At 48.4% G+C, this 142,788-nt stretch overlaps 1 protein-coding gene and 1 pseudogene across 1 annotated transcript; one reads left to right on the top strand and one right to left on the bottom strand.

The window, feature by feature from the left end:
• The first annotated feature begins 46,237 nt into the window (after positions 1 to 46,237).
• Ccdc6 (coiled-coil domain containing 6) lies at positions 46,238 to 142,222 on the top strand. Its single transcript, NM_001427373.1, has 9 exons — positions 46,238 to 46,640; positions 90,900 to 91,049; positions 103,258 to 103,386; positions 116,718 to 116,821; positions 118,828 to 118,988; positions 124,813 to 124,969; positions 131,600 to 131,700; positions 136,835 to 136,959; positions 138,138 to 142,222. The coding sequence occupies exons 1-9, from the start codon at positions 46,359 to 46,361 to the stop codon at positions 138,339 to 138,341; spliced, it is 1,413 nt and encodes a 470-aa protein (NP_001414302.1). The 5' UTR covers positions 46,238 to 46,358; the 3' UTR covers positions 138,342 to 142,222.
• On the bottom strand, positions 105,257 to 105,605 carry LOC108349054 (40S ribosomal protein S26-like; annotated as a pseudogene).
• Positions 142,223 to 142,788: the final 566 nt, after the last annotated feature.

Below are 142,788 nucleotides of genomic sequence, written 5' to 3'. Positions count from 1 at the left end.
CAAACCCTGACACTGTTGCTGATGCCAAGAAGTGCAAGCTGGCAGGGGCCTGGTAGAGCTGTCTCCTGAGAGCCAACCATCAGACTGCTCCTGGGGACCCCTTGGGGGAAGGATCTGAAGGGGATTGCAACCTCAAAGGAAGAACAATAGTATCAACCAGACCCCTTAGAGCACCCAGGGACTAAACCACCAACCAAAGAGTACACATGGACAGACTCATGGCTCCAGCTGCATATGGAGCAGAGGATAGCTTTATATGGCATCAATGGGAGGGGAGGCCCTTGGTCCTGTGGAGACTCGATGCCCTAGCATGAGGAGATGCTAGAACGGTGAGGTAGGAATGGGGGGCGGGGGGAGAGCACCCTCATAGAGGTAAAGGGAGGGAGGGTGGGATGGGGTTTTGTGGAGGGGAAACCGGGAAGGAGGACATTTGAAATGTAAATAAGTAACCAATAAAAAAATGTAGTAAGGATTTTCTATAGACAACTAACGTCCCCCCATTTAGGCTTCCTTCCCCCCCTCCCTCCATCTCAAGGACCCAGCCTCCATGAAGAAGGGCTTTGATGAGTTTTAAGAATATTGGAACCTAGCAGAGCTCACAGCAGCTGGCACAAACCCAGGCCTCCTGCTGGGTGGTTATAGGCTGTATAATTCATTTTTACAGTCCAAATGGCTTCTCAATAATTTATCATCTGTGGGATGGAGAGAGGAATGATAAAATAGAAGTACAAGTCTCCGCCCTCCGGGATGGAGGGAAGAACGCTGGAAGGCTGGGGGCGGGAAGCATCTGTGACTTCACAAACCAAACCCTGAGCCTGATTCTTGGCCTCAGTGGCCTCCCAAGCGTGTAACGGATATGGTAAGCAGCTCACAGAACTGAGTGTGCCCAACCAGCTCAGCAAAGGATATGAAATATAGCAAAGGGAAAGCCTTGAGTAACAACCGTCTCCTGTGATATGTTTGATCTGTTGCTATTTCCTGCTACCTGGACCTAGGTCCCTTTAATATTAGGTCTGAGCCCTGATCCCAGGAAGGAAGGGTTCTACCAGGAAGAAAATGAAGAAGCCTTGACTAACAGGAGGACAGCCATGAGTTAGCATGAGATTGAGAAACAGCACTTGAAGGCATTTAGAAGATTGCAGAGAGAAATACAGCACTCTCTGAAGACTTACCAGGCTCAGTGCCTGCCATTGTATCTCTATACCTCAGGGGATAATTGCATTCTAAAGAGGTTTGTTTGCTCTTAACTCTTTTTTTTTTTTTTTTTTGGTGGCTTTAAGCATGATTCTCAGCTTTCCTGACTGCTTCCTCTTGTGGTGAATGTCAACCAAACATTATTTTTCATTGCTACTTTGTAACTGTAATTTTGCTGCTGTTACATAATGTACCCATCTGTGTTTTTGACGGCCTTAGGCCACACCTGCAAAAAGGTCCTTCAACCCTGAAAGGGGTTGAGACCCACAGGTTGGGAACCACTGAAGTCTATTAGCCACAGCTCATAGGGTTACTTTACAAGGTTATGGTAGCTCTGAGCTCAGTGGGAAGTCCTAAGCTGCAAGGTTAGGAAGAGAACTCAGTACTGAAAGGGTTTGCAGTGGATGACTGAGAACCTGAGTTCAACCCCTGAACCTGTAAAACAGGCTGAACAAGATGAGGCTGACTGAGGTGGGGCAAGGTTCATGGAAACCCAGGGCTGTGGAAGCCCAGGCAAGAAGACCTTGGGGCAGACAGCTGAGCCTAGTTGGAGAAGCCAGTTCCTAGCACACACTCCTAGGGAACAGTGTTTTAACTCTATCAATACAGTGGGGGGCATAAACCCAAATTTCCAATTTGGATACAGAATGTGAGCTATAAAGACATCATGAATAGTTAAGTTGTAACTGGTTATCAGAACCTAGCTTAACAAAGCTCTTTCCCCAACTCTCTCTACAGCCAGCAGCACAGGTCAGTGGCATTTCTTTAACCTTCTGCTTTGTTTTGAGATAAACTCTCCCCATGCACCCCTGGCTAGCATCAAACTCGATCTGTAGTAGACCAGGCTGCCTTCAAACTCACAAAGACTCAATTGTCTCTGCTTCAGGAGTACTAGGACTAAAGGTATGTTCTACCATACCTGGCTTCACTAGTACTTCTGAAATCTATCTATCTATCTATCTATCTATCTACTATGTATCTATGTATCTCTTATTATGTATCTATGCATGTATGTGTATATATATATATATATATATATATATATATATGTATCCATGTGTCTAGGTATCTATGTGTCTATGTGTATGTCTATCTACTATGTATCTATGTATCTACCTATATTATGTATGTATGCATGCATGTTTGTATCTCACTCCATCTCTTACAGACAAGGTCTCAAATGCTAGGCTGGCCTTGAACTTATTATGTAGCTGAGGATGGCTTTGAGCTTCTGAGCCTCCTCCTGCAGTTGTAACTGTTCATCACCACATTCTAGGGTATGTGAAGCTAGGCATCAAACTCGGAGCTTTGTGTCTGCTACGTTCCCCAGCCTTTCAGCAGCCTTTAAATCCTCCAAGGAAATTCTTACTTGGACTCTTTTGACTTAAAACCGGGACCATTTGCTCAGACACAAAGTAAGGGTCAAAGGAGAGAAAACAAAAACAAAAACAAAACCCTAGGAAATACAAGAATTCTCAGTTTGCTGCTCTCCACATATGTGAAAGATGACTACTGAGGCCTGAGGTGCTTGACCACTTCAAACTCTGTTTTTATTCTGCACATGTCCCTAACCACTGTGGGTAGGAATGGAAAGAAAAACAGAAGACCTTGCCAGAGCTGAGACATTCACATCTGGTTTGAATGAGAAAAGTGCCCCACAGGCTCCTGTGTTCGTACCCTTGGCTCCCAGCAGGTGGCGCTGATGGGAAAGGTTATGGAACCTTTAGTGGGTTCCAAATTCCAGAAGGAAGTAAGTCACAGGGCTTTGAGAATTCATAGCCACACCTCACTCCAGTTTATTCTTCCTGCTTCCTCCACGTGAGTAGAAAAGTGATCTCTCAAGCCTTTTGCCTTGACCGCCTGGTGCTATGCTGCCTCTGACATTGTGGATCCTTCCTCCGAAACCCATAAACCACAATAAACACTCCGTAGGTTGCTTTTGGTCATGGTGTTTTATCACAACAGTAGAAAAATAAACTAACATCTCAGTTTTTTCCCTCTGTCCAAGGAAAACACCTCTTTATCTACTAAATAATGCATATAATCAGCAGACATCGTTAATTTTCCAGCACTGATAACACCAAGGCAAAACTAGAATCTTCTCACTTAAAATACCAAATATGGGGGTTGGGGATTTAGCTCAGTGGTAGAGCGCTTGCCTAGCAAGCGCAAGGCCCTGGGTTCGGTCCCCAGCTCCGAAAAAAAAAGAAGAAGAAGAAGAAAAAAAAACAAATATGAGGTGGCATATGGAGCACCTCTTTAACCCCAGCACTCAGAAAGCTGAGGCAGGTGAATCATGGATTTGGGTGTCAGTCTGGTCTACAGAGTGAGTTCCTAGACTGCCAGGGTTATACTGAGAAACCCTGCTTGAAAAGTTTAAAAAATAAAAATAATGGGGGGAGGATGGGGAAGGGAACACCCATAGAGAAGGGGTTGGGGAGGGGTTAGGGGGATGTTGGCCTGGAAACTGGGAAAGGGAATAATAATTGAAATGTAAATAAGAAATACTCAAGTTAATAAAGATGAAAAAAAAGGATAAAATAAATGTTCTTTCTCTTCTGCCTATCCAAGTATTCAGCAGGCCCCAAACATCTTTATTAACAAATTTTTTTTTTTTAAGAATTATTTAGGGGCTGGAGAGATGGTTCAGCAGTTAAGAGCACTGACTGCTCTTCCAAAGATCCTGAGTTCAATTCCCAGCAACCACCAGGTGGCTCACAACCATCTGCAATGAGATCCAAAGCTCTTTTCTGGTGTCTGAAGACAGTAACAGTGTACTCACACACATAAAATAAATAAGTCTTAGAAAAAAAGGTCAGTGTGAGTCGTGGCTCCAACCTCTGAACCTTTGCATTTCAACAAAAGACATCATGTATGGGGTTGGGGATTTAGCTCAGTGGTAGAGCCTAGCAAGGGCAAGGCCCTGGGTTCGGTCCCCAGTTCCGAAAAAAAGAAGAAGAAGAAGAAAAAAAGACATCATGTATGTTGTCTTAGGGTTTCTATTCCTGCACAAACATCATGACCAAGAAGCAAGTTTGGGAGGAAAGGGTTTATTCAGCTCACACCTCCTCATTGATGTTAATCACCAAAGGAAGTCAGGACTGGAACTCAAGCAGGTCAGGAAGCAGGAGCTGATGAAGAGGCCATGGAGGGATGTTGCTTACTGGCTTGCTCCCCCTGGCTTGCTCAACCTGCTTTCTTATAGAACCCAAGACCACCGCCCAAAATGGGCTGGGCCCTCCCATTTGATCCCTAGATAAGAAAATGCCTTACAGCTGGCTCTCATGGAGGCATTTCCTCAACTGAGTCTCCTTTCTCTGTGATAACTCCAGTTTGTGTCAAGTTGACACATAAAACCAGCCCGTACATCTGTCTTAACCCCCAGGAAAACCAGTGAATGATATATCGAAGCCACTGAGTCTTCTGGGACAAGGCTCAGTAAGGATACGCTCCCGTGTCTCTCCTTTTCCACACACCCTGAGCAGCGAGAGCTTCCTCAGCAACTGGATCCCATATGCTGGTGGTCGGGTCGCGCTTTTGCTAGTTCCGGCTCTGGCAGGCCATTGGAACTAGCACTAATTCATCTCAGCGGCTCTATGCTGCCCCCATCTACTTTCTGACCGGCTGTCCACTAGCCATTCCAACATGGCACCCTGTCATGTCAGGCCACCACAACCTCACTCACAGCTCTCTTGGCTGGTTTCCACCACACCAGGCACACACATCCCAACTCCGTGGCGGGCCTGATGCCTCTGACTACCATACACTCTCTTGAACTCAATTAGGTCTCCACATGAAAGAACACATCACACAATATCCTCTTGATCCAACTGATACGATATAATTTGCCCATCTAGACAACACAAAATCCTGTACACACATCCATCCCCTAAGAATACTTGTAACAACCTGTAATATGCACAGAGAGGAATCTTAACATCTGCCGCCATGTTCCCTCGGCTGCTTCCTCCTTGCTCCAGCCTCCTCTACCTCTCTAAAAATTTTCTCCCACCTATCCTTCCTTCTCGTCCAATGACAGGGCCTCTTTCTATCCCATACCTGCCTTCACCTGCATAATAACATCAACATATATATATATTATATAAAAATATATAACATATATATATATATATTGGTTTTTTACAAACAAGTGTTTGGGGAATAGAAGTGTCTTGGTACTTCTGGTTTGTTTACCTGGTCTGCAAGATCCCTCCACAGTTGTACAGTACGATCTCACATGCCGCAGCTTGAACTGTAATACTAGCAATGCTACCCAGGTCACTTCTCATCCCGGAGGTGCATAAAAGGGCTGCTGCTATTCTCACTGAGGTCACCCTTGCAAGTAGGATTCTGGTTTTACAGTCCAATAACAGAGACACAAATTCGATACTTTACCCTCTTTAAAGGAGGATGTGCCCAATAGAAATCAAAATCATAACTGTGAACTGAAATATTGCTGGGGGGAAAAAAAACCAACCCATACCTGTTGTTAAAGATTCTGCAAGGCCAAACGACTAAAATTTTGAGATTACGAGAACTTAAAATGGGGCAGACTGAAGCCAAATGATGTAAGTCAGGAGAGGTAGAGGAAAAGGCAGGCAGATCTCCGTGAGTTCAAGGCCAGCCTGGTCTACAAAGCAAGTTCCAGGACAGCCAGGGCTACACAGGGACACCCTGTCTTGGGGGCGGGGAGGGGGGGGAAGCAAATTATCTTGGGCTATTTTTTATAGGTCTGAAAGCCATACACTGTACATCTTGCATCTGACCTAACGTCTTTATAACTTTCAACAGGTTTAAAATAAATTGTTTACAAACCACTGGTTTACCCTCACCTTAATTGTAAGGGCATCGCCAGATAACCCTGAAGCCTGTAACAGAGTTCCCCACTTTGCCATAAGTGGGTTAAGTAGGAGTCCCACCAAAGCCCTGAATAAATGCCTTGACTTGGAAGTTCCTTTGTTGTGTAACTGATAAAGCTTCACGTAACTGATTGGACAGTGGGTCACGGCATCTGGGGAAACTAAACCTGTGTGCCAGGGCCTCAGTCTCCCGCCTTTGGTGCCAGCACACATTATCCCTAGTCCCTTTGAGATGACAACTGTTTTTGTGTTGACATTGAAACCAAAAGGGCGAACCACGGTTGTTTCCACACAGAGCCTTTATGGAGGCAAGGGATTGACAGTTATGACTAACATCACCCCCAAATAACCCATTTGGATGTTGGAATATTTAGAAATTTTGTACTTCTGTGATATGTGAGGTGAGGGCTGATTTGTTCCAGATTTGAGGGTTTGTAAGGAAGAGTCACAGCGAATGAAATTTCCCTTCTTCTAAGACGTTGCATAGCTTTATTTAGGCAATAACAGGCAGGGGTGGGGGGTTGGGGATGGACGGGTGCGGGGGGAGGGAGCTGCATGGCCCTGGATGTGGATTCTGGAACAATTCTTCACATTGGGAGTCTGCCAAAAGCGAGGAGAGGCCCTGGGATAGACTTCAGACAACACTGACTGACACTTTAAACAGTTGTGGTCAGGTTGTGGAGACAGATGGCCCCAAAACAGACTAGATGCAGACCTGGTAGACTGTTTTAACTCCTTGCTCATGTATAAAACACACATACGGAGTCTCAGGAATGGTCACGGGATGGCAGCACGTGCTATTCCTAAATTCTTAGACTCTTCCGCCAGAAGTTGGTGTCTCTAAATACAGCAACATTAGCAACACCACCATGTGTTGGCGTTATTTGAACTTATTTCTAGTCCACAGCATTCTACAATTTAGGTTATTATCCGGTGGTGTAGATGAGTAGCTTGGTTAATTCCTCTGCTCAACAAACTGAATCCCAGTGAGTTAGTTAACATTAGAAGGCAAATGTAGATAGGGCCAATGGTTGGTCTCTAGGAGGATACATTTCCAGTATCTGGACTAAGTAAATGACCAGTGTAAACTAGGCCGCGGTGGAGCATGCCTTTAATCCCAGCACTCCGGAGGCAGAGGCAGGTGGATCTCTATGAGTTCAAGGCCAGCCTGGTCTACAGAGAAAGTTCCAGGACAGCCAAGGCTACACAGACAAACCTTGTCTCAAGAAAACAAACAAGGGCTGGAGAGGTGGCTCAGTGGTTAAGAGCACTGACTGCTCTTCCAGAGGTCCTGAGTTCAATTCCCAGCAACTACATGGTGGCTCACAACCATCTGTAATGGGATCTGATGCCCTCTTCTGGTGGGTCTGAAGACGGCGACAGTGTAACTCACATAAAATAAATATTTAAAACAAACAAACAAAAGACGTGCACAGAATTCGTATAGCCCACTAATTAAACAATAAACAAATCATGGGAATAGAGAACAGCATTAAGTCCTGGAGGTAACACTGAAGGTTCTGAGTTGGGAGAACAAGACAGGGCTCCCGTACTCTTCAGATATCTTCGTGCTCCACAATGTCTGCCTCCCTCTGTCCTCTCCTGCTATGCCCTCCATCCTCCCCCTTCCCCCCCACCCCCCGAACCCCAAGTCCTCCGGCCTCTCCCAGTCTAGAGTGACTACAGCAGCCCTTCCTTGCACACACCAGGGTGCGCTGTCTTGACTTGTCACATTACAAAACTATGAACTCTTTCTTGAAAGAGCCACTTTCCCTAGGGAATTCTGGCATTCAACGGACAGGAATCAAAGTTTGACAAGCCCCCTCCCCGGACTGCAGCCACCTTTCAGTCCATTCCATACCACCTCGAGCAAAATGCTAAACTAACAGCTGTTGAAAGAATGAGCAGCTGGCTACAACACTCAGAGAAAACCATGAAGAAAAGATTAGCAATAACTGCTCCCCACGTAGTGCTCTCTGCGTGGCTGTGGTTCAAGATTGTGAGCTCTCAGTTACCGCTCCATTGCCACGCCCGACGGCCCATCCACCCGCCTGCCTATCATTGTGCTTGTGAACTAAAACCCTCTGAAGTTGTAATCCCCAAGCCCATTCTTCTATAAGTTGCCTTGGCCATGGTGTCCAATAGAAAATGAATTAAGACAGACGTCTCATCTTGGCAAAGCTTCAAGTGTATCAGAGAACTTGAAGTGTATCAGAGATCTTGGCTCTGAGGAGGCGTCCAGGATGTCACATGAGGGCCATTCCACCTGCATGGGGAGCAAACGAGTAACAGGTTTTGTTTTGAAAGACCTTCCAGTCAGCGAGGGGGAATTACAATCAATGCCCATCATTTTGGTTACCCAGAATTCTTGTTCAAAAGCCAATTTCTCCAGATCTCTTCCGTTCTTATTTATGTGGGATCTGCAAGATCTGCTTAATGACTTGGGACTTCTCTGTTGGTTTTTATCTGCTTAAGTAGTTTTTTGTTCTTAAGTAAATTTGTTCTTAGACGTTTCTACACCTGTACACAATGCCTGCTGACCCCCCATCTCCAAACTACTCCTATCCATGCTCCCTCCTCTCCACAAACCTATGAAGTTCATGACTATTCATTGTGCTTTGCTACCTCGCTCTGAGGGTTTACAACTGAAGACAATGACTCCCTTCCCCAAGAATCTATCCAAAAAAAAAAAAAAAAAAAAGGCCAGAGGTAAGAGTAATAAGTCCCGCCCGCTTCATGACTGATAGCTGACAGGACCAGTCTTGTTGCTCCAACTTTGAAAGCAGTTTCCTAGGTGGTAATGTTGGAAAGTCAAGAACCACAGAGAGTAGAACGGTTTTGCATCTTTAGTTCTTTGCGTGTATCTAAATTTGTAACTTTGTGGACAAGAGATATCCTGGATCAATTAAGTTTCCGAATGCACTGTTTTTTTTTTTTTTAAACAAGCTGTATTCTAATGAGTACACAGCCACGCTCTAATGTGTACACAGCGCTTTCCTTGGCGTCCGCTCTAGTTTTGAAACAGTTCGGTTTTACACCAGCTGGCACGATGGGAGCCGTCTCCGTTCCTTTGCAGATCATCTGCCAACACGGAACCTGTTCCACTCTGTCCCCGCTTCCGTGACTGCACCAGTCCAGAGAGCGGGACGGAAAGGGGCTCACCCGGCTGATCCAGCGCCTCGCACCCCTCGGGGAGATCACGTGTGCGTTCCTCATGCCTCTGCCTTGCCTTTACTTGCCGAGTGCTTAGACCTGAGAGACAGTTTCGTTGTGCTTTTGGCCACGGGAAAGCGGCGCAAAGCTGTAACAGCCGCAGCTGTGGGCTTGATGCAAATGAGGCCAATGTTTTCTTTTCTTTATTTATTTCTGTCTGCGCTGGGGATGGAACTCACCTCCCTCGTGCCAAGCACACGCTCCACAACTGAGCTACCTCTCTAGTCAAAGGGTTTGAAGCAAGTCAGCTGCGGGTTCCCTTGCAAAGACACCAGTTAGAGCTTATTTCTGTCCAAATGGTTTACGAGTGATTTTAAATTCCCCTCGCCCACTATTTTTTTTCTCTTCCTAAATGTAACATAGCTATTATAGTCCTAAGGTATTTAATCCTTAGACCTTTAGGAAGACATAATAACCCGTAATCTTCTGAAGAGGGTACAGCTGGGAAATATACCTTGGCAATAAAACAGTACTCAGCCAATGGGTAAGAGAAGGGGCACCCTGCTCCATGGCACCTGCTTCCAGAGTGTTCTTAGGGCAGCGGGCGCACCCTGATGCACCCCAGCTGATCCCTGAGGTCAGACTTTCAGGCCTGCTGCCAGCGTAGTCTACATCTCCGCTTGGATGTGGTAAAGCTATATTGAAGCAAACACAGCCCGCGCGGAAATCTTTGGAATCTTCACCCACCTGTGTCAACACCCCTCCCACGTTTCCCTTCCCCTTCCTTCCATGTAGGCATCTGTCAATCACCCACCGGCTCAGCCAGCCCTTTGAGAAGCACCCACGGAGAGTGCACGTTCACACTGCCAGCAGGTCTGCTCTTATCTATCCAGCCAGTTCACAGAAACTTATAGAAATACAAGCACGATATGTACACTAGATAGTGTTCAAAGCTTAAAGCTATAGACAAAAGCAGACAAGAACGAGTGTCTACATAGACGAGTCTTTTCCTCCACACATGCATGAACAGGTCAAGAGAAAAGAGGAGCTGGTGGAGAGGGCCGTGGGGGAGCTCCAACGCCATACGGCGAGACTTTGGAAAGCGAATCACACTAACGAAACTATATATTTAAATTCCTTTCGCCAACTTTGCTCTGTAAGATTGGGGTAGTATGAAAATAAAAGGTAGGATAAAAGCCAGCTCTGCCTATATCACCAGGCGGCTTCCGGCCACAGTCTCCCATGCTTAGATGGTGCTTGCTGCTTCCAGACTGCTTAGGTCATTTTCCATGGGGAGCGACAGTCATCTTTAAAAAGCACAAATCCAGCTGTTAGTCACAAAGCGCTCTTTGGCTTCCTGTCGAGCTTAAAACCCAGCCCCCTTCCAGAGGTGCCTGCTCCATCTGGCTCTGACTATGTTTCTAACCTCACCTGCCATGTCCCGATGTGTATTTATGCCGGCCTTGTCACACAGGATCTTGTGACTGATCCAGCTGTTGGAGCCTTCATTCTCATCCCTCCTTCTCTCTGGATGTCCTTGACCTGCCCTCCCTCCATTCCAGAGTCTAGTAAGTGGCCTTCCCTAACCTTGAACTACTTAAACAGCAGGGCTGCCATTCAATCTAAGTAAGTCCTCTTTTTCAGACATGTCTTTTCATGTTGGAGTGTCTCTGTCTCTCTCCCTCTCTGTCTCTCTCCCTCTCTGTCTCTCTCCCTCTCTGTCTCTCTCCCTCTCTGTCTCTCTCCCTCTCTGTCTCTCTCCCTCTCTGTCTCTCTCCCTCTCTGTCTCTCTCCCTCTCTGTCTCTCTCCCTCGCTGTCTCTCTCCCTCGCTGTCTCTCCCTCCCTCTCCCTCTCCAGAGCTCAAATATCCCAGACTGGCCTCTGGCTTCTCATTTACTAAGTACCCAAGTATAGCCTTGAACTCCTGATTCACCTGCCTCTACTTCTTGAATGCTGTCCATACACACAGACACACAGACACACAGACACACAGACACACACACACACACACACACACACACACACACACCCCAAATTGGTGGCAGAGACCTGCAGTCTTTGAGATGAGAACACACCCAGCATGTTCAAGGTGGAAGAAGTAAGCCAGGATACCTTGAGAGGAAAAAAGACAGAGAATAAACACAGGTGAAATCAGAGAGGAAGGAGAAGGTCAACGGACAAGGTCAGAGAGGCCAGTCGTCACAGCTTTCCAAGGCCCCCACGAGAATGCTGACTGCAACGAGGCTTTGCTCTAAAAGATTCTTTTTTCATTGTTGGACTTAGGCTTTCCCACTGACTAAACTAGGCCCACAGCTATTCTGAGCCTGGACAGTAGAGAAGCTGGCAAGGAAGTGAGACAAGGCAAGATCCGTAAGAGGGAAGTCACAAGGTCGGCAGAGGTGTTGGAGCTTGAAGAGAAGTTGAATTGCTGATGGGTGGAGTAGATCTCTGGTGCCCGAGAGACTGAAGCTCCAAGAGGGAGATCCTGGACTCTCCACCTGAGCAGTTAACAACAGGGAGTGGCCAAGGAGCTGAGCCAGGAAGGAAGCTGGCATCCTTCCTAGTGGGGGCTGTGGTGTAGTAGCTGTCTTCACAAACAGAGCTCTGGTTAACATGAGCCTGCCAGGTAATTAGCCAAATGAATAGAGAGGCTCTGAAATGCTGGTCCTTTTGACCTTGGGGTGGGCCCATGTCGGTGGCTCTCTCCACAAAGCATACGTCCCTCCCACTATCCCTTGATGGCAAAAGCAGTAAACACTGAAATAAAACTCATGGGCCAGGGATGGAGAGATGGCTCAGTGGTTAAGAGCCCTGAGTGCTCTTCCAGAGGTCCTGAGTTCAAATCCCAGCAACCACATGGTGGCTCACAACCATGTGTAATGAGATCTGATGCCCTCTTCTGGTGTGTCTGAAGACAGCTACAGTGTACTCATATAGGATAATAAATAAGTAAACCTTAAAATAAAAAACCTGTGTACCGGGGTTGGGGATTTAGCTCAGTGGTAGAGCGCTTGCCTAGCAAGCGCAAGGCCCTCGGTTCGGTCCCCAGCTCCGAAAAAAAGAGAAAAAAAAAACAAAAACAAAAAACAAAACAAAACCTGTGTACCTGTGTATATGGCTCAAAGGGAGTTTGTCGTGTGTGTGTGTGTGTGTGTGTGTGTGTGTGTGTATGTGTGTGGTATGTTGTGTATGTGCTCTGTTGCATATGTTGTGTGTATATTTGAATGTATTTGCTGTTGTATATGGTATAGATGTTGCATGTGTGCTGCGATGTATGTATCGTGCTGTGTGTGTGTTGCATGTGCATCCTGCTTCCCTATGGTCCAGCCACTGTACTTTGTGGATTCAGAAGTGAATGGACCTGACATGGTGAGAGGTCTTCTGCCACTCTTTTCCCATCGGCAACATGCCCCTGCCTGTTAAGAGTGCCAGTATCTTGGTTAGGGTTTTACTGCTGTGAGCAGACACCATGACTAAGGCGACTCTTTTTTTTTTTTTTTTTTTTTTGTTCTTTTTTTCGGAGCTGGGGACCGAACCCAGGGCCTTGCGCTTCCTAGGTAAGCGCTCTACCACTGAGCTAAATCCCCAGCCCCGACTAAGGCGACTCTTATAAGGACAACATTTAATTGGAGCTGGCTTACAGGTTCAGTCCATTATCAAGGTAGGAACATGCCTGCAGGAGCTGAGAGTTCTACATCTTCGTTTGGAAGCTGCTAGCAGACTACAGGCTTCTGGACAGCTAGGATGAGGGTCTTAAAGCCCATGCCCACAGTGACACACCTACTTCAACAAGGCCATACCTACTCCAACAAGGCCATGCCCACTCAAACAAGGCCACTCCTACTCCAACAAGGCCACTCCTACTCCAACAAGGCCACGCCTCCTAATAGTGCCGAATTCAAACCCTGACAGCCAACATGATCTTCACTAACATCACACATGTATTTATGTGTTCTCTGCCACTAGATTGTAATCTGCTGCATACCAGAGAGGCTCTGTCTGTCCCTCTTGATTAGCCTCAGCACCCAGGTTTGTCTGATGGATACACAAAGAGAGCCCAACACAGAACTCATCTTATGGTATACTTTCTGTCTACTGATAGCTTTTAGCAAGTATCTCCCTTAACAGTTCTTTGAGCTTGTCCTAAGAGCATTCTGCTTGTCCTCTCAGATGCCCTTGTTACCTGTTCTCACCCCAAACCTGTCATATATTTGTGTTCTGTTTTATAATGTGGTATAATTGCGGCAGGAGGGAGTACCTTGGTGAGCCCTGCCAATATGTCTCCCCGAGGGATCATGCCATGTGAGAGGCCTATTTATTACGGGGGTGGGGGAAGGAAACTGGGACCTGGGGAGGCAAAGAACAGAGGGCAGAGGGCAGAGAGGAGGCGAGAGAGAAGGACAAAAAGAAAGGAAGAGGGGTAGGAAAGGCTGGCCAGGAACATGTGGGAACAGAGAGAGATAGAGAAAGAAGATGGAGAAAGAGAGAGAGAGAGTGTTGGGGTAGCGAGTAGTCTTCTTAGACTGCCTGGCTCCCACCAGGCAGCAGGTGATGACATAAGCTGTTGCTAGGCAGATGTTGGGCAGCACCTAGCAGAATTGTCTGTAAGCCAACACTGTGTGCTTATGTCCTGAACCTAAGTTATTCCCCACAGTTTCCTTGTTCAAGGACACACTCCCATTCCACAATGTCCTTGCATTTTATCATCAAGAACTATTTTGCTCATAAAATAAGAACAAAATCGGGGTTGGGGATTTGGCTCAGTGGCAGAGCGCTTGCCTAGGAAGCGCAAGGCCCGGGTTCGGTCCCCAGCTCCGGAAAAAAAGAACCAAAAAAAAAAAAAAAAAAAAAAAAGAACAAAATCAAGGCAGAAAAAGAAAACATATTGTGCATTTGTTAATATTGACCTCTTTGGAATATTTTAACTTCTTTTTTTTTTAAAGATTTATTCATTTATTATATATAAGTACACTGTAGCTGTCTTCAGACACACCAGAAGAGGGCATCAGATCTCTCTACAGATGGTTGTGAGCCACCATGTGGTTGCTGGGAATTGAACTCATGACCTCTGGAAGAGCAGCCGGGTGCTCTTAACCGCCGAGCCATCTCTCCAGCCCTATTTTTAACTTCTTAAAGGGCACTACTGTGTCTTGGAGTTTCTTATGCCGGCTTGTCTTCCGCAGAATGAAGTACTAAGTCCATGGTGGGTACTCTTCACATTGCTCAACTGTTCAACCCTGCGGACCTGCCCCGTGCCAGAAGCAAATTACAACTGCCCAACCGCCACATAGGTGGGCAGCCTAGCCCATTGCTTGAGCGCAATGCTGATTCCCTTTTGCCTCATTGGCTGAATGATTCTGCCTCTTCTTTCTCAGGAAGGAGGGGCCATCAGGGATCAGTGGGCCCGAGGGCTCTGGGTGTAGGCCGGACACATTGAGTGCATGGAGAAAGGAAGCAAGCAGCACCTGCCTGGCCTGAGGCCTTGAGAGACTCTGAGAGAGATGAAGCCCCAGGCTGAGCCTGCTGTGGAATCTTTTTTTTTTTTTTTTTTTGGTTCTTTTTTTTTTTTCGGAGCTGGGGACCGAACCCAGGGCCTTGCGCTTCCTAGGTAAGCGCTCTACCACTGAGCTAAATCCCCAGCCCCTCTGTGGAATCTTTTAATGGCATGGACTAATTAAAAAAATGCCAAAGGCCACTCCACTCATGCGTTTAGATTTGGCGATGGCTGTCACTCGAGGCGCACATCTCTGTGCTCACTAACCAATGCTGGTGACTCAAGATGGCAAACGGTGTTGCATCTGTCTCCTGCCACCAGCTGCCACCATCTGTCCCCAGTGAGGCTGATACCACACCTCCGATTGGCAGGCGCATGACTGTGCTTCAGTGGTTTTCTTCCTTCTCGTTGCCTCTCTTTCCTATATGCTTTCACCTACAAGTTTTCCTTCCCGGAATCTGCTTATTTTCCTTGAGCAAACTCCATCGTGAAAGATAAGAAAGAATTAGCCTGCCAATAGGACTGGAGAAAATACTGCTAGCATAAGGGATGTGTATCCGTATCTGACCTACAAGGATGCTCAATATCAGGGCATAAGTGGATGCAGACATACTGAGATGCTAAAGTGTCTCTGTCAGCTCGCCTAGACTTGGGATTACCTGGGAGATAGACCTCTGGATCTGACCACGAGAGAGCATTAACTGGGGGGGGGGGGGGAAGTGGGGGCATCCTGAATATGAGTGGTGCTATCTCATAAGCTGGGGCCCTGGGTTAAACTTAAAAAGGCAAAGGAGGAGGATAAGGTGGGAGTGAGGAGGAGAAGGACGAAGGAAGAAAGAAGGAGGAAGAAAAATAAGTAGGAGGAAGCGGAGGAGGAGGAAGTGGAGAAGGGGGGAGGAGGAGGAGGAGGAAGAGAAGGAGGGGGAAGGAGGAGAGGGAGGAGGAGAGGGAGGGAAGGAGGAGGAGAAGGAGGGGGAGGGGGAAGAAGAGGAGGAGGAGAAGAAAAAGAAGAAGAGGAAGAAGAGGAAGAGGAAGAAGAAGAAGAAGAAGGAGAAGGAGAAGGAGAAGGAGAAGGAGAAGGAGAGGGAGGAGAAGAAGAAAGCAAGCTGAGAGCAAGCATTCAGCTCTCTCTGATTCCCAACTATGAATACAATATGGCAGATGTCTCCCTGTAACAGACTATATACTCTCAAAACCGTGAGGCAAAATAACCCTTTTCTTTCTTAAGTTTCCTTTGTCTGTGTACTGGCTGGTTTTGTGTGTCAACTTGACACATGCTGGAGTTATTAAAGAGAAAGGAGCCTCCCTTGGGGAAATGCCTCCATGAGACCCAACTGTAAGGCATTTTCTCAATTAGTGATCAAGGGTGGGAGGACCCAGCCCATGGTGGGTGGTGCCATCCCTGGGCTGGTGGTCTTGGGTTCTATAAGAGAGCAAGCTGAGCAAGCCAGGGGAATCAAGCCAGTAAGAAACACCCCTCCATGGCCTCTGCGTCAGCTCCTGCTTTCTGCCCTGCTTGAGTTCCAGTCCTGACTTCCTTTGGTGATGAACAGCAATGTGGAAGTGTGAGCTGAATAAACCCTTTCCTCCCCAGCTTGCTTCTTGGTCATGATGTTAGTGCAGGAATAGGAACCCCGACTAAGACAGTCTGGTATTTTGTAACAGCTACAGAAAGAGAGGCATGCACAGTTTCATGCACTCCAGCATGCGCTTCTCCCTGTCTAGACCTATTCCTGTTCTTGAGGTTGGACAGTGTCAGCCTTCTGATTGTTGAGTGATGAACTCAACCCTACCTTTCAAACCCTGATCTTTTCTGCTCTTTATTCTTTTTTTTTTTTTTTTTTCCGGAGCTGGGGACCGAACCCAGGGCCTTGTGCTTGCTAGGCAAGCGCTCTACCACTGAGCTAAATCCCCAACCCCTCTGCTCTTTATTCTTAGCAACTCCTAACACTGCCTTGCTGGCGGACGGCTGGAGTGCATTTGAAAGCTGCCAGAAGGGGAGGCTGTGCTGTACAGGAGACCAAAGAGACAGCATCCTAGTCACTGAGTATCAGCCCACCGCTCCCCGCTGCCCCTCTGCGGCTTTGGTGGTGCCCAGGTCAGCTTAATCCCTTCCCCCTTCCCTAGATAGCATCTTAGTCAGACGAATCCCCACCGATGCCTCCCCACCTTGCTCTGTGTCCTCGGCAGGGCTTCCGCTCAAACATGGAGCTATTGGCCAGTTAAGTGAACAGGTTTCAAACCCTGCAGCTTGAAGAAGCCAGACACCGTCTCAGTATTTACGAGGTGTGCCACCCAAGCACACAGGTGCCATCTTTCTTTCCACGGCTCTTGGACCTTGTGAAGGAAGGCAAGCCCTCTCAATGTGGTAGGCATTGAACCCAAAATACACATACTTCAGGTCACTTTACACCTGGCATCTAATATCACATCTCCTCCAAGTATCGCCACGCCCAGGTACCAATCCACTCTCTGTGGTAAAATCTGCCTTGGTTCTCCATACGCGCCCTGCTATTCCCTTCAACCTTTTGCAGCAAATCTTCTTTCTCTTAGGAATCCAGATGGCTGCTATCTTTCTCTCTTTCTTTTATAAAAACGGATTCTTCAATGGCTTGGTAAACCTATTCACACAAAAGTGCAAAAAAAAAAAAGATTCTATTTTATTTTGACTTTTAAAAATGTTTTGAGGGCTGGGAAGATGAGCCAGTGGTTATTGGAGATCACAGAGCTCTTGGGGAGGACCTGCATTCAGCTCCCAGCACCCACACGGTTGCTCACAAACATCTGTAACTCCAGTTCCAGGGGGTCTGTTACACTCTAACCTCTGGGGACACCAGGCACATATGTGAAATATAAACACACATTCAGGCAAAAATACTCAAACACTGTAATGCTCCATGATTCGGTGAAGAATGATACCCAGGACTCTAATAGTATGTAAATGCAGAGTGTTTTATTCTGCAGAAGTCCAGCATGCTGGGGTCTCCCATTGCCAAGAGAAAGAGACAACCGAATGAACTTGCAGGCCTGATTTAAAGCACATTAGAGGATTCTGAGGCTACGTGGCTTCTATCTTGCTCCATCTCTAGGGTATACTGGCTGGAAACTGTTGCTGGGGAAGTCTGGAAACTGTTGCTGACCCACTGTCCTTGCCTCAGGGCAATTTCTGAGGGCTGAACTTGTCTGGACTTGCCTGATTCTTGGAAACAGAGATTTAGGCCTCCGTCACCTGAATTGCCAATTTGAAGCCTGTCATGGAGTCAGCCTACCCTTCTCAACATGTAAAAATTAAATAAATCTGAAATGTGTTTTGATTGTCACATATTAATTAGACCTCTCATGCATGCATATAGTATATTTTATATTTTGATTCATCCCAACCCATTACACGATTTTGTTCCCACCCCCCGCCCACAATGCTAATCCCCTTTCCTTTTCTTAGGCCGACTTTAGTGCCTTTTGTTGTTTTCTTTTTATTTAAAGCAGTAAATAATGAATTACAGTGTCTGAGCACCAGTATGTCTTCCGTAGAGGTCTGTGAGTTTAAGTGAGAAGTGTCACCCATAGGCACACATTTGAGCACTTGCTCACCTCTTGGTGGCGCTGTTTGAGGGAGGTTTTAGAGGTGAAGCCTTGTTGGAGGAAGTGTGTCACTGGGGTTTGGGGGGTTTAAGTGCCAGCCCCCATATCGCCTTGAATCGAGGCTTTTTATTCACTCTGTATAAGCTAGCTCTGCTCATGGGATGCTAATTATAAGGCTGCCACTGTTATGCATTTTTGTCATTGCTGGGCTGGTGGATGTGTGCTACGGGTGGTCAGAGAAACTCTGACTCTGTCTGCAGTCGGTGAGAAGACCAAAATTAATTTTGTATCTGTGCGATAAAAATGGAAGGGAGGTTTTAAAAACTGTATCATTCCTGTGCAAAGCAGCCACCCTAGTGGCACCTGTCCCAGCTGCCAGGGGATCTGCTGCTTGTGTCTAGGGCCACGTGGGTGGGTGTTAAAGAGCCCATATGGTATGATGTTCATTTCCTGAATTCCGGGCAAACAGCAGGTGGACTGTCTTCCGACTGTCTTTTAAAAGGAAAAAAAAAAAAAAAAAGCAAAACATCTAGAAAGTCCAGGACCTGGTAGGTGTTGTGAACTCATGGGAAAGGTCAAAGGGCAAGAGAGAAACAAGCCTGTCTTCTAGGGTAATGTTGGCAGTGGTAGTACCATGACGGAGAAATGCCTGTGAAGATCAAATAAACCCTTCTATGTTCACGGTTAGCTCTGAATCCTAATGAATGTGTAGCATTTGTGTCAAGAACTGTGTAGTCCTTGTTTTGTTTTATCAGGCCAGGATGTTGACACTCTGTCATGAAAAGCATCTCTGGTCAGTAAACCTAGTCTGTTTGGTGGCTTCCAGATCATTGAGAGCCTTTGAGTCAAGAACAGAAGATGGACATTTCTAGTTGAATGACAGCAAAAGTTAATCCTTGGACTACATGCATGTGCACACGGGTGTGCACACAGGTGTGCCCACACACACTCTGTTCTGCATGCATCCCCACATATGCCAACGACGCTCACACGTAAAAGCAGAGGACAGGGCTCAGCTGTATAAGCGAGATCCCTGTCTGTGAGAGGTTGAAAGGGAAACGCATTGTGCTAGCCAAGGTTTTCTAGAGGAACACCACTTAGAGAACGAATCTCTCTGTGTATACAGGAAGGGGATTTATTAAACCGATCTACCGGCTGTGGTCCAGCTAATCCAAAAATGGCTGCCTGTGAATAGAAGGCCCAAGTGGTTGTTCAGTCCGTGAAGCTGGTTGTCTCAGCTGGTCTTCAGCATACGCTGGAATCCTGAAGAAGTAGGTCACAATGCCCATGAAGAAATGGACTTGCTAGCAAGGCGAGGGGAAGCAGGAAGAGCAATCACTTCCTTCTCCTTGTCATTATATAGGCTTCTAGCAGAGGGCGGGGCCAGATTTGAGGAAGTTCCTCCCACCTCAAAAAAAAAAAAAAAGAAATCTGGATTAAAGCTGTATCTTATTACCTCAAGATCCAGTGGATCTTCAAATTAAGCAAATTCCCCCCAGCCCCCCACAGCTGTGCCCCATCTTGGGGTTTAAGTTAATTCCAGATGTAGTTAAGCTGACAACCAAACACAGGCATCACGTACATCGTGGTCAGCACCTGAAAAAATCAGAGTAACAGAGGAAGAAAAGGCAAGCTATTGCATATGTGAACTCTCTTTGGCCCCGCTGATTGGACTAGTATCCCAGATGAAGAGGGTTTCGATCTGTTCCCAGTTTGGAATCATGGAAGGAAATCTGCATGAATGCCCTGTCCCTGGCAGGGAAAGAGGCGTGGGCGGTGGGGGGTGGGGGTGGGGGTGAGAGGGTGGGGGTGGGAGATAGGAGGGATGACTTCAGACTGGATCAAAACACTATACAGTTTCTGTGTGCCCCAGGGTGGCATTCCGAAGAGGCAGGAATGCTCCCAAGCCTCCAATGCAAGTCTCTTGGTTCTAAAGCCTTCCACGAACATGAACGTCTGGCCAAACTTCCTGGAAGAGGAAGGGACAAATGGAACTCTTTGCTTAGGCCTCTCATAGTTTACATGGTAGACACTGAAAGGACGGACCTCTTCGTGATTAGAAACCGGACTGGCAGAGGACCTAGGTACCTGCTGTGACAGTCATCCCAATTTCCTATGAATGAGCCTGTCACTTAGCGACGGATTCCACTTGGCCTGGCCACCACAATCTACCGTTACTCAGGAACTCCTGCAGGCAATCCTTTAAGTCGGGCTGTATCTTGGCCAGTTCTAAAGGTTCTGCTTTCCTCTGTGGTGGTGCACACCTTGAATCCCGGCACTGGGGAGGTGCAGGCAGGAGAATCTCTCTCAATTTGAGGCCAGCCTGGTCTATATGGGGAGATCCAGGACAGCTGGTCTTGTGGGGTAACTACCTGAGAACACTGCTTGGACATGGGTTTAAGCCAATAGGAAGTCTTTATTAACTGGCTGGTAACTACACTGGGTGTTGGGGATCCCAGGGCTGTCCTGGGCCTTTCTCAGGGTGAGCTCTTAAGCACAAAAACCATGCTCTCGGTTGACGTACTTCACTTAACGAGAACAGTGAGCCAGAAGTTGAAGTACAGAAGCCAAAAGACAGTTCGTACATTTAGAGACTTTCCTAGAACTATAGATGTTGATGGATTGGGCCCTTGTTTTAGTTTTGGCAGCTGGTGCTGTCTGTGTGCTGAGATTTACAGCCTGAATGGTACTTCTATCATGGAGTCAGTTGTGCTAAGGTCTGAGGGCCTACTGAAGTCTGGGGTCCTGTTACTTACACACACACACACACACACACACACACACACACACACACACACACAACTGCAGCATATTTTTTTGCAGCATATTTTCTCCTCTGAGTGCCCCGAAAGTAGGCCTGCTCCCCTCTTCCCTCATGTCCAATTCCCAAGCAAACCTTCCTCAACTTGACCTTCAAACTCTACCTCATTTTCTCCATGACTTCGGTCCTAAGTGAAGTTATCAGTGCTTCGTGCTCAACCCAAGGCAGAAGCTCCTGTGTCAGGGTTCTCCAGAGAAACACAGCCCAGAAGACATGCATTAACAGTCACACAGCCATATAGGAACATGAGGTGTGGGGGAGGGAGCAGACAGTGAGGAGGGAGGACAGAGGGCGGGAAGGAGGAAAGGCAGAGGGAGGGAGTGGCTCTGAAGGCTTGCTAGGGTATTGCAAGCTGTTTTTCCTGTGAGTTGACATTTACTACCCACAGGCAATGTGTCCTAAGAGAAAATGAACTTGACCCAGACAGACATGGATTGACTCTGGGAAGAAGGTCTAGGAGCAACAAAAATCATTTAGCACCCCCTCCCTCGGGTGTGTATGTGTGTGTGTGTGTGTGTGTGTGTGTGTGTACGCATGTAGAGACCAGTGGTCAACACAAGTGCTTTCCTTTGCTCTCCACCTTATTTTTTTTTTAAAGATTTATTTATTATATATAAGTACACTGTAGCTGTCTTAGTTCACACCAGAAGAGGACATCAGATCCCATTACAGATGGTTGTGAGCCACCATGTGGTTGCTGGGATTTGAACTCAGGACCTCTGGAAGAGCAGTTAGTGCTCTTAACCACTGAGCCATCTCTCCAGCCCCCTCTCCACCTTATTTTATTTATTTGTTTGTAAGCCAGGATCTCTCAGTGACAACTTTCCAGAGTTTATTCTTTTTGCACATTGTTGAGGCAGAGTCTCTCTGCCTCTCTGTATTTCAGGCTAACTGGCCTATGAGCTTAATTCTCCTGGCTCTCATCTCCCTATAAAGCACTAGGATTATAGATCTATTCGACTGTACGCCGCTCTTTAACACGGATGGCTTCTGGGGATTGAATTCCGGTCAGCAGGCGTGGGTAGCCCGCACTTACATTCAGTGAGCCACCACGCTGGCCCAAGTCAACGACGTCTGAACGATTCATTTTATGAGTTTTCATTGCGTAACTGTGTGTTTGCTAGTGGGTACGCACATGGGAGTGCAGGTGTTGAATGAGACCTGAGGCCTCGGAACCACTGGAGCAGGGACTACAAACAGGTTGTGTGTCTCTTGACCTGGGTGCCGGGAACTGAACTCTGGTCCTCTGGAAAAGCCGCAAGTGCTGGGGTCTCTCCAGCCCCTTCGGGCCCCAGCTGTCTTAGAACTTGCTCTGTACATCAAGCTGGCCTTGAATTCACAAAGAGCTGGGATAAAAGGCCACCACCATCAGCTGGCCCAGGGCAGCAGGTTTTAATGGCAGTGTGAGCAGTTGTTTTCGGTGGTGTTAAAGTAATGAGAGCAGGCAGGTGTTGCTGCAGTATCAAAAGAGGAAGCCCTTCAAATAATCTCCCATCCCTAACTGAAGGTTCATGGAAGGCCAAATCCATTTCTTCTACTTCAACAAGTGCAAAAATTTCACCAGAGTCCAGATGTCAGAGAACACGCAGGACCTCAAGGTCCGTAGTGGAAAACACCACACTGCTTCTCCTCAAATTTCATTTTCTTCCCAAAAATTATTTTTCATCAACAGATATATTTGATGGGTTTATATATTTTAAGGGATAAACTTTACTTTAGTAGAATAGAATAGAATATCATAACTAGAATGGGCACTGAAAAAGAATTGCTGAGTGATTTTTGAAAATACCACAAGCTGGGGATTTAGCTCAGTGGTAGAGCGCTTACCTAGGAAGCGCAAGGCCCTGGGTTCGGTCCCCAGCTCCAAAAAAAAAAAAGAGTCAGCTAGAAAATACCACAAAAAGACAAAAAAAGAAAAAAAAAGTTTACAGACCCCTTGATTGGTTACTTGTCCCTAGCTGTATCCAAATAAGTGACAAGAAGCAGCAAAGCCACCACTCACATCAGGAGCCCAGGCTCAGCAGCACTGCGGCAGGGGCATTCCCTGTCTTAGCCTTTGTGTTTACTGGCTGAGGTCCAGCCATATAGGCAATTTGTCTGACTCTCTATGGATTCAAATGTTAAAGCTGCCTATAAAACCATAATGAATGTCCAGATGACACATCTGACCAGATCCTTGGACACCCCATGTCTCAGCCAGTAGACACATTAAAGACAGGAAGAGCTCTCACATTCATCTTCAGGTACATAGCAAGTTTAAGGCCCTTCCGAGTGGATTGAGACTCTGTCTCAAAAGGAAAAGAGAGAAGGGGCGGGCACTTTTCATCATAGGTTTGCCTGTATAGAAACCCACTAGGGTTCGGTATTGTCCAGGTTTTCAATGCAGAGGAAAAATTATGGTACCTTTGATTCAAGTTGCACTTCCTTCGAGGATTAGAGTCTAAGGAGCAAAGGCTAGGCAGGTAGCTATGAGTTCTGGGAGCAGCGCCTTGCAGAACCGACAGCATTAGGGCAGGAGGCTCCCCCAGCATTGGCTCCGAGCACATTTAGAAAGCAGAGGGGCTACAGATGAAGACAAACGGTGATTCTGGCACTCAGATACCATTGTGCGCAGCCTGGAGGCAAGCCAAGATACCTTCCATGGCTGGAATATCTACTGCTGTGATCCTCGGGGATCAATCTTAGCTCTGAATCTGTTGCCATGGAGACCATCTAAGTCTATGTTTTCCCCTTAGTGATGCTCAAGAAAGCCTACACACATACCTATTCAGAAAATATTCTAATACGTGGGCTCACATCAGAAATAAATGACTATGTCCTTTGTAGAAAACAAAAGCAAGTGTCTGGGGAAGAACATGGTGGAAGCCAGTCTGCTTCAAAACTGGGAGAGACGTTGGTAGTGAGAAACACTTCCTTCTACACAGCATTCTGCTTTTCTGATTTCAAATAAGACCTGTTTATATTACAAAATATGGAAAATGCATAAAACCCAAATAGGAAACCTTAAAATAACCTATGCTCATTTTTCTTTTTATGGTTAAAAAAATAAATAAAAGATAAGTCTGTTCCTCGTATTTCTGGGACAAACACCTTTATCAATTTGGTTCAAATCAGTCCTCCCAATTTCTCTCGTTTTTATATGTCCGTCTATCTGTCTACACATTCATCTATCCATCCACCTACATGTCTACTTGTTCTTTTTTTTTTTTAAATATTGAGACAGGGTCTTGCTCTATTGCCCAAATTGGTCTTGAACTCTTGGAGTCTAAGAGATATGTCTGTAGGCTCCTGCGACTACAAGTTCATTCCATTGAGCTCAGCACATTTACTTCTTTACTGATTTATCTAATACTTATTAAGTCATTACCTTGATCTGAACACTGTCCTAGGCATGTGCAGGTCATTGATAAGTAGCTGTATCTATTACTTCCCTATTGCTGTAATAAAATACCATGACCACAAACAACTTACACAAGGAAGATATTGTTTGGGTTTACAGTTCCAGAAAGGTAATGGTCCACCTATGGGAAGAGAGCAGCAAGCAGCGGACACGCAGCAAGAACAGGATGCTACTCACATCTTTTTTTTTTTTTTTTTCCGGAGCTAGGGACCGAACACAGGGCCTTGCGCTTGCTAGGCAAGCGCTCTACCACTGAGCTAAATCCCCAACCCCTGCTACGCACATCTTAAACAAGCACCGAGCAGAGAAAGCAAACCGGAAGCGAGGGACTATAAACACTCAAAGCCCGCCCCCAGTGACGTACTTCCTCTAGCAAGGCTCCACCTCCAGGAGGTTCCACATTCTCCCTAAACAGTGTCACCCATTGGGGGACCAAGTGTTTGAATACCTAAGCCCAAGAAAGACATTCTCATTCCAAACACCAAAGCTACAAAAAAGGATCTCCTTTCTCATATATGTTACAGTCTAGTAAGAGAAGACAGGAAGTTAATCAACAGACTAGTGAGAAACGTTCTACAGAAAATGAGGTGGTATCATCCTTAGAGGACCCTTTGAAGAAAAAATGGTCTAATGAAAACTGGGACGATATCCCTGTGACCAAAAACAGTAAGCTAGGCGTGTGTAACCTGTGACTCTCGGGCCACGAGTATCTCAGGATAGCCACAATGTGGCCCAGGGCATTTGTAGATGCCACCGTCTCATCTGAAAAGGCTGACTCTAGAACCTGTTGGCAATGATGGTGGAACAAGAAAGAGAAACAGTTGAAGAGGTGAGCCACAGACAAGTCAAGGATTCGGGAAAAGAAAATGCCAGAAAAACGCAAATTTTAAGACTCTGAGTTTTGCTGGGGATTTGGCTCAGTGGTAGAGCGCTTACCTAGGAAGCGCAAGGCCCTGGGTTCGGTCCCCAGCTCTGAAAAAAAGAACCAAAAAAAAAAAAAAAAAAAGACTCTGAGTTTTAACAGGGAATGATGGGGTTGGGAGGGTGGATATGCTCTGTTGGGTTTTTTAGAGTTTTAGCTATGGGGAAGAGATTTGGGGGAAAGGTCAGCAGATCTCAGCAAGTCCATTACATAAATGGGATAGGACTGCATCTTGGCCCAGGCTCTTAGCAGAGGATAACCCTTGCTTACCCTGATGTTGGATCCAAACACACATGGTGGGAAGAGAGAACTGACTTCTGCAACCTGTCGTCTGACCTTCTCACACAGGCAAACATGCAGACAAAACACCAATGTATATAAAATAAAAATAAATCTTTTTTTAAAAGATGATGTTTAAATAAAAATAAATAAATTAAAAAAAGATGATGTTTAAATATAAAGCCTATTGAAGATCTTCAAATTTAAACAGCTTTACACAAAATGAATGAAAGCAAGGGCTTAATCTCATGGGAGTTCATCAAGATGAGAGTGACATTGGGGTCAGGGGAGACATTGCTGTCCCCACAGCAAAACATGGCATAACTGTATTCTATTGTGATCCCACTTTACCTCAGATTTTGGCTGCAGATGCCAAGTGCCAAAGGAAAGCAAGAAATGAAGAAAATGCTGATCCCTGTGCTCTGCACATAATTGCTCATTCTTGACTATTCTTTTCTCGTTTATTTGTGGGGTTTTGGGTGGTCATGTGTGTCAGCATGTGTGTATGCATGAATGTTTATGTGAATGCATGTGAGTGGCAGCGTGTGTGTGTGTGTGTGTGTGTGTGTGTGTGTATGAGTGTGTGCATGCCTATGTGCACACACATGACACAGAGCCTGTGTGGCTGTTAGAGCTGATTCTCTTTCACTTTAAGCGTCTGTCTCATTTCTTTTTTTTTTTTTTTTTTTTTTTTTTTGGTTCTTTTTTTCAGAGCTGGGGACCGAACCCAGGGCCTTGCGCTTCCTAGGCAAGCGCTCTACCACTGAGCTAAATCCCCAGACCCTCGTCTGTCTCATTTCTATTCCTGTGCTGTGTACCCCAGGCTAAGAGTTTCATGTGGATTCTTCTGTCTTTGCTTCCCTTCTCCCAGTGGGAGTGCTGAGTTTGCAGAGGGAGTCACAGGATTAGGGTTTCATCCTGTGATTCAATCCAGCATCAAGGTAAGGACTCTGGGACATGGGACTCAAGTGCTTTTGCCCTTAGAACCATTCCCCTGGCCTCTGGCCCCTGACTGACTGTTTCTAAAGGTAGAAACTAAGAGTACTGATGTCAGTCAGCCTGTGGTGGTGGACTACTTTAATCCCAGCCCTTGGGAGGCAGAGGCAGGTCTATCTCTTGACTTTGAGGCCACCATGGTCTACAGAGCGAATTCTAGGACAGCCAGAATACTCTGAGAAATGCTGTCTCAAGAAAAAAATAACAAAGATGAAACAAAAGAGTCCACATGTCAATTACTGTGAAAGGACAGTTTAGAAAACGCTACAAGTATCTGAAGAAATTCAAGAACCTCATGGAGCATGCCCAGTCAAGTCCCAAAGGAGAAAAAAACGCAATCTCCAGACTTCATATGTGGTCTCTGACTTAAAGGACAATGGGCATCTCCACTGGCAATTTATTAGAAGGGTGACCAGCATAGTAACATAGTAATACACTGAACAATTTATATTCAGTAAAGCTTCTGAGATTACTGGCACAGAGAAAGGAAGTGACTTCATTTGTCTTCCATTCGACCCTTCAAGATGTGAAATTATTTCCTTTCACACCGCCAGAACAAACGCCCTCCACTTAGTGTGAACCAGAAGCCCATAATTTATTAGATGACATAGTATGGCCCCCATGGAAATGATTAATATATATGCATTTAGAATACGGGTACGATGAGTGATCAGATCATCTTTTTCCTACATTCGGAGATGGGAGATGTGTGTGAGCGTTTTAATTAAAGAAAGGGCCTTTTTGTTTTCAATGGGACCACAGAATATGAGAGAGTCAGCGATGACCGCATCCAGACTTGTGGCTTTACGTGCCTGTTGTATTAGTTTCAAATCTCCGGAATATGCAGCTTAAGAAGGCTCAGCGCTTAAGGATTTTGCGCAGGGTCACTTGACTCCGTTCCTGTAACGGGGTACAACAACAGCACTGTGTCTTTTGAAGACAGTCTGTGTGTGTGTGTGTGTGTGTGTGTGTGTGTGTGTGTGTGTGTGTCCGCGCACGCGCATTGGGGGGCAGGGGAGACAGAAACGAGACCTAGGACTACATGTAACCTTCAATAACAAACACCCAAGTGATGAACTTCCTCTGCCAAGCTCCATTTCCACCATCTCCCAAAATAGCGGCCCCATCTAGAGACCAAGTCCAAGCCTGGGAGTTGTGCTTCGTAGTCAAACCATTACGGGGCTATCTAGACAGTTGGCTCCATCCGTCCCGACCTTGTCTCTGAATCTCACATTCCCACATCCAACTGCTGCCACGAGATCTACACTCACTTTAGCAAGCGTGGGAAGCTCGGCTGAACTTTTGAACTTCCTGCGTCTCTCGCTCTTTCCCATCTCCGCGGACCGCAATTCCTTTCCTGCGGTTGCTCAGTCATGCTTGAGTCTTGACTCTCTCCCACTCCGCACACAAATCCGTCAACCAATTCTCTCTACCTCCTAAAATAGACCCAGAATGCACCCACTTCTCCGCAGCTTCGATGTCACCCTCCCACACCACCCCTGCTTCTCGCTGGAATATTAGAGGAAACTTCCCCCCCTTAGTTTTGTACCCCCTTTCTGTCACTTTTTACATTACATTTTATTTTATGTATTTAAAAAATGTAATTAGCACGTACACAGTATTAGATTTCATCGCGGCATTTTTAAGCACAACTAGCCATTGCTGATTCTCCCTGCAATCCCTCCCCGTGTTCTCTGAAGGGTTCTTCTGATGTATTTGAAACCTTCCTCTCACGATATGAATAAGCTTGGCCCAGGGAGCGGCTCTATTTGGAGGTGTGGGCGTGTTTGAGTGGGTGCGGCCTTGGGGTGGGCGTGGCCTTGTTGGAGTGGGTGTGACCTTGTTGGAATAGGTGTGTCACTGTGGGCATGGGCTTTCAGACCCTTATCCTAGCTGCCTGGAAACCTGCTAGTGGCGTTCAGATGAAGTGGTGGAACTCTCAGCTCCTCCCACACCATGACCTGCCTGGATGCTGCCATGTTCCCACCTTGATGATAATGGACTGAACCTCTGAACCTGTAAGCCAGCCCTCAGTTAAATGTTGTCCTTTATAAGAGTTGCTTCAGTCATGGTGTCTGTTCATAGCAATAAAACCCTAAGACCCTTCCATATTAACAACCAGACATAAGGTAAATAATATGATTAAAAAAAAACACACACGGGCTGGAGAGATGGCTCAGCGGTTAAGAGCACTGACTGCTCTTCCAGAGGTCCTGAGTTCAATTCCCAGCAACCACATGGTGGCTCACAATCATCTGTAAATGGGATCTGATGCCCTCTTCTGGTGTGTCTGAAGACAGCTACAGTGTACTTATATATAATAAATGAATAAATCTTTAAAAACACACACACACACACACACACACACACACACACCCCTTCTCCTCGCAGCCTTAGTAGTTATTGATATGTGACTGTTTTCGTTTGACTAATATCCTGGTCTTCCAACTCCAGCAGCTGCCTGTCTCTTGCTCAAGTTTAACACCAGACCCTTTTCTGGTATGCAAATGTTCTTCCTCCTCCCTGCTTTGCATCTCACAACTGTCGCCTTCCCGCCTTTTTTCAGTCGCTGTTTCTCCACAGCCTTAGGATCAATAGCCTCAGGTCCTGGCTATTCTTCAGGTCTTGGCTACTCTTCCGGGTGCTCTTCTCTCTCTTCCCTCAGGTCTTCACCCATGGTTTCCTAAAACCTGCCTCTGCTGACTAGACATGTGGCAAATGTGTTCCTCTACCCTTGAGTTTCCTAAAACTTGGCTGCTAAGAATAAATAGCTTATACGTCTCCACCTCACCCCTGGCCTGCCCACTTTTCTCTATGGAAATGAATTCACAGGAAGTCAGACCAACCAGCGGAATTAGCAAACCAGCGGGGAAGTGCCTGCTTTCTGAGCCCCGCCCACCTTTGCGCTCCTCCTTTCGCAAGGGCGAGTTGTTCCTTACCTGCGACCCTCAGCCTGGTAACTCAAACGCCACCTCTCTATTCCCTCTAGTAACTGACTGTCGCCAGTTTTACTTAACCAGTAGTTTTAAATTGGGGAGCAAGGTTTAAGCAACTAAGGCTGGTATACGTATACGCGAGGATCCAAGATCCAGATCTTGGGGTACAGAGTTTGAATACGGAGCACTTTAATGTAAGCAACACCAAACCAACCCCCCTACATAACTAGGTGAAGCTACCCAGTGGGAGAAGGCTAGCCAGCTGTTTCCCTGAGATGAACAGTGCGGTTTCATTGTATACAGGTAGTCTGCATGCTAGTATGCACGTGTTCAAAGAGCGAACCTTCGATCCCGCTGCAAATCTCCATTTGCAGGGCTTTTGAATTTTACTCTTGGTGTTTGTAGCAGTATAAATGGGAAATGTTGCTTCATAGACTTGGTTAGTTGAAGAGCTGGTCCCCAGTAGGTAGCACAATTTGGGGAGGTATTTCTGCCTCGCTGCAGGAAGTATGTCACTGGGGGTGGGGCAGCTTTAAGACATTAGAGACTTGTTCAACCTCCATTTTGCTCTCTTTGCTTTGAGTTTGCAATGACAGTCTCTTGGAGGCCTGCTCTGACCATCATGCCTCCCACTTGCTGCTTTGCCTCCCCCACCCACACGGCTTCTCACCCAGTAACCACAACCCCCAAAATAAAAACCCTTTCTCCCGGAAGTTGCCTTTGGTTTTGGTGTTTTATCACCGCAAAAGAAAAGCAACTACTATGGATTTGCAGCGCGGTGTCTTAGAGTTCAACAAATGGTTCGTTTGTTAATTTATTTTGGGTTTTCAAGACAAGGATTGCTCTGTATAGCTCAATTCACAGAGCAGGCTGGCCTCCAAGTCAGAGATCTGCCTGCCTCTGCCTCCCAAGTGCTGGGATCAAAGTTGTGCATCCCCACTGGCTGGCCTTAATATAATTTCAGCAAATGAAGAAGAAGCCATGCAAGTACTTAAGGATGTTGAAGTTGCGTGCTTTGAAATTAAAAGCTATGCTTTTTTGGTCATGCACATGTATCATAAATGAAGCAAAATAAAACGTGTGCTTTTCAGGGAGAGCATGACACAGAGTCACAACTTCCCCTCCACCATTCTTGAAGGCTTCAGATGTTCCCAGGACCCACTGACATCTCAGAGGTTGGGTGCCAGCAATCTTGAGCTGCCAGAGGCCAGCCGCATCTGACTGTACATTGTGACTTCGATGACTCTCAGAAGTTGGATATAAACCCTGAGTTTATTCACATGTACACACATTCATCTGTGGACCCATTGTTTTCTAGGCCCGATACTCAGGAAAAGGCAAGTGGCCTGGGCTATGAGGAGGCAGAACTGCAGAAGGAGCCATGTTGTCTTTTCCCAGCATCCTCTGGGGTCTCAGCACTTTCTGGGAGTTAATGTCTTGCCGCAGAAGATTCATGCTATGCCTGGGCTATATTAGGGAATGCATGCACATGTAAGTCCTTAAGGTAGTATAACTATAGAATACATACAGAATATTGTTTAATACCATTTCCTATGGGCTAATCACTGGGCTTTGATACTTATAGTCAAAGTTACTGCTTTGAACCTCTCTGTTTAGCATTGAAGATTGAACGAGATACGTGGCTCGACCACTGCCTCTGTCTTCCTTTCTTTTTTTTTTTTTTCGGAGCTGGGGACGGAACCCAGGGCCTTGCGCTTGCTAATCAAGAGCTCTACCACTGAGCTAAATCCCCAACCCCTTCTGTCTTCCTTTCTTAAAAACAAGCAAAATCCCCACTCATCCTACACGTTTATTATGCATTCATGTGTGGGCGTGCATATGGAGGTCAGAGAATAACGTGGTTTCTTTCTCCCTTCCACAACTTGAGTTTTGTGCATTGCAGATGCAAATCGGCAGGTTGATAGCACCTGTTCCTGCTTGGCCAACCCACCGGCCCCAGCCTTGGTTTTTTTAGACAAGGTCTCATTGTGTATCGACAGTGGACTTGCTATGTCACCCAGGCTAATCTCAACCTTGTGACCCTTCTGCCTCTAGCTCCCGAGTGCCAGGGCTCTAAGTGTCCCACTAAACCTTATAGGGTTAACTCCATAGCGCTGACTCATTTTAACAGCTGGGGAAGCCAAGACACATGTTTATCAAATAACATTCCCCCAGCCACACAATAGGTTGTCAGTGAAGATGGCATTTGAAAGTCAGCAGATTCCAGTCATGGCCCCGGCTTGGTGGCTACCCACATTATCCCGGCATTGACCTAATAGAGGACTCTAGCAGTCTGCACCCCCCACCCCCACTTGATTAATAGTTTGAGTGAAGGTTACATGGCATGGTGATCAGATCCATGTAACCCAAGAGGTAAGAAGAATCTGTATTCACAGGGGTAGGATTAATTCACAAGGTGAGTTTGCTGAGAAGACCAAAAAAATGTGCTCCTCCACCTCGGCCCTCTCCCCACTTGGGGATAGACAACTTTTCCTTTGTGAGGAGCTGTGGAGAGCATGGTCAGATGTTTGGCAGAGGCCCTGACTCTAACAAGCCCCAGTTATGACTACCAGAAACCTTCCGAACGATGTCAAATGTCACCCAGAAGATAAAACTACTGTTGAGAGCAACTGACTTTGTTTGCTATTAAATTGCTTTATTTCAGACCTGAGGCAAGAGGTAGGTAGAGTTGAAACTGAAATCAAAGTTACCTGACTCCAGGTGGCATACTCTTGTCGTAAGGAATTAACTCGCAACGGGCGTGAGCTGCTGTAACCCAAAGGATTTGGAAGGATGAACATGTGCAAAGAAAACCAGGCGGTTAGGTCAGCGAAGGACCAGAAAGGATGAATATGTAATCCTGGCACCGGGAAATAGTCAGTGACAGAAAGACCTGCTTCAAGGCCGAGGCAAATGAAATGATGAAGATGCCCTTGTATACGGGAAAACTCAAGAGGTGGGAGGGAAAGAACCGGAAGGAGCCCCACACATTCAACCAGAGAGGGAAGGAATCACAGCTGAGAGTTGCTTTTGAGAACTTGAAGACTTGGGAAATAAACCAGTATATCTTTTAATCCCCTCCCTTCTCCCAGCCCCAATCCCCGGGTGAAATAAGAACAAAGACATTATAAAAATTTGTGATTAGGGGTTGGGGATCTAGCTCAGTGGTAGAGCGCTTGCGTAGCAAGCGCAAGGCCCTGGGTTCGGTCCCCAGCTCCAAAAAAACAAAACAAACAAACAAACAAAAAACAATGGGCTGAGGTGGGATTCTTGAGTGATGAGCCAATTTTACTGAATTTTCTTTTGAGAGGGCTGGAGAGATGGCTCGGTGGTTAAGAGCACTGACTGCTCTTCCAGAGGTCCTGAGTTCAGTTCCCAGCAGCCACATGGTGGCTCGCAACCATCTGTCATGGGATCTGATGTCCTCTTCTGGTGTGTCTGAAGGCAGCGACAGTGTACATGCAGACAGAGCACTCATGTACATACAATATAAATAAATAAATCTGAAAGAGAATTTCTTTTAAAATTGATGTCCTCGAGGAAGAAAGAGAAAGAAAGAAGGACTGAAATGAAGAAGAGAGAGAGGGAAATCAGGAAAGGAAAAAAGAAGAAAGTGTTCACAATGAGCAACCTGAAAAGTTTAACTGAGCAAAAAGTGAAGGCAAGTCTCCAGACGACATAAACTTCTTTGGAAAATTCTTGGGTTTGGACTCCATATGCTCGATATCAAACCATGTTTGCTTCTACTGCAGTTGCAATGGCAGACATGAAAAAAAAAAAGCCACATAAAGCCAAACAGTGGACAGATCTGGGGGACTCTTACCGAAGAGTTGGGGGAAGGATTTAAGGCCTGAAGGGGATACGAAGACCAACAGAGTCAACTAACTTAGACTCCTGGGGGCTCTCAGAGACTAAATCACCAACCAAAGAGCTAGCACAGGCTGGACCTAGGCCCACCCCACATATGTAGCAGATCTGCAGCTCAATCTCCATGTGGGTCCCCCAACAACTGGAGCGAGGACTGTCCCCTAAAGCTGTAGCCTGACTGTGGAATCCATTCCCCAACAGGGCTCCCTTGTATGGCCTCAGTGACAGAGAGAATACACATAAACCTGCAAAGACTTGATGTACCAGAGAAAGGGAATACCTGAGGGGGTCCCACCCTCTCAGAGGGGATTGGGGGAGGGCCTCTGTGAGGGAAGGGGAAGCATTTGGGATGTAAACAAATAAACAAACAGACATTCTGTTCTCAGGTTGGGATGCAACCTGCCTCCCATCTGCCATAGTTCCTTTGTGCAGCTTGATGACCAGATCAGAGAAAAGACTCCCCCCAGACAATTGTTTTGGGGCAGAGAAACCCTTCGAGAGCACCCACAGGCTCTTTCCTTTCAAACAAACTTTCAGATTTTAACAACAGTTTTAACCTTTCGTTGTTGGGCTCTTGTTCTCAAGACCGCCCAGTAAGAGCATGATGTTTCTTTTTTAACGGCATTAATATTTTTAGCAATTGTAGATACCGCCTCTGCACCCTCTTTTTGCCTACTGCAGTAGAGTTTCTCACACTCTTCTTACCCAACAGCACATTTCTTCACCCCTCCTGCTCTTGTGCCGTAGATCTGAGCAAGTGCAGTGAACAGTAACCATGCCACATCCTGAAGGCTGTGCCGAGATTTCCCCAGCCAAAGAAATGATCTCATAACTTCTGAATACAACCTCACTTTTAGTTTTGGAACATAAGTAGAAGGCAGCAACATCTTTTGCCAGAATGCTACAAAAATGGCTTCTGGCTAAGTTCTTTTTTTTTTTTTTTCTTTTTTTCAGAGCTGGGGACCAAACCCAGGGCCTTGCGCTTGCTAGGCAAGTGCTCTACCGCTGAGCTAAATCCCCAACCCCCTGGCTAAGTTCTTTATGGTCCTGTTAACCTCTGAAACATCATCAGAACCTATAGTCAGCAGTACTTTCAGCATTCTGGTCTCCCCCATTCCCCATAAAAAGGCCCATTAAGCTCTGCTTACAGAACTCTGGGGTTTCTCCATCCAGAAGCTCCAAACTTCCCATGGAATATCCCAATGGCCCACTACAAAACGGATGTTTATATTTATCACAGCAACAGCCCCACTCCTGGTACCAATTCTTAAAAACATAATATTTTTATTATTTTCGGATAATTTCATACAAGTATACAATATATTAACTCTCATTACTCCCCCTACCCTCCTCAGATCCACATCCACCCTCATTTTTAAACTGTCTACTGATTCTAATTTGTGATACCTATATACTCACGGGGGTGAGACCATTCACCGAAGCATGGCTAGTCTAACCCGGTACCAATTTGATATATTAGATACTTTTTCTGTTGCTGTGACCAAATACCTAACAAGAATCAAATTTAAATGATACGATATACATCTACACGAAACTCTCAAAGAATAAAACAAAACAAACAAAAGCCACTTGATTGAAGAAGGCTATGGTAGTTTGAATGTAATTGGCTCCCATAGGCCCTTGGGGAGTGGCATTATTAGGAGGTGTGACCTTGTTGGAGGAAGTGTCACTGTGGGGACAGGCTTTGCAGTTATATATGTTCAAGTTATGCCCAGTCTCTCAGTCTCCTTGCTGCTTGCAGATCAAGATGTAGAACATTCTGCTTTGTCCTCACCAGCACCATGTCACTCTGTGTGCTGCCATGCTTCCTGCCATGATGATAATGAGCTGAACCCCTGAACTGTAAGTCAGCCCCAGTGAAATGTTTTCCTTTATAAGAGTTGTCTTGGTCGTGGTGTCTCTTCACAGCAATGAAACCCTAACTAAGGCAAAGGGTTAATTTTAGCTTGCAGTTTGAAGAGATGACAATGACCTTGTCAAGGACAACTTGGCAACCAGAGTGTGATGTGGGGGTGGGGGGAAGAGAGACAGAGAGAGAGAGAGAGAGAGAGAGAGAGAGAGAGAGAGAGAGAGAATACAGGTGCACACAGATTGTTTCTTCTTTTTATATTTAGAGACCCATGTTTTGGAATGCATTCAGGGCAAATCTCACCTCAGCTAAAAATCTTCACAGACAGACCCAGAGGTTTGTCTCTTAGTGGATTCTAAATCTAGTCAAGTAGGTAGTGAAGATTAATCTTCACAGAAGGAAGACAAAGGAGTGACACATTCGGATGGGATGTCTGTGAGGCTTTATGCACTGGGTTTCATTATATGCAAGCATGCATCTTAAAAACAACACAAGAAGCACTCCTTCTTGCCTGTAGAGCCTTGAACAAATCCATTGGCTTTATAGCTTATCTTTCTCCCTCAGTTTATGATAACTACAAATCTACTTTTTCTTTAAAGGTTTATTTATTTATTCCAAAGAAATACACTGTAATTGTCTTAAGACACATCAGAAGAGGGCATCAGATCTCATTACAGATGGTTGTGAGCCACCATGTGGTTGCTGGGTTTGAACTGAGGATCTCCGGAAGAGCAGTCAGTGTTCTGAGTCATCTGTCCAGCACAAATCTACTTTCTTTTCATATGGGTGTCCAAACCTGGACAGTTCACATAATTGAAATCTTTTTCTAATAATCATATTTAATTTTACATGTATGAGTGTGTTGCATGTATGTATGTGTGTACGTGTGTATGTATATATGCACAGTGCCTAAGGAGACTAGAAGAAGGTGTCCGATCCCCTGGGACTAGAGCTATAGATGGTTGTGAGCCTCCCATTGAGGATGATGGGAATTGAACCCAGGTCCTCTGCAAGAGCAGTAGGTGTTCTGAACTACTGCTGAGCTATCTCTTCAGCTGCACAACTGAAGCCATGTGAAGGCGTCTTCCATGTTTGGCGTCTTCCTCTTAGCATAGCATTGCAAGGCTTATGTGCTCTGTGGTATGAGTCCTTCTTTCTTATAATGGTTAAATAATATCTCCTCACAGAGGCACTGCATTTAATTAATCCATTCAGCATCTTACTGGCCTTTGGGTTATTTTAACTTCAGGGTGATTGTGTAATGATTCTGAGATGATTCTGAATAACAAGGTGAGGAACATTTGAGTGTAAGGTTTTGAAGGGATGGTTTCACCGCTCTCGGATGTATACTAGGAATAGGATTGAGGAGTTGAACACCTTGAGAAGTTGCCAATTCTTTTCCCAGGTGGCTGCCAATTTCATAATCCAACCAATAATGTATGAAGATGATAAAAGATTTTTTCCCCACATTCTCCCCAATAGCTTATGTCTTTATTTTCAGTTATTTGAAGGACTCTCTTATGGTTCCATTTGTATTTCCCTGAAAGAAACAGGTAGTCAAGGTTATTGTTTTCCATTAGAAATGTGCAGATGGGTGTGGAAGTACACACCTTTGATCCTACCATTCAGGAGGCAGAGGCAGGTAGAGCTCTGTGAGTTCAAGACCAGCCTAATCTATACAGTGTGTTCCAGGACAACCAGGTCTACATAGAGAGACCCTGGGCCAGCTTGGTCTACACAGTGTGTTCTAGGACAACCGTAGCCTACCTAGGTCTACATAGAGATACTCTAGCTCAAATATTATAAATAAATAAAGTCATATGTCTCTTTGGGAAATATATATTCAAAATTCTCTAAAGTTTTTAATATAAACTATTTAATAAAATAATTAATGCTAGTGAATAATTTCCACTACTGCATTCTTGTTAAAACTGCTTCTGGGGTGACCTGCAAAGGCTTTGAGATTGACCTTATTGGGGTGACAGGGAATGAAGAAATGACAGACACATGTGTGGCAAAGCCAGGCTCAGGTGGGCCTTGTCCTCTGACGGAGACACACCAGAGGCAGCTAGAAAACGCAGAGAATTCAATATATTCAGGGGAAAGAAGAGGTAGATTAACAAACCTTGGTAGGGGATCCCTGTAGAGGCAACAGTTATCAATAGAAGGCAGCTGTGATTGGTACATTGACCAGAGGAAGGCACTGCCATTCTGATCGATCTGGGCATAGTGGTCCTTGACACGACCATGCTTGTGACAATACATGTTCACTCTGGACTTCATGTGCCTGACACTCTTGAGAACACTAACCCCCTCCTTCCCTCCATCCTTTTGTATATTGCGCTCATTTTAAACTCCCTTTAACAGTTCGTTTCTATGATTATCGAGATTTAAATGGACCTTACCTGTCATCTTTCGTTTACATTTCTGTAGCCAGAGTTCATCTCTGTCTGGTGTCCTGTAATACTGTTTTTATTTGTTTGCGATTACTCTTTACATTTTGGCTAAAAGGCCTCTGGGAAACATTCTGATCCATCACAGTTCATCCTTCTACCTCCTGAATAACAACATTTTCAGAGTTCTGAAAAGTTCTCCAGCCATTCCTACTCTCTCTCTCTCAAATGTTTTTCTAGCCTCCAGCCTCTGAGCTGGGTAGGCTTTTCAGCTTTTTTTTTTTTTTAAAGATTTATTTATTTTATTTTGTATATGAGTACACTGTAGCTCTCTTCAGACCCACCAGAAGAGGGCATCAGATCTCATTACACATGGTTGTGAGCCACCATGTGGTTGCTGGGATTCGAACTCAGGACCTCTGGATGAGCAGTCAGTGCTCTTAACCACTGAGCCATCTCTCCAGCCCCCCCCCACCGCCCCCATTCCCACTTTCAATACTGCTTCTCTGTATTCTCTCTTTGTTCTCCAGTTTACATTGGTCCTGTCCCTTAAATGTATCTCATCTGCTCATGGGTGTTTGTTTGTTTATTTTGTTTTTTGTTTTTAATCTCTGGATCTCTCTGTACAGCATTTTAAGGTGTTCCCTCTTCTTTCCTCTTTGCAAACCCTCTCCTCAGGTTTATTCTGATGACTTACTCAGCTCCTGAGAGCTTTAAACTTTAGCTCCTTAGCAAAAACAAAAACAAAAAACACAAAACAAAAACAACTGGATTAAGGTTGGAGAGATGGCTCAGTGGTTAAGAGCACTGACTGCTCCTCCACAGGACCTGGAATTGACTCTCAGCACACCTATGGCACGGCTCACAACCATCTGTAACTCGAGTTCCAAAGGGTCTGATGCCCTCTTCTGGCCGTGGCAGACACTGCACATACAGGGTGCACAGACTTAACAGGCAGACCGAACACACATACACCTTAAAACCAAGCAAACAGATGAACTGCATGGGTGTTCTGGTGTCTGCTGTAGCTAAGCCAATATGCATCCATCTAGAACACGACAACCATCCCAGCAGAATAAAAACTGGCATGGATAAACCCATCCCATGCTGGTGGTTGGAAGAAAGCACAAGGACTATGGCCAGCTACACAAGACGGAAAAACCTCTGTTGACAAATGTGACAGATCTGCCATTTCCTTTTTCAACTATAGGTCAGACAACACCTTGGCTATATTTACTGCTTAGTCAAAACTTATCAGGACATTCAATTTCCAAACGTCCTCCAATTCTTGATTAGACGAGACCCATATCTGACCCCTGATGCTTGGAATAATCTTGCCTAAGTGAAAAATTCACAAGCATCTTGTCCCACAGTTCCTCTGGTGTATATGGTCTTAGCTACAGAAATCTAAATAAACCTAAGTTTACAGAAAAAAAAAATAGGGGGCTGGAGAGATGGCTCAGTGGTTAAGAGCACTGACTGCTCTTCCAGAGGTCCTGAGTTCAAATCCCAGCAACCACATGGTGGCTCACAACCATCTGTAATGGGATCTGATGTCCTCTTCTGGTGTGCATGAAGACAGCTACAGTGTACTCATATAAATACTATGAATAAATCTCTTAAAAAAAAAAACTACAGGTGCATTTCTGGTCTTTGGGCAATGGCTTAAAATTGATTGATTGATTGATCCGTTGAGTTGCAGAGTCTTGCTACGCAGTCCAGGAACTCCTATCAAACTAACTGCAGGGTGTTTTTTTGTTTGTTTGCTATTCTTCCTCATCTGTAATTGTTTTTTATGTTTGGCAGCTTTTCTCTCTATGGTTTCCACATAGCTGTGATTATTTTAAACCATTTTATACAACTTAATTCTTTCCGATATTCCTGTTGACAGAAGCTCATACCATCCAGCTCTTCTAGGCCTGTGGGGGGTTTGCTCAGAGAGGATTGTGTGGTTTCTCATTGTAATTGAGTCTTCATGGTGAACTTGGGTGCTTTCAGAATGTATCCTGTCTCCTATGCCTATTTTTTCGGGGTATCCCAAGGAGATCCAGAAGACAGTGCCACCTATATATTTTTTAAACAAGTTGATTTTTTTATTGTCATATTTTACACAGAGTGGGATTTACCCTTTTAAAATTGATGAAATCTGATACCTGTGGGCATCCATTGTCTGGAGTCTCGAAGCTACTCTGCGGGACACAGAGCTGTCTTGGAGACTGTGCTGTGGACTCTGGTCCTTCACAGACGTTAGTCCACAGGAAAAACTTCTCCAAAGATATTAAACAACGACAAACTCGTAAGTAAAATTTTAAGTGATGATTTTTTTCTCTCTATCCTGATGAGATCCCAAATAAATGTGACAGAGACTATAAAATCCATTTAATCAAGCTTTATGGCAAAATAGCTGAGCAGTTATTAATCTATTCTAATCCTCAACGCCAAAATCCCGGAGATAACTTGCATTTTAGTACCGCTCTGGCTGCCTCTGCTCCAGGTGTGTTCCCATGGTGTCTCCCAGACACTTTCCTCATGGCAAATCCTCTCTCCCCCTCCCCTGGCTGGGATCAGAAATCCAGCCCTAGTCTCTTCTCTGTTTAGCCAGTGGCTGATCATCTTTTATTGACAAATCTGAGAATAAATTGGGAGCAACGTTTACATGACATAGAGGCAGGAGACACTTAGCATAAGCATTAGGAGGCCATGTCCTGATGGCAGACAGACATGGGGACAGAAAAAAAATCAGCATTTGAATACTACAAGGGTAATCTTTACACAGCACACAATGACATTATGCCTAAACAAACTCAGTGGCTCCCAGGCCCCAGGCTGACCACTCTCATTCAATTCTGTCCCTCTTCAATGTCTGTCGCCTTGTATTTTACTGAAATAGAACATTTATACAGGAACATACGTCATCCCAAGCACACATCTAAACACCAGTTGCTGAATGGCTACACTTGGGTGTCCAGATAAAGAAGAGTGGACCTGTCATGACCCTCCAGTCACTTCTTTCTCTCCCACAGAATCATTCAGTCTGACTCCTGGCGGACACCACAGATTAACCAAACAGCTCTCCTTTTATGCCCTTATGCATGCTGACAGAGATTTAAGCAGGATTTTCTAGATACCGCTTCTAGCCAGTCCCCTGCAGGACAAATTTCCGGGAGTAGAGACAGCCTAACAAATCTCTCCCTACAGGCCCCGGGTTTAATTTAACTATATGTATGTGCAATTACACAGACGAGTCTGAGTCTGGCTTTTGTTTGCTACTTATCTATTTTTTTTTTTCTTTTGGAGACACAGTCTCACTGTATAGCCCTGGCTCTCCCAAGACTCACTGTGTAGACCAGGCTGACCTCCAACTCACAGAGAGCAGCCTGCCTCTGCCTCCCAAGCACCCGGCTTCCTTCCTTTCTTTTGAGCTTTGCTGTGTGGCAATTAGGATACACAGAATATTGTTTGGCTAGTAGTTCTGGGTGGGCTACCTTCTATATGTCCAGGCTGCCACATCTCCAGGTACCTCACACCTAAGTAGTTCCTGCAGATCTGCCTCATGGACTCCCTCTCGTTTCCTTTAATCTGCAATGTACTACTGCTTCAGACCGCCATCCATTAAAATGCTTTTCATCCTAGTAAACCAATGCTTTGTGAAATAAATGGTGTTTATGATGAATGCATTACTTGTGTATGTATGTATGGTGTGTTGTGGTTTGTATATGCTCAGCCCAGGGAGTGGCAGTCTTCGAAGGTGTTGGAGCAGGTGTGGCCTGGTCAGAGTGGGTGTGGCCTTGTTGGAGTGGGCGTGGCCTTGTTGGAGTGGGTGTGTTACTGTGGGCATGGGCTTTTAAGACCCTCACCCTAGCTGCCTGGAAGTCAGTCTTTCACTAGCAGCCTTCAGATGAAGATGTAGAAATCTCAGCTCCTCCTGCACCCTGCCTGCCTGGATGCTGCCATGTTCCTGCCTTAATGATAACGGACTGAACCTCTGAACCTGTAAGCCAGCTCCTATTAAATGTTGTCTTTTATAAGACTTATGTGGGTCACGGTCATGATGTCTGTCCACAGCAGTAAAACCCTAAGTATGCTTCAGTGAAACAGGCAAACACAAAAGAGGGGTGAGGAGAGAGATGTCTGACCCATTTTCTAGTCATGGTCTCCTTCGAAGGTGGGATGTTGCATGTTCAAGGTCACCTTACCATAAGCAAAGCCATCGAGAAGAGCTGACGAAGCTAAGTGACTGTGGACAGAGACAGGAAGGAGTCTATACGTCTGCTTAGGGACAGACTCCCAGGGCAGTTGACGCTTGCTACAAAATAGGGAGAAAACAGTCCTTAGTGACTCTGCATTATGGCATTAATGGGTTGCCGGTTTAAAAGCATCCCAAGTAGTAATCTTCTTGTTCCTCTACTGTTCTAGATTGAATGTGCCTTCCAAGGGGCAGTCACTTGGCACACTTAGATATTAGTAAAAAACGGTTGTTTATCAAGTTTGTCTGGCCCAAAGAGGAGACAACCGTGAAGAGAAGGTTTCACCCACTTCACATACTCTTCAGGCAGATACATCGCATAAATATCATCATCCAGCCCCAGTGTACACTTCCGACAGTTGAAAAACGACAGCAGTAAGCACTTCTGGCCACTTGGGCAGATGGGAGATTTATTTACACAGCAAAGGTGCTGCCAGAATTATTTCTTAAGGACACCAACGTGGTTCTTTTCCCAACAGTTGTTTGCCAGGGTCATCTTGCCCACTTGGCAGAATTACGCTTTTCCTGATAAGATCACAGGGGACTTAATGGCAGAGTGGGCTTAATGGTAGCTGTGACCCTGTGCTGACCCCTTGAGCTGACTCTTGGAGGTATGTGCTTTGCTATGGGGATGGGCCTAATGGCTGGTGAGTCAGGGTTATCTCCTTTGGTTATAGGAGTGGAGACTAAGTGGAGGTCAACCCTGGTGCAGAAACGTTTACATCCTGGCATGCTAAAATTTCCTTATCTATCAGGCTAGGTTAGCACCCTACGTATCCCTTGGGGTATTCTGGAGTCAGTGCTCCCTTAGCTGAATTCCACTTGTATGACTTAATACCTGCTGAGCATATCTAGCCGGAAGTGCTTAATGACATCACTTCCACCATTTCGGGGGTTTCTTCTTCTATCTCTAGTAGAACAACTGTTTTTGCAGTGGGTGTGCGGTTGGGGGAAGGTAGTCCTGGCTACCTCTGGAGACATTTTTAGTTGACAAGGAACAGGCAGAACAGGGGCGTGCTGATACACAGAACAACTCTCTTTTTAAAGAAAATATTCATTTATTTATATGAGTACACTGTCGCTGTCTTCAGACACACCAGAAGAGGGCATCGGATCCCATTACAGATGCAGCCAGTACTCGGGCCCAGGAGCCGGACACAGGCTCTAAATGGTGTGGACTATCTTTCTTGAATGGACTGCCTCACGGGAACGCATTCCTCTAGCCAGCCTACGTTTGGTCCACTTCAAGTCTTTTCAAGGCTCTAGCAGTGCGTTCTGGATCCACCAAATCACTGAGAGTTTGAGTGAAGTTGTGTGGATCCTCTAGTGAAGGAACCAATGATGTATGACGACATATTACACACACACACACACACACACACACACACACACACACACACACGCACGGTCGTTACAACTAAGCAACAAAAATCTCCTAGGATTTACTCCACCATTTTTATGTCTTCATTGAGAACATGAAGGTTTAAAGGGTACCCAGCAAATCAAAAAGGCAAAAGTTGTATTTGAGAAACAAAGATTTAGGTGTCCCCTCGCGCCTCAACAGCAAGGCACCCTTTATTTTACCCATAAACCCTGTGACTTAAGCTCAGGGTGAAGCCGATTCCATTATTTCTGCCTTAGAGGTGCTAATCTTCCTTTGCTCCGTCTTCCTCCAGGGAACTCAGCCTAGCATCTACCCTCTGATTCATTTCCCCTGGAAAGCAGAGGAGTTTTATACTGATCCGATCCGTTTTGTATCTGGTGTTTCCATTGTAATGCTATTACAGAACCAGCGTCGTGACAAATCGTCTGTTTATGAGGGGAATCAGCTCTACAAGAAGTAGAAAATTAGATGTGCTTCTGTTTTGCAGTAACAATAAAAACCAGAACGGGGGGGGGCGGGGGATCCTCCAATTTATCCTCATCTGTATCAGCAGGGAAGCTTCAGAAGATGAAATTTTTTTCTAATATCTTCTCAAACCGATTATTAACTACAGATACCATGTCAAAATGTAGTTCCCCTAAGGAAGACCAAGGCGTTCTCAAGCTTAGCCTGACACGGGCCCTTTAAGAAAACCAGTGACTTCTAACTCCACCCCTCTGCCGACTGGAAGCCTGCAGTCGGCTTCCTAAGGCAGTTAGTTTTCGAGATAAACGGGAGGGAGCTAATCCCCCCTGACCCCCGAGAAGGAATGCTCCCCAGGCCGTAAGCCCTCCAAACCCCGCAGTCTGGAGGTGGGGTGGGAAAAGAACAATAGAAACTTGTTAAGTATGGAAGCCACGCCCACCCCAGACTGCACTGAATAAAGCGGAAAGAATGCAGTTAAATCCCAGTCCCGGGCCTTTCCCCATCCACCTCACCCCGCGAGTCGCTTTTCCAGAAGCTTCCTGTAACCCAAGGAGCCGAGTGTCTCCTGTCCCAGACCCAACATGGCAAAGTCAAGGAGCCAAGTAAACTTCAGTGACAAAGTGGCTCCCTCAGCAGAGAATTGTTTACACTGGCGATGTGCTTCTGGAGAGCAATGCCAAAGGCTCCCCACCTCGACTTTTAACTTTTATGGTTAAATTCTGCTTCACCGACTGTGTTCAAGAAGTCCCTAGGAGGACCTAGGAGAAGTTTGGGGGGCTCCCCGCAGTTAGCATTTCTGAGTTGTTGACTAGAAGCAGCCATCTTGGTAAACATAAGGTCAAGGTTTCACCCCTGGCAGGTTAAGAGTTTATTCCGAGGTGAGACCAGTTCCTGTTTAGCCGTGGGATGAAACAGCCTAAGCGCCCGATCGAATGTAGGTTTAAAGACAAGGTTATGAACCAGGAAAGCGAGGTAGACATACTAAGCACTTAACAAAACTCCAGGAGCAGTTGACAGCCAGAAACCACTTTTCACCTCCCTTCCCCCGATTTATTTATTTATTTTTTTGCATTTTGTTTCCATGAGTTTGTTCTTCCGTTGACTAAACTTGGATAATAAAACCCGTCTGGTTAGTTTCACTTTCTTTCTTTTTTTTAAAAACCTAGAAGAGAAAGCTGTTTTGTATCAGAAGGGTGAAGTGTTTAGACCTTTCTCACCTGCTAGGCCTGTTTCCTGCGAGCCCTCCTAAGAGGGAGGAGCCTAAAAGTATTTGAGTTTGAATTTGATTCTTTGAAGCTGGCTCTCTACAGTAGTAATTACGGTTTTATTTTTTACCTCCTGGAGTTTTGTAGGAGTTGGAGAGCCGTAGGTAATAATGGTTATACAGTTCCCCTCACTTAATCGTGGCCATTTGTTTAGCATTGTGCCTGCAGTTACTTTGGAAAATTGGTACTTGAAATGTGTTTCAACCCCTTTGGGGGGTGGGGGGAGCTCCCGTTTCTTGACTAGACAAATCTCGGTTTCTTAATCCTATTCCCGTGACCTAGGCAGAGTCTTCGCAGGAGGAAAAGAGAAAAAAGGGTGGACGGGGGGTGCGCCTGGGTCCAACAACTGACGCACCAGGGCCTGGTCGCCTCTGCAAAATTCTTTCTTAAGCTAGGCTAACCTGTGGCTGCAACCCACAGACAGATACACACACAGAGAAGGAGACAGACACACTCGGAGTGACACAGACAGATAAGACACACTCTGAGGGAGGAACACAGACAGACACACAGAGAGGGAGAGACAGATACACACTCAGTGGGAGAGAGACAGACACTCAGAGGGAGAGACAGACAGACAGACACTCTCGGTTCACTGCAGGGGAACTTTCTGTCCTCAGCCCCAAGCAAGCGTCCGCACGGGGTGCCCAGCGGGAGATCCACGCGCGGCGGCGCCGACCGAAGGTGCTAGGCTCCAGCTCGCCAGGGATGGAGGGTGGGGTGGACCAAGGAGCCTGGCTGCCCCTCCCACGTGTCCGGGCACCTGCGGGGCTGGCGCGGCGTGGGGTCCGCCTTTCTCCGGAAGAGGCGGCGCGGCGGGAGGAGGGGGGCTGGGGCCCGGGACCGCAGGGGGCTCCTCTGGGGCGGGAGCACGTGCGCGGAGAGGCAGCGCGGGCCCGAGGGTGTGCGTGCAGCTGCTAGGCGAGCGCTGGGGCTGGGGCTTTGCGGGGACCGCCCCGCGGAGCGCGCCAGAGCCCCGGCGCTGCAGTACTGCCCGAGTCCGGGCGGGGTCTCTGTTCCCTGGCGGAGCAGCTCGCGCGGCCGCGGGAAGCGCCCTCTCTTTCTCCGCCGCCGCCGCCGCGCGTCTGCGCCCTGCCGCCCGCCCGCGCCGCGCTCTGAGCTCCCCCGCTCCCCCGCTGCCGCGCGCCCGGCCCCGCGCCCACTCGCCGCGCGCCCGGCCCTTGGCGTCCCCGCTCCCCGCGCCCGGCTCCCCGCGCCCACTCGCCCCGCCATGGCGGACAGCGCGAGCGAGAGCGACACGGACGCGGCGGGCGGCGGCCCGGCAGCCATGCAGTCGTCCTGCTCGGCGACCTCGGGCGGCAGCGGCGGGGGCGGCGGCGGGAAGTCGGGGGGCATTGTCATCTCGCCGTTCCGCCTGGAGGAGCTCACCAACCGCCTAGCCTCGCTGCAGCAGGAGAACAAGGTGCTCAAGATCGAGCTGGAGACCTACAAACTCAAGTGCAAGGCGCTGCAGGAGGAGAACCGCGACCTGCGCAAAGCCAGCGTGACCATCGTGAGTGCACCCCGCGGATCGTGGGGACCCCCGAGTGCGCGCCCCCGTGCGGGGCTGCGGGCCTGAGGGCACAAGGAGCCGGCCTTGGGGTCCACGAGCGCCCTCCCTCCCTTAGGGTGTTGGAGGTGCCTGGGGAGACTCCCTACGTCCCCTTGTCGCCCCGGGTGGAGGCCCCTCCGAGGCAGGGCTGGAGGCTGGCGGCGTGGCTGGGGGGGCGGGGTGGGACTTTCTCAACCCTAGGGTGCCTGAAGGCTCTGAATCGAGGGACACCCTCTCCGAGTCCCCGTGAGTGGACGGAGCTGGGTTCTGCCTAGGGGTTAGTTGGGGAGACGGGGTGTGCCACTGGGCTGGGCCCCCAGTTGGCAGGAGGACGGCTCTTTGCTGGATCGCCAGCGCAGGGGGAGGGAGAGTGGCCCGGAATCCGGGAAGTGGAGTTTTCTGGCCAGGATGGAAAGGGAAGGGCGGGCACTGAGGCTACACTAGCACCCCGTTCGGAATCCCTGTCCTTTTGGGCCCAGAGGGTGGGCGGGTACCGAGTAGTGGGGAGTGTAACGTCTGGCGCTGACTGGGACAGGGTTGGAGCTGAAACCATGATGGAGGGTGGCCGCTGGGACTGCCTGGCTGAGCAAGGATTTACGTGCATCTCCTTCATTGGTTCGAGAGTCTTAGGAGTACTTGCCTGTGAGTCTAGGTACTTGACGGGAACACAGGCCATCTGTTCTGTTTCTACCTGGCCCCGCGAGGCTCCCCTGGAAGAGGGCAAGATTAGTCTGAGCTCAGCCTCCTGGTGTAGCAGAGTGGAAAGGCCCCCGAAGCGGTGATGAGGCGAAACGTAACTAGAAAAAGTACGCGCTGTGCTCTCACCTCTCCTCCTTGCCAACTCCACATCATTAACATGCAGAATCCCCCACAGACAACCCTATTCAGATCAAAACAGTTTCCCAGCCAGCAGCACGGAAGAAAATGTCAAGAAATCAAGGAGGATAAATTGTCAGAGCCGCTTGCGTGCAGCTGATTAGACGGGAACCTTCTAAGAGAGAAAAAGAAATTGGGTGGTGGGTCAAGGATCACATCCTGGAGACGAGAACGGGACAAATTTAAGCTGCCCTTGTGCCAAGAAAAAGTGGTGGTGGTGGTGGTGGGTGTGTGTGTGTGTGTGTGTGTGTGTGTGTGTGTGTGTGTGTGTGTTTGCCTGGCTTCATGGCTTCATGGTCTGTGTAGATAGCAGGTCTCCACTAGGGAGGCAGTGTGATTTACAACCTGAATAGCCGCTGGTTTTGTAGAGGTATCTTTCTTGCTCTTCCCCGGTTTGGTGGAACTGGACCTACGAGCGTACATCGCCAGGCTGCAAATTGTTGGATTGGCCTTTTGATAGTCAAGGAAAGGCATTTGTGGAGATGACCACTTAAGCCTTTTCTGGGCTAAGCAAGAGGACTCAGCAGAGTTGTGGTTGAAGGAACAGAGGGACAGTGGAGGTCGTTTATTTGAAACTTGATGTATACGAACACTGCTTGAAAACGTGTCATAAATGACAGCGTTGGTCTCTTGCAGAGAAGGAGCAGTGGAAGGGAACAGACCTCCCAGGAGGAGGGGGTACCTCTCTAGCCTCTTCTGTGCCTGAGAGCATCAGGTCAGGCTGCTTTTTGTGTGGAGACAGGAAACATTGAGAAGGTTATCTGTTTGACCTGCTGACCCATAAGTAGGTCTGTTTCTTGTACACAGACACACTGGCCTTGCAGGGACAAACATGTTTGGGTGAGGTGGGGAAAGCTCTGGTTCTTCTGCTCGCTCTGAACGACAGCGAACTTCCAGTCAGAGCCCTCGTGCTAGTACGTGTTCTCAAGTCCTATCCGGTGAGGTTGTTAAATCGTTCAAGCTGACAGTTTGCAAGTGTGGGGCAGGCCTCAGAGTTTTACAAGTGCCAGCGGCCCACCTGGGTACCTCAGTCTTGGCAGGTGTATTAAGGGGCTAATTGTCAAGGGCAGGAAAGAGGTTGGCGAGGCTTTTCACCTGGGGTGAAGATTCGGGCGTGGGGGTCCCGCCTCTGGAACTGCCTTAAGTCCAGAGAATCCATGCAGCGTCAAGGTGTGCACCTCCTGACAAACCCAACTGGAAAGGCTCTGACGAGGATAAGGTAGTTCATCCAGGCCTCTGCTGGTTTCCAGACTTTTAGTTAATTTGACAGGCAGAGGAGTAAGGGCATCATCCTGTTTCTTGCTTTCTTCACTCTTGTTATTCTTCTAGTTATGATAATTCATTTTTGTGTCGATGACCAGTACAGGTGATGACGTCTGTACTTAGATAAGATACACTATAAGGGTATTGACTTTCAATATACTTTTCTCCCCCCAATAGGTTTAGGCGTATGGTAAAGTTAACATAGTTTCTCCCGCCCGCTTCCTATGCCCTCTGTAGACACAACTTCTTCCAGCACCAGCCTCCAGAGCTCCAGAGAGGGGCAGTTGTTAGTGTCGAGGGACCCACGTGTACCCACAGTCTGTGATTGACATTAGGTCTCACAGTTGGAGTTGTATATTCTAAGGCCTTGGATGAAGGCATCAACACATCACCCAGCACAATTCTGTCTTCATGGTAACCCTTAGCCCTCCTTCTTTTTCTTCCTCCCATAAGACCTGGAAACTGTTTTGCCCGCCCCCCCCTCGGGATGTCACGTGGGTTTGCTCTGTCACACCTGGTAAAACGGACCGAAGGAAGGATCCCTCCTGATCTTTGGCGTGTGCATGTGTGCACGCTCGAATAGGGCATACACGCGTGTGTCTGTGGAAGCCTGACACTGTTCTTTGACTTGTCTTCTACCTCCTATGTTGAGGCAGGGTCTCTCTCACAGCCTGCAGATGAGGTTGGCGTAGCTAGCCGGCTTGCTCAGGGGCTCCTCTGTCTCTACCTTCTGAAGGGCTGAGATTACAAGCTGGTGTTGCTAGGCCCATGGAGTTTTTGATGGCTTTTCCTTGGGTTCTGAGAATCGGAACCCAGTCTCCATGCTTTTCCAGCAGGCGCCGAATCCCCTGACCCTCGACAGTATCCATTTATTTGTTTTTTGAACGTGTTTCTTTTTAGGGCTCGCATGTGACCGTTTGTCTACTGAAGGGCGTCTTAGTTGGCTTGCAAGTTCTAGCGGTTGTGAATAAATCTGCCTTAAGCATTCACATCCATTTGTCTAGACAGAAGATTTCAGCCCATTTGGGTAAATACCCAGGATTACGGTTGCCCGGGTTATGTGGTAATTGATTGTGTTTACTCTTGTAAGAAACTCCCAAACCCCGTTCTAAAGTGCCCAGAAGAGTCCTCGCTCCTCACTGAATCTGGTCCCGAACTTCCTAGACTCTGATCTTTCTCAGGCTTATAGTGGTGCCTCATAGTTGGAATTTTTTTTTCCCACGGTGAGGATCAAGGCTCTAGCCATTGAGCTGTCCTGTCTGTTCTGGTATAGCTGTCTCATTCCCACCACGACTCCCAGTTCGAGAAGAGTGGATCCTTTGGTCTGTTTCTCAGTATCTGAAGTGAGAGGAAGCCTGTGTGTGGAGAGAGAGAATGAACAGGCCTCTCGGGCGGTCCATCACACAGGGGAGGGGTCAGAGGTAGTCTTCAGTGTACTGTATCTGGGCCTTAGAGAGCGACGAGAGTGATCTGAGGGATTATCCAATTTCACCCATTAAGTCAGCAGCGGAGGCAGGCTACTGATTATAGATGGTTTGGCTTTGGTTTGGTTTGGTTTTTTTATGAGTGGGAAATAAACACAAACCAAATGTTTAGTCACTCCTTCACATAGTGTTTGTGTGTTAGTCCAGATTAGCGTGGGGCAAATCCCGGAAGAGTGTGGTCTCCGATTGTCTTGACGCAGACCCCGAGGGTGGCCCAGGGATGGGTGATCCTTGGTCAGGTGTGGGAGCACAGTTGACGGACAGTCCCACAATGGGCAGTCCCACGAGTTCTCAGCCAGCTTCTGGGGTGACATGTGTGAGCAGTGTTCAGTCGCCTCCCGCAGGCACGTGTCTTTTCTAGACAGGCTCAGAAATGCAGTGCATTTAGTTTGGAAATCAAGGCCTGTAACAAATCACTAAGATTTAAGTGTCTCTTCTGATTATAAAACAGATCCCTTCCTTATAGAAGTTTAGGGCCATACAGACATAAAAGTTTTTTTGTTTTAAGATTTATTTATATGTGTTTGCCTGTATGCATGTATGTGCACCATGTATGTGCAGTGCCCTGAGAGGCCAGAAGAGGGCGCTGGAGCCCATTGAGAGATGGGACGGGAGCTGCTATGTGGGTGCTGGACACCGAATCCAGTCCTCTGGAAGAGCAGCTAGTGCTCTTAACCTCAGAACCATCTCTCAAGTTCATCTCAAAAGTTCAAAACCTTACCCAAGGAAGGACACCCTACACACAGCTCCTTGAGTGTGTTTGGGATAATTTACCATGCAGCCTCAGATACAATTTTCCATTTCTAAGACTTAAAAATGGCCCCCAGAAAAAGGTGAAGTGACCTTTCTCTCTGTGTAGAAGTTTTTTTTTTAGGTTCTTATGGAAGCAAGCACTTAAGAAGAGACATTTCCTCAGGAAATGGGAGCTCAGCATTGGATCCGTCTGCGCACAGCCCTTGAGTATTCTGCCTTGGAGTCCTGTTTGTTTTACATCTGTGGGTGCCCCCTGGGTGTCCTACAAGACACCTCGGGAGGTCACCAGTCTTCTGTAACCCTCTTGTTATCCATTTGGTAGGGGATGGGGGCTACTTAGAGCATCCAGAGTGTTGAGTTCATGGGTTCAAGACCTCAGGAACCAGTCTTGAGGAAAGACCAGAGCTTCTGAAACTCTTTCATTTGTTTTCTCCCAAGACAGCTTTCTGTTGGCTTCCCAGGCTGTGTCATTGGTCATGTTTGCTTCCCAGCCATGCTCCTCTCCTGATCTGCCGTTCCTATGCATCTTCTGAACCCACACAGGCCTGAGTTCCCCAGCCCCCTCTGGCTCAGTCCCCCCATCCTGCTTTGCCCTTCTCCACCTTCTCTTCTCCAACGAGAAGTCTAGTCAGTTGGGCTGTCTGTCTAGCCAGTGTGCCCTGGGGGTGATGCCAGGTGAGGTATAACTAGGCAGACGCAGAACCCATCTGCCACCACCGCCATCTTGAGGAGATGTGGGTCCTCCCATGGGGTCAGGCTTTTCCTTCTTTGTCCATGTTACTCAAGAGTCTGGCGTATGGGAGGCACAGGAGGGTTGGTGAATTGGCCAGGGGGGGGGGTGTGGGTGCCCTCTGTTTATGTTGGTTTTCTGGGGTAGTGGTATTGTCACGTGTTCTTTAAGGTCACAGGCACTCCTGACATCATGGCAGGCCCCCCCCCCCCCATACACTGTGTATTGTGGAGACTCAAATGCCACATGCCCCCTGAGCTCTGGGCTCTGACTGCCAGGCTACCTTGTAGCACCCGCCTGGATGTTGCTGCTACGTTTCATTTGCAGGGGGACAAAGTGTCTTCCGGCTGAGTCTCTGAGGAAGACGTAGGACAGAAGCAGGGCCTGTCCTAAGTACTCAACCTTTCTTCACCTTTGCCGCTTTGGTGGTGTAGACGGTGACAGATCATTCCAGATGGTTCCTACGGCTCCTTTTATATTAAAATCACCTCCCCTGCCTCTGGGAAACAGCCACGGTCATCATAGAGTGGTGAGATCTGGAGGACTTGTTCTTAGACTGAGGATGGTCGTTGAGAACAGGATCGGGAGGCTTCAGTCCAGAGCTGTCCTTTGCCAGTGACATTCCGAGTGCAGCAGGTGATCCCCTTGAAATCCTGCCTTCCGGGTGTAACCAGGTTTACACCTCTCGATGCTAATGCTCGTGTTTAAAATTCAGCAAGGCTGAGTGAGGAGGAGTAAGCCATCTTTCCTGTCCTTTGGTGTAATTTTTTTCCTCAGTGGGGAGGCATCGTGTTTTTCTCTTCAGTCACAGCGCCAGTTGCTTTTAGGTATATTGAATTATTGTCAAAGCTAGCAGAATAAATGCTCACAGGTTCAGCGTGCTCCTGACAGGAAAGGATGCTCAAGAAAACACTCAAAACGGCTGGGATCTCAGAATGGAAGCTGGTAGACTCTTGTCTTCCAGAGATTACCGTGTGTGTGTGTGTGTGTGTGTGTGTGTGTGGTGTGTGGTGTGTGTGCACATGTACACACATCTTTATATTTTATGGTTGTCAGATGCAATGTGAAGTTTATCCCTGCACCCAGGTCAGTGGATAGCAAACATCACTTTAATTCCCTCAGGGAATAAATACTGAGAAATCGGGACACAGGTTCTACAATGTGACTGATGGTTCCTTAGGGTCAGGGCTCCCTCTGTGTCTTTAGATCCAGTGTGGAGAGCATTTCACTCCTTTGGTTAATTAGTGTACGTTCATTGTCCAAGTTGGTGGGTCCCCTAAGGACTTTTCCACCCAGGTATTGCTTGGACCACGCTCAACCTCCCGTGACCCTCCTGCGTGGAGCGTGTTCTCCGTGGTTGAAAGTGGTTGAAAGTCAGGATGCTTCCTGGTTCGATGGTGGGACATTAAGCCATGGCTGACCCTTTTACCTGGTTATCTTTTATTTCCTCAGAAAGGCACAGGATAGCAGGTAGGAATAAATACAGCTTTAAAGAGCTAGGAGTCGACCTCCAGGGCCTGCACCGGACCTCCCGTGTGCCGGGTGCTGAGAAATCCCCAGAAGCAATTTGGGGTGCTCCTCAGATGATCAGCCAGGACCACAGCTGGCTTTCTCCATCTTGGCCCTGGCTGGGTATTGGAGGCATTTGAGCGCAGAGGGAATTGTGGTTTCACCTCCAGTCCAGAGGGTCTGATCCCCAGTTAACCCCCATGCAAGGGAGACAGGAAGTCAGTACAGACTCCCAGGTTTCTGAACCTGCGCACTCCCTTCAGCCTTCTAAAATGAAGTTATCTGTCTGGATAAGCATCTGCAAGGAAAGCTTGGTGTTGGAGCCCCTCAGAGTCGCTAGCGTGTAGTTTATCTTGGGGCAGGGAGCTGGCCAGCTGTTGCTTCGTCTAGCTGTGTTGGGACGTCTTTTGTTTGTTTTTAATTTCAGTTTTCTTTTTTTTTAATTCGTTGGCGGTTGAAACGAAATGCCAGTGACAACGGAGGTTTTGGGATTCGGGTCTGTCAGCACAGCAGGCAGCATACCTGTTAAACCCCCGTGGCCCACCCATCTTCCTTCACGGAATTCTGATGGTGGGATCCGACTACCAATGGTGCCTTTTTTTAAAAACTCAGAACTGTGGGAAAGGAAAAGACAAGTTAAGGTAAAGTTAATTATGGAGAGGATTAAAAGCTCAATGCTGCTCCATGGGGCTAATCTCCCATACATCTGTTGCAGATCAGTCCAGACCCCCCCACTCCCACCTCTACCCCCACCCCCACCACCCCCACCCCCAGGAGGCCAGGTGTGTCTGCCCCGTGAGCTGCTTAATTCCTACCAGGGCATCTCAGGGCACAGGGGAATCAAGTGGGGCTGTGCCCAGTGGGGAGCGGAGGTGCCTAGGTCACCCTTCCAAAGGGCTTCCCCAAGAGGGAAAGAGGAAATGGGAGAAGGCAGTGGATTTTGGGTACACCTCTGCGCAGAAATCCAGTTGCCTGCTTGGAATATTCCACCATTGTTCGCACAAAGGGTCGGTCTGATTATTTTGCTGCGCAGGCCTTGAAAGATTAAAGAGGAGGGCCTAAATGATGGGTGTTTGAGTAGTTGGTTGGTCATCCTGAAACACCAAAAAAATAACTCATGTTCTGTGGGGAGGAGGGTTCTTTGCCTGACGGGCCTTCCTCCATCCAGAGCCCACACGTGGCCTGTGCTTCGGAAGTGGCTCTCGGGGAGAGGGGGGTCCTGGTGATTGAGCTGGAGAAGAGCTGGCTAGTGTCTTCGTTAGCAGAGAGCACATGACACACACAGGTGACCACACTCAGCAGTGGGTACCACCACGACGGCCTGTGCCTTCTGGAGAGAACGGGAGCTCTTACACACGCCTTTGAACCTTGAACACCGGGAGCTTGGTCATGGGATGCTGTGTCAGGTCCCAGAGAGGCCGGCAGCTTCTCCTTAGATACTAAATTCTCAGTGTGCACTCTGCTGCCTCAACCCGGTTGCAGTGTAAGATTCCGGGCCCCGAGCGCTGTGCGATGTCACCGCCAGTCACAACGGGAACTCTACACTCGGGCAATGTCTCAGCTTCCCCTCCCTTGTGATCTCTTCTTTGTGGTGACTTTTAATACTTATTTGCTTGTCCATGTTATCTGTCTGTAGGCACTGAGTGGAAGACCATGGCCGTCAGCATTCTAGGCAAGGACTCCCCGACTGAAGTGGGCTCCTTTTTTGTTTGTTTGTATATTTATGTGGGTGTTTGTGTGTTCCTGTGTGGGAACTTGTGTATATACGTGTATGTGGGGACAGAGGTGAGTGTTGGGGGGGGTCTTCCTGTGCTGCTCTCACAGAACCTGGAGCTCACCAGTTGGCTAGACTCCCGCAGTCCCCAGGGGCTCCTGTTGCCTCTGCGTACCCAGTGCCGTACCCAGCGCCAAGGTAACTTGTAAGCACTACCCCGTGTTTTACATTTGATTCTGATGTGCTGACGAGTTTTATGTCGGCTTGACACAAGCTAGTGCCACGTGTGAAGAGGGAACTTGAGTTGAGACCGTGACCCTGCCAGATTGGCCTGTGGGTATATTTTCTTGATTGGTGTCAGAGGGCCCCGCCCATTGTGGGCGGTGTCATCCCCTGGGCTGGAGGTCCTGGGTTCTATAAGAAAGCAGGCTGAGCAAGCCAGGAGGAGCAAGCCAGTAAGCAGCACCCCTCCATGGCCTCTGCATCAGTTCCTACTTCTAGGTTCCTGCCTGAAGTCCCTGAATGGGGACTATAAGCTGCCAAGTGAATTAATTAACCCTTTCCTCCCCACCCTGCTTATGGTCATGATGTTTATCACAGCAATAGAAACCTTAACTGAGACCGTGGGGCTCTAAACTTAAGTCCTTATAACCGAGGCAAGTTCTTTTTTTTTTTTTTTTTTGGTTCTTTTTTTTTTGGTTCTTTTTTTCGGAGCTGGGGACCGAACCCAGGGCCTTGCGCTTCCTAGGCAAGCGCTCTACCACTGAGCTAAATCCCCAACCCCCCCCCCCCCAGGCAAGTTCTTTACCAGCTGTCGGTTGAGTGAACCTTCCCTTGAAGGGTGAAGGAAGGAACAGAGAAAAGCTTATAGAATTCTTACCAACATTTTCTCACATCTGGGTCTTTTTTTTTTTTTTTAATGTATGTGAATTTTTCTGCATGTATGTGTGTGTATGCAGTCTTCACAGGTCAGAAAAGGGTATTAGGCTCCCTGGAGTTGGAGTTATAGACGGTTGTCAGCTGCGATGTGAATCCTGGGGACTGAATGCTGGGTCTGTGGAAGATCGGCCAGTGCTCTAACCACTGAGCCACCCACCTCTCCAGCCTCTTCCGGATGCGAGAGACACCAAGGGTAGAGTCTGCTCTCTCCTACCATGTGAGGGTCCAGGGATGGAACTTAGTCAGCAGGATTAGCTATATAGCACCTCTACCCACGATCCATCTCTCGGGGGTCACCATCGCTTGTTGAAAACCTCACTGTGATTCTGCAGGTCAGTACCTCTCACAGGATTTGCTACGGACCTACAAACAGAGGAACTGAGGTTTCATTACTTGAGGGGGGGGCGTGTCTCATGCACTTGTAGATGATGCCAGGGTTTGCACTTGGGGCTGGTTTCTGCACACGCCGGTGAGAGGGTAGTAGGTTGACTTAGGGGCGGTTTTGTCTTCCTCTGGCTGTAAGCATTGGCTCTTGGTTTCCACACAGATCTGGTCATTTCCGGAGGATGCCGGGCTTGGGGATGTTGTCAAGGTAGTAGACTATTTGGAGAAAGCAGTCACGGCAGAGAGGGTGTCTGCAGTGTCCGGGGCTTGTCCGGCTGTCTGTCTGTCTGTCTGTCTGTCTGTCTGTCTGTCTGTCGTCTTCTCCACCTTCAGCCCTGCACCTGGTACACCACGGTTATTCCATTCCTACACCGTGTCTTCGATTCCCATCCCGGGCCAGAGTCAGTTTCTAGTTCTTTGCTTATGTTACAGCCGCTGCTTAAAAATAGTCCGACTCGTGTGGGCAAGGAGCCTCCCTCCCAACAAGGTTGGAGTACCCGTCGCCTGTCAGGCAACTGTGCCTTTATGTGTCTCCACACTTGATCAGGACCAGCGCTTCACCCTAATCCTGCTACTCTTAATACAGTTAACTGTGGGGATCCCGGACCATGAAGTTGTTTTGTTGCTATTTCATAAGTAATTTTGCTGCTGTTACGAATCACAATGTAAATATCTGATTCATGACCCCTTCGGGGTCCAGACCCACAGGTTGAAGGAGAGCAGATTTTAACCAAGACATGAAGGGGAAGCTGAATTTAAGTGAGAGAGGGATAGGTCCCACCCCCAGCTGAACACGAACACCTTGGGATGAATGGATCTTGGGAGGAGAGAGGGGAGCCGGTGGGTGTCCTGCATGGGCTCTGCCCTGGCTCGTGAGGAGAGAGAAGGCAGGTAAAAGGTAGGGACATCCTGACTTTGAGATACTCACCTTGACTGCTCATGGCACACGGTGGGTTGTCCTTTCACTTGTACCCGGCCACTTCTCACCATACAGGTGTACAGTCTCCCACGCACAGGTATAAGGGCGTTTTGACACCTCAAAGATTGCAGTGTGCTGGGACAGGCCCTTGCATGATGACCAGCTTGTGAAGACCCTGCTCTTGGAAGGACTAGTTTTATTAACTAGTAACTTAACACAGCTAGTCAACATGGCGTGTGTGGGGTTTATTTTGGGCAGCGCTGGTGCTTATGCTGTGCAAAACTTTGAGCTGAGTGTGGTGTAGTTTTTGTGAAGTGCACAAACTTCCCACAGAAGGATTGGAGGGTGAGGCCAAATTTAGAAAGGAAACGTCAGGTGCTGCTTCTGCCCAGTTCAGGATGGCAGCCATTGGCTGTCTCTCCCATCCGATCAGACCTCCGGTGGTCTTTCTGACTCTTTCTAAAAAGACTTCACACAGTCAGGATTACACAAAGTCTTTGTGTGTTTGGCTCTTTAAACCCTCCTGGTTTTGTTACTAGTATTCATGCTGGCTACAGACTGGGTATTTCTTACTGCTGGAGGATATTTCACTCAGTGTATACCCGCAGTTTTCAGTTTTAGTTTCTGCCTTCTGGATTCTGGAGGCTCTGCACCGTCCTGTGTCCCGTGCCCTGTCCTGTCCTCAGTGTGGATTTTAAGAGATCATTTATCGCATCCTAGCACAGTTGCTTAGAGTACATTTCAAAAACAGTCTTGCTCTAGCTAATCCTCCAAGCTGACTGTAGGGGAAAAAATGACATTTTAGAAACTGAGAGAGGAGCTTGAGGTACACCTGACCTGGGTGCTGGAAACCTCAGGCTAGGGAGGACCTTGCCTCAGCTCAGTTTCTCTGGGCTCATGCTTCCCTGGTACTAGGAAATTGGATGCGAAAGCCAGGCTTGCCCTTGCCCTTGGGGCTATGCTGTTGTAGAGCATGGGGCAAGCCTGCTTTCAGAGCGGTTCCATCCCTTTCCACCCCCAGGGTTGAAGAGCTCTTTCTATCCTTTCTGGAAAATAAAGCCAAACACGTCCCTTCCAACTGTTTTCTGACCATAACACTATGGAAAGACAGAGCTGTTCTGTTCAGCCTCTCTGATGTGTGTGTGGCCTTTGACTCTGTTCCAGGCTTCCAGAAGGTGAGCTTTGGTGGGCAACACCCGGTGCAACTTATGCTTAGGTGCTGACTTAAAGAACAGAAACCAGGGGTTGGGGATTTAGCTCAGAGGTAGAGCGCTTGTCTAGCAAGCACAAGGCCCTGGGTTCGGTCCCCAGCTCCGAAAAAAAGAAAACAAACAAACAAACAAAAAAGAACAGAAACCAAACATAAATCTTTGCAATGTGCAGGTATGGGCGGGGCTATGTGCAAGCATGGGCGGGGCTATGCAGGCATGGTGGAATTTGTGTAGGCATGGGTGGGGCTGTGTGCAAGCATGGGCGGGGCTGTGTATGCTGTACATAGCATAGGCGGTGTACAGGCATGAATGAGGCATAGGTCTCTTGGGTCTCAAAGAATGGCTGAAGAATGCAGACAGGGCAAGACAGCTCCAGAGCAGAGCCAGAGGCAGGTCCAGTAGACAGAAATTTTGCTGTGTTTTTAGAGGGTTCCCACATGGTCCTTTTTCTCACTGTTGCCTCAATCTCTCCCTGGCAGTAGTGTTAGTGTCCTGGGGACTTAGAAAGGTTGAGGGCTGTGTTTCTTAGAAGCACACAGCACTTGAGCTTTGGGGGTGGTGAGAGGGTACACCGTGCCTGTTTCACGGACTCAGCTTTCACCTATGAAGAATGCAGAGTAAGCCACTGAGGGATGCCTGTGCCTCCTGCTGTGTGGTTACCAGGGATGGGAGGCTGCATCAAGGACTGTGAGACTGGTTTGGTTTCTGTCAACCAAGGGAGGTGAACACTAGTCACTACAGCCTGTTGCTTGGTTCTTGCTTGGCCTTGAGCTTGGGAGTGCAGGGTCCCTGGTACCTGCCTGGTGCTAGGAAAAGGAAAGTGGGCTTCTTGTCAGCAAGAGGTGCAAGGCATTGGGTGTTGCTGCTCCCTGTGAGCACAGCGCTCTCTTTCTCTAGGTCTCCCAAGTCCTCTGCGGCTCCCAGGACCTCTGGTTCACACTTCCGGTGTTAGGTGCTGTTATTCTGCATCTTCTGGTAGATTGGCTGTTTCCCGTCCCTGGCCCACACTTCGAACTTTGGGCCATCTCACCTCTCCCAGTTTATGGACTTAGGAAAGAAAGCTCTCAGGACCCATCTGTGGCACTTGTGTTTCCTGTTTTTCAATGACACTGAGTTTGCCTCTTGTCTGTTTTCTTTCTTTCTTTCCCTCCCTTCTGGACCAGGAGGCAGCCCAGTGCAGTGAGCTTTCCCCACTGGGTCCTGAGACTTCTGAAGGACACAGTGCCTCTTGTCCTCATTTTGTTTTTCCTGCTTTTCTGCCATTGGCTTCCTCTCCTCCCCGCCGCCTGGCTCACTGGCTGGTATCTCTCCTTGGGCCACTCGTGACCCAAGGCTGTGGCGTTCTTTTCCTCTGGAGTTGGTGATGGTGTAGGGAGACTTGGCTTTATGGCCTCTTTCCATTTGGGAATGGACCCTCTTAGGATCTCAGCTTTTTTCTCAGAGTGCCGAGGTGTGCTTAGAGTTTGCCTCCGGCGTCTGTGTTTAGCCAAGAGGCAAGCAGCTTGGCTCCTGAGTTCTGAAAACCCTTTCCAAGGGGATGACTTAGGAAGGAAAGGCAGGCCTCAGAGCTACTACACTGTGACCCTGTTACAGCCTTTGAATCTGAGACCCTAGATGTAGGATGCACAGAGAAAGGAAGGCAACCAGTGTGTTCCCTTTGGATCCAACCTTGGAATGAAGTTGTGGTGCGTGGTTGCTGCAAACTTAGGTGGATGTGTTTGTTCTTGGTTATTGTGGGGCGGCCAGCATTCGGCAAGCCTGGCTATAGAACCTTTCGTTGTTGTTTTTGTCTGATTGGTTCTTTCTTTTTTCAAAGATTTATTTATTTTATGTATGTGAGTACACTGTAGCTGTCTTCAGACACACCAGAAGAGGGCATCAGATCTCATTACAGATGGTTGTGAGCCACCATGTGGTTGCTGGGAATTGAACTCAGGACCTCTTGAAGAGCAGTCCATGTTTAACTGCTGAGCCATCTCTCCATCCCCCATTGTTTCTTAAGACAAGGTTTTTTGTATAGTAGCCTCGGCTGTCCTGGGACTAGCCCTGTAGACCAGGCTGGCCTCAAACTTGCAGAGATCTGCCTGCCTCTGCCTCCCGAGTGCTGGGATTAAGGGGCGTGTGCCACCACTGCCCATTTGGAACCTTCGTTCTTAAGAGTTCTTTTCCGTTTCTGTGGTTACCTGCAGCCGAGGGCCTATGAGAGCCCTCCTTGGTGCTAAGAACATAAAACAAAAGGTCTCGTTGCCAATGTTTTTTAAAATGTACCCAGTTGCTTGTCTTGTAGGTTAAACAGTGGATCCTTATACATAAATATTTCTTCAGTCTTTCTGTTCCTTACACACGCTTGTAAAAGTGTTGTTGTCTTTTGGGCTTCCTCGGGTTTTATGGATGATGAATGTCTAAGCTTTTAGATACCTGGGAAGTGTTAGAAGTAACCTGGAGATGCCCTTTTTGGAAGCAAGTCAGGGAATGAGAACAAGCAGGTGGCCCTCCCATCCACTGACCTGTGACATCAGCGAAGATGGTGTTAGGTTGTCAGTGCAGCAGGCCGGGACGGTGCGATTACCAGGGTGAGGCAGGTTGGTCATTTCATTCGGGGTTCACCACAGGCCTGAGATCCTGGGAATCAGCCATCCAGATGACTGAGTGTTGGGCAGTGAGGCAGCTCAGGGATGGCAGGGCCAGTATCACCACACTTTCTCTAAAGGATGTGGGAGGCAGCCCATGTTTTTGTAGCCTGTGAGCGTCCGTCACCCAGAAGAGGATGCTTCCACAGCTTACCTGCCTGCTGACCACCCCTACCTTACAGACCGGAGAAGGCAGCAGAACCTTTTGGGGCTGCTCGTTGAGACCTAATGAAATGAGAGGAAGCCGTGCTTGACTGGGTTTGCCCTGGGCCATAACTGAATGCTCTGCAGATGAGAGACTAACTATTAAAAGACTTAAAGGTTCTTCTCTCGGGGTTGGGGATTTAGCTCAGTGGTAGAGCGCTTGCCTAGCAAGCGCAAGGCCCTGGGTTTGGTCCCCAGCTCCGAAAAATAGAAAAGAAAAAAAAATAAATAAAGGCTCTTCTCTCTAGAGGATAGAGGTGGGTGCGGTCCAAGGAGGCATCAGTGAAGACAAAGCCTTGACATCCTGCACAGCCCCAGACGGCAGGGTCGGGGCCTGGACTCTCTCCTGTCTTGTTTGTCCTTTAGGACCTTGGGATAGGGTGCTTCCTCTTGGGTTCCTGTTGTCACTCCTACTGATGGGATCTTCTCAGGGGTTGCCTGTGGGAGGCTCTGCACATGGCTGTCTCACAGGCCAGTCGCTTCTGACACACATGTCATTTAACTTGTACCGAGTGGCTTTCGATGCCCCAGCAACACTGGGGGGCTGGGGGGGTGCTCATAGACAAGCATAGTGATACTCCAATAAACTCTGGGGTTCTCCATGTGCCACTGTCCTGGAGAGATGGCTGTCCAGCCTAGTGCCCTTTGGGGACTTGTCTCTCAGTCCTCCTGTCAGCCGCTTTGACCACATTGTCAGGATAGACACAGCCCTCGAATTCATCTACCGTGAAATTAGTTTTTGTGAGGCTCATTTTAATCGTGTGTAGGAGTGTAGGTGTGTATGGGTGTGGGTTCGTGTTCAGACAGTCAAGAAGGCCAGAAGTGTCAGATCCCCTAGACTAGAGTTACAGGCAGTTGTGGCCCACCAGGCTGGGAACTGTACTAGAAAAGCAGTAAGTGTTGTTGTTGTTTTTTTTTTTTTAAAGATTTATTTAATGTATGTGAGTGCTCTACCTACGTGTACACCTGCAGGCCAGAAGAGGACATCAGATCCCATTACAGGTGGTTGTGAGCACCGTGTGGTTGCTGGGAATTGAACTCAGGACCTCTGGAAGAGCTGCCCGTGCTCTTAACCACTGGGCCATCTCCCCAGCCCTGCGATGGTAATGAATATTGTAATAAGCTTTTAAATATTTATTTTTCCTTCATGCCTGTGAGTGTCTTGCCTGTAGGAGGTCTGCCTACCACCATACCTCTTGCCAACAGAGGCCAGAGGAGGGTTTTGGAGCCCCTGGAACTGGATGCAATTGGGGTGGTTATGAGTGCTGAGAACCTAGGTCCTCTCCAAGAGCAGCAAGTGCTTTTAACCGCTGAGACCTCTCTAACCTTCCGTGTAGTAAACTCCTGATTGTGAAGTTTTCAAGCACACCCCAAGGTAGTGTGTAGTGCAGACTCCCAGTTTCTCTAAGGACTAACGGATACGTGCCTAGCCTTGTAGGAAATGTGTGTTTGGAGGTCAAGCAGCTGAGGCATTTTCTGGGCCTTTCCCTCTCTTGTCGGACTCTTTACCTCTGTATGCTGAGGCTGTTGGCCCCTGCTCTCCTCGCCTTTCCCCCGGGAGCCGTTGACCAGGTTCAGGACCTTTTGCCTGATGCCCTGGTTTCTGCTAGCAATCTTCCAAGCATCCAAGGCATTCTAGTTTAGCCCTAGATCAGTCCGCCTGCTGGCATCCCAGCACACAGTAGTAAGTCTTCCAGGCATCTTGCGGATGGAGCTCCACCTAAGGACGTCTGAAGTTGGCATCTCCCATGGTGCCCTGGGAGCTTTTAGCTGAGCGCTCTCTGATAGATAACCTGAGTCTGGTTACCTGTGGCTTCCAGGAAGTCTGGCAGGGTGTTGGAAGCCTCAGAGGTGCTGAGGAGATCCAGACAGGAAGCTGAGGGGAAGCACGTGTAGACAAGGCTATGGAGTAGGTAGAAGAGTGAGTGGTCCCCGCACAGACTCCTGGGAGATCTACAGTGGGTGATGTCATCTCTGTGTGCCTCCAGTATACAGGGGTGGGGGGCCTGGGGGTCATCGTGAGGGGGTCTGGGGCACAGGGGAAAGGAAGCATTACTAAGTTAGCTGTCATGGGAACAGTCAAGGTTGGCAGTATGCTCCCAAGACAAGGTCCCCTCTAAGTAGGGGTTATCAGGGTAGGGGGTTAGGGACTGTATGGCCATGTGGGGTGTAGCCAGCACCTAGCCACAGAGGCAGTTGGATTCCAAAATTCTTAACTGATTCCAAATTGCATTTTTGTTTTTGTTCTTTTGAGACAGGGCTTCTCTATGTAGCCTTGGCCATCTTGGGATTCATCTGTAAACCAGGCTGGCCTTGAACTCACAGAGATCGGCCTGCCTCTGCCTCCTGAGTGCTGGGATTAAAGGCGCGTGCCACCACTTCCCAGCTCAGAAGGTTTTTTGTTTTTTGGTTTTTTTTTTTTAAAGATTTATTTGTGGGGCTGGAGAGATGGCTCAGTGGTTAAGAGCACTGACTGTTCTTCCAGAGGTCCTCAGTTCAATTCCCAGCAACCACATGGTGGCTCACAACCATCTGTAATGGGATCTGTTGCCCTCTTCCGCTGTATCTGAAAAACAGCTACAGTGTACTCATATAAACATAATAATAAATAAATCTTTAAAAAAAAGATTTATTTATTTATTATATGAGTATGCTGAGCTGTCTGTCTTCCAGTCACTGGAATTATTGGTGGGCAGCCTCACCTGCCTGGGGTTTCTGTGGGTTCTGGGGATCTGAACTCCAATGCTTTATCCACTGAGCCATCTTCCTGGCCCCCAAGATTACTTTGGCCACCAATACAAATGAGACCTTTTGTTTGGAAATAGAAAATAGATTTTTTTTCATTGGTTCCCCTTCTCCAGATTCTCCTTGACTCCCTACACACCCAAACCACATTCTTACTTTCTTTCTCTCTGGTCAGAATACAAATAGATATCTAAATAATAATAACAACAATAATAATAATAATAGTAATAATAATGATAAAAGATAAGATACAAGCAAACATACTGGAATAAGGCTAAGCAAACAAATTCCCCAGAGAAAAAGACCCAGAAGAAAATGCACAAGAAACACATAGAGACATAGAGATATACACCTTCACACATAAAGAAATTCCATAAAAACAATGACTGGAAATCATAATACGTATGCAGAAGGACCCGTATGGGGCGAAAAGAAGAGGAAGAGGAGGGGGAGGGGGATGAGGGGGGGTGGAGGAGGAGGGAAAGGGGAAGGGGAAACAATAACTCCAGACAAAGCATCATGTGACCAGAAACCTCCAAAGTTGCTACTAGGTTCGTTTTGTTGGGCCTGGAGTTGTGTCCAGAAGAGTGGCTTGTATTTCTAGTGAGACTCCATTGGAGAGAAAGAAGTTCTTCTGGGAGCGGTTATCAGTTGGAGATAGCTTGTGGGTTAGCGCTGGGTGGGGGGGCTTGTGTTCACTTCCTCTCTCAGTGCTGAGGTCCTGCCTGGCTTGGATCTGTGCAGGAACTGTGCCTGCTGTCGGGGTGCGTGTGTCCACACGTGCCGCCGCCCTGCCCTGGTAAATGCCTTGTTTCCCTGGTGTCCGCCATCCCCTCTGGCTCTTAGAATCTTTCTGCCGCCTCCTCTTCGGGGTTCCCTGAGCTCTGAAGGGGAGTGATTTGATGGGAGACATCCCTTTTAGAACTGAGTGTCCAAGGTCTCTCAGGCTCTGTACTCTGTCCAGTTGTGGGTCTCTGCGTTTACTCAGTCAGTGGCAGGGAGGAGGCGTCTCTGATGATGGCTGAGCAAGGCACTGCCCTTTGAGTATGTCAGAGTGCCGACAGCAGTCATTTTGTTCCTTCAGGTTTGGATTTCCACAGGACCCTGGCCTATGTGGTCTTAGGTTCTTGGGTACCTGAGCAGTATTGGGGGTGGGGTCCACCCCATGGAGGGAGCCTTAAGTTCAGTCAGTCAGTGGTTGGCTACTCCATAAGCTTGGTGCTATTACTGGGCCAGCGTGTCTTGTAGGCAGGACCCTGTTGTAGGTGGAAGGGTTGACATACTCACCCGATGGACTAAAGGTTGTTCAGCATTTCCTCAAGTGCTTCTCGGTGTTTCATCTTCTGAGGGCCCTGTTTAGATCTGTGCCCCAAGTTTTCAGTTTTTTGAGTTCGTTGTCTCAGATATCAGCCGTTTATCCAATGTGCGGTTGGTGAAATCTCTCCCCATCCCGTAGGCTTCGTTCAGACGATGGTGCCCTTTGCTGTACAGAGGCTTTTCAGCCGCTCGAGGTCTCATTTGTTAATGGTCGTTCTCAGTGCCCGTGCTATCAGTGTTCTGCTTAGGAAGTGTTTTCCTGTGCCAGTAAGTGCAAGGTTCCCCAGGCTCCCTTCCATCGGTTTCTGTGTATCTTGTAGTGCATTGAGCTCGTTGATCCATTCAGAGTTGAGTTTTGTGCAGGGCGAAAAGTGTAGATCTGTCTGCGGTCTTCAATGTAGTAGACCAGCATGACCAGCCCTGTTTGTTACAGTTGCTGTTTTTGTCTTTGTTTTTTTTCCCCCAGTGTGTATTTCTGGCTTATTTATAAAAATTCAGGTGTCCGTAGGTGAGTGGACTTGTGACCAAGGCTTCAGTTTGATCAATGGGTCTTCTATTGATCAGGGTTATCTGTTTTTGCATCAATGCCATGCTGTTTTTATTTCTGTAGCTCTACAATAGTGTCTGAGGTCAGGGCTGGCAATATGTCCAGCAGTCCTTTTATTATTCAAGGGTTTATCTTTCAAGAATCTTTAGTATTAGCATAGGTAGCTAAAAATGAAAATTATCCTTTCAAGTTCTGTGAAGAATTGTGCTGGAATTTTGATGGGGATTACATTGAACCTGGAGATTGCTTTCAGGAGGGAGGCCAGCCATTTTTACGATATCAATTCTACCGATTACGAGCATGGGGGACCTTTCCATCTTCTGAGAACGTCTTCAATGTCTGTCTTTGACATCTTAACTTTTTTTTTTATCATGTGAGACTTTTACTTGCTTGGTTCGAGTTACCCCAAGAGATTTCAAATCTTAAAGTCTCGAGAGATTTTAAGGCTACTGTGAAAGGTATAGTTTGCTGGATTTCTTTCTTTGTCAATTATATTTAGGAGGGCTACTCATTTTTACATTAATTTTGTACCCAGATACTTTGCTGAAAGTGTTTATTAGCTGCGGGATGTTCCTGGTGGAATTTTTAGGGCCACTTAGGTCTTCTCTCCTGTCATCTCTACGAATAAAGATACTTTGACTTCCTCCCCGCCTACTTGTCTCCCTCGATCTCCTCCGTTCGTCGTCTTTCTCTAGCTAAGATTTCAGGTACCGGCTTTGATTCCTCTTAGTTTAAGTTTATGTTGTCTGTGGGCTTGCTGTAAATCTGCTGTATTGAGTTGAGGATATCTCGGTCTCTCCAGGAACGGGTTCCTTCCCAGACATCGCCTCCACAGTATTCCTTTGTATTTCTTGTAAGATCTTCACTCGGGACAGAGGTTGACGAGATGCTCTGATGTTTGCATTGGGTCCTTTTATGGCAGTGTTTTTTTTCTCCTCCCAGAAGCTTGCTAATCTCTGGTTTAGCATTCTTTATCCATCCTGGGTAGTTTCAGGCTGCTGAAGCTAATTCTCCCTGGAGTACTTACTGTGTCTCCTTCCTACCATGGGCTTTAAGGATTGCACCAGCCACGTCCTCCTCTTCCACAGTAGCTGTCCTTTGTTTACCTCACAGGTGCTGTCTTCCTGCAGCTGTTCTGTGTGTCAGGTGTCAGGGATTGGGGGACAGGTTTTTTTTTCCCCTTTTAGGGTTTACATTCTCCAGAGACAGCTGACTGTTAGATGGCGATAAGCCTCCTGGGAGGACGTGACTGTACTGAGCTCTCGGCTTGTCCCTGAAGCGACACCAGACTCTGTCATCATCTGGAGCTAGTTTGGACAACATAAAAACTAGGCATGCCCAGAACTGGGACAAGGGAGCATACATGGATCTATCCTGAGGTCGGCAGAAGGTTGGCACTTTAGGGAAGTGAGAGATAAGTGTGTCTGGATGCAGTGGGGGATGTGGCTAAGGCAGATCTGGATGTGAGTGGGGCCGGGTCGGACCTGACACTCCGTCTCGCATCTAATTAAAAAAGTAGCATTGGCCCGAGTGCCTTTCAAGTTGGGGGTTGGTCTTCAATTGTTCATTTATTTCCATAGAACTTTCACTTGGACAGATTCAGAGCAGGCACTCCATTTTTGTTTTTGAGACAGGGTTTCTCTGTGTAGCCATTGGCTGTCCTGGAACTCGCCCTGTAGACCAGGCTGTCCTTGAACTCATGGAGATCATGCCTCTGCCCCCCAAGTGCTGGGATTAAACTGGTGCGCCACAGCCTCCTGGCTCTTTTTTCAGTTTTTAATTGGGATATGTTTGCGCCGGTCGCCTTCCTGTTCTCAGGTGGTGTTAAAGCGGCAGCCGGATGCGATGCGAAGATAGAACAGAGATGGAAGGGGGAGGTGGAGCCCAAATGGGTGTCTCCCTGTGTCCCCAGGTTTATTCTCCGCCATTTCTAAGCAGAAAGGCAAGTGGCCACTCTTTCTCTGTGTGTCCAGTCAGAGGAGCGTACCCTCCCCTAACCACCGGGCTATCCCGCAGTCCTTGTGTCTGACGCTTTCTTGGCCGACTCTTCACCCGAATCCAGTGTTAGCATGTTCTCACCATGCAAAAACCCTTCTGTGCAGCCCAGATGAGTCAGGCCAGACTTTCTTATCTGGTAGAGCCTCTCTCGGTGCAGTATAATCTCCAGGATGACTCAGAGTAACACTTTGAATTTTGGCCAAAGCGTTAGGGTTGGAAAGGAAGCCTGGCAGAGAAAGTCAACTTGCTGGAACTGCGTGGTAGGTGGGTCAGAGGCCGGGGCCGGAGAGTAGGTGAAGGCAACCAGGGAGAAGCAGCTCATATGAGGGAATACCCTCACGTATAGGTCAGTCGCCTAGGAAGGGGCATGGTTAAGAATCGGGTGTCCGTGGATGGCGTGCCTCTCTGCAGAGGTCGCCAGGAGGGAGTCTGTGAGTGTGACGGCTGTATTTCTCTGACATGCTAGTGGATTGCTCTGTGCACTGGAGGCTTGAGTCTGTAGGTGAATACAAGCAGATTCATCCCCTGGAGGCTTCCCATGATGCAGCCACGTTTCTTTGATTATTATCATTATCATTAAATATGATTTATTGCTCCTTTCTGTCCCCACACCAAGTTGTGTGCTGCTGCTTGCTCTGCGCTGGCAGAATGACACACCCGCTTCCGTAATAGATGACGCCGGGGCTACGTCACAAGTATACAGTGTAGATAGTTCTGTATTTTAGGACAGGTTTCCACAGTGAAGGGCTGCCGCAGCCAGATCAAAACCAAGGATGGGCTCTCTGTCTTTGTCATGTTTCTTGTCATAGAGGAGACCACAGTTCTTAATCTTACACCTCTTTTAAAGATAAAATTATGCAGACATCCAGGTCCATTTGAAAAGATATTCATGAATGTGCACACACTGTACTGGTTGTCCCTTCCCCCATACAAAGAACACTGAGCTTATCCTTCCGCTGGGCAGAGCCCTGCATTCATCCAAGGCTGGATGTGCAGTGTCTCGAGGAAGGGTCAGTGCTACAAGAAGCACATTCGCCGTTGAATCTAGTCTGCTGCGTCCCACAGATAAAGTCACAGCCTCATTCCCTTAAAATCAGTCCATGGAGCAACAGTGATGGTCTGTGGAGCAGCTTGGAGTGGAATTGCCAGTTCCGTGTGTGTGTGTAGGTGTGTGTGTGTAGAGGTGTGTGTAGAGTATATGTATAATGTGTCTGTGGTAATGTATGATGTGTCAGTGAGTACCTGTTTGTGTATGGTATGTGTGGTGTGTGTTTGTGTAGTGTTTGTGTATGTGTGTGTAGTGTATATACGGGGTGTATATGTCCTGTGTAAGTATGTGTTTGTGTATGTGGTTTGTATATGTTTGTGTGAGTGTAATGCATGTCTGTGGTGTACGTGTAATGTACGAGTGTATATGTGTGGTGTATGTATGTGCATGTGTGATGTATGAATGGTATGTGTGTATGTATAACTAGGTTAGCTGGGCCAAGAGCTTCCCGTGTGTGTGTGTGTGTGTGTGTGTGTGTGTGTGTGTGTGTGTGTGTTCGTGTTCTAAGGATTCTGATCACTTGGCTTGCAGGAGTTTTTACATACCAAGTCATTTCTCTCGCCAGCACTGTCCCCGTCGTCCCCCCTCCTCCCACCCTTTCTTTCTCCTATCTCACCTTGCTTTTTATAGGAAGAAACATCTTGTTTTCCTTGAGTTTGGAAGGGACTGCTTTTACTTAGAGAAACTGCTCCGTTCTTCCATTTGCACCCCTGCACCCTCCCCCCAGAATTTACTCTACTTAAATAATATAAAAGGGAATTGAGACTGATAATGTGGTTTTTCACACTCTTCTCAGCAAGAACCTGTACATTTGTAAATTCTAGGAATTGGAAACCATTGAAGGCACATTTTAAATTCCTGTTTGTAGTAGTTTTCTCACATCTCAGAGGAAGACTTAAGTCTTAGGAGGTAAACAACTCACAAATCCCAGGAAGTCCCTGAGATTCACAAGGCCCCTCCTTTTTTCAAGTTATACAGCAGTCAGGGTTGGTGAGGAAGAGACTTACCAACCTGTTCAGCTGCGGTGTTCAGTGTACATTGTGCAGTTTGTAATGTGACTCTCCCTTAGTGCATACCACCATGGAGGGTGGGGTGAGGGGGAGGACAGTGGTCTTTGAAAAATCCTAAAACTGTTAGGAGCTTTGCTCAGAGTTTGGGATGCCATAGTAAGAGCAAGGGTTATAAATTCTGGCTGGCCACTGAACTTTCATCTGGTGTGTACTGTGTTCAGAGTTTCTTAAAGGAGGCTCTGCCCTAGTCAATTCATGCGAAAACAGTCTTAGCCCTTTGTTCTCATTTGTTAGGCAGTTTTAGAGCATTTGTTCATTAAGTATATGTATAGTCAGTTGAGTCTATGCCAGTTTGGTTAAGTCGAGCCAAACAAGGAATACATGTGTTTAACATTACTGTTCAGTTGGATAGGATTTGCAGTTTGCGCAGATTTGTACTAGGATTTTCTAGTTTGTTCACACCAAGTCCAACTTGTGACTCAGTTAGCTATTAGGACAATTCATAGGAGTATGTGTGAGTTACTTGCCACATGGATGACTCAAATACAGCTGCATCCCTAAAAGGTCATAGTCTAGGAGCTGACTCACAGAAGCTGAACTCCTGGAACACTCTGTATAATGTCCAGGCAGCAGGACAGGTTGGAGAGTCTCTTCCTCACCCACCTTTACTGTTGTGTAACTTGAGAGAAGAAGGGGCCTTGTGAATCTAGTAAGTTTTAGAGACTTCCTGGGATTTGCGAGTTGTTTACCTCCTTAAGCCTTCCTTCCTCTGGGATGTGTTGTTTTAAGTCAGAAGAAATTATTGCAAACAGGTGCTTAAAATGTGCCTTTCTCTCACTTGGTTCCTGTTGAAATAAAAACCCAGTTAAAACGTAGACAGAGTAGTCCATGTGAATGCCCTTGTACCCTTCACATGAATTCATGGATGTTTATCATCAACCACTCCCAAAGGACCCCTGTCCCTGTCCCTTTGCTTAACCATCTGAAAATAGGACTCCAGTATCCTATTCTTTGATTCCTGCATTTTCAGTGACACAGCTGGGAAGTGAGGCTATTTCAGAGTTGGCCACCTACCCCATTGTAATGTCTCTTTTAAGAAGAAATTATGTTGGCCACTGTCTTAGGGTCTTAATGCTGTTAAGAGATACCATGACTAATGTAAGTTTTATAAAGGACAACATTTCGTTGGGGCTGGCTTACAGGTTCAGAGGTTTGGTCCATTATCATCAAGGCAGGAACATGGCAGCATCCAGGCAGGCGTGGTGCAGGAGGAGCTGAGTTCTACATCTTCACTGGAAGGAAGCCAGGGACAGACTGAGCATCCTCAGGCAGCTAGGAGGAGGGTCTCCAAGCCCACCCCACAGTGACACACTTCCTCCAACAAGGCCACACCTTCTAATAGTGCCACTCCCTGGGCCAACCAAGCATATGCAAACCATCACAGCCACCTACCCCATTGTAATGTCTCTTTTAAGAAGAAATTATTTCCCTAGGTCTTAAGTTCTTTTAGTTGGCGAGGCTGGAGACTGCCGCTCAGGGGGACATTTGAGAATCAAGTTTTCTGTTTGATTAGGAACTGTTGTCGATTAACCTCCCTGTAATTTTGATTTTGGGCTTCCTTTGACTCCCCACCTTTTTTTTTTTTTTTTTTTTTTTTTTTTTTTTTTTTTTGGTTCTTTTTTTCGGAGCTGGGGACCGAACCCAGGGCCTTGCGCTTCCTAGGTAAGCGCTCTACCACTGAGCTAAGTCCCCAGCCCCGACTCCCCACCTTTTAAAAAAAAATGATTAAACACCAAGTTTCCCTTTTCCCAGCCCCTGCTCCCAGAATGATGACTCTGAGACTAATTATCAACTAACAAATGCCTAGGCCAAAAGCTTTGGCTCATTATCTGACTAGCTCACAACTTATTTAAACTATTCAGAGGAGGCTGTGTCTACCACTCAGTTAGCTCTCCTTCAGTTCTGGCCTGCTTCTTCCTCCCCGTCATTCCTCTCTCTCTTCATTCTATCCTGCATTCAGTGTTCTCTCCCAGCATTTCCTCTCAGTCTCTCAGAGTTTCCCAGAATCCTTTTTCTTCCTGCCAGGGTCCCACCTCCTATGTCTTACCTCAGCTCATTGGCCATTGCCTTCTTTATTGACAGGTGATGCTTATAAGAGATTCTCTCCACACCCCCGCACCCCCACCCCACGACCATCCGTGTCTCCTCACCCTTAAAATTGCATGTGTATTCAGAGAACTGTCTTAGTGAATTTTAGGATGTATTGGTGTATAAATACTGCCCAGGATGGATCTGAAAGTGCAGTAGGCCCAGGCTGACCCCTGAGAGAGGGAAAGTTCAGAGCCGTGTTACTTCATCATGTTCCTCAGGAACAGGCTGGTAGAGTTTCCCTCTTTTAAGCCTCCAACACTCTCTTCTACCTCAAATGTGCTGCTTTGATGTTCATCTGAACTTACAGGACCCATGATTCTCCACTCCACACCTGCTTCTCCGGGGGGTAGCTGGTACTTTGCTCTTAACGATAGCCCCTGTGTCAACCAGTGCAAACAGCCCAAGGGGGCTCATTTGACTGACACAGTGACAAGGGGATCTTGGGGGGGAGCGACATCGCTGGCGATCGATAGTTTACAGTGTAGAGTGGGTGGCGGCTACTGTGGTGTGTGCATGATGGGTACTGCGGTGTTTACCCGGTGCACGTTGTTGTGCTGACCGACTCTGGAATGACTTGGAGACCGTCCCTGGCCAGAACTGCGGGGATTATCTTGTTAATTGATAACCCGTCTTGACCGGCGGCAAGGCGTGCTAGACTGTATGACATGGAGCACCAGCAAGCGTTGATGGCTCTGTTTCTTGCCTGTACTTTGAACTGTGAGCAGGGAGAAGCCCTAGCTGCAGGTATCCTATAGAGGACAGGGTGGTCAGCTGCTAGCTGCAGGGGGAGGAGCACCCGGAGACCTGCTGACCAGACTGGAGGTCACGGGCAGGGGGAGGAGGCAGAAAGGGAGTGTGGCAAGGGGCAGTTGGATATTGATCTACTCTCTTCCGGGTTCAAGTAAGAGAGCCATCTCCTCTGGTGGTGTCACCGTAGAGCGTGCCCCCTCCCCCAGTGACACAGAGGATAATTGCAGAGCTCAGGTGCGAGCGTGCATATGTGTGTGTGTGTGTGTGTGTGTGTGTGTGTTATGAGATCCAGTTGGTTGAGTGCCCGTGCTATGTGTGCCTCAAGCTGAACTCCGAGGCTCAGAACTGGGCAGCCAGTGGGCACACACTGCCTGCAGAGCTTCTGTTAGACATGGGCTACCCCATGATGCCTGAATGCTACCTCTGTTCCTTGAAAGACCTTGTGGTGCAGCGGACATCACGTAGGAAGATGATGTATTAACACCTCTGTAAATCTGGCTATGCGCTTTCTATCCACATCACAAAACAGAGCAGTCTTGGGACCCACCCTCTCGTGACATTCTCTTCCCTGTCCAGTCTTTCTCCCTCAGAGTCTTCTGTGCTGTTTCCCTTTGCCTGTTTGAGATAAGATCCAGGTCTGTGGCCGTACCAGGGTGAATGCACGCTTCGGGCTAATATTAGATCTCAGGACCTAGACTGCTCAGAAAATCTTCGATGTCAGGGCTGCAAGTGTCTTGCACTGTTGGTGATTTTAGACTGTGGAGCTGTGGGAAACGTGGCTACTCTGGGGTCGTCGTTCTGGGCCATTCCATCCCAGGCCTCTCTCATTTATGATTGGGAATGGGGCCTAGGTGTGCATGCTTCCCAGTGTGCACTTCTTTTTTTTTTTTTTTTTTTTGGTTCTTTTTTTTTCGGAGCTGGGGACCGAACCCAGGGCCTTGCGCTTCCTAGGTAAGCGCTCTACCACTGAGCTAAATCCCCAGCCCCCAGTGTGCATTTCTTTATGTGGGTGTGCACATAGGTGTGCATATATATGGCGTGGCTAGATTGGCTGGCCAGGATTCCTCTGGCTTCTGCCTTCCTGGTGCCGGCCTTGTCAGTGTGCACTGTACCATGTCAGAGGTTTTCATGAGGGTGCGAGGGACTGAACTTCACAAGCCCTTTACACGACCAGCTGCCTGCTCCCACCTCAGTGCTGCTTTCTCTTCCCGTGGTGCACGGACGCTTGTGCACATAATGTGGTCTTACCCGTGAGCCGAAGCTGGGCGGCTTTTCTGGTCTTGGAGTTCGAAGCCAGCTCGGGGAATGGTGGGGTGAGCCTTACCTTGTGATGTACCGTCCAGCGACCTAAAAGAAGAGGGAGAAGCTAGAAGATGCTTGGGATGGGGGTGCTGATTCAAAGTCAAAGGCAGTGTAGGCGGTTGAGATGAACGAGGGGAAGCCTGGAGGTGTGGGTACTTTTCCTTGAGGATAGCACATCTGTCTCCTTCCTCTGGAGCGTCTTCCAGTCGTTTACATCGTATGTGTAATTTAACATATGCTGGTGTTTACAACCACTAGGCGAGAGTGAGAGAGATTGATTGAGATTAATTATTTAAATAGCATTGTCCTCCCTGTTGTCTCTCTTATTCCCTGAGTATAAGCCCTGGGTTAATCTCATTACCTCAGTTGCCAGTACCAGTTGTGTCTCTCTCTCTGTGTGTGTGTGTGTGTGTGTGTGTGTGTGTGTGTGTGTGTGTGTACATGTGTGCAGACCTATAGGCTTAAATGCCTGTAAATGTGGAGGTCAGAGGTCAGCCTTTGATAGCATTTGTCAGGAACCGTCCACCTAGTTGTTTTGGAAGCATTCATTCTCTTGCTGGGACCTGGGGTTTACTGATTAGGCTAGGCTGGCTAGCCAGCAGGTCACAGGGGGCCGTTTGTCCCCACCTCCGTAGTTCTGGGATTACAGGTGCCGTCACCACACCAGGCTTTTTTGCATGGGTTCTGGGGTTCAGACTCAGATTCTCAGGATTATGTAGCCAGAGCCCCACAGTGGCTTCTGTTCCTTTCAACTGACACCTGTCTTTTCATTTCATTTTTAAATAGAACAGTATCTCCTACTTCCCCCCTCCCCCAACTGTCCCCCAGCCATACCATGGCCAAAGAAAGCCCAGCTCTCTGCCATGATCCACTTCCGTACTGACCTTGGACCCCAACCCTAACATCAGAAGCCCTTACTGTTTGCTTTCCTTTCTCTGTTGCCTCATCCGGGACGTTGTGTACCTGGCTGGACTGTGCTGACCGCACCAGGCATCCTCCTCCTGTTCCGATGCATCCGGCAGGGCCCTGGTAAAGTTATCTGGCGAAAGCTTTTGGGAGACCGTGCTTCTGGGACTTTATGACTAAGATGTCGACTTTCTACCCTTAGACGGTTTTATTTTTAAAATTTGAGCATCAGGAGATACAGTTCGTGGAATGGTGAACTGTCTATTGTAGGGAAGCTTGCTTAGGTTGGATGTTAAAGGGACATTCGTAGGCTGATAAAGTGCTAAAAGTTTGTTATTCCTGTTCTGGGGACCAGCCTAGGCACCACAGATGAGGGAGGCTCTGTGCAGCCCATTCTGGTAACGTTTTATTCAAGGTTTTTATGTATAAATTATATGTTAAGGCATCTGGCTTCTTTTTGTTGTACACGTTAGAAGCAAGGTTATTTTGAATAGCTTTTCTTCAGTCTTTCCCTCCAGCTTATGTGACACGGCGGTCATCTTTAAGTTCCGTGGAACATGCTGCAAAGAGCTCACAGTTCTGTCGAGGTGCCAGAGTGGTGAGGAGTGAGTTGGGAGGTCGGTGGGTATTTAGATCGGGATACGGTTTTTGATGGCTCTTTTTATTCTGTGAGCATCTCACACGTGGCTGTTCTGAGCCTACCGTGCTCCAGCTTCTCCCCCCCTCTCCTTAGACGTCTCCCCTGCGACCCTTCATCTGATGCTTTCCCTCTCATTTTTCTAAAGCACTGACGTGGGTTTGTGCTGCCTGCAGGAAGGAGGCTGTTCTCACTGCTTCTTGGGGATTTCAGGATCGCATTTTCCCGTGTTCAGAGCTGACTCCTTTGTCTAGGCAGGTGTGCGTAGTAGGCCGGAATTTCTTCAGTGTAACAGCACCTGGACGCCTTCTGAAGTAGGAAGATGCTGTCTTGGAAGGACGCTACCCTGGCCGTGTATCTCCCAACTTTCTGTCTTCTAACTCCCTGCCCCCTCTGTACGATTTTTTTCCCCCCTCAGAAAGTTTATCTGATTCAGACCTGGCTCAATCCTGGGGAGCTTATTATAGTCCTTTTGGGCGAGCGGATCTCTACCAGGCTTTCTTTTGAAAGCTATCTGGAATCACTCTTTTCAATCTTGTCTGCCTGTCCATCTATCTACAACACTCCATCTGTCTGTCTGCCTGTCCATTTTCCACCAGTTTATCAGCCCATCCATCTATACGATCTGTCTGCGTGTATATGGTGTGCATATACGTTTATGTATATGCATTGCACACGTGCCACAGCGAGCACATGGAGGTCTGATCACAAGGCAGGTGTGTTTCCTGGCCTCCTAGAGCCGGTTCGTGGGTGCCCGTATCGGGCCAGCGGGTCTGGGAGCTTCCAGAGATTTTGTTTTTTCTGTACTTCCAATCTTGGATGGGTGTGGAGGTTACAGATACCTGCTTCTTTGACAAGGTTTACGTGAGTCTTGGCACTTCAGCTCAGATGCTCGCACGTGCGTGGCAAGCATTTTACTCTTTCGGAAACTCTGAACATCGTTTCTCTTACTTCCTCACATTGTGGGGTTTACTGAAGGCCGGTCACCGTATGCCCCTCAGCAGCACCTCTGACCTGGTTTCTGTGTTCCAGTGTCTTGTCGCACACCTGAGGGATGACTGACCCAAGTCTCTTCAGTAAGGAAGTCGGGATCCTGCTGTGTTTTTCAGGCCGCCTTCTCCTGGGCTGAACACCAGTGGTCTGAGCACTGTTAACAGGTTTTCTTTTGTTCTTAATTACACGGCCAGTATTCTATGGCCAGGATAGCTATTATTTCCCCATGTCTGCATCGATTCCTTCCTGAGGCTGTAGCAGAGTTCCACAAATACAGTGGCTTGATATTGTATAGACTTAGTATCTTAACGTTCTGTGGGTGAAGTTCAGCGTGGGTGCCACTGGCTGGCAGAGCGTGGCTTGATTTCCATAGCTTCTAGAGCAGCGGCTCTCAACCTTCCCAGTGCTGTGACCCTGTAATACAGTTCCTCGTGCTGTGCCGACCCCAGCCATAAAATAATGTTCATCGCTTCTTCGTAACTGTAATTTGCTACTGTTAGGAGTCGTAATGTAAATATCGGATAGGCAGGATATCTGATATGCCACCCCCCAAAGGGGGTTCCCACCCACATGTTGAGAACCACTGGTCTAGGATCTCTTGTCTAATTTCTAGAGGCCACTGGATTCCTTGCTGCTGACTCCTTCCTCTCAACGTTAGCCGTGCAGCTCGAGGCTTCGTGACACACTGACCTCTTCTCCATCTTGGCTTTCCACTTGGAGGTTTCTGGCAGCACCGGCCCCACCTAGAGAAGTTAGGTTGATAAATGAGATCCCCAAAGTCCACGTCAGTGCCATGGGGACATGGCGGCTTGCTTGTAGGTGGAGGCAGATGGAGTGGTCTAGCTGTCTAGACGGCTGAATTGGTGACCTGAGTTCAAGTGAGAGACCCAGCTTCAACATGACGGATAGCGATCAGGGTAGACACCCAGTGTCACACCCACATACACAACTCCACACACTGCGCACACACCCCAATATGTGTCTAAATGTGCCTGGCTGGGTTGAAGAGCAAGAGGCAAGCTGACCGTCATCGGACGCTAACATGCTCCTTAGTCACCTTCCTAGTAAGAGGGTAACGTCCTGCCTCTTCCTGTCCCCTTACAGTGTGACCGTGCTCGTGGCGTCGTTAACTGGCTGGCTGTATTTGCCTGGTAAATGTGTAAGGAAACGATGTCTACACATACGTGCCTTGCCAGCAGCTGCCGCCTCGTTTATTTCCTTCTGGTGTGCAAACCGGGAGCTGCTTTGTGTGGGACACAGGCCGCGTCCCAGTGACCTGGGGAACATTTGTTCTTCATGAAGAACCACTTAGACGGTTGTGACTGTCCTTACTCGTTTCGAAGGCTAGAGTGAGCTTCCCCAGTTTATTACAGAACCTCCACAGAATTACGGTAAATGTTTTTAAGACCTCGAATGGAGCCTGGGGGTCCCTTTGGAATATTAAGGATAAGGGATGTTGGACTGTGTTCTCATAGCTCCTGACATGTGAGCGGCTTTAGAGGATTTTTATGAGTGTGTGCGTGCGTGCGTGTTTGTATACGCGTGTTGTTTGGGGAGTAATCTACTTGCCCAAGGAGTGTTGGGCGGCATCCCCCAGTCTTGGCGTTTACAACAGATATGACCATCCCATGGCCAGATACTGGCCAGGGCCGTTTATTAGCCTTCAGGGAATCCTGGCTAGTTTCTTCCAGTTAATCCCAGCCAGAAGTTTTCCTGGCCTGGGGCACTTCAGTTCCTGTCTTGGCTGTAGTGCGGCTGCCCTCCACCCCCACCCCTCCTTGTGTTTCTGGTTTCTCTTGTTAAGGCCATCAGGAGTTATAGTAGGAGCCACCCTCATGACCTCATCTTAGCATTATCTGCAAGAGACTTTTTTTCCCAAATAAGGTCAACCTCCCTACTCACTGGTCCTTGGGAATTAGGACTTTGTCCTGTGTATCTGGAGGGACCCACTTCATCCCGTAACTGGTGCAGAGTCTGGGAAGTGATTCCGAGCAAGCAGAATGGATAATGTAGTCCTGCCGGCGGGTTGGCCCGGCAGAGCCGGCAGACACAGCTGTGAACAGTCTCAGGAAGCGTGGTAAGGCCAAGAGCCCAGCTAGAGTGCCTGGCGTCTTAACTGGGTTCTTGGCCAAGTGGCTGGAGTTCTTGGTTTTCAGTCTTTGGGGGAATTGTATTTACAGATTCAAGACCACCGTAATCCATTGCACTGGAGAGCATGCTTTCTAGGAAGCTCCTTCAACTTAGGGTCACAAGGAGGTAACACGGTCTTGCCCCTGTGCCCTGGTGTGCGAGCAGAAGAAAACCTTCACACTGGAACTTAGTCCTTGTAAGCATAGTTTATAGTCTTCCTTCCTCTCCGTCAGGAAGACTCAAAAGAACATCACAGCAGCCACAGAACTCCAGCCAGCCATCTCTCAAGCAGAAGTCAGAGGGGTTACTGCCCATCGGAAGACAGTTCTCTGAACTGTCACGCTCCTAGCCACTTAGAGCGAGCCCAGGATGCAGCATTGGGCTGAAACGAATAACCAGGGAGGGCCACATGGATCAGCTGGGACAGTTTAGGACACAGTTTTCAGCATGGTCTTTGTGACGACATGGCAGAGGGTTCGGAAATGGCCCCAGTGTCCAGCAGCAGGGAGATAAATACCACCTCCCATCGCTCGCCCATCTGCGCCGATGCGGCTCCTCAAGAAGTTGATGTTTCCTGCCCTTTGATAATTGCCTTGGCCCGTGGTCACCAGTTCCTGAAGCTGCCACCCAATGCAGATCCAGTGCTATCAGCGAAGGGAGCAGGGGCCTGCCTTGCCTAGCTGCCACTCAGATCTTGGGTGTGGTTAGGAAGCGAGATGTTAGTTAGCTATAGTGGTCCTGGGGGAACCCTCAGGTGGGGATCTTGTGACGCCTTCTTATCTGTTCACGCCCCAGACGTAATCAGGGTTGGGCATCTTTTCGCGTCATAGCATAATTTGTGTCCACTCTTAGCTTCTTGCAACCTGGAAGGGCCTCCGGCATTTGCTGTGTGAAGGAAGCAGTTTGACTGGGTGGTGGCGGTGGTGGCAATGGTGGTGGTGGTGGTGGTGATCTTCTGTTCACAACTACTCCTATCTGACAGGTAAACATAGCAGTAGGTGGGTGTGTATTTAAAGAGAAAGAAAACCTCCCTTTCTCCAACATACACAGAACCCCGCTGTCCAAACCGAGACCCAGGCCACTCTGTTTGCGTACCTTCATCCTTCACTTTGTGGCCTTGGTGAGCTTTTGAACGCTGGCCTAGGGAATCAAACCGCAATCGGACGGCAGTAGGAAATGTTATCCTAACCGACGTGTGAGCTAGGATGGTTTTAACTTGTCAAGCATTCATAAGATGGTGTTGGCCTTAAACCATGGAAGAGATGGTAACTTGAAGCTAGCCGTTCGTCAGAGTGTGTCAGGATAAGAACTATCAGGGGAGTCTGATAATGATGTCAGTTCATGCGTTGTCATGACGATAGGCAGTTAGAGCCCTTTGATGTTTTATTATGCCATGAAATACATGTCTCTCTTTCTCTTCGTCTGAGGCGGCGTAACATGTTTACTTCACTTCTGGTGTAAACAAAAGGCACAGACCGACCGTGTGGTGTGGTCCTGTAATCCCAGCGCTGTGAGGCAGTGGAGGATCAGGGTTTCAGGTCCAGCCCAGAGCCACAGAGTAGACCAAAGAGACCACCTGCTTCTTAGGAGGGACAGTTCTGGTTTTAGGAGTCCAGCAGTGGCTCACTTTAGAGCTGTGTGTGCTACGTTAGCGCTCTACTCTTTGTTTGAATAAAATGAAGTCTGTGTATTAAATGTGTATAGGGTTCAGGATTTTTTAGTATTGTCTTAGCTGGCGTGTATGAGAAGGGAGTCTGGTGTGTGTGTGTGAGAAGGGAGTCTTGGATAAGGGATTGCCCAGATCAGAGTAGCCTGCCCGATTGTTTACATGGGATTGCCCAGCCCCTTGAAGGCAGCGTCATTCCCTAGGCCAGTGGTCCTGGGCTATGCAAGGAGCCATTGAGCAGCACTTCCCCATAGTCTCCTCTTCAGTTCCTGCTTGAGCTCTTGTCCTGACTTCCCTCGGTGTTAGAACTTGACTTTTCCTCCCCTAAGCTGCTTTTGATTCAGGGTGTTTTATCATGGGAACAGAGGGAATTAGAACAACTATACTGACAGGTTCTTGTTTTGTTTTTTTTTTTTAGTTTTTTATTAGCATACACGCTGGCCAGTTTTATGTCATCTTGACATGAGCTAAAGTCACCCTAGGGAGGGAACCTCAATTAAGGAAATGCCTCCATAAGATCGGGTTGTAGGCAGGCCTGCAGGGCATTTTCTTAATTATTGATTTGGGTAGCCCATGGTGGGTGACGCCATCCCTGGGCTGGTGGGCCTGGGTTCTATAAGAAAGCAAACTGAGCAAGTCACGGGGAGCAAGCCAGCAACAGCACCCCCCCCCCCCCCCGTGGCCTCTGCATCAGCTCCTGCCTCCAGGATCCTGTCCTGTTTGAGTTCCTGTCCTGACTACCTATGTTGATGAACATATCTATGTTATGATGGTGCGGTGATGTAGAAGTGTAAGCCAGATGCTCCCACTCCTCCCCAGGTAGTTTTTAGGGCATGGTCTTTTATCACAGCAATAGAAACCCCGAGTAAGACTGCACATGTTACTTCTGTCATTCCCACATGCCTGTCTGAAATGCATTTAGGCAATAATACCCTTTATTTTCTTCTGTCACTTTCTGCTCAGCTGATGCCTTTATTCCTTCCAAGTCCTCTATTTCCAGGTCTTCTGTTTCCGGTACGTTTCTAGAACTTTCTGTTAGTTTAAGCCAGCTTTTCTGGGTCTGTGTAATGTGTGGTCTATTCTGTTAGGCTTCTATTACATACTTTACTGTTTTGGATTTATTCATATTATACTGTCTCAATACCCAGGGGAGACATTTCTAACTGTGGCTATATAACTTCTGGCTAACATTTTTATTATACAGTATTTTATTCAGACAGAATAAATGGACAGTAAGACTTGTGCAAGTTTCAAAGCACGGGAAGAATGGCTCTCCCTGGTCTGCGAGCCACGATGGTTCCCACAGATGTGAATGCCCCCTCCCCTGTGAAATAACCCATGTTACCCCTCACCCCTTATTCCACATGAATATACCTAAATCAGTCATTTTCCAAAGTCTGCTTTTATTTTTTTGGTCCTTTTTTTTTCCAGAGCTGGGGACCGAACCCAGGGCCTTGCGCTTCCTAGGCAAGCGCTCTACCACTGAGCTAAATCCTCTACCCCTTATTTATTTTATTTATTTATTTATTTTTAAAGTGCCTTGAGTGATCACATGGTTGCAGTACCTGGAGAGGACGGAAGAGGGCGCCAGATTTCCCTCTGGAGCCACAGGCAGTTGTGAACCACCAGACTCGGCTTGCTAGGAACCAACTTTGGGGGTGGGTGGGGGCTCTGCAGGAACCAAGTACTCCTAACTGCCGAGCCGTCTCCAGCCCCTCACTAGATCAGTTCACCCCCAAGCCTGCTGTTTAATCTCCTGTAGCTTTTTTTGGGGTGGGGTGGGGGAATTCAGCACTATTTCTTAGGTTGGTTCGTTCATTTGGTTCATTTAGCTGTTTCTATGGACTTCATTGCCTTTTGTTTCCTTTGACTCTGCCGTTTCCCGTCTGACTAGGTACTTAAGGGGTTCATTGTATGTTATGTGCACAAAGAAGCTATTTCTTGACGCACAGGGCAAGGTTTTTCGGGGCAGCTATGCAGAGTGGACTTGGTGCCCCAGAGAGAATAACACTATTTAGCCGTTCAGAGCACCTGGCCCGTTTCACACCCACATCCGTGTTAAGTGAAGTCCCACCGAGCTTTGTTCTTGTCAAAGCTTGGTGCTTTTATCTAACGTCTTAATTCTCACCAAACCGGAGTGTGCAGGTGGTGGTCCTGATTGGTACTTCGTTAGTTGCTTTTGAGGATGGTAGTGAGCGTTTGAAAGTGTGGTCCTTCCGGTAGTTGGCAACACAGCCTATTTGATCATTTTCCTGTTGAAGTTGCTTTTAGCAGTAATCGTCTTCCTTGCCCTGGGAAGGTGGATGGCGGTCCCAGGTGGATGACCCCGATGGAGAAGCCCTTGATTCTGATTCTGGGGAACTGTCTATCTAGTCTTGGAATTTCAGTTTCCTTCAGTCACGTGAGGTCCGCCTGCTTTCAGCTTGCAGTGTTCTCTTCTGCTCCGCCCTTTTAGTGACCCCGCCCCATTAGCAGCCCCGCCCCGTTAGTGGCCCCGCCCTTTAATTGGCTGGCCCCGCCCTTTTGCACTCTGTCCTTGCTGCCATATAAACACCGCAGTTCTTAAATCTGGAAGATCTCAGCCAAATCTTTTTCTCCTCACGGTTTTACCGCTTGGTTTTTGTGCTTGGAGTTTTCTGATTTTTGTCATTCCCGAGTGAACGGTAAACATTGCACATAGACACCGGAGCCGGCATCGTTCACGCCGCACCGCCTCCTCTCTCTGGGCATCCAGCTAAGGCAGCTGGGCCGCTGGGCCCGCTGCTGCAGTTGTGGGGGATTACGGATTACGTCTTCCTTGTAGGTTCTTTTAGCCGAGGGCTTCTCTCACTCTGTCCAGGGCCTGTGGTACACACTCTCCCAGGCCTCAGGCTCCATCTCTAAACTTTGGGGAGTCTTTGTGCACCCGGGACCTCGTCGTGGGTTGCTTCTCTGGCTGGGCACACTGTTGTTCTATGGCTCTTGGTTCCTGAGGGAGTGCAGGGGAGGTGCAGCCCTGGAGAACATGGCCCTGTCCGTGTGTCTGCCACTCTCCTCCTCTGCTCCCCAAACTGCCTCAAGACTCTCTTGGGCAGCAGAGAGCTCCCTGCCTGTCCCATTGCCCTCCTGTGGTTTATTGCCTAGGTCATGGGGATGGTAGTCTAGGTCAGCCTCAAGCATTTGGTCTTTAATATGCCGCTGGGGTCAACTCTTCTGTCTGCGTAGCTTGCTTGGTTTTGGTGTGGAATCCGACAGAGTTGGCCTCTTAGGACTGACGTCTGTCTTTGATGAATCATTTTCAAGGTTAACCCACTGTAGCATGGGTCCTGACCACATTCTTGGTGTTGGGATGACATTCTGTAGATGGGCATTTAGGTAGTTTCTACTTCTTGGCCTTCCTGAGTGCCGCTTCTGAATGGTTCTTCCTTAAATACTTTGGATATGAGTTTTGTGGGGGAAAACATGTTTTTGTTTTCTTTTCTTTTTTTTTCTTTTTTTTGGAGCTGGGGACCGAACCCAGGGCCTTGCAGTTGCTACGCAAGCGGTCTACCACTGAGCCAAATCCCCAACCCCATGTTTTTTTTTTTTGTTTTTTTTTTTTTTGGTTCTTTTTTTCGGAGCTGGGGACCGAACCCAGGGCCTTGCGCTTCCTAGGTAAGCGCTCTACCACTGAGTTGAATCTCCAGCCCTTGTTTTAAGGAAACTGAAGTACTATGACGGGCTGTCTACTTGAAATGTGCGTGTATAGTGTGTGTGTGTGTGTGTGTGTGTGTAACCATGGACCACTTTACTTACTTACTTATTTACCTAGTAAGATAGGGTCTCACTGTATGACCCTGGCTGCCCCAGGACTGGCATTGTAGACCTGGGCTGCCCTCTTAACTCACAAATCCACCTGCCTCTTCCTCGTGAGGGCTGGGTTAAGAGGTGTGTCCCACCAGGCCCAGATCCACCTTACCCTTTGAGACAGATTCTCTCCCCGAACACACATCTTACCAATTAATGACACTGTCTGGCAGCCAAGCCCCAGGGATCCTCTCGTCTCAGACTCTGAAAGATGTCATTGTGGTTAGCTTTTTATGTGGGTGCCCGGCTTTCCGAGTCCAGTCCTCGTGTTTGTATGGTAAGTGTTTAACCAGCTGAGCCATCTTCCAGCCCAACCAAATCATCTCCGTGTGTCTTCCCACTGCCTCAGAGGGAGGTGACATTTGCATTTAATAAAGGAGAAAGCAGTGCCTTGAAGGAGTCATGACCCCACTGGGGTCACACAGTTAGAAGAGGCCACACCTACCTGGAGAAGCAGGTAGATTGACTAGGGTCTCACACTGAATAGGAACCTCCCAGAAAGCTCGGTCTGTTTGTCACCGATGTTTTGGACCAGTCCACTTCGTAGGCTTGTGATGTGCCCACACAGGCAAGCCAGGTTCTCATTTGAGTCACATGTAGATTTGGCGGTATTGAATTCATACGGTCAGGAGAGTAGCCTTTCTCTGTAGCATATTTGACAGGAACCCATGGGCTTATAAAACTTGCAAACTGTTAGGTTTCTTTTAAGTCTCCAGATCTTAAGAGTTCTTGCTATCTGGAAAGCAAACATGGACATTGTCTGTCCTCCTGTCCTACAGTCCTCGGACATGGTTTGAGGTAAGGGTCTGAACATAGTAGCTGCTTGTCTGTCTTTCTTTCTCTGTCTTTGCCTCTGTTTCTCTCTGTGTGTGTGAGTCCTGGGATAGAATTAATAAGTGCTTTAATTCTTCAATTGCTTTTGCCTTAGAGCAGTGGGTAAGATAGGGAGGGAGCATCCATTAGCCGCTACGGACAGGCGAGGAATCGTAATTTGAGTGTGGATGGGGAATCCTCTCTTTGAGCCTTGCGTTAGAATGGTGGTACGTCTGGCTTGTGTCTAGTGTCACTGACACACTCAAACAGATTTTCTGCAGAAAAGTGGCTTGTGATGATAAACCTCTTGGTATAACCAGTTTGTAAGCTAATCCCATAAGACCCGCCAGCTGTCAGTTGCAAGGGATCCGGTTAAATTCCAAGCATCTGCCGGGGCAGTCGATAAACACACAATGCACCTCAGAAAGAATGGGGTTTTACCCCGTTGCCTGGCAGCGTGTCGGTGGTTCTTGAAGACCTAACAGTGTGCTATCAGGTGCTATGTTGAATTAAGGTTTTTTTTTTTTTTTTTTTTGTTTTTTTTTTTGGCAAGATCAGAACTCTGTAGCCCAGGATAGCCTGGAACTCGTCTCACTATGTAGCCAAGGATAGCCTCAAACTCAGTACCCTTCTTTTAGGTCCCCACCTGCTGAATAAGTGCCTCAAACAAACAAACAAACAAACAAACAAACAGAAACCCCAGAAGGTTAAATTTAGATCATTAGCAACTGGACAACAGGATAGCGGTTTACAGTTTTATTTACTGTATCCGGGTGCAAGTGTGTCTGTGTAGCAGTTGTATGCCTGATGCCGGCAGGAGGCCCTGGACGCCCTGGAGCTAGAGTTACACATGGAATTGAGAGTCAATGTGTAGATTCTCGGAGCCCAACACAGGTCCTCTGAAAGAGCACCCAGCACTCTTAACCACTGAGCCATCTCTCCAGCCCCAGAGTAATACTTCTGAGTATATTAACGTCATATATGCGACTGTCAGGGTTCTCACACACCGACAGCTCGTGATTCTCCGTTGCCGAGGCAAATCCGTAGCCGGTGTTCGGATGACGTTTCTAAGTCAGTGCTCTGAGTTCTGTTAACTGTTGAACTTTGCCTTGACGCACCCGAGGCTGTGGTCAAGAACATGTTTTCCCGTACTTTCACGTTTTGGGGGATGGGTCCATCTTTAATTGTGTTCGGCAGATGTTCTTTCAACCGGCATGGTTCTGGTTCACTCCGGCTCTTGGGTTTCCTCTGTCAGCAGTGAACGCTGTAGTAGATAGTTCTCGGTTCTCCAGAATGCCGTACAATACTTGCCACTATGGTTGACAGCACTGTCAAATCTCGGCCCCAGTGGTACTAACTCAAGAAGATCCCATCTGAGGGTCGCTCCAGGCTCGCTTTCCCCACGGAGTCGATACATCACTCCCTTTCTTTTGTGTCCACCTTCTGTTATATTGGAGTTATTTTGGATAGGGGAGGAAAACATGACAGAAAGATTGTGTGGTCTGCTTTTACGTATAGACACTGAGCGGTCACCGGTGGGAGAGGCCATGATGTTACACAGACTTGGCCCCATGGCTGTGTAACTCAGATGTCCTCATTTCTAAGCAGCTAGGTTCCTACTGGATATGGAAGCAACATAGTGCACCTCTCAGTTAGGGGAGGACTGAAGGAGCTGAAGGGGTTTGCAACTCCATAGGAAGAACAACAATATCAACCAACCAGATCCCCCAGAGCTCCCAGGGACTAAACCACCAACCAAAGAGTACACGTGGAGGGACCCATGGTTCCAACCGCATATGTAGCAGAGGGTGGCCTTATCTAGCATCAGTGGGAGGGGAGGTGCTTGGTTCTAGGGAGGCTTCTTCCCCCAGCGAAGGGGGATGCTAGGGGGGTGAGGTGGGGGTAGGTGGGTGGGGGAGCACCCTCAGAGGCACAGGGGAAGGGGGATGGGATGGGGGGTTGTGGAGGAGAGACAGGGAAGGGGGACAACATTTGAAATGTAAATAAATAAAATAACAACAAAAAAGCCTACAAACGCACAAAACAATATTCTTGATATGCTTGTTCACATTTTGATTTGAGATTCACAGGGTGAGAGAAGAACCTCCATCTTGTCTGTCTTTGAGATACAGGTTCCCTTCCCCACCCCCATCCCCACCCCCACAGGTTCCCTTTTGAACTGAGACACCCTTAGGTCGCCATGATTCTCAAGCCTTTCAGATAACGTGGGGGTGGGGTGGGGGAGGAGGGAGACAGCTGATGTAATCGAAGGATGAATTTCACCAGGAGCCTGATTTATCACCCTCCGTCTTCTCGCCCGTGTCTCGGGACGAATGTCCCAGCTTGCTCTTAGTTCTTGGGCTGCTTTCTGTCTGCCTCCTCCCTGACCTCTTTCTTGTAGGGAATGCATTACAGAGATGACTCTGTGTTCAGATTAAACACCAGGGCCTGTTTCAAGATTGGGGTGTAAAGAACAAAGGGAAGCCCAAAGTTGAGATGATGCCATACTCTTGGTGAAAACCCAATGGAGTTTTGGGTGGACGTGTGCTTTCTGTGGTGTGTGGCTTCCATCCTGACCTGGTTTACCTATACATACATGCATGCATGCATGCAAACATACACACATGCATACATACATACACATGCATACATATACACATGCATACACACATACATGCATGCATGCATGTACAGATGCATGCATACACACACGATACCGTCAGGATGCTGGATGTCACCTCAGACATTGTTCTCAGAGGCAGTGTTGGGTGCATCTTACGTACTATACGTCATCTTCATTTATGAACTCGTGCCTAACCAGTGCCAGTCAGATGAGCCCAACTAGAACTTAGAACTGCCAGGAAACCTTCGCTGAGGGGCTTTCCATAAGCTCTGGAAGACCGAGCAGGCTTTTGAGACAAGGTCTTGCTGTGCTGTGTATCTCAGGATGTCTTTGAACTCATTATAATCCTGCTCCAGCCTGCCGAATGCTGGGATTTCTCGGACCACCGGCTTCAGGTAGTCTTCAGTGGGATAATCCTTCATTTTAAAGCAGGGTTTCAGAGTAGCATTTTCTTTTCTTTTAAGTATAGAGTAGAGTTTATTCAGGGCATGGGAGGGGAGTTAAGGGTAGGAGAGATAGAGTAGAGGAGTAGAGGCCATGAGCACATGGAGAAGGGGGGAAGGGAATCGGGGGAGAGGGGGAGCAGGAGGGATGGGACTGAGGGAGAGAGCAAGAGTAGCATTTTCTACTTATGAGCTTTGAAAAGGAAAAAGCTGACTACTCTCAAATAGCGAATAATTTTATTTGCCCCAGACCCAGTTTCTGACTCCCCTCTCTCTGCTTACATCTTAAAAACTTGCTCCCTTGTCTGGGGAGAACTGTGTAGAAAACCTCATAAAACATACTCTGTTAATTGTCACAGGCTTTGTTTGTTAAAGGAGAGTTCTTTTTTGATTCAAAAGACTTTTAGACTTAATTCAAAGGACCTCACCCTCTTAGAAGGTGGGTTTCTGTGGCTGCTGGTATGTTCAGAAGAACTGTTGGTGTAGTCCAGTTAGAAGTGCCCCGCTCAGTTCTGCAAGCCACCGGGGTGCAGCAGTGGCCTTCCTCACTCTCTGGCAGCCTCACTCTCTGGCCCTTGTCCGTCTTCAGAGTTCTCCTTGACAAGACATTGCATTCTGCCATTCCTTTAACTTGATATGAAATGAAGAGACAGAGAGAGGAACCACGTAGAAGAAGGTTGAAGGTGTCAGAAGTGTTGGCTATCAGCTGCTGGCCACACGCAAAGAGGAGCTGGTCAGCCCGGCCTGGTTGGAGCCTCCTTCACTGCTTGTGGTGAAACCCCCAGGCTTTTAAGATAACGTGCGATCCTGCGTGAGATGGTGGAGGTGGGCTTGGTGCTGATGCTGGCTTGTGGCAGTGCCCTTGTGAAATCTTAGCCCAGCATCAGCCCTGCCAGCTGGGCAGAGTCCCTCTGCCTTTCTCCTCCTCAGAACCCCGAGAGTGGGTCAGAACCAGAAGAACCAGTAGCGCTGTAGATGGTGGGCGCAGATATCTAGAATAGGTCTGCAAATACTTTGGATTCTTGCCTATCACGTGAGCAGCAGATCTTGACACTTCTGGAAGGAGAGTGGTGGCTGTTGATTTAAAAGATAAAAGTTGCGTTCTCTGCTGTTTTTCTTCTCTGTTGCAGGAAGGGAGAGAGATTGCCAAAAGCTAGTGTAGTTAGAAGCAGCCCCCAGAGGTCTCAGGGCCTGCTTCTGGTGTCCTTGGCTGGTCATGAACTTTTTATAGCTGGTTGAGCCTATCCCTAATGGCTTTCCCAGGAACTTCCAGGCTGACCGGTCTCCGAGTGCCCAGATTCTGTGAGTTTCTGGATTTCAGCCTTGAGTATTACAATGTATTTGGCAGAACTTTTCTGGGGTCATTGGGAGATTGGCGAGCAGAGCCACAGATGCGCTGCCATTGAAACCATGACGTATGTGTTGGGGAAGCTGGTATCTAGGTGGTGTCGGGCGTGGAGTGTGGTGGCTGTGGGCCCTTTCAGGGTAAAGGCAGTGGCTGCCTAGCGTCAGACTCTTTTCCTGTCCTATTGGCCGTCTGGTGTCAGCAGAGGCGTGGAATTTAGTCAGATCTCTCTCCCTGGGCTGGGCTGTGTGCTTTTCTGCTTGTAAACGCCAACAGTAGAATTAAAATAATCTCTTTAAAGTAGGAAGGGGCGGGAGAGATGGCCCAGTAGTTACAGAGCACCGGCAGCTCCTTCCCTGGGATCTTGGTTTGATTCCCAGCACCCACCCACACAGTAGCTTACAGTAGTCTATAGAACTCTAGTCCCAGGGGATCCGACACTGGCTTCCACAGGCATTGCACACACACACACACACACAGCACACAGACATCCACGCAGGAGAACACACATACACATAAAACCTCAAAGTTTAAAAACAAAAACCAACAAAAAAAAAAAAAAACTACCAAATCAACTACAGGGGGGATGTACGTGGAGTAAATATCTTGAAATGTTGGTGTCCTTTCCTTTGTGCTTACTTCTTTCTGAAAGGGGTTTTCTTGGAATGATAATGTCCTGTTTGTTAATTGAGCTTTTGGGGTGGCACACTCGTTGTTATCACCCAGTACATCATGCCTGGCCCTTTTTGGTGGAGTATCTCCAGTGCGTTTTCAATTCAGTAACGCTTGCTTTGGCAAGGACCCTGCCTTCGAGTTCCCAGTAGGGCAAGCAAAATGTGAACGTTGTCTCTGGTCTTCCCGTTGGCCTCGGCCCAGCCCCATAGGAGTTAGCACCTTAGGACAAACACTCTTCAGGACTTGGTGCCTCTCCTCCGTAACAGTGTCATGGACACTCAGATGTGCTGAGGTTCATTCAAGGCGGTGGCATTCGGAAGGGGGGTGTTCACTAGTCCGGGTGCACAGCACAGGCTGGGCCCTGTCTACCGGGAGGGACTTGGGTGTTGGTGTTTTGATCTCGGGATGCTTTGTGAAATCTGGTCTTTGTTAATTTGGCCTGCCACCTTGAAGAAGGATTGTGTGTAGTCCATGGAGGCCCCTGGGCTCCCAGTGAAGTTGTTCCCGGTGCCTCTGCCAAAATCCTCTGCTTTGTATGTAGGGAGGGGTATAGTGGTTCACGGTTAAAAGCAGAGCTCTCATTAAAATCGGCACCTCTAATAAAATAATAAGAGCCGTGCTCCATTCGGGAAAGTTCTCACCACATGTTTTTGTTTTGTTCTTCTAATTTTTCTAAACAGCAAGCCAGGGCTGAGCAGGAAGAAGAATTCATCAGTAACACCTTATTCAAGAAGATCCAGGCCTTGCAGAAGGAGAAAGAAACCCTCGCGGTGAACTATGAGAAGGAAGAGGAGTTTCTCACCAATGAGCTCTCCCGGAAACTGATGCAGGTAAACGGTCTCATGGATCTTCTCCGCCCCACACATACGCTTGCCTTCCTCTCCTCTCCAGGACAAGTGGCTTCACAGAGCGTTTCAGTTTACGTGTGCTGACGCAGTCGTCGCCTGGGTTTTGGGGGGTTTCAAAACACGGGGTACGGATCCTTCAGACAGTGGCTCTGGAGCCCACCTGCTCAGGAAGGGTGGGAGTGATTTGCGTTGTGATTTAGAGAAGAGAGGGGAGGCTAATCTGACTGCGTGGCCCACGTCGTCAGTAGTAGACGGCTCATTCTCCATGCCGTTTCTAGACGTGCAGGGACACGGTTACAGCTTGTTTCTCCTGTGTTCCGCTGTGTCCGTCAGCTGTCCCCATTTTTAACAACACAAGAAGCCGGCTCTCTTATTGAACTAACTGTTGTTAGTATTTGGCCGAATCGTGAGAACCCAGCAAGTGAGCTTTGTCCTCTCTAAAAACATTCACCTCTGTGTTTGTAATTGGCCTCCCATTCACCCTTCGCAGCCCCCTGTAAGAGGCGTTAGGAAGCGGCCAGGGTGGTACACCAGGCACAAGATGGCTTGGACCTCGGATGTGACCTCCCGGAGTTTTACGAATTCAGCTCTACCCTAGAGAACTGTGGCGACTGTCTCCACACTCCTTCAGTCTAAATACGCATGTATTACAAACCTAAATCCACCCCCTCCCCCCAGCTTTTCTTTCTAAAGAGAATAGACAGCATCTGAACTGTATAACCCAGTAAACTGATTCTGCCCACCCCAAAACGTGGCGTGTGGTCTGAGACTTCATGTGGCAGTGTCTGGCGTCCGCCCTCGGTCACAGCAGAGTGTGGTCAGCAGGTTTATCTCCGACCACACTGCCAAACTCTTGCCGTTGGACGTTGACGTAGGGATGCTCGGCATGGTCCCAGACAGTTTCTCAGGAGTGGTGGTCGGTTGTTCACGTGCTTAAATGTTGTGAACAGCATGTTGTGGATGTACACACGTTAGCATCCGAGGACGCCATCACCGTCCTCCACCTCCAGAATGTTTTCAAACTGAGACTCCTAACCCATGAACCAACCACACTGCCTCAAACTCTTCTGGGTCTCGGTAACATGTTGCTTGAAGGTGGGCGTCTCTGGGAGTCTCGGGGGCATCTCCAAATGGGGTTCGTTTTACGGTTTTATAAACCTGTCCTATTAGACATTGCCTATGATGGTTGGTCTTGATGGGATTTAGAATGAGCATAGGGAAGACCTCCCCTGATTGGGTGGTGTCGTCCCTGTGGGCTGGGGTCCTGAAGAAAGCGAGCTAAGTACCAGCATTCAATGTCTGTTTTCTACGTGAGGTGGGGTGGGTGCAGCCGCTCCATGCACCCACTGCCACGCCCTTCGGTATGATGGACGAGCTCCTCAAACCGTGAGCCAGGTGTTTCATCCTAGCAAGTAATCTGGTAGCCACGCAGATGCCCACAAACCTGCTCCGTGGTTGGCCACTTCGAGGATTCCTAGCTACAGCAAAGGACTGCCCGGGTTTGATCCTCGCTCTCCAGGCTGTTGGCACACGTGGCCTTAATGGATTCAACCGGTCTTTTGTCGAATCCTCAGACTCTGAAACCACCCAACGTGGAAATAACTTTTTCCATCTGGAAGATTTTTCTGGTAATTTTTGCCGGTAGGCTTTTCCAACTGCGTAATTAGTTTAATGTGGCTTTCTAGGTGTTCACTTCTGTTTACGGTGCTTTGAAATAAAAAGTTTGCTAAGAGAAACAGTATTGGAGGCACCATTGACAGACACATGGCGGAATCGATTGGTCTCCAGGACAGTGCATGTCTCACCCGAAGGACCTATTTGTGTGGCTTCTCTGTGGTGATTGGACGTTTTTAAAAATGGGTATTTCAGAGGGATTCCCGAGAACAAAAGGGACTTCGTTAGCTGAGGCCCAACAGTGATCTGCCTGCCTCTGCCTCACCTCCAGGGGTTGGAGGGAGCATCTCCACTACCCCTGGTCCTGTGATGCTTTTAAAAACAAAATCCAGTTCCCGTAGTTGTAAATGACAGCTCTAGGGACTACCAACCTGGGACGCAGGTAATGCTAAATGCCTAGTAAAGCGAGCTGCACACAGCACACACAGCCACACCTGCAGCATGTGGCTCTTTTCTCTTGGAGAGGGAGCAGTGGGACGTGCCTTTTTTTTTTTGAAGACAGAGGCCAGATCCCCTGTGACTGTAATTAGAGAGGACCAAACCTGGGCTCTTTGTGAGAGCAACAAGTGTGTTTAACCGTGGCCTGCCACGTGCTATCTTGTGAAAGCTGTATTCTGAGAAGCGTGCATCTTTCTGAGCCCAAAGCGTGGGACTGGTTTTTTGATTAGTAAAAGACTGACCTGAAAGGAAAGTAATTTGGGGGAAGATATGGAGCTGTGGCCCTCAGAAGGCGTAGTCACCATTTTCTTCACAATATCAGCAGTATGTCTGCTGGGTGAAGAGCACACAGTCTTTTAATTAATTAATTTAATTAATTAATCAATTGATTGATTTGTTACTCTCGAGGGGAGGGTCTTCTAGTACCCCAGTCCACGGTTCTCCTGCGTCCGCCTTTCAAGTGCTGAGACCCCAGGCATGCACCACCGTACCCAGCTAGGTTACGGCCATCGCTTGTGTGTGCCTTTTCTTTTTTTTTTTTTTTTTTTTTGGTTCTTTTTTTTTCGGAGCTGGGGACTGAACCCAGGGCCTTGCGCTTCCTAGGCAAGTGCTCTACCACTGAGCTAAATCCCCAACCCCCGTGTGTGCCTTTTCTTATCACTGTATACGAGCAGCATGCATTTCTGTAGCCAGACACTTTGTAATGGGATTGAACAGTTCTGTCGGCTGCATGTCCTGGCCTTCTGAAAACTCCTTCTGCCCCCCCCCCCCCCCCCCCCCCGATTTCAGCCCTCAGAGCCCTGCCGTTGAGGTCAGGAGTTGCACTGGGCTCAGGCTTACCCGTGGGCTGTAGAAGGTTCACACTTGCTCCCATCATTAAGGAGGAGTGTGTTCAATTGCCTGGTGGGGTTCACTCTGTGCTGATCTCCTCTGTTGCTAAAACAAAATTCCAGGTTGCACCGGTTGCCAACTAAGGTGCTTCAGTGCTAACTTGGCTTGGCTTTAGCAACTGGACATCTCCCACCTGATGTATGAGGTTCATTTCCTGTGTGCGTGCGTGCGTGCGGGTGGGTGCATGTGTGTGTGTTTGTGTGTGTGTGTGTTAGTTGTCTGTGTCTGTCTGTCTGTCACCCTGTTTCTGATTGTTGCCTTCACTCCTCTCTGCAAATAGGATGCTATAAAAAGTCAGAGTTATTTTGGGTCCCTGTCTTTCACTATAGAGCAATTGAGGGTAATAAGGAATGCTACAAACTACCTGTCCCTCAGTCTTTGAAAACCTGTTCCAGTTTTCAAGCTGTACACCCTAAAACAACAAATAGGTTTATGGTCTTGGACCTTTGATCTGCCTTTGAAGCAGGATCCGGCCCAGTGCGGGCGTTCTGGCTAGAATGGGAGTGACTGTGTAGTCTTATGCTAGTGAGTTCGTTCTGTTTTCCAATCGTGTCTGTGTCTGTGTCTTTGGCGTGGGCTTGTGCATGTGAGTGCGGTGCCTACAGAGGACCGGAGCCCTCATTGGATCCCCTTCAAGCTGGAGTGACAGGTGACTGTGAGCTGCCAACATGGGTGCTGGGAACTGTCCTCAGGTCCTCTGCACGAGCAGTGGTGAGCCCTTCACTGCTGAGCCATCATCTCTCCTGCCCTGACGTGTCATTTCTGTTACTGACTTGGTCCCTGAATGCCTTGGAGACCTAAAGTAGACAAAACAGCGTCCTAGCATCTATAGAAACATAGAAGGAAGTTTCATGCAGAACTGACGATGAAGCCGCCAGGACCGGAGGTTGTCCTGGTGCTTAGGTGGGTGTGGCCACATTGCCGAAGATTGACAGCAGGTGCTTCAGACGGATGTCACCAGGAAGATGGTGGCAAGCGCTTCTTCGGCAGGGTTCCATGGAGAAGGTGGGTGGGGAACGCTTCAGACTGGTACCACGCAGCAGCCATAGCATCCTTCCATTGCTTTTACTAGGGAACAGAGATGGGGAGGAGACAGAAGTACCTGGGTGTTCTCGTTAGCCCAGTTATCGCTCTCAGTCCTTGCTGTGGCGCTCGGTAGGAGAATGGCCGCCATAGGCTCATCTGTTTGAATACTTGATCCTCGGTTGCTGCCTATTTGGGAAGCAAGGTAGTCTGATGGAGGAAGAATGTCCCTGGGGACAAGCTGTGAGGAGGGAGAAGGCCCCTGGGGACAAGCTGTGAGGAGGGAGAAGGCAAGTTGCTTTCCTGCCACTGAGACAAAGCACCTTGACCGCTGCATCTTATGGAAGGGAGCATTAGGTCCAGCTCACCCCAGGCCTTCCTCTCCCTCACAGAGAGGTCGTGCCTCCTTCCAGTACCACCAGATGGATGTATTTTTTTTCCAGAACCCTTGATCCTCTGAGTAGCCTGGTGTGTCCACAACCACTGGATGTGAACTCCAGCCCGTCCCCTCCCAAGATGCACACTAGGATTTGAGGCCATTTCCTGCCAGCTCCACCGGGGTGGCCGTGCGTTTGTGCAGACAGCTAAGTCACATGATGGGCTGACACCATAGGAAACCGTTCTGTTAATTTCGGGGTCACCGAGGTCAAGAATGTCTTGGCATCCGTTCAGATGACAACTCCGACCCCCGCGGGGGAGGAGAGGAAACCTTGATGTATGTTTTTCATTAAGTCTGCTGAACCTGTGGTCCCTGTGCCCAGTGGTGCTCAGAGATAACACCGGCCAGGGGGAGATGGCTTTCACGTTATAGCTATCGAAACAGTTGGAAGATTTGTTTTTCTAGTTGCTTCTCATTCCCTGTTAACCAGCTCTGTCTGGTTTTCATTTCCTTCCACGGAGAGAAGGCTTTTTTTTTTTCCCCTCTTTTTCTTTTGGTTTTTTTGTTTTTGTTTTAATGTATTCCATTCACAAAACATCTGCAAGGAGCTGCCAGGTTGTTTAAACTGCATTTGAAATGACACAGACCCACCAGCGGCCAAAGCATGAATCCTAATCCCCCTGTAAATAGCACGCCAGGCAGCTCTCTGCGGAACGGGATCAGCGTCGGGACTAGAGAAAATGACGAAGCTCTTTAGTAATAAAGCATCTTGAGTGGCCGGAGAAGTGGCTCATGGTGCACAGTGCCGCCTGCAATTCTAGCGGACCCGGGTTCGATTCCCAGCACCCACATCGAGGCTTACAAGCACCTACAATTCCAGTTCTAGGGGATGTAACTCTCTCTGGCCTCTCTGGGCATTGAACACATGTGTTATGCATGCATACATACCCATGTGCTGGCAACACATAAAATAAATGGAAATCCCTACCTGGGCAGGTTTCTCCGAAAGTCTCTGTACATGCGTGTTCACACATGCAGTGCTTCCCTGAGTGGGCCAGATGACTCTCCGTGCTGCTTTCTATATCAAATACAAGATAGATTAGACCCGGGGGCTTGGCATGGGGCGGCGGTAAAGGTTAAAGGAAACTAAAAATCGTTAGGTAAAGCCAGGGCAAGAGCTTGCTGGACTCGTGAGAGGGCGGGAAGCGTTACTATTTCTAGCTGGAATTGTACACTTGTGTCCTGACAGACCGTTGACCTGACCATGGATGAGTTTCACCCGTCAGTAGGAATACCTTTCAGACAACCAGGAGACCCATAGGCGTGGCCCTGTGGCTGGAAAAGCAGTTGCCATCGTTGAGAGTGGGAAAGCAGCTGGCAGAGTAGGCTGGTGTAGGAAGCAAGGCAGCGATGTCTAGACCTTGGATGGGCAGAGCAGGGCTTTGGACAGACGGCCTGGCTCAGTGGAGACATCTGGCCTAGAGACAGGAAGAAAGGGCAGGGGTGCTGTCATCAGGACTTACTAATCTATAGGAGCCACCACCATCACTAGGAGATGTGCCCAGAGAAGAGGGCTCAAGGGACAACCACACAGTGGGACGAGGTGTCTGACACATGCAGCTGATGCGGAATTGCAGTACAGACAGACGGCTAGGAGGAGAACTGGCAAAGGATTTGGACCACAGTGCTCTCGTTAGTAGACAGCTCAAATGGCCAGGGCACCAGTGAGAAAGAACTGGGCCCATTAGTAATCAGGAAAGGCGCTGGCTACGTATTGCACTCTGCTCATAGAGAAGCGAACTTGTCATTGACTGCATTGGAAAAGATTTGCATTTTCTAAATAAGCCGGAAATCTCACTTCCCTTTGAAGGCATCGGCTATATTCCTGGGCGCCCCCCCCCCCCCCGTGTGTGTGTGTGTGTGTGTGTGTGTGTGTGTGTGTCCGTCCGTCCGTCCGTCCGTCCGTCCGTCCGTCTGTCTGTCTGTCTGTCACACGTATCTGCACATTTACTCCTGCCCTGGAGAAGAGGTTCTGTTGTCTGCCACTCCTAAGGACCACCAACCAGGAGGGACTCAGTGTCTGAGACCGGCAGAGGATGAAGGCTGCTTATGCGATGAGAATACACAAGCCGTGGTCTAACCCATCACAAGTACATTCAGCAGAGGCTGCTGGATAGAAAGAGCACAAAGTCAGGCAAAGCTGGAATCTAAATACATACAGGCAGTAAAAGGGAAAAGGTAAATGAACACGGGGAAGTGACTTCCAACCTCGACACCATCGCGGTCTTCTTGTTATTGGTTTGGCGCCCTCATCATGGTGAGTTGTTTTAACTCATCCTGAGTCCTTAGTCTAGGGCAGAGAGGCGCACAGAGTGCAGGGGCCATCATTTATACAGCCACTGTGTGAGCTCTCTAGGCGTTCTGGAGTCCTGGTCACTGTCCTTCTGCGGGTGTTCAGTCCTGGAAGGCTGACAGTGCAGGCCGCAGCTCATGGCAGTGGTCACCAGCCTGAGGGTCCTGACCCCTTTGAGGGTTGCACATCAGATATCCTGTATATCAGATAGAAATTACAGTTACAGAGTAGCAATGGAAACAGTTTTATGGTTGAGGGTCACCATAGGTCACCACAGCATGAGGGGCTGTATTAAAGGGTTGCAGCGTTGTGAAGGTTGAGAGCTTGGCTGGAACCCCCTTACCTGCAAGGCATCTATCTGTCTGTCTGTCCGCTAGCCAGTGAAGGCAAGTCGTGTGAGGAGGGTGCACGTCGTGCCGAGGGGCACGTGGGGGAGGCACCGTGGAAGTCTGCAGAGCCACTCCCCAGTGTTAATGATTTGAGATGGGGGAGTTTGGTTCTGCGGGCAAAGGCCTCAGGTGGCAGGTACTGGGGTTAGAGTGGAGCCACTTTCTGGTAGAAATAGGCCTGTATGACTAGCAGCATTGCCACCTAGTGATCTGACTAGGCCTGAGCGGTCTGGCTCCAGAAGCTGTTAACCAGACCAGTTTTATAATGTGGACTGTAGGAAAAGACCAGGAGCCCTTGCCTCTGTGTGTGTGTAGCGTGTGTGTTTGGATGTGTGTCCATGCATGTGTACACGTGTGTGTGTGTGTGTGTGTGTGTGTGTACACGTGTGTGTGTGTGTATGTGTGTGTGTATGTGTGAGAGAGAGAGAGAGAGAAAGAGAGAGAGAATGTGTGTGTGTGTGTGTGTGTGTGTGTGTGTAAGCGCGTGGGTGCATGCATGCGTGTCTGTCTTGTCTCTGTTGTCAGGTCTCTGTTGTCCCTGCTGTGCATACAGAGTTTCCAGGGTTCTCCTAAAGCTGCCCCCACCTTTCTTAGGAGCTCGAGGACTGCAGATGGAGACTCACACAGGTTCTGGGGACTTGATGTCAGATCCTCACACTTGGGCAGCAACTGCATCGCGATGAAGCCATCTGCCCAGCCCCACTGTATTGGTGGGGAACAGGAAGTTGTACACAGAGAAGAGGGATTCCCATTGAGTAGGGCACCTCAGGTCTCTGGTGGCACTCAGATGCTGGTGAGGGCTGAAGAGAGACAAGGTAAGACCACAGCATGACTATGACCTGGATGAGGACATTGTCATGTAGAAGACCACTGGCTGCAGTCTGAGGGGTCACCTGTGGCACGTGTGGGCACGTGATTTCCAGAATGAGTGATTGCAGTTTATCAACCTGTTGTAGCAGATTCTTTTGAGAGCATGATGTCATCTGGTTGTGCAGGCTTATCACCCTCAAGGGGCTGAGGCAGGAGGCTTATGTGTTCAAGGGTCACCTGAGCAACTGGGACCCTATCTTAAAGTGGATCCTGCGAGGCAAACATCCATTACGTAATGGGATTACGTTTGGTAGGTTTGCTCTTGTTAATGTTAACAGTGTCCACCACAGATAAGTGTTAGGAATGATCCCTTAATCATTGGGATTGCCTTCTGAAGAGTCTACCTAAGCCCTTGATATTAAGAATTGTTCTGTGTGTGTGTGTGTGTGTGTGTGTGTGTGTGTGTGTGTGTGTGTGTGTGTGTGTGTGTATGTGTATGTGTATGTGTATTACACGCACACGCACACATAACCTGGGGAGGTCAGAACAGGGCACCCGATCCCTTGGGATTGGAGTTAAGAGTTGGTTCTGAGCCACTGTTTGGGTGCTGGGGACAGAGCTCTGGTCCTTGCAGGAGCAGTCACTCATCTTTAACAGCCGCTCCACCTCAACCTCCAAATTCTTTCATTTCAAACAACCCTTTTTGTCCACTTAGTAGAGCTGCATGAGGGAAGCAGGCACTTGGTTTCAGGCGTACCAGAGAATTCTCCTGCTAACTTTGCTTGGCATTGTTTTATTTTGGGGTATGAATGACCTACCCTACTAGCAGCGAAGGGCTCTGACGAGATCAGAAACGACAAGGATGGATTTGAAGTTCTCACCCTTATTTGGAGACAAAGCAGAGAGGACCCTGCTTATTTCTGGTGGCCGGTCTCAGGTCTGCCTCCAGCAGGGTTCCCTGCGAGGAGGATAGAGCGGGGGGAGGTTGTAGTGTCCTGGGCTATGGTTTGAACCAGCAGGTGGATTTGGGGTATCCATTCAAGCCCAGGTTAGCTTGGATTTACATGAGGGTGGGTTGGTTGGGTGTCTCTTTCCTGAAATGCTTGTGGCATGAAGGGGGGGGGGGATTTCAGATGTTCTAGGAATTTGGATTATTTAATTATACCTCACAAGAGGCATTCTTGGACCCGGGGACTCAACATCTAAACACAAGACTGCTTGGATTTTCCTCACACAGTGTGCGTGTTACACATAGCCTGGATGTGGTACCAGTATTTAGTACACCTCTGGTTTTACTCTGACTTGAGGCGGATGTGACACTTTTCTACAGGTAGGATTCTGTCAGCGTCCAAAGAGCTTCAGAATTTGAAGAATTGGAGGGTTTTTAGGTTAGTGGTACTCAGCCTGAATCTTCCCAAAACAGAGAATTTATAGCTTTTACCTCAGGCAAACTATCTGAGGTAAATTGTAGTTCTTTAAAAGCACTGCCTGTACCCCCCCTCCCCCCTCCCGTTCCCTCCCTCCTCCCCACTTCATCTTTTTTTTTTTTTTCTTTCTTTTTTTCGGAGCTGGGGATGAACCCAGGGCTTTGCGCTCGCTAGGCAAGCGCTCTACCACTGAGCTAAATCCCCAACCCCTCCCCACTTCACCTTAATCCACATCCCATCACCATGAGGGTATAGGACATTCCTACCCACGCTTCTCTCTTTGAACCATATTTTATCCTGTTTCCTCTGCTGAGAAACTCCGTGCCCTGTTTTAACGTGCCCTTCACCTGAGAGGTGACTAAAGGGAGCCTCAGCAGGCCGCTGTTTCTGCTCTCTCCCTGGGGGACAGTGACAGTTCAGACACTCCAGGTTGGGGGTAGCTCTGTAGTTTCTGAATGGTTAGTGCAACCTGGGGACCTCGTCCTGGTAATGATCACTCTACCATCCAGTTTTCCTTAGGGCATAGCTCCTGCCGAGGAAACCCAAGATGCACGGCCACCACAGCCTTTGTTCCTAGTTCACCGTGCCGTTGTTAGCGGAAATACCTCCCCGGTTATTGGCAGCAGTAGAACATCTGTCTAAATATGACTTCCTGCTGTCAGCTAGAGCCCCTCTGTTCTCAGATTAACATTCTCCGACAGATGATTCTTGTTGGGCCAGAAGCTTTTCCAAGTTAGATTCCATTCTTTATTGGTTTAATTTACCTGGGGCAGAAGCAATAATGCTCGTTTTTTTTTTTTTTTTTTTTTTTTTTTTTTTTTAAAGGAAAAGAAAAAACCTTTTCTGGCTAATAAAATGTTGGCAGTTGAAAATGTGTCGGAAGATATATTTAGAAACACCTTTGTGCAAATGATTAAAAGAATTTACGATTCAAGTGCCTCTTGGCCTTTTAACTCATAGACAGACCTAATGTTGATAGACTGTTTCAAGGCATGGGAATATCTTAACGGTGGGTTTACCTGTCCCCGGCATCACAGCGGAACACCACACAACGCCCAGAACGGTAGCTTCTGATGAAGGTGGCCCTTGCTTATTTTTGCTCAGGAGTTCTCTTGAGGAACTTCAGAAGCTCTTCCTGAGCTCTGTCCACCTGTGTGGATTTAATTAACTGTGTGGCCTTGCAGAACCTAAGTTTTCAAGATCGTGCTAAAAATAGACAGTCACTATAAGCACCGCCTCCCATCTTCTTTCTGTTGCGTGTCTGTGTCCCTGCAAGGGTGACTAGCTTGGTTTGGAGAAGGTACATCAGGTGTTCTCGTCAACACGCCTCGTGGTAGAAGATGACCTCAGGTTGAAAGGTGCCTTTAAACAGAACACGTACTCTCTGAGTAGCAGAATTCCTGCCAAAAATGTGAGCGTCTATCCGCTTGGAGCGGTCTAGTGCGGGTCACCCACTGCACCCTCCTGAGGGAGGGTGGCTGGCCTAATGTTTCTTGGATTTAACTGTTTGACTCTGCAGTAGGCACCTCTGGGGGCAGAGTCTGGGGACTGAGGTTTGTGAGGGTCTGGGGTCAAGAGCAGGGCGCGGTTCTGGTTTTCAAGCTCTGTTGCTCTCTAGTGCGTTGTCCTCCTGAGGGTGGCTGTTGCGTTCTGTATACAAGGGTGAGCATGTTAGGCAGACTGTATTGTTCATTGAAAGAAAAAGTTTAACCTATGGACTTCATTGTCTTCAGTCCCCTTTTTCTTTGTCTCTCCTGGGTTCCAAACCAGCAAACGCCCACTGGTGATTAATGTCCGTGTCCATCACCGCCACCACCACCCCCACCCCCACCCCACCCCCACTCCCACAAGAGTTCCAGAAAACATGACTGGTTATTTGTTGGAAATCACGGCTGGTTATTAGTGAGAACTCTGGCCTCCCCTGTGAGGCCCTCGGTTTTTTTAATTTCCTTCTTGATTTTATATATAAATTATGTAAAAAAATTTTTTACTTATAACATCGTAGCTTTGACTTTTAATTGCATCTGTGAGGTTCCGCCCCATCCCCCCCCACACACACCCTGGCTTCTTCAGCAAGACGGTAGGAGGCGGCGTGATGAATGACTTCATTATGCAAAGAGAACTAATGTCGCTGATTTTCGCCAACACCAGCTTACGTGCACCTTGGGAAATAGCATGATTCCGAATAATTTGCTAAGTCTATTTTTGGATTGTGACATCTGGTTCTGTAGGCATCATGCAAATCTGAGTAGATCACAGTTAATTTAATGACTGTCGGTGTGAAGCTTCAACCTGGAAAATTCCTCCGGCCCCTATGAGGTGGCTGAAGGGACAAAAGGCCCTTGTCACAAAAGCCGGGTGATGTCAGTTCATTCCCAAGCCTCAGGGTGGAAGAAGAGAACTTAACCACCTCTTGGAAGTTGTCTTCTGACTTCCACACACTGTTGGCATGCGTGTGCCCAGACTCCTTATTCTTTCTGCAACTTTAAAGAGACGGCAGTACACGTCCTAAAATGTGCCTTTCGCCCGTTCCCCAGTTTCCAAATTCCTCTCCACAGAGACATCCACGGGCCCCTTCAAGGATCGATATCCGTGTTTAATTATGGCTTGATATTTGCTCTTTGAGGGATACCGGGTGTTTACACGAGGGCAGCTGCCAGCTGTGCGCGTGCGAGCACGGGCGGGCACTGCCGTCCTTACGAGCGGCTTCCGAGGGGTGCAGCCTCTGGAAGCACGGATTCGCACAGCTCGCACACACGCAGGGTGCTGAGTCGCTCACTGTCCCCTCCCTGCTTTTCCGTTCCAGCTGCAGCATGAGAAGGCAGAGCTGGAGCAGCACCTGGAGCAGGAGCAGGAGTTCCAGGTCAACAAACTGATGAAGAAGATCAAGAAGTTGGAGAATGACACCATCTCCAAGCAGCTCACCTTAGAGCAGGTGAGGGGAGCTCGCTCCGCTTCCTTAAGCCGCCTTGGTGGGGGGGGCACCAGGGAGTAGAAGGGAGAAACTGCTTCTGGCCCTTCCTTTCCTCAGTGGGGACTGTGTTTTCCCGGCGAGCGTTGGTGAGTTCACATCACAGAGCCCCTGTTCCTTTTCTCTCACACTCTTTAGCCACATTTGATGTTTCAGGAGCCGTGCGGGTGAGCTCCAGATTTGCATTGGGCAATCCTTTTCTGCCAACTGGGATGGCGTTGGGCGAGGGATGTCTTAACCTCAGAGTTTTTTCATTGTCAGTCCTGTGTATGGCAGGCTTGCAGGGACCGAAAGCTGCTTTCAAAGGTTGTTCAGGGGAAACTGGCATCTTCCCACAATGGTCTCACAGGAACCGCTCCCCTCAGCCAGCCTTGAGGAGATGGATAACGGGGCGGTAGGCGTTTTCAGCTCATCCAGGGTCAGTCACTATGTAGGGGTCAGGTCCGTCACTATATAGGGTGACCCCGATGGGCCACGCTCATTTTTCTGAGCCACGGGTCTCCGTTTGCAAATGCAACAGAGGAGACTGAAACTGGGGGGCGGCAGATTGGGAGGTGCAAAGCTAGTCAGGCTCCAGTGTTCGTTTGTCTGACAGGTTGGGGTGGGTGTCCATCCCAGAGCTAGCCTTAGAAGCACACACTGGCCCTTCCACTCGTGTCAAACACAGCTATGGTGGCCATCATCCTTCCGTGGACGCTGAAGTGATCTCTGGTGCTTTTTCTCCCTCGGTAGCCGGAAAGTCTTTTATTTCCCTAAGAGACACATTATTAAAGGGGGCCCGTCTGTGGTGTGCGGCTACGGGCTCCCACGTGAAGCTGAGCACGTGGGTTAAGACATCCCAGCTCTGTCTTGCCGACGCTGAATACCATGTAATGATTTAGCTCGGCCCTCTGAGCAAGCACTCCAAACCCTCTCAGTCTCCGTGTTGTCCGTCTGTCCGTCCGTCCCTGTGCCAACTCATGTGTCTGTCATCCTCTTGCTCCAGTTACTCATCTGTCTTATTTCACACGGAATGCTTTCCTTACATGTGTGTCCGTGGGCTGCTCCTGTGTGTGGTGCCTGCAGAGGTCAGAAGAGACTATCCCGTCCCATGCGTCAGGAGTTATAGATGGTGAAGCAGCACCCTGTGAGGCTGGGAACTGAACCCAGGTCCTCTAGAAGAGCGACGGGTGCTCTGAACCCCTGGGCCATCTCCCCAGCCCCCTGTAGCTCTAGATAGAACCGGGGTGGGAACGAGAGGTTGGGTGTGGTCTTATTATCCTTACACAAAGGTACCAAAGGAGACTGGTTGTCCCTGGGACTTGTGGTACCGAATGGTTTCTTTAAAAACGCCCTTGCCCCTTCTCTGTTCAGTTCGGTTTCCAAGGGTTGGTTATTCCATAAGCACACTTAGAGCACTCTGTTTCTATTGGTCATCTTTCAAACTTAGACGCAATCTATAAGTTTTAGAAGACTCAGGTTCCCAATTTAAAAACACTGCATCCCCATGTTTGCCCACACCACTGCTGTGATAAGACAAGCCACCTGCAAAGTAAACCATTGAGGATGTGTGTTTTAATCCACGATACAAGTCCCAGGCATCTAAGCCATTTAACGAGAGACACAGGGAGCTCTTTTTTTTTTTTTTTTTTTTTTTTTTTTTTTGTCCCCTGAGATGGGGATCGAACCTAGGGCCTTGCGCTTGCTAGGCAAGCACTCTACCACTGAGCTAAATCCCCAACCACTGAGATGTGGCCTTTTGTGATGTTGGCTGACAGCATTTCGTTTTTTAAAGTATAACTTCCGTTTTATTTTTCCATGGTATTTTTCTTTCTGCCTTCATGAAATCACCTCTTTACATGGGCTTTGGTGGAGGTCATGGTGCAGCGCCAGCAGGTCTGAATCATGGTAGGGGTGTTCGGTCCTTCCGGGCCTCCCGAGATCGATTCCTGATGACCTTGCTATGGATAGCACAGCTCACGCAGTAGTGCAGCTTGACATAGAGCTTGGGAAGCACGTAAGCATTGAAGACGCGTGCTTCAGATATGTCCCTGACTGCAGCGGCTTCTACAGTGTTCCGAATGACAAACTTCTTGATGACCTTATCCTTGGGCACGCACCGGGCGCAGTTCGTGCCGTGTATTGGCTGCATATGGCCACGGCCCTTTTTTGGCAGGACCGTTGTTTCTCCTTTTTTTGGTCATATTGGAGCCAAGACTTGAAAGAGCGAAAGAGCGGCTGACAGCGTTTAAAGCATCTCCCCCCTGTGAGTGTTCATAGGCTGTGACCCGGTTCTCCAGTTGTGACCACAAGGAGGAGACAGAGAGCTGGCTTCAACAAGGAAAGGGCTGTTGTGTCACAGGCTCGGGGGAGGTGAAGAAAGTGGTGTGGTGTGACAGACCTCTTTCAGGGGAGGGAGACACAACATACTTTACTCAGCCCAGAGAGGGAACTCAGGGCAGACCAAAATACTGATACCAGCAGCATTTACCTTGGTGAACCAATGAATTCATAGAAGTCATTTACAGGAGTGTGGGTGAGGGATTACTTATGGGAGCAGAAATAACTCAAAGACAGATTGATACCAAGGTTTACCCCAGCATGGTGACTGCTCACAAAACCTGGGAGCCTGGAGCACACTGACAGCCTGCAGGCCGCTCAACAGGTTGGGGCATGTTCTTTCCAAGTGACTGTGATCCAAACTGCCTCTCCCAGGAAGGCTAGCTGGTTTCTGCTTCTTCCAGACATCTGGACTAGTCTCAGGTCTTCTTTGAAGCTTGGTTCCTATAGTGAGGGGGTGCCTCTGAGGGGACCTCTCCATTGTTTACTCAGGCAGGGAGGGGCCTAGTGAATGTGATCAGTTTCAGGGACTTCCTGAAACTATTGAGTTGTTTATTTGCGTTCCTGCTTAAAGAGATGTTCCTTGGAGGATGGAATGTTTCAATCTTGGATGAAACTTACGCAAAAAATGGATTTGAAGGAGGCAAGGCAGGAGCAGGGATGGGCAGGGATAGGGGTACCCACCATCTATCAAACCAGACTCTGTATACTTGAGTAACAGTCTAAGGCGCACATTCTATCTGTGAACATGCAACTTACTAGGAAAGAGCTCCAGCAGGGTGTGCCTCCCAGAGCCTCTTGGTGGAAGGAGTATGAACTGAGACATGTCAGGGTTATATTTTAATTAAAGTAGAGAAATTGTCACATTGTCTCTAAGTTCTCTCCCATTGCTCTAGGTAGGTCTGGGTGGTTAAATGTGAGGAACACCCTGCATATTTTTTCTTGACAGGTAATCTTAGCCCGTGTTTGGGGAGCGGAGGATGTTCTGGTTTCTTTTGAGTCTCTGTGGCATCACCTGACCAGCTCTGCTCTGTGGTGGTTCCTGTGTGTCTGTATGGGATGCTGTCGGAGTCAGCTTTCTGCATCCTAAGTGGGCACGACTATCCCATGCTGCCCCCACCCCCATTTAGTCATTGTTGTATTGAGATGAAGCCCAGCCCCCCAGTTTATCAGGATCGTCTGTGCCCTTAGCTTGGGGAACTGGGTCGTAGGAAATGCAGCGCTGTGGCTGTGGTCTGTGACCCAGCAGCTCGGCAACATGGTGCCGCTGTGCATAGAACCTTCGAGAGGTGGGACCTGGTGTGATGGAAGTAGGTCACTGGCGGGCATTGCCTTCAAAGTGGTGCGGTTCTGGTGTTGGAGAGAGACCAAGTTACAGAGAGCAAGACGAGTACTAATCCTGAATCTCTGGCTTCCTCTCTCTGTCCTGCGTCCTTCTGATGCTATGCACCGTGCTGAGACTCAAGCAAGGGGGCTGTCTTCGGTCTTGGAGTTTTAGCCTCCAGAACTGTATGCTGACTAAACTCTGTAGCTTTGAGTGTTGTGTTACAGGAACACAAAACAGGCCAGTCAGAGAGAGGGAAGGAAACAGTGGCTGCTCAACACCCGGCGTGGGCATTTTACAAAGCAAGAAAGCGGTGGAGTAAATTCATAGTCTGCTCACACTTGACTGGTACACAATTGCGTGGCTGCCTGCCTGCCCGCCCTCTTCCTTCCCTCCCTCCCACAGTTGGCCCCATGTAACTCCATCGGTGGGTCATGGGAGTCTGAGTGTCCTCACATGTGCAGTGTCTGCCCTGTCAAATCCATATGTGAAGGGTGGATTCTAAGATGGTGTAGTCATTCGATTTCATTGACATTGGTCTATAATGCCAGCTTTCCAGCCAAAGAAACTTACAGGCTTTCCCTGGAGTCCAGGCCTTCTGGAATGGGCCCTGTGACCCCAGGCCTAGAGTTATGACCCTTTCTGTGAAATAAGCATAATATCTAATTCATAGGGTTAAAGACCTGTTCACTCTGCCCGCTGCCTCCCACACTCCCTGATGCAGGAGGAATCGGTTCACACAATAACCCAGTAAAAGGGCCCAGAGTGTTCTTTGTTCTCTCTCTCTCTCTCTCTCTCTCTCTCTCTCTCTCTCTCTGTGTGTGTGTGTGTGTGTGTGTGTGTGTGTGTGTGAGAGAGAGAGAGAGAGACTGAGAGACTGAGAGACTGAGACTGATGAGTTTAAAAAGGTAGGTGCTTGTTGGCCAAGCGTTGGTTCTTTGGGTCACATAAAAGATGAGATGGAGGGCTGGAGAGATGGCTCAGTGGTTAGAACACTCACTGCTCTTCCAGAGGTCCTGAGTTCAGTTCCCAGCACCCACATGGTGGCTCACGACCATCTGTAATGGGATCTGATGCCCTCTTCTGGTGTGCCTGAAGACAGGGACAGTGTACTCATATACATGAAATAAATGAATCTTTAAAAGGAAAGATGAGACCAATTTTAGCAGTGGACTGTGGCCTCGGTATGTCAGAGGTTGTTTCCAGAATGTTCAGGACCTCTTCCTTCTACAGAGAACAGGCGTCTACATGTGTTGTCCAAGGGAGCAGAAACGTTACTCATCCAGGGACCCAGTGACAGTTTCCCTCCAGGAATCACAGCTGCTGCCTTTAATCAAGCAGGGTTGATTGGTGAGTTCAAGTCCCATCACCCACATAAGGCAGCTAACTCCCAAACTCTGTACCTCCCAGCTGAGGGATCAAGCACTTATTTCTGGCCTCTGTGGACACAGACATAAGTGTGACCGCGCATAATAAAGTGAATCCTATGAAAGGAAAAAGTTGTCGCCTGGCCCTCTGGGTAATCTGGTACTCCCCGTTTCCAGGGCAACATGAGCAACAGACGTCTCGCTCCTCCCTCAGCCTGCTTGTCCATGCCTCACGGTTCTGAGAATTCTCTCCTGGCCGGTCACCGTGACCTGGCTCTCTGTCCTCTTGTACTTTGTCTTTGCCTGTGCCGCGGTGCTAGTCGGACAGCACGGGCCTGTATGAATTCATGTATTAATCTCTCACAGTCTCCCAGGAAAGACAGCAGTAGGGGTCTGGCCTGGAGCCTTGTTCTGGGATGGCAAGTGGTCCCCAGTGGTCAGGGATGAGGAAGATCTGGACAATGAAGGAGGCTTTCACTAGGCAGCAGAGAAGACTGGGAACATACAGATAAGGACAGAAAAGGAAGACACAGGCCGGCTAGAGAGAGACACCCACTGTCTTAGTTAGGGTCTTATGGCTGTGAACAGACACCATGACCAATGTAAGTTTTATAAAGGACAACATTTAACTGGGGCTGGCTTACAGGTTCAGAGGTTCAGTCCGTTATCATCAAGGCAGGAACATGGCAGCATCCAGGCAGCCATGGTGCAGGAGGAGCTGAGAGTTCTACATCTTCACCCGAAGGAAGCCAGGGACAGACTGAGCATCCCCAGGCAGCTAGGAGGAGGGTCCCCAAGCCCACCCCACAGTGACACACTTCCTCCAACAAGGCCGCACCTTCTAATAGAGCCACTCCCTGGGCCAAGCATATGCAGACCATTACACCCACGTTCGGCCTCGTTCAGGGAAACAGAGGTGCCCTGGCAGGCAGAAGCGGAGAGGACGCTCCGTGCCAGCGTCAGCAGGCTCTGCAAAGCCGTGCCGAGAACAGAAATGGCGGGGAAGGTAGTAAATGGATTCTTCCTCTTCCTCACAGGAGAGGCTAGTGGGGATTCCAGGGCGTCGGCTTGTCCTTAGGGCTAGTCATTTAGCTGTCCCAGGGCCTGGCCAGGCCTTGATGCTAACAGTGCCCCATGGTGTTACTCTCAGTTACTAGTCCTAAGTGACGCATAGGGGCCCAACAAGAGCCCAGCTTCTGAGGACAGTGCCCCCAGGGTCCTGTGCCATCTACCGCTACAGAAAGCCTCGTGGGCCAGTGTGGCACACGGAGTCGGAGTCCTTAGGAAGAGGCTTTGTTCGCAGTGTTTTTTATTGATTAACTCTTTTGTAACTTGGCAGTTTCTTGTATAGGATCCAGCAGACGATCTTCCTTTAATCTGTATCACCCGCCTTGCTCTCTCTTCCCCTAGGAACCTTCTTCCCTACAACCCCGCTCCATCCATCTCTGCCAGTGGCTACATCCCCTGCCTATCAACCCCCCCCCCCCCTTCTCCCAACCATCCTACTGCCTAGACTCCTAGTCGTTCATTCTTAAGGCAGAACAGGGAAATGGTGAACAGGCTCTAAGTTTACGGTTGGGATTCTTGCCCTGAGAATTGGGATTCTTCATGTTCCTTTTCTGTTGTCTGGAAGGTAATTCCCTCACGGCAAAAACCAGACGGGGGGGGGGGGGGGGGGGCAACGCCTACCAACCAGAGTGCGTGCTTTGTAGTGCGCATCACCTTAGAAGTTGCACATCCACGTGACTTATGCAAGAGCGGACAGAGCCCTTGACTTTTTTTGTTGTGGAGAACAAGGTGTTTCTGGAATTCACAGGACCAGCCAGGTCCCTTAGGGTCCCGTTCACACTGACTGGGTCCTTGTCTATTTCAGCAACTGGAAGGACTTTGTCAGGAGAGAGCCTGTGGCACCTGCTGCGTGCTGTGTGCTCTGAGGAACACAAAAAGTAGCTGTCTCTTGAGCATTGAGCTGCATTGAGGCGGTAAAATCCCATGACGTCCGTGTGTGTGTGTGTGTGTGTGTTTTTTTTAAAGATTTATTCATTTATTATATATAAGTACACTTTAGTTGTCTTCAGACACACCAGAAGAGGGCATCGGATCTCTTTACAGATGGTTGTGAGCTACCATGTGGTTGCTGGGAATTGAACTCAGGACCTCTGGAAGAGCAGTCGGGTGCTCTTAACCGCTGAGCCATCTCTCCAGCCCCCGTGTGCGTGTTTTTTTTTTTTTTTTCTTTTTTTCGGAGCTGGGGACCGAACCCAGGGCCTTGCACTTCCTAGGCAAGCGCTCTAACCACTGAGCTAAATCCCCAACCCCCCGTGTGCATTTTTGACACTCGATTTCAACCCTTGGAGTCTTACATCTTGATGGTAATCCATTGCCCTCCCAAGGAAATTGGGAAAACGAGTATGAAAAGACACAACATCACAAAAATATTTCTGGGACTGCACCTGTACTCCCTCCTCACCCCAACCCCCTGCCTCACCCCTGCCCCAGCTGCTGCTGCTGATTTCTCTCCCCTTCTCCTCCTCTTCCTCCTCCTTCCTTCTAAAGCACTAGTGAACATGTCACTTTGAAGTTAGGCGACAGCAGATTTGGGGGGCCGTTTCAGTTCTTTCCAAAGCCTAGTTACAATAGTCAAACCCACTCGCTCACTGCTCCTTCAGGAGAGAGGGAAAGAAAGACGCCTCCCGCTGCCGAATTATAAGTACGATTTTGTGCCCTAGATGTAGGTGAACGTATCAAGAAGCCTCGGGCAGTCTCCTTAACTTCCTTGGTTCCGTCCTCTCAAGCTGCCAAATTGTCACAACATCAACTGAGAGGTCTCTGGGCACTGCCATTGGGGAGGAGAGGCCCCTGTCCTGTAGCAGCTGGAAGGGACACCTGGCCCCCGGTGCACTTGCATTTCCACGAAGAACAAACGCTCAGCTGCGGCCCTCGCGTGAATCGGGTGATGTCTCCACATGGGTCAAGCCCACGCAGGTGCTATTCCATGATGGACCTTGGCGGTCTCTGTCCAATGTAGGAAAAAGTGGTGTATGTTGTCAGGCTGGTGGGGCGAGACTTCGTCCAGTAAAACAAGCCACACCGAGGTGCTGTGATGACTGCAGTAAAAGGCAGAACCCCGAACCGTAGAGCTCCTGCTTATCCTTTGAGCGCATCAAGTGTCTGCTGAGATCCCAACGGATGATGTCGGCTGACGAAGAGACGCACGCAGCAGTGGAACGGGAGGAGTAAATTCAGCCGCCCCACACATGGCGTCGTAGCATCAGTAGCAACAGTCAGTGGCTTCGTTTGAAAGGAAACTCAGGTTTCGGATGCAGGGCTTCTCGGGTTTTATTTTCTTACAGAAGATTATTTTGGGACTAGCAAGATGGCTTCCTGTTAAGAGGACTCACTGCCAAGACAGATAAACCCAGGGTCAGTCCCCAGACTTACGTGGTGGAGGGAGAGAAGCCCAGCCCCATACACTGAATGAACTGATGTAAACTTGTCCACTGGCCTTTTTTTTTTAAAATCTAAATTTATTTATGTGCATGTGTGTGGAGTGACCAAGGAGTCCAGAATAGGGCTGCAGATCCCTTGGAGCTGTAGGTATGGGGTTTGTGAGCCATCAGTAATGGGTGCTGGGAGCTGAGCTCAGGCCTGAGCACTGAGCCATCTCCCCTGCCCCTCCTGACGTCTTGACATAGCTAAAGGACATACACAAACCCAGTGCTTATCAACCTGTTTCCCATCCACAGTAATTACTTAGCCAAGACGGGGAAGGAGCATCCTGGAGACAAGCGTGTCGGTTTGTGTAATGGGGTGCCCATGTCAGAGAGGAAGGGAGACCTGACTGTCTGTCGCTGCTGTTTTTAAGTTCCCATTACACGGTGTGGCCCATGCTTTTTAACACCAGCAGTTGGGAGGCAGAAGCCAGCCGACTTTGTTTAAAAGAAGAGATGTAGGTTACGTTATAGAAGGCTAACTCTGGGCTCTCTCGATGTCTCCCAGGGAGCCAAGTATTGGCTCAATTTTAATCTTCGTGGGAAGTGATTGATCGATCTCCTTAAGGGATAATACACATAACTTAACACCAGCTTATTGCTGGGTTGCTATTGGTATTTGCGGTCCTGAGTTCAAATCCCAGCAAACACATGGTAGCTCACAACCATCTGTAATGAGATCTGGTGTGTCTGAAGACAGCTACAGTGTACTTATATATAATCAATCAATCTATCAATCCATCCTTCTATTATGAAATTAAGAGATTTCTAAAGTTAGATGCCTTTATTTTTTTCTTATTTTTTGGTTTTTCGAGGCAGGGTCATTCTGTGTAGCCTTGGTTGCCCTGGAGCTTTGAAGACAAGATTGACCTTGAACTCTCAGAGATCCACCTGCCACTGCCTCCTGAGTACCGGTGGGTGGCGTTTGCCGCCACTGCCTTGCTGCCTTCAAATTCTTTTTTGTTTTTTTAAATGACAAAAAAAATAGATGCTCTTTAAAAAAAAAAATTGGGTAAGGCAGAAGTGGCAGAGAGACAACCATTTCATCTCCAGGACTATTGATTATGCTACATAATTTGCTCTCATATCATACACGCACACACACACCCTTCCCTCCCTTCCTCTCTTCCTTCCATACAGAAACATTTCCAGTTCTTGGGGGGCATAAACTCATCCTCAGTAGTGGTAGTAAATGACTGTCCTTTCTCCTCCTCTTTCTCCTCTTTCTCTTTGCTGCCTGACTTCTATGAAGCCTCCTGGTGTGAGCTTGGGGGGTGGGAGTGGGAGGACTGCAGGATCTGTCCTTAGTTCTGAATGCAGTTGCTGATTGGGTAATCACCTGGGGGTGGGGAAACTGCCTTAATAGCCTAACACAAACAGACAGTGTTTCTGTTTTGTTTTTGTTTTCATTTAAGGACTGTTTTCCAGAAAGTACGGGCCAGAGTCAGAGATGCATTCTCAGCTAGGAGGAGAGTCATCACCCAGAAACCCGCAGGGTCTGTGCCTGGGTTCTGGCTGCCTCTGCAGGTTTAACCCTGAGGGGCGTGTGCAGAGCAAGGCCTCCTCTGCAGGGCCAGCAGCTCTCCTGTCCCCTCATGAGTCCTCCGAGGTACTTTCTCCTGATGTGTGTGTAAAGGTTGGGTCAGCTTGCAGGGAAGGAAAGTGCGGTAGCATGAGGCAAGGCCTCGGTTGCTCCTGCTCCAGCAGCGACGTGCACATAGCTCGCTCCTGGTTTGCATGGATTGTTTTCTAAAGGCTGCAGGCTTGCTTTCCCAGGCGGTGCTGATCCGGGTCTATTAGAAGGGATAGTGATGGGGTAGGATGAGCCAATATGACCTTCAGCTGGAACCACTCTGAGGGAACTGGGGGGCAGCAATCCCATCCCCACTTGTTTGTTTAGGCTTTGTTGCCATCTCAGTGAGCCAGAGTAAAAGAGTCCTGGCTAAGTGGTTGGTTGGTGGAGGGTTTATATTTGAAGAGATTACATCTCCATATCCTTTGCATGGGTGGGTTCTTGCTACGAGGTTACAAGATGGGTTCACACTTGTGCACACCTTACACCTCATGAGTTACTCTGTGTGTGTGTGTGTGTGTGTGTGTGTGTAAGCAAAGGCTAACATTAGGAGTCAGCTTCGGTCACTCTCCACTTTTATTTACTGAGGCAGGCCCTCTCCCTGAGTTTGGAGCCTGCCGATTTGGCCAGTCTAGCCCGCCATCTTGCCCCAGGGACCTCTTCTGTCATGTCCTGAGCATTGAGAATATAGTTAGACGCCATGCTGTGTGAATGGTGGGGATTCTGGTCCTCATTCATTCATGGAAAGTGTTTTATTCACAGAGACTTCTCCCAGGTCCTTTAATTTTTTTTCTTTAAGGTTTGTTTGTTTCTTTCTTTCTCTCTTTCCTCCTCTTCCTCTTCCTCCTCCTCCTCCTCCTCCTCCTCCTCCTCTTCTTCTTCTTCTTCTTCTTCTTCTTCTTCTTCTTCTTCTTCTTCAAGATTTTATTTATTTTATGTATATGAGCACACTGTCACTGTCTTCAGACACACCAGAAGAGGGCATCAGATCCCATTACAGATGGTTGTGAGCCACCATGTGGTTGCTGGGAATTGAACTCAGGACCTCTGGAAGAGCAGTCAGTGCTCTTAACCACTGAGCCACCTTTCCTCTTCTTTTTTTAAAGAAATTATGACTATTTTATTTGAGGGGACCTGGTATGTACTGTGGTATGTTTAGAGGTCACAACGAAAAATCCGCAGGTCATTTCTATGACATTAGAGTCCTGAGGAACAAGCCTGGGTTGTCTTGCTTGGCTGCAAGCACCTTTGTCCACTGAGCCATCCTGCTGGCCCCCCAGGGGTGCTTTGAGAGAAGCCCCAATGTAACAAACTCTGTCTGTTCTGCTTGTAGGGAAGTCTTCCCGTCAGCTTTTCTTATGTGTAGATTGGTAGCCTCTGGCATGCTACTGGAGGGGTCTGATCTCCTGAGTTCAAAGTGTATTTTCCCTTATTGGTACTGATGAAATTGGGCTTAGACTAAACCATTGCCACGTGCACTGGAACAACGTTTCGGAGTCCACAGCAGAGCCTGAGGTGTAGGGTGGAATTCTTCCTGGGGGTGTCACTGCCTTCCCTGTCCCCTTCCTGGCATCAGACTCCTCTGTTCTGTTTCATTTCCACCTGGGCCTCATGCACTGGGTCCTCTGCCTTCATGTGCTGGGGTCACAGCTGTGCTCTGCCTGCTCTAATAGGGGAAGTGAACAGGGGGACGAAGGCAGGCATGGTAGAGCTGGGCCCCGCTGCCCTCCTGTACCTCCAGACGAGGGCCTGACAAACTGGGGGTCTGATGTCCCAGGGATATACTGTTCATCCACTGAGGAAGTCTGAGGAGGTTCCAGGCTTCATTGGGGTGTGTAATAGGACTCTTGGTCTGACGTTAATTAACCCAAAGTAAGAAATCTGAGCTGCTGAACACCAGTGAAGACTTGGGCATGCCCCCGAAGACTCCAGTAGAAAGCAGCAGCTTCCGGAATAAACTCCTAGTATCAAGCTGTACTGCCTGGGTCCTGTGGGCTGCAGAGTGGTGGCAGTGGGGGGTTGTGGTTGGATTAGCCTGACACTTAGGAATGTGACGGTGGGTGAGAGGATGCCTCTTAAGGGAACTCTGAATTTAAAGCAAATTCAGAATGTACAAACCAAGAAGGAGGTGAGGGAGAGAGCTACAGGCAGACCAGTGCTTCCGTATTTTTGAGGTGTGGCTGGGAGCACGTGACAGGTATTCCTCCGTTTGGACCCGCACTCGCTCCCTCTGGCCTGGGAAGCCAGTCTTACCTGGCAGAGTAGACTCCCTGCACCTCACAAAGCTCCCTGCACCTCACAAAGCTCGCTGCTGTGCCTTCAAGTACTTCTGAAGTATTCCGGCTCAGCACCTCCCTGTTTCTTGTCGTTGACTGTTCTTCAGAGACTATCACATCCCACCTTGCAAATGGCATGTTTTCTATATGTTTCCTATATGAGCCCAGCTCGTCCTGTTCAGAAAGCCACCGAATGACTGATGACGTGTTCTTGAATCTAGACACTTAGGATTCATTAATGAACAAAGGGGAGAGGAGAGGAATGGGGTGTGCGGGGTGGTGGCGGTGCACACAGTCAAAGCCTCTCACAAGCTTGCAGGAAGACACCATCGTAAAGCCCCTTACTCTGTAATAAGGCGTTTTTGCTAATAAAAGTGAACGAAATAGTATCTCACCAAGGTATAGTATGCTATTCCAACCAAGATACCGACATTACGGAGTTGGGATAGGGTAGGGAGAGAGGCCTAGAGAGTTACATCCTAAAGCCGGAACAGGATAAAACCAGAGACAGTGACAAGTGTTAAGCACAATATTCTAAGTGCCACGTACTAATGATGCCTGAGATGAGGCACTTAAACTCAGCCAGAAGTCACGCTCTACAAGCGGCGAGCTTCCATCCAGTAGCTTCTATTCTTCCAGCTAACCGATGGCAGAGCTGGGATTTGAACTCAGACATTTGACTCCAGGTCTGCGATCATAACTACTTAGTGTTCGTGACTTGTTTGAGAGACGCTGATAAATCTGATTGCGGAAGTGATTGGCCCTGGATTCGCTGTCTTGCCAAAGTGGTTATCCTTATAGGAAATGGTCTGATCCAGTGTCCGCTCTTTCCAAAGCGATCCTGCCAGCTTTCTTCTTCTCCTCCACATTCATGGTGAGAGACAGTCAAGGATACTCCAGTGCCCTGGCCTTCTCAGCAAAGCTGTTCCTCTTTCCCTCCTTTAGTTGAGACGGGAGAAGATTGACCTGGAGAACACGCTGGAGCAAGAACAGGAGGCGCTGGTAAATCGGCTGTGGAAGAGGATGGACAAGCTAGAAGCTGAGAAGAGGTTTGTTGGTGTGAGTGTGTGTGCGTGCGTGTGTCTGGAAGACTCCTGTCTGTTCACTAGGGACGGCTTTGGGGCGTTTGAATTGCTTGGGTCACACATACATCCTAACTCTCTTTGTTTTTAAATTAAATAATTTACTTATCCATGTACACTGTAGCTGTCTTCAGACCCGCCAGAAGAGGGCATCGGATCCCATTACAGATGGTTGTGAGCCACCATGTGGTTGCTGGGATTTGAACTCAGGACCTCTGGAAGAGCAGTCGGTGCTTTTAACAGCTGAGCCGTCTCTCCAGCCTCTCCCCGAACCGCCCAACTTGTTAAAGGAAAAGTGTTGACCTGTCTGGCAGCGGCCTCCTCTCTGTGCCTGGCTTTTCTCCCCCCAAGTGCAGATTGTTTTCATTGATTAGTTCAAGGCCAAGTCAGAGTCAATCGCGGTGCCGCTGTTTCCCGCTAGCTACTGTTCATCTCCAGGGTTTACTGACTCAGTCGGGTGATTTTAGTAGAAAAAGTGACCATCTGTTTGCTTTCAAACCGACTGTAAATAAATGCCCTCGTAATTACAATACGTGAGTGTTCTACGTCTCCAGACGTCAAGTGTTACTCAACCACAGACGTTCCTGAAGTTACCTCATTGCAGTCACAGGCCTCGTTTTTTTTTTTTATCATTTGGCACTTTGGGGTCGGAAGGGACAGAGAAGGGACAGAGCTCGTAAGAACGGCAGGAACATCCTGTCTGAGCTTTGTGTGCGGTAAACATGAATTCCTTTTGAAGGTGATTGTCAGTTCCCTGCCCCAGAATCTCCTGTTTGCCTCTGAGCAGCCTGTGTCGTACCTCACTGCAAGTGCTATTCCACACTGTCCTGGCTCGTGTGTAGAATTACAAACCCCAGACAGACTAAAGGTCCGTCCAGGAGAAATCCTCCAGCTGTAGTCACTCAGCATGCATAACAGGACTAACGTAGCAGTTCCAATAAAGTGAATTATAAAGTTATTTTGTGACCACAGCTGTAGTTCCCTGTTAATTGTCTCAGCCGGGTACAGCTGCAGACAGGTAAGTTTTTGCAGTTAGCCTGCCTTTTTGGACTGTAGATGGAGGCTTTATGTACATAGCGTCCTATTAAGTTACTGAGCGCAGTGTATGAAACGGTCGTTTCATAGGTACAAGGCTGCTGATCCCCTTTCTAATGTTTACCTGAATGATAATCTATAGCGAAGGTGGCTGCCTCCTCTACTGACCAAACAATTCTGACTCTGTGTCTCTGGTCCAGTTCGCCAAACCTTCTCAGGTTTAGCAGGGTCTGTAAGTGACTTCATCCTCCAGGGCGACCCTTAGCACTTCCTAAATTTCACCCGAAGCATTGAGAGAGTAGTTTCTTCCCTTCCATCCTCTGCAGTCCGCTTGCTAACCGTGTCCGTTAGCCAGGCCTGAGTGTTTGCTGGCCTCTGGGCATGAACCAGGTATGAGTTTACACAGGCCTCACAGTTACGTCTGGCTGCCAGGATCGCTCAGAGAAAGAGCAGGGATGATGATGTGCTGCTCGCTGCATGAGGCCCTGGGTTCAGATCCCCACCACCCACATAAAGCCAGACATGTTAGCTTGTGCCTCTAATCCCTGTGTGCTCCTCTAGGGAGATGGGAGGCAGAGATAGGAGAATCCCCAGAGGCTCGAGCAAGCTTGCCTTGCTTAGCAGCCGAGAACAAGAACAAGAGGAGACCCGTTGCAAACAAGGGGAAGGGAGGACCCACATCTGAGGTCATCCCCTGACCTCCAAGTGCGGGTGGCCTTGCGTGCAGCTGAACTGACACACCGGTCACACAAAAAACACAAAAGGAGTGAGATCTTGCCACTCTGCCCGTAGACCTGTGATAATAGGGTGGGCGGCGAGGTCTCGAGACAGGCTTCAGCCGGTCCCGCAGACACTTGTCGGGCAAGCCCTGAGCTCGGGCATCGTGTGTTCTTCTGCTGTAAACTGTTTTTCATTCTCGTAATTCTCTTTCTGTGAAGAATCCTCCAGGAGAAATTAGACCAGCCTGTGTCTGCTCCCCCGTCGCCTAGAGACATCTCCATGGAGATCGACTCTCCCGAGAACATGATGAGGCATATCCGGTTCCTAAAGAACGAAGTGGAGCGCCTGAAGAAGCAGCTGCGGGCCGCCCAGTTACAGCGTATGTGGCCTCCCCTCCCCTCTCCGCACCACGTCAGTCCCCATGCTCTACCGAGGGACTCGGGGTCCCCGTAGTCACTGCGTCACTAGTGACACGTAGACATTTGCACACGAGTTCCTGTTAACTCTGAGACGGGTTTTAAAGACAGAAGTGTCATGGCAGGAGGGGCTGTAATTTAGAATGCTTCCTGAAGATAATTTCGATAATCTCAGAAGGGAGTCCCTGACTGAACAGGAGCCCGGGTGCCTTCCTTCCTTCTGCTGCTGAGGTAAAATCTTGACAACGCAAGGGAGAGCAGGCTTATTTGACCCACAGGTTACAGTTCATCACCATAGGGAGGTCACAGAGGCAGGGCGTCGAGGAACTGGTCACATCATATCCATGGTTGAGAAGAGAGAACAGTTGATAAATGCATACCTGTGCTTGGCGCATGTGTGCGGGTGCACGCAAACACACACGTATGTATATGCACACACACACACATACATATACATATATACATATGCATATGTATCCATGTATGTTAGTTTATTAACAATCATAGTATTATTTATATGTTTTATTAACTTCTAAATAATATATTCAGCATGACATATATATGAATAATTGGTATATATAAATATATACAAATAAAATGGATTTCCCGAGAATTTCATATAATGTATTTTGATTGTCTTCACTGTTCAGCCTTCCCCCCCAACTCCTCCCATACCCACCCTCCACCACCACATTCCCAACTTTAATTCTGCTTTTTTTTTTTTTTTTCTTTTTTCTTTTTTTCAGAGCTGGGGACCGAACCCAGGGCCTTGCCCTTGCTAGGCAAGTGCTCTACCGCTGAGCTAAATCCCCAACCCCTTAATTCTGCTTTTTATTTAATTCAGGGAACCCAGTTACGCTATCTGTGAACTCAAGTATGTGGGCTTTGTCCACTGCTGCAGAGTAGGTCGACTGTGGGCCACATCCCTCTGGCAAGCTGGTTGGGAAGGGAGCCGCTCATGGCGCATGCCTTGCCACATCAATTAATGTAATTAAGATAATCTCCCATACACTTTGCTGAGGCCCATTTGCATGTGACTCTCCTATCTGACTTGGCTGTCGAGGGTTAGGGGGTTGGTCACAGCCTGTAACCCCAAATCAAAACCTGGCTGCCTGTCCTCTAAGGCAGTAAAAAAAAAAAAAAAGCCAAATTGATAGTGGAAAGCAGAAAAGGAAGATGTAGTCAGCGGCCACACTGGGAAGAGGGGAACAGAGAGATCCAGCCACCCCTCAAGTCTGGTTTGGGGGTCCTTGTAGTAGAACCAACTTAATCTTAGCCCCAGTTGGCTCACAAATCCGTGTCTCAGACTGTGGCTCTTCTATTTGTCCTTGACAGTTACTGAGGGGTCCCCCTTAATCTGCTTTCCTATCTGCTGGTCTGGGTCCTCCCTCCCCTAGCAGTGTACCCTAAATATTTGCAGTTTCTCCTGGCCACGTGCTCACGGTCCATCTCCTCTCATGGTGCCTTCTCCTCTCTCCCTTGTGGTCTCCTCTGCACCCCCAACCAGGTAACTCAGAACCTTCCCACCTCTAATCCTCCAGTACTTGGCTTGTAGTCACTTTCATTTAACCAATAGTTTTAAGGAGCAAAGTTCGCCCAACAAAAGCCTCGCAAACCTGAGAATGCACTTGCAGGCCTAAGCTCTTCAGGTATAGAATTTGGCAGTTCAGTCAGTACATAGCAACAGACCAGACCTCCACGATCCTGAAGCGAGACGGAAGTCTTCCTAAAGAGCCAAGGATTTGCACATCCAGGCGGTTCTGGTGCACGCGTGGGCCTGTCCATCCACCATGGATCCAGCTTTGTCTGGATTTCAGTCTCCGCCTGTACGCTTGAAATCTCTTCCAGGGAGACAGATTCCCTCTGCCTTTCCTTCTCCTAGTCCGAGATTCCTGGGGAAGTCAGAGCTTTGTCAGCACCCACTCCTTCAGCAGCCTGGTAGAGACTGAGTGTCAGAAGTGTTTCTTTAGAATATTTTCATTTCCGCCTGTTATAGTTCCAGCCCGCGTCTAATTGACAGTTAAAAGTAGTCATTAGGCTGGGGGACCTTTGCGATCCGCGTTTATCTGTGTGATGCTAATGAATCTACACAGGGGCCCTCACTGCACTTGGGCACTGGGAAGGAAGGCCTTCCCTGTCGCTGAATTCAATCTTGGATGGCATTTGCACATGCTATTTGCCTAACAAATGCTTTTGAAATGAATACTTAGTGTTTTGGAAAAGGCTGGGATCTTGTAGAGATCAAGGTGTTCTGGGCTGCTGAGCCTGTCTAGGTGTCTCTGCATTTTTAGGGGGTCTGCCGTGCTTCTGAGGTTTGGCTGCAGACATTTACTTCCTTGAGGTACTATTGACCGGGGAAGATCTTTCTCTGTGACTGCCAGGTGAGCGGTCTGTGCAGTCATGCCTCCTGTGCTCGAAGATGTGTGTGTGAGCGCATGCACGCACAGACAGAATTACTTCATACCGAGAGCCACAAAGTGAGCATGAGCGCCCCTCCCCCCCATCTGCATCTCTCTCTTTGAAAACACTGTTAAAATCAGCTTGTCCTGTAGTTGTTCTCCAGGCTATCGACACAGCTGCCTTGGGCCCTCGGTAAAGGCTGACTATCCCATCCATCCATGAAATGGTCCGTTCAAAAGAATCCCTTTTCAGAACTTTCTTACTACATCCATTCATTAGCACGTGGCCTGGTGCTCACATGTTGGTCAGAGAACAGCTTATGGGAGTAGGTTGTTGTCACTTCTCACTGTGTAGGTTGAGGGGATCCAGATCAGTCTGGCAGGCTTGGTGGCCACCTCCCCAGCCCCAGAGGACCCTTTTGGTTTGATGTTGTGTCCCAGCTGCAGAACAGGGCTTGCATAGGACTCTCCCTATGCACAAGTGCACTGGGCAGGTCCTGAGTGGGCTGGCCCGTGCAGTAGACCGTATGCTGATGGTCTCAGGCTCCTACCTTCCCGTCTCCCCGAAGGTGCGTTCCAAGTGGCAGTTCCAGTGCTCTCTCTTGGATGGTATATCAAGATCTTGGAGGCCCTCAGAAGTATGACGTGTTCTTATTTTTGCCGTAACAAGCATAGACAGTTCATTATCTTGCAACTCTGGAGGCCAGAGGTACGACACGTGGAGCTTCCAAGTAGCACCATGTGCCTCTGGAGGCGTCAGAGCGTCTTGTGTTCAGCATCCGTGCCTCTGCTGTGGCTGTCCCTTGTGGGGATGTCACTCCCATGTCCTCTCCTGTTCGCACTCTGACTCACCCTTGTGTCTTATACCCACCCTGATAATCCAGGATTATCTCCCCATCCCTGGATCCCTGGCATCATCACACCTACAAAACCCCTTTTGTCTTCGTTGTGTAACACAGTAGCTTTCACAGAGGACGAGTCTGTAGGCAGCCACGACTCCGTGGTGCCAACACTGGGTGGTTCTCTGTAGTCCTCTGAATTGTTTGCTTTCCAATCCAAGTAATCCTGAGGTGTGTCTTGGATGACTTGCTTGTAGATGCTTCCAGAAACCAGGTGAGCTAGATTAAACGTTCTGGAGTGACAGTTTGCGCTGGGTAGGCAGCTCGTTCTTTGACCTCTTCCCAGGGCAGCCGCTCCCCCTTTTCCTTCCTCATTTGTGCTTGGCTTAAAGCAGTGGTCCTCAACCTTCCTAATGCTGTGACCCTTTAACCCACTTCCTCATGCCATGGTGACACCCCCCCCCCCCCACACACACACCCGGATAAATTCTTTTCGCTGCTACTTCATAACTGTAAGTTTGCTACTGTTGTGAATCTTAGCGGAAACACATGTTTTCTGACAGTCTTCAATGACCCTGTGAAAGGATCATTCAACCCCTAAAGAGGTCTCTACCTATAGGTTGAGGAAGCTGTGTTAATGATTCGTCCTGTCGTCCGTGGGTCTCCAGCTTCATGTCTCAGGTGGCCTGCTCCTCTACGGGTGTATCTGTGACAGCTCCTCAGCCTCCAGCCCCGACTGGAACCTCTTAGGAGTTCCCTGTTGAGCTTTTCAGTCGGCCGTGGGTCTCAGTCCCCATGTGGTCTGTACCTGGGAAGAGGATAGGGAACAGCCTGCTTGTGAGAGGTCACCTGAAGCTGGTTTGATGCCACCCTTACGGATGGCACCTTTGCTTAAATTTCGGGAGGTAGCAGAATATAAGAGTGATGAGATCTCTGAGGAGCTGTTAGAGAGAAGGGTCACAGTGTACCAGCAGAGGGCGCCCAAGGGAGGCCTTGGTGCCAGCCTCCTATGCTTGGGTCGGGACACTGTAGGTGCACTGGGGTTCTGGTGTATCTGGGTTAGAGTGATACGTTGACAGTTCTACCTGGCCTGACATCTTATCCGGAAGTTATCATAGCTGATGATGTATTTTTGTTACAGTGTATCTTTGTTGGAGACAGGGTCTCACAGGTGCTGGGAACATAGGCAGGTGTCCCATGTGCAGTTTGAACTGCAGTTTTCTCTGAAAATACAATGCGGAGCCTTTGGGATCTTCGGTTCTGGGGACTCTTGCTGTAGCCGCTGACTGGTCAACAGTAGGTATGCCCAGAGCCACCGGGTGCTTCCTCCTGAGCCCGATGAGCACCCATGCACACAGGCACACTTGGGGAGACTTAATTTAAGCTGTTCATATTAAAAGCGAGCTTTGTGTGCATCCCCACCCCCGTCGCTTCAATTAAGAAGACCTTGCATGTGGATTAGGCAGCGCGGTCTCAGGCTGCATTCAACCCAGCCAAGAGGTTTAGTATTTCGTCTACATAGTAGGGTCCGATAATCCGAGCATTTTAATTTCCAAAACAGAGTTCGGGTTGAAGAGACAGTCCAGTGGTTAAGTCTATTTCAGTGCTCACACGGAGGATCTCCCTTCAGTTCCCAACCGCTGTCCTGTCAGCTCGAAGGATCGGAAGTCCGCCTGCCTCCCTGGGCATTGTACATTAGTGTCAATGTCATCAGAAGTCATTGGGCAGGCAGGATGGCTCAGTGAGTAGAGGCGACCTGAGTTTGATCCCCAGAGCCCAAGTGATGGAAGCCATTCCCAGAGGTTGTGTTCTCTCTCTCTCTCTCTCTCTCTCTCTCTCTCTCTCTCCCTCTCCCTCTCCCTCTCCCTCTCTCTCCCTCTCTCTCCCTCTCTCTCCCTCTCTCTCCCTCTCTCTCCCTCTCTCTCCCTCTCTCTCCCTCTCTCCCTCTCTCCCTCTCCCTCTCTCTCTCTCTCTCTCTCTCTCTCTCTCTCACACACACACACACACACACACACACACACACACACACACACACACACACGGCTTATGTACAGTCGGTGAGGGAAAGAGGTTTTGCTCACTGTGTAAAGTTCTGTTTTACAAGACTTATCCGTAACTGAGTGTATTCTGCTGACACACTGATCTCAGAGTTGCCCCGCTGTGCATGGTAGATGTGCTAATGGGGTGACAACCCCCCCCCCGTGGCCTGTTTAGAGTGGACAGGCGGCCTAGAGGGAAACCAGTGGGCAATCTATCTCCCTAACTGTTCTTGCTTTCTCTCAGCCCCCACAGTGGAGAAGGGAGTCTTACAAGGTAGTCAGTGAAACGCTCCAGCCCCGTTTCCTGTGTGGGCCCTGGAGCCCCTGTGGAGCCGCTGTCCTGTGAATGGGTGCCCTGCCCGTTAGATTATCCATAACTGAATGTAACTTATAAACCTTGATGCTCAGGCTAAATTTTAAACCTCGGTCTCACGTGGTAGGACAAGGCCACCCCAATGTGGGGTGATGACTGCGCGAAACACAGTTTAATCGCAGGCTCTGTCTTTCCAGATTCGGAGAAGATGGCCCAGTACTTGGAGGAGGAGCGGCACATGAGGGAAGAGAACCTGCGTCTGCAGCGGAAGCTCCAGAGGGAGATGGAGAGAAGGGAAGCCCTGTGTCGCCAGCTCTCCGAGAGCGAGTCCAGCTTGGAGATGGACGATGAGAGGTTTGCTCACATCCCCTGCCCCGCTCTCACCCATCCCCCACCCCCACTCTCACACACATACACCGGGGAACCCAGTGCCCTCTTGGCTTCCGGCCAGATGGCCGCCATGTATGTGGTGTATACAGTGCACTTGCAGGCATGTTAAATTAGATCTTACGCGTTCTAGAAGGGGGAAGCTTAAACATCACTCGGACTGTGAGGAACACCATGGAGTTAAAGCACTTGCTCACGGTAGGGTGTGTGCAAGATTGAATGCCCTGCTTGCCCCGGAGAGGAAGAGCTGGCCTTCGTTTTGCTTTTAAATTTTTAGCATCCACGTTTAAAGGAATGTAAGCAGAAATGCTAGAGAAATATATTTGCTGCCGACCCTATTTCTAGTAACAGGAGTAAGTAAGTTCACACACGTGGATACGGACAGCACGGGCGAGTTTTATCTGGATTTTCTCCAAGTCTGCTTTAATTGAATTGCAAATATTTCAGTGATTTTTTTTTTTTTCTGGCTTTAGGGGTTTTTGTTTTGTTTTTTAATGTTAATTCGTTTGTCACTAAACCCTGCCAAGCTTTGACAAAAAGTATTCCTTGATAATTTCAAACATGAATATATTGAATTTAGGTCATTTTTTTTTTAACCCCATGACTCTCAACTCTCTCAACCCCTCCCCCTTCTCCTCTTCAACCCCCCTCCCCTGTCTTTGTTTTAAACCCCACTGAGTTTACTGGCTCTGACCTTTGACTCAGTGTCCTGGCTATGAGACCACACTTGTACACGGGCCTTTTATATGTGCTGCATATTGTTAACTACCTGTCCATTCTGCAGCCCGCAAAGATTCTCTGCCATTCTGTGGGCTTCCTCTTCAACGGTGGTTCTGATGGTTCTCAACCTGTGGGTCGGCACCCCCATTGGGCTCTCCTATCAGGTCCCCCTGCATATCAGATACGTTACGATTCATAATAGCAAGATTGCAGTTACAAAGTAGCAACAAAGTAATTTTATGGTTGGGTTGTCACCACACCATGAGGAAGCTGTGTTAAAGGTCACAGCGTTAGGAAGGTTGAGAACCACTGGTTTGCAGCATTTGTTTCCTTTGGGTCTTTGTTTCATGCGGTGCCGCTTATCAGTTCTTGGTATGACTTCCTGAGCCATTGGAGTTTTCTTCAGAAAACAGCGCCTGTATCTTTAAGTTTCAAGCCTTCGGGCCTCACATCAAAGTCTTTGGCCCCTTTTGAGATGATCTTTGTACAATTTCCATTCTGCTCCGAGCTCAGCACCGTTTGTCAGGGAGGCCGTCCCTTCTCCATTGTGAATCTCTCGTACTCTTCTCAAAAAGTCAGGGAATCGTACGGATTGATCCCGCATCCGCTGTTTCACGGCTGTGCCTTGCTGTTTTTATTACCGTGGCTCTGAAGGATAGTTTGAAGTCAGACACCGTGACACTCTGAACTCTGTTCTTTCTGCCTTGAAATTGGTTTGGCTGCCTGGGGTTGTTTGGGCTTCTCTATTAATTTTAGGGTTTTTCCCTGTCTATGGAAGTTGCCCTTGGCGCTGCCGTTCTTCTAGTAATTCTGCTTATCCATGCCGATGGGAGCTTCTTCCCTCTTAAAGGCTTTTTCAATTGTTCCCCGCTTTGGTGTTTTAGGTTTATCATTGTTAATGTCTTTTACTTACTAAGTTAGTTTTATCCCTTTTTTTTCTTTTTTTCTTAAGATAATAAGAATTGATTCCATGATTTATCTCTTGCTAAGTCTGGTGTCGGTCTGACGTTTTAGATGTTGAGTTTTACCTTGTTACTTACGTGATTTAAGAATCCTCAGGATTCCTTTTTAATGTAATAAACTATGCGTGCAAATAAGTCATTCAGTATCTTACTTATCTGTAACCATCGTAGTCGTTTGTCTGCTTGCTCCTGGCAAAGACTTGCCAGACACACTGAGTCAGTGTGGAGACGGTGGGTACCTTTGTCACCTTCCTGCTGTGGGGGCCGATGCTTTGAGACTTTGCCCCTTCAGTATAACTGGCCGTTGGTTTGCTGCACATACCCTTTCTTACGATGAGGTGCGCTCTGCCATAGTTTCTTCAGGGCTTTGATCGTGAAAGGATGCTGGACTCTGTCACTTTCCCTCGGCATCTGTGGAAACACAGACGCGATTGATTCCTGCCCAGAGTCTGCCGATGAACTTGACAGGACTGTCTTGAACCATCCCTTGCATCCCTAGACTGAAACTGTCTGGCTCGTGGCAAATGCTTTTTTTTTTTTTTTTTTTTTTTTTTTTTTTTTAACGTGTGGTTGATTCCAATTGCAAATTCTTTTAGCGAGAATTTCTGGATTCATGTTTAGCAGAGAGATGGTCCTCTCATTGCCTGTTGCCGTGGGGTCCTTATCTGGTTTGGTATCTGGAATGGTGGCTGTGTTAAATGAACGTGGCCGTGTTCTTCTATTTCTTGCCGGAGTTTGAAGAAGCTTGGTGTCTCTTTAGAGGTCTGGCAGAACACAGCAGTGAGTCCTTCTGGGCCTGGACATATTCATATTCTCTCTCTCTCTCTCTCTCTCTCTCTCTCTCTCTCTCTCTCTCTCTCTGTGTGTGTGTGTGTGTGTGTGTGTGTGTGTGTGTGTGTGTGTGTTGAGAGTTTAAATTACTAACTCAATCATTGCTTATAATGGACTCTGTCTAAGTTCTAAGCTGTTTATATCTTCTCAATTTAACTTTGATAAGTCGGGTGTATTTCAAGAACTGTATCTATTTCTTACAGAATTTTCCAGTTCTTTAGAATGTAGGTTTTCACACTGTGCCCCGAAGATCCTCTGAATCTGATTGGTCTGGCTTTAGGTTAGTTTTGCTAAGGCTTTCCAGAGAGCCAACTTTCTCATTGGTTACTAGTATCAATAATAATATTGGTTATTATTAATGATTATTCCCATTTCATCAGCCTCTGTCCTGATCTTAGTATTTCTATCTGTTGATTTTTGGATTTGACATGCTTCCTTTTCTTCTTAAGCCCTTGATGTGTGCACCATTAAGTTACTGACTCGGGATCTATCTTTCCTCCCTCTCCCTCTGGGCATGTGTAGCTGTATACTTAGATCTTGGAAGCACTCTGATTACATCCCTTGGGTTCTGATGTTTTGTTTCTGTTTTCATTAAATTGTAGGATTTTTTAATTTCCCTGCTGACTTCTTCCATTGGCCCGTTTTATCATTCAGTGGTGTGTTATTTATTCTCCATGGCTTTCTGCATTTTGTGTTCTCTTTCTCTCTGCTGATTTTCCGCTACGACCATCTGTAGAACGTTAGAAATAATTAGGCTTATGCTGTTAAGATTTGATGTGGTCCATTTTGGAGAAAGTCCATAGGCGCCCACTGAGACCATGCGTCCTGCACCGTTTTAGTGGGATCGTCTTAGGTGTTCCTTTAGACCGTTTGGTCTGCGTTATCTAACTCTTGATAGATTTTTGTGAGTTCTTCTGGTCTGGGTGGCCTGTCACTTGGTTGAGTCTAGAGACTGGGGTCTCCTGCTATTCCTGTTTAAGTCTGTGTTTTTATACCCCATGGTATTTATTGATGAAACTGGACACATTGTCATCTCTTACTCTCAGACTGAAATCTACTTTGTCAAATGTCTAAACATCAGTACCAACCTTCCATTAGTCTAGACTGTCTTTTCCTCCCTCTCACGCATGCTCTGTTTGGCTTTGCCAGTGAGATGTGTTTCTTTTAGGCAGCAAACAGATGGTTCCTGCCGTTGAACCCAGCTTACTGTTCTCGTGTCTTTTGCTTTGACAGTTGCAACTATGAGCCTTCAGAGTTCTGTTGGAAGGTGTGGGTGCCTTCCTGACATTTCTGGGTTATTTAACTTTAGGCACTTCGCTGATCCCCGTTTGTTCCCTTACTGTTCTAGTACACACGTCATTCCTCACCCTAGCCTCATGAATGTCTTTTGTCTTTCTCTTTGCTACGTAGAATTCCTTCAGGGATCATCTGTAGAGCTGGCTTAGCGATGATCAATTCCTTTAGTCTGGGTTTATAAGGGAACCTCCTTTCTCCTTCAGCTATGAAGAGTAGTTTTGCTGGTGTAATGATCTGGGCCTCCAAGCTAATGGTTTTCAGAGCTTGGGACATGTTATTGCTGAATGCCCCTCTGGCTTTTAGGATTTCTCTGGAATACACTGCTGTTTTCCCGTTGGTTTCCTCTATCCCTGACTCGCTTCTCTCGTGCAAGCCTCCGTGCTATTTCGCTGCTCTGTGTAGTCGGTAAGGTGTACAGAGTTCTTTTTTCATCTTAACCTCTTCTATCTGTGTGGCCATTTTCCTCCCCCAGTTATGGGAAACTTTGTGCATTGCTTTTACTAAATGTGGTTTCTGTGTCTTTAGCTTGCACTTCTCTGTCTCCTATGCTGGAATGAGCGTCCGACGGATAATTAGAGCAGCTGGCCTCTACATGGGCACCTCTGTCAGATCCTCCCCTAATGTCAGATCCTCCCCCATTGTCTCCTCAACACTCGGGAATGAGGAAGTCATTAAGATAACTAACAAACCCAAACGCAACAAAGACCTTTATGAGCAGCAGCTGTGGAATTAGCCTTCCTCTGACACAGACCATTTCTGACCAGGCTTGGGCCATATCTCACTGTGGAAGAGAGACGGAATCACTGTGTGAGACCTAGGGAACCAGCCAGGCTCTCTTAGCTGGGGTTTTACTGCTGTGAACAGACACCATGACCAAGGCAACTCTTATAAGAACAGCGTTTCATTGGGGCTGGCTTACAGGGTCAGAGGTTCAGTCCATTATCATCAAGGTGGGAGCATGGCAGCATCCAGGCAGGCATGGTGCAGGAGGAACTGAAAGTTCTACATCTTGTTCCTGAGGTAGCTAGGAGAGGACTGACTTCCAGGAAGCTGGGAGGAAGGTCTCGAAGCCCACCCCACAGTGACAGTGACATGCTCCCTCTTACAAGGCCACATCTAATAGTTCTGCTCCCTCGGCCAAGCATTTTCCAACCATCACGTGAAGTCTGTTCTGTGAGGTGTGCTGTGTGCTGAGGACAAAAGTGTGACTGGCCATACAGCCCTCCACAACCACCAAAGCTCCCCAGCACTTCCTCTGGATGCTTTCAGGAAAACAGAATTTTTTAAATGGTGGCAAGGTATAAATGGGACTTTAAAATTTACAGAAGAATGCCAAGTTTTCCTCTTTAAAATCTGTTTCCTCACTGGAAGAGGTTTTTTTTCTCTCTCTCTCCTCTCAAAAGACTGTATTATGAAATTGTAATCCCTGCTTCTAAATCTGTTCTTGTGAGTTTCCCACTCTCAGAAAAATTGTTTGACTGAAAACATCGGCCCGGACACAAAGCAGGTCACTAGATGTTTTATTAATGTCTTTAAGACTCGGGAGACCCGGACTGGGCTTCAGAGGGGCCATCCTCGGAAGATGTGGCTCCCTCACACTTCAGATAGATGGCCGCTTCCTCCAGAGCAGCCGTTCACTGTGCAAGTTTTGTTTTGTTTTGTTTTGTTTTTTCTGTTGTTTACTTTTATCTGTTTTTAGGGAGGATCTCCTGTAGGCCTGAGCTGACCTTGAGTTTTGATCCTCCTGTTTCCACCCCAGATTGCTGGGATTAGAGGTGCGTGCCACCAGAGTGCTGGAGGCACATCCCGGGGCTTCATGCATGCTACAAAAGCATAAACTGAGCTATGTCCCCAGCCCCGCTTTTATTTCAATTTTTATTTATTTTGTAAATTATTAAAGTTACCGTGAAGTTGCTAAGAGTACTTGGTTAAGTGGTGTTCTGCACCCCAGGACTGATCCAATGGGATAGATCTCAGGGAAAGAAAACATCAGACACTTAAGAGTGTACGGGGTGATCTTAAACCACCCCCCATATGTGCAGTGTGTGGACACATCCCACCTGGTGTTCCTGCGGGAACTAAAGAAGGGAAGGAGACAGAGACAGGCATCTCATTGAGCCGTGTGTCCCATCAGGCTTTTCAGTAACCCGCTTGGAAGTGGCTGGGTTAGTCCCTCGTGGGAATGAACCCCAGGGCTGACAACGGGCTCTCTGAGGTCAAAGTCCACGCCTGTTTAGCTCTAAGACCCGGGAGAGTGGTTCATCAGGAAGTCTGTCAAGCAGAAATTCCCCCTGCATCAGCACTGGGAGAGCCAATGGATGCAGTAATCACACTTCAGCACATTTGGGCCAGACTCAGCACAGTGTGCCCGAGCGTGACCGCCCAAGGTGCCCAGCACTGGCGTCTTCTGTTAAACTCTAACATGTGACCCTCTGTTACGCAGAGCCTGCCTTGTGAACATGACCCTCGGCCCGGGGGCAAGGTTGTCCTTCTATGGGTCGAGGGTCGGTAAGCTTGTTGGTTTTCAGTTCCAAATAACAGTTGGAGCATAGATATCTCTGTGCTCCTGAGGTCCCTGGTGGGGCTTCAGGACAGGTCCCTTCTGATGTCTGTGTATTGCGTGGCTATGACAGGCCTCTGCGGGTAGTGATGCAGGGTGACTTAGGAGTGTGCACTGGAGATATCCCCTGGGTACAGCCTCTCCAAACCCCAGAGCTTCACTCCTAGGGTTTCTTCTAAGGACCGCGTGAACGTGGGTGTTCAACCTCTTCCTCCTCTCTCCTTTCAGGTATTTCAATGAGATGTCTGCTCAAGGATTACGACCTCGCACTGTGTCCAGCCCAATCCCTTACACGCCTTCTCCCAGTTCAAGTAGGCCTATATCACCCGGTGAGTGTGTCTGCGGGCTACCACAGGGTGACTGTTTTCCAGATGTTTAGCGTGTGTGCGTGTATGTGCGTGTGTGCGCGCGCGCGCGCGTGTGCGTGCGTGTGTGTGTCTGTCAGACGTCTCTCTGTCTCTGTGTGTGTATGGCTAAGGCTTTTGGGGGAGCTGTGGGGGACTGTGTGTCTGGCTGTGCATGAGTATATGTATGTGTTACCTGTGTATATGTGGCTGTGTGTATATGTATGTGGGGGGCTTGCAGGGGGTTTTGTATGTGGCTGTGTGTGTATGACTATATATCTGACTGTGTGGAGCGGTTTGTGACGCTGTGTGTGTATAGCTGTGTGTGGCTGTGTTGCTAAGGCTTTTTGGGGTAGCTGTGGGGTGTATGCATGGAGGGGAGGGGCTAAAGCTTTTGGGGGACTGTGTATGACTGTGCATGAGTATGTGTTTATGTGGCTGTGTATATGTGGGGGAGGTGCAGGGGGCTGTGTATGTGGCTAGAGCTGTTTGGGGGGCTGTGTGTGGGGGCTATGGCTGCGAGGCACTGGGGATTGAACCCAGGGCCTCACAGAGGTTTAGCTTAATGCTTCCCCTGGTTTGCAGCTTGCTGTCCTGGTGTGTTTGCTCGGCAGCCCTGGTTGCACCCCTTCTATTTCATGGTTTTTAAATCTAAGGTCACCTTGAGTGCTGAGTGTTGGTTGGAGACCTTGAACACGAGGACTCTGATTTATTTTATTAACTACTTATTACTTAATGTTTCGATTTACTGCTTAACTTTTATTTTCGAGGATTTCATACCCTCTGTCTGCCCCCCTCTCCTCGATGTTCCCAGCCTTAGTCTACTTTTTCTTTTACCTTCAATTTGACTTCAAAACCCCTTTCTTAGAAGACTCTGTGTGTGACTGGTCTCGGGATGTGGGCCAGGTCCGTGGGTTGATTTCCAGGATGTCTTCCGTGCACCTTTTAAGGATTCCTTCACTTCATTCCAACTGCCTCAATTCCACTTCTGCGGGTTGCTTACAGGTTCTGGGTCATTGGGCCAAGAAGAGGCCCGGCTGAGCTTCTTTATTCAAAACCAGTGCCCCTCTCTTTGGCCTGAGTGCCCTCCTCAGTGGTTTGTGAGCCAAGCCTCGTTGGCCTGGTAGGCTGCTTGTGCAAGCAAGACAGCTAACTTCTCCCAACGCTGGCTTTGTCACCCACGGCCTTTTCCCAGCATGCTTGTCTTCACCTGACCCCAAAATACTCCTCAGTGTCCCAGGCTTGTCACCAGCAGTGCTCGGCTCCCAGCTCCCTTGTAGGTGGGCGAGTGCCTGGTTCACGCCGAGGGTGAGAGGAAGCGGGGCGGAGTCACAGGGAAGCAGGAGTGGTGGGGGAGAAAGAGAAGGCTTGCACCTGGAGGCTTTTGTTTCTGTGCCCGCTGCAGGTAGACTTGAGGAACCGGCTGGGGGTGGGGTGCCAGGTTGGCGAGTGTCACTGTAGGGGTGACCGTGGTTCATTTTGTATAAGGTCATACTTAAGGTTTTCCCTTCAGGTCGGTGAAGGAGACATGACGTTCTAGAGCCACTGCAGTTGCGGCAGTGTGGTAGAATCTTCTTGGCTTAGATCAGTTTGAGATCTAGCCAGCATGACAGTGACATCTGCCGCCGTTCTTGTCATCGTCGTTGCGTGGATGGGCGGTGGTTCTCGGAGGTCAGAAGGGAGCATTGGGTTTCCTAAGACCAGAGTTAGAGATGGCTGTGAGTTGCCATGCTAATGGGTCCTGCGGATTAACAGCAGGTGCTCTGGAAAGAGTAGCCCGTGCTCTAACCACTGCACCATCTCTGAAGCCTGCCATGTCCTCTGAGGGGACGTTCAGAGCTAACAGTAAAGGGTCTCCCACAAGGGGACAGCTCTGCTGGAAATGTGAGCTCTGTAAGGTAAAGGGGACACGGACAGACCTTGGATTTCTATCCAAGCCATTGCTCCTCATTCTTGCCGAAAGGATTCCCAGATCTGAATTCAGATCTCTGTCTCCAGTGGCCTTAAGTCTCACCTCCAAAGCTTCTCTTAGGTGCCCCTCTATTTTCCCCCCAAGACAGTCCTAGGGTGTTGTCACCACAGTAAAGGTCTTATTTTTTGCCTTCTGCCTTACTGGTGTAAGAGAGGAAGGCTTAAGTCAGGAGTGGGGCGGGGTGGTTATTGTTTAGCCCGTAGGAATGCCAAGTCACGTGTAGTGTAACTCCATACCTTATTTAATCTGGTTAAAGGTAACAAAATTTCTAGAGGAATGTCATTTCCAAGGGATCAGAAAAAACACTGCAGTCGGGGTTGGGGGTGAGATTCCTCAGAAACAATGGTGAGGATACGACAGAATCAGGAACCTTGGGTACCAGAGCTAGGACAGTGTGACCAATAAAAGCCATCTAGTTTTCTGCATTGTGATGTTTCTGTCACAGCACTGCCTAGCGGTGTTTTTCCCCAGCAGTTTGGGGACACTGCTGTCTCAAATTGAAATTCCCAATGGACACCTTTCTTAAAAGGTGTCCCTGTCTGTAAGTCTCGCAGAATGTATTCTGTTTAGCAGCTACTGTGTTGTTTATATAAAGATGGATGGAGGATGTTCTCTGGAGGTGTAGTAAGGTCTGGGGGAAGGGGCTGCCCCCACGGGCCCATGCTGAGGCATCCCTTCTCCCTGAGGGACCGGCCACACCACAGTATAGTATAGAGTAGAGTTTATTCAGGGCTTGGGGAGGGGAGTCAAGAGGGTAAGTGGGGGCAGAGAGAGAGAAAGAGAGAGGGGGTGGGTGGGTGGGTCGGTAGGTACATAGGTAGGTGGAAGAGTAGAGGTCGGCCATGAACACTTGGAGAGGGGGGAAGGGAATGGGAAGAGAAGGGGCAAAGGGGGAAGAGAATGAGGAAGGGGCAAGTGGCCCCTTGTATACTGTCACTCATACCTGGCTGTTGCCTGGTAACTGTGGGGCGGAGCTTACCTGGCTCTTGGCCAGGTAACTGGGGGGGTAGAGCTTAGATAGAATGCTAACACACTGTATGCATATTTCCAAGTACAAGAAAGTTTGCTGTTTATTCTCTGTGTGTGTTAATTAAAATTTAAAGAACAATAAAAGTTAATGAGACCACCAAGATTATAGGAGATTATGGTCAGTAGGGCCTCGGGAAGAAGAGGGTTAAAGAAAAGACATTGTTGTCACAGGCTGCCCCTGGGCACCGATTATCTGATTGATTCGGTTTAGGGTCAGGCTTGGGGTTAGAGTTAGAGCCATAGTGGCTTCGTGTTCACCTTGAGAATTGCTGGCCTAGAGCATCAGAGGTGGGAGAAGGGGCAGCAGTAAGAGTCTGAAGGTTCTTACTGACGTAACCTAATTTAAAAAGAAATTAACCTTGTTAATAGGCTGGAGTTTTCTGTTTCATATAAGGAACCCCTTGTATTATGATTTTATATTTTTATGTGTATGAATGCTTTACGTGCATATGTGTGTGTGTGTGTGTGTGTGTGTGTGTGTGTGTGTGTGTGTGTGAGTGAGTGAGAGAGAGAGAGAGAGAGAGAGAGAGATAGAGATGTCTACCTGATTTCTTCAGGGATCAGAAAGAGGTGCTTAGGTCCCCCTGGAACTAGGCCGTGGGCCCCCGTGTGAATGCTGGGATTCCGACCCAGGGCCTGCATGAGCAGCAAACGTTCCACTGAGCCATCTCTCCAGCCCCAAAAGCGATCTCTGCTGAACTAAATGACTGAAGCGTCATTTTCTTTCAAATGCATCTTGGGTTTTCAGGAGTGGGATGTGTGTGCTTATTCCTTTGGTTTCTCATTTCGTTCCTGCTTGCTGGTGGGGTCCAAACCCAGACCCTGTGCCGGTAGACAGCCCTTCCACCCCGGGCCTCCTCAGAAGTAGAGTTAGGGTTCCAGCTCCTGGACTGTTACTTGAAGACAACCTCTCTGATCTCAGCTGATCGGTTAAACAGGACAGTCAATGACCACCTTGGTTTCAGAGACTGGCGTTTTGCCGCAGAGTCCTGCTCTGTAAACAGGAGTCCAAAAAATAAATCAATTGGAAGTGCATCACCCAGAAAAGCACCGCTGATGTAATCTATCAAGTCGGGAGATGAGTTGTTAGCGTTTGATGTCAAGGCCATAGGGAAGTCCTCTGAGTCGGTTCTCTGTATCTCTATGGAGACAGAGGTGAAGTGTCTCGTGCCAGTGTAATTCAAGGCAGCAATAAAAGGCTAATATGGCTTGGCCACTAGCCACCTGCAGGTCCCTGTCCAAGCCCTCTTCTATTAGTTTTTTGGTTTTTTAAACCTACATCACCAGTATTTCCAGTCAGTCTCCCATCCAAGTACCAGCCAGGCCTGACCCTGCTTAGCTTCCAGGCGCCTTCAGGGTGGTATGGCCATAGACTTCTATTAGTTTTTACCTCAGCCACTTTTATAGCTCTGTATTAGTTACACTCTGACCACAGAGTCCTGACAGGAAGCAATCGAAGGAAGGGGCAGAGAGCGGGCTACAGCTTGTCCTGTCAGAGAAAAACTTGGGGGCAAGAACTTAAGGCAGCTGCTCACATGGTATCCACCAGAAGTGAGGCCAGACTGCGAAACCTCGGGTCCCCTCTGACGACTCACTTCAGAGACCCACCCTACCTTTTCAAGGTTCCACGGCTTTCCCAAACAGTGCCATCTGCTGGAGATTGAGATTCAAGCACCCGCACCTGTGGTCCAGGGGGAATGGGGGGGGTGGGGGGGGGATGCACATTGCACACTGAAGCCATGGCCAGCACCTACCTACCTACCCTCACAGTTTGTCCAGTTAGATGCTAGGAGTACTAGGTGTAAAGCTCTAGGTCCATGCACTGTAAGTGTTGTCTAGACCAGTACAGCCTTTCTTCTGAATATTTCAGGTGTCTGGCCCTACCCCAGGCCTGTCTAATAAGAGTGTGGGAAGAGAGGGTGTGTGTGTGTGTGTGTGTGTGTGTGTGTGTGTGTGTGTGTGTGTGTAGGTGTACATGTGGGTGGGTACACATGTACTTGAAAACTAGAGGACAGCCTCAAGCGTCATTCCTCTGCCTTTGGAATTTCCCAAGCTGGTTGAAGATTCTAGACAGTCAGGCTACAAACAATACCGAACCTTGCCGCCCTTCTGTTTCAGGTCTTTCGTACGCAAGTCACACAGTTGGCTTCACGCCGCCAACGTCGTTGACTCGAGCTGGAACGTCCTATTACAACTCTCCGGGCCTCCACGTTCAGCACATGGGGGCCTCCCATGGCATCACAGTAAGTGTCCTCGTCGGGAGCGGGTAGCACCTCACTTCCGACTGGTACTAGCTGGTCTTGCGGGGGAGCTGAGGGCTGCTGCTGTTAGCCGTTTGCCACCTCATGTCTTGGGTCCATTCTCCTTCTAGCTAGGAAGTGTTCCCATGAGTTTGCCGTGAAGTTCTAGTGTTGAAGCTAACATCCCCGCATCGCGAGACTCAGGTTCACTTACAGAAATTGTTCACCATGACGTGTAGTGTGAGATCTGGCCGAGTCCTCGCTGAACTGTGGCCAGCTGTTTGTCATAAAGCCTTATTAGGGGTTTCCATAGCATCCGCAGATGCCTCTCGTCAGCACCCTTGCAGCTCACTGGCCCTCGGTGGCCTCCTTAAAAGTTGTCTTGGCTTCTAGTTCCACTCCTGATTTCCTCTCCTGGATGCAGGAGAGTCGAGTTCACCCAGTTCCCATGGTCTCCTCCGGGAGGCTGGAGAGACGGCCCAACGGTTAAAAGTACTGTCTGATCCTCTAGGGAACCCAGGTTCAATTCCCAGCATCTACATGACAGCTCACAACTGTGTGTAACTCCAGTTCCAGGGGTCCAACTCATCAGGCAGGCACGGGATGCGTGTATTATCCTTGCCAGACAAAATACTCACACACAAACACATCAAGGTCTCTCCTCAGGAGAGTTGCCCTGCACACTTGGCTGTGCAGTTGGCTGAGAGGACAGGAGGACATGCAGTAGTAGTAGGAATCAGGAAAGAGAAAGGTTCAAAGAAGAGCCTTACTCAGTGCCGTCCTCGGGGTCCTCGTGTAAGTCTCGAAGTGCAAAGGGCCTCGTGTAAGGGTAGAAAATGTTGTATCGTGTTTCCTCAGAGTGAGGAAGAAGCTGAGTGAGGAGATTGGGGACGCACAAGTAGGGATGATATGACATCATCGTTGCTGTTTTTTCATTTAAAGGGCCCACGTTAGGGTTAGGTGTGAGAGATGCGTTTCCATTTTGTACGCCGTCTTCACAGGCTGGGTGTAAACACACCCTCCTTTATGGTTTCCCCTACTAGTTCAGGAACCACTGATGGCAGAGAAAGAACCTGTGGCTCTCTTAACCCATGTTGCTCTGGGTTCCGCTCTCTGATTCATGCATTGCTGGAACCGACTCAGTGTCCCAGGCTGACCCCATGTCCCTGTCTTCCCCTCAGAGGCCATCGCCACGGAGAAGCAGCAGCCCTGACAAGTTTAAACGGCCCACGCCACCTCCGTCTCCCAACACACAGAGCCCAGTCCAGCCGCCTCCACCACCACCTCCGCCCCCCATGCAGCCTGCGGTCCCCTCGGCAGCCACCACCACGCAGCCTGCCCCCTCGCAGGCGCAGCATCCGGTGCACCCGTCCTCCCAGCCTTAATGCATGAGCTTAGTCAGAATCTCCAGTTGGGACTCGTCTGATGGAGCCACCGTCTCAACGCCAAAGGCTTCTTTCCCGGCGTACTCGGATCTGATGCGTTTGCACTGAGGTTATCTACCTTCCCTCCTCATTGTGTCGTGAATGTCCGTCGGAAACGCAGCCAACATTGCGGGTCCGCAACACTAACCAGACGACTTTCTCCACCGGTGTTTTACTTGAATCTCCGTGTCTGTCATTCCCTGGCTGGAACCTTTGCTGTCTGGTATCTGGTAATGAGCAGCGTGCAAACCCTACCTACCCCTGGGGGGCCCCCAGGGCTGCTTTTTCTCGGCTTTTAGGTTTGTAAAATAAGAAGGGAGATCTTTTTTTATAACTATTCTCTGTGAATTTGCAGGAAAATGACCGAGCTGTTAGAAACCCTCCTCCTCCGGGTCAGTGACATTTACCAAACATACCAAGAATTCAGCACTACAGTTCAGACCTTTGCAGACTAACTCACTGTAGGATTGGAAGTTAGATGAACCGGTGCCCACAACATGTAGTCTAGAGCTTTCTACAGACACACTTTTTACAGATTGTTTTCCGACGTAAATTGACCACCGCGTCCCTTGTAAAAACAGCCTACGGAAACAAACCACACAGCTGTTAATCTCCCCACGTGCGTGGGACAGGAATTATTACCTATTAAGATGTGATTTTCTTTTTTCCTTTCTCAATGTTAATCCACCTAAGCCAGTACCCTCTGACATGAGTGGATAGATGCCTTCCCACCAGTGTTCTTGATGGCCAACTGGAATGTAGGCTTAGATCTCTGCTGCAGGGGCCGTGAGATTGTAACAGAGCCAGTGCGGCTAACCCTCCCATTCTTTTGTGTTGTCCCGAGACAGAGGGTGTAAACGAGTATCTTCCAGGTGCAAAAATGCTGTTGGGAAAGACCTGTCTGAAGTGTAGGCAACACCCTAGTGTGATGGCGGAATCAGGAGTGCAGCAAGCAGAGGATCTCTCCGGGCCCTGACGCGTGCTCACTTTGCCCGGCGTTAAACAAGGAGAGCACCATGGAGGTTCTGAACTGGATTGCCATTCATTCAGCACAAATAAATCCTTCCGTTTCACAGGGTTGTGGGGTGGGTGGGGGACACCAAGTGGCTCTTTTGTGACCTTTGTCTCTGTCTGTCCTTGGTTACTTTGTGCTTTTATAGTCAAGTGCTTCCCCCTGCCTGTGTTTGCATATTTATATATGCCGTGGATGGAAATAACTTACTAGAGAATGTATATTTTATGACGAGAAGCGTGACTCTGTTGGATATAATCAGAGGACTGAAAAATTAATTTATCAGTAATTTTTAAGAGTTCATGTTTGTGGCAACCATCTCTAACAGCAGCTCCTCGTGGAACACACTCCCGAGAACAAGGAATACCCTGGTGACATTGTAGATAATTAATATTGTACAGTCTAGAAACCTCCATTTTTGCCTTCGAATGCATATTTTAAGAGCTAACAGATTGGAAAAGTGTTATTGGATAATAGTGTTTGACAGCATTGTAAGAGCTTGAGAGTAAGAATCACTGTAGGAGCTTTTCACTCTTCCCGTCCACCCCTAAACTGGGATCGTCACCCTCCAGCGACCAGGAAGAAACTGTGGGCCTACAAAAGTTCTACTTATGAGGTGTGCGAGTGCGACGTTCAGGCCGTGGTGCGGTTAGCAGGCACGAGGTGGAGTCTGATATCTCCTGTCAAGGTGTTAGGTTTTCAGTGTCAGACCAAACCCCGGGCATTTCCAGCAGTTCCCCGACCCTCTTGGTACATGACCATTCCAGGGAAATTCTGAGGCTAGGCAGAATTCTTCCTTCACGGTACAGTCTTGGTTTGTCTTTTTTTTTTTTTTTTTTTTCCTTTCGAGAGAAATACGGTATGTGTTTACAAGAATCTTTTCTGGGATTGTAGATTTCAGTACCGCTGGCTAGCAGCATATCCTCCAGCACATAGGTCCGTTCTGGAAAGGTCTTCCCTCCACGTCAGTTGAGTTACCTCCTAGAAGCACAAGCGTGAAGGCGATCGGAGGAGCCTTTGAGAGGCAGGTTCTTGACCTTCAGGCTTGACCCAGAAAGTGTACTTCAGATTCCTCTCCAGCCATCACCTCAACTCAAACCCAACCCTTCCTAACAGCAGTTGCTATCTCAGTCACCGGTCCCTGCAGGTGTTAAGAACCAAAAGAACAAACACTAGGATCTGAACGTAGAGTGTTTTGTGTCAGTTTTGAAGCACGTAGCGATAGAACCAGAGCCCCTAGGGACAGGAGCCCCACTACTGTGGGCTGGACGTGGCTTCTATAGGTTCAGTTCCCCTACTCTCTCATAGGCTAACGCTAGATGAGAATCTGTAGCCATCCTCAGCGGGTGAGAGCAACAGTAACCTTCAGTGGCTTCATTTCCTGTCCTGTTGACAGAGACCCTCGGGTACCACTGTGCTGCTAATAGGGCCAGGCCTCTGTTCCCCGATGACCTCGCCTTTGTACAGAACCAAGTCCACGCACCCAGCACCTCTGGGTTCTTAACTGCTTTCTCTCGTCAAGCGTGCTGGTATTCTAGACAGAACTTTTGGCAGGCATGGAGGTGTTTTAAGATTTTTTTTTTTTACTTAAAATGTCTTTGTCGACCGGAAGGACTTTTAGATTCTGGGATCATGAGACACCTGCCAGAAGGTGGCTCTCGACGGCTCGTGCTGCTGTGCCTTCGTCATTGGCTTCTGATTCAACCAGAAATAACTGATAATGTGAATCTTTGTCGATCCCTCAGTTGTAGGTAAACCGTATTCCCCACTGTTAGGTGAAATCTGCCCTGTGCAAAGCCCTGCGTGTAGAGATAACCCAGGAAGTCGGGAACGTGTGGCAGTGCGTGTTTTCAGAAAGTTTTATTTTTTAGAATGCAGAAGGAAGTTTTCTTTGTGGCTTGATCTTCCGTCTAGTATCTGTCTAATAGGTTAACCGATGCCGAGAGCTTCGTAGCGATGCCTACCAAAGACATGCGTAGTAAACCTTCTATTTCCAAATTATTCAAGAGCCAGCCGTTGATGCTGCTTCACGGTTCTTTCTCAGGAGCCATCGTGAGAGACTGAAACATGCTTACGAGCTTTTTTTTTTGTTTGTTTGTTCTAAGTTTTAGGTCTTTTTTTTTTTTTTAAATTTTTGATTAAAATGTGTTAGCCTAACATGTTGGGGAGCATTTCCCAGAATGCTCGGCAGTTGTGAGTACTGGCCACACCCCAGGTCACCTCTTGCGGAGTGATCGGTGGGGTCCTCTGTGCATGCTAGCAAGGGTGCTGTGCGCGTGTGCGTGTACGTGTGTGCATTCATGCCTTAACTTGGGTTACCGCTCAGCTTTGCTGTCTGACCTGGTCCTCGCCATCATCAGATTGCATCGTGCAACTTGATCTGAACTTCATTCTGGTTAAAAAAAAAGAGAGAGAGATAAAAAAACAGAAAAGCAAGGTTGCAGGCAGCACAGGCTGGAGTGCATTCCTTTGGAAGAATGTCTGCTCGGACGGACCCTGAGATGTCTCCACAGACTTTATTTGGGACTTAGTTTGGGAAGAAAGCCGACTGTCGATTGGGCAGATGTCGACAAGGACGAGGGGGAGAGCCGGAATGCTAGCACGCCCTCTGCCTCCACATAACTCGTGTGCTCTGTGTGTTGTCTGGGTAGCTTGTCTGCGGCTTAACTAGCTTGGAGTTCAGGTAACGGTGGCAATCCCGACATTCATCTGTTGGAGTTTAGAGAGATGTAAGATGTCCAGTTACTGTCTTATTTACTTTATGTTGATCAGTCTTTAATACATGTGCTGAATCAGAAAAACCTAAATAAAGATAATTTTTTAAAACGTACTCCTCGAGCCATCGACCTCGTCTCGTTCTTTCTGGTCTCTTTGAGTTGGAAATGGTGGTTTTTGGTTAGGGTTGGCTCCAACAGATAGAACCAGGTTCCATCACAAACTCTAAAGACATCAGGGGGAAGTACTTGTAGGTGGCATTAATAGGGCCGGTGTGGCTTCCTTTTTTTTTTTTTTTTTTAAATAGAAAAAAATTACATGCATGGATATTTTTGCCTGCACATATGTCTGTGCATGTCTGTACACCACATGTGCCTGTGGAAGCCAGAAGAGGGCATTGGGTCCCTTGAACCTGCAGTGACGGGTGGTTGCGAGCCATCAGGTGGGTGCTGGCAGTTGAACCCAGGTCCACTGAGGCTTTTCCACCTTGATGTACCGTGCTTCCAGGTTCAAACAAGGGGCTTATAAATGGAAGCTACACCCAAAGTGCCTCGTGTGGACCCACCTGCACAGGCATGTGCCATAGGACGTTTCATGGGGGAAGAGTTATCCCAGGGGATTACCATGACCCGGGCAGCAAGACTGTCACGAAATGCTGTCCGTTGGTCATGTATGTAGCCT

Source organism: Rattus norvegicus, chromosome 20, assembly GCF_036323735.1.
Source record: "Rattus norvegicus strain BN/NHsdMcwi chromosome 20, GRCr8, whole genome shotgun sequence".
NCBI classification, from domain to species: domain Eukaryota; kingdom Metazoa; phylum Chordata; class Mammalia; order Rodentia; family Muridae; genus Rattus; species Rattus norvegicus.
The sequence above is the reverse complement of the archived record's forward strand: the minus strand, read 5'-3'. Positions and strand labels throughout refer to the sequence as shown.

Excerpts from the sequence above, each read along its gene's own strand:
- Ccdc6 (NM_001427373.1), top strand. The coding sequence starts at position 46,359 with ATGGCGGACAGCGCGAGCGAGAGCGACACGGACGCGGCGGGCGGCGGC. Across the intron at positions 91,050-103,257 it reads TCTCCCGGAAACTGATGCAG|CTGCAGCATGAGAAGGCAGA; the intron begins GTAAACGGTCTC and ends TTTCCGTTCCAG. Across the intron at positions 118,989-124,812 it reads GCGGGCCGCCCAGTTACAGC|ATTCGGAGAAGATGGCCCAG; the intron begins GTATGTGGCCTC and ends CTGTCTTTCCAG.